Below are 142,444 nucleotides of genomic sequence, written 5' to 3' on the forward strand. Positions count from 1 at the left end.
TGCTTAGGTATATCATATAGAATATAGGTGTTTGTATTGTAAGAGAACAAATGTGTGTATTTGGGAATGGAAATGAATGGAAGTCTTTATTGAATGGGTAATCGAGATTACAAGGGAACGAACAAACACGTGCCTTTCGAAAGGACTCATTCTCTCCAATTGAACAAATTACAACTCTCACAATAAACTCGATAAAACTAAAAAAAAAGATTACAATCTCTTAAGTAGTAACTAGAAGACTCGACTCCCGCCTTGGCCACGTCACCGGTCACTGATTGGTGCGTTTATTACGTGTAAAACTCATATTTCCCAGACTAAAAACTAACGAGTCCTCAAGTGTTTTTGATAGTTTTTATGTGTTTATGAGTGATTTTCAGGTTTAAGAGGTCAATTGGGTCTTGAGGAGATTATTAGCGCATCATGTGACGATTCTGAACAATTTCAAGGAGATTCATACACATTTGGACAACTTGGAGCGAAACAAGGAACGACGTTCTCTTCTGCAGGATTTTGGAATTTTTAAATGATGATTTTGGATGATTCACTTCCATAACTTGATAGATCTCTCTCTTAGCTTTCCAACGCATGTTTATTTACAGAAATCGGACGTCGGAGCTAGGAGTTACGACCGTTTCAAAAACGGTGTGCAGCGAGCAAAAATCGTGCGGCGCGCGGAAAAAAGCGCGCGCCACGCGGACGAAATTTTTGCCGTTTTCGCCTCCAGAGTGGTACGCGCGGACCGCGCGAAGCCGAAAAAATGGACTGCGCGCCGCGCGGTCCCAAAATCAGCATTTTCCAATGTTGCGTTTATGAGCGGATTTTGGTCATTGGATCAAAATGAAAGGTCCATATGGCTCCGAAAATAACCTCATTCAGCCTTAAAAACACAAATACAATGAGATTAAGGTATGCAAGGCTTGGGAGATCTCATCTCATCTCATGTGAGAGAGAGCTTTTCTTTGCTCTTCATTTTTTTCCTTAGAGTTTCTCTTGGTTTTGCTTTGGAGAAGAAGGAAATCGGAGTGCCATCTCACCGGAATTCGTCCAGCCACCACCACCATAGTTTTATCCTCTTCCTCTATCTCTTTCTCTTGAACTCCATTTATTTATAAAGATTATGTTGGTTTCATTGTTCTTGGTTTATGTTTGCTTTGTTCTTCGTATCACCATGAACTAAGCCTCCATAGGGCTATGGTGTAGCGAGTTCTTGACGGTTATGGATTCCTAATGCTAGATTGATTTTATTGTTGTTGTTCTTGTCATGTTGCTTAGTTCAAATCCATGCTTAATGCCTTGTATGAAATTAGCTATCTTATCCATGTTTTATGTTCAATTCTAATGCTTGAGAAAGATTAGGTTGTTGTGCTTTTGTTTTGGATTACTAAAATACATTCCTAGGCTAGAGATAGCTAGGCTGTTTTAGACTCGTGTGTGTACTCTTGTTGTGAATGATTGCCGTGCTTTTTAGGAGTTGAGATCGATAGATAAAACTCCGGCATTGGGTTTAGGTTGCTAGATGCTCGAGAGAGATTTAGTGATACGATTAGAGTGAATACGAGTAGTAATATATGAACAACAATAATCGTGCGTAATTTCCGTGAATCCGAACCGTAGATTGAACTCGTGAAATTATAGTCTTCCGTCTTCATAATCGTAAAACCGTTCTTTAGTTTTGTTATTTATTTTATTTACTTGTTAGATAATTTTGTGGCAAACCTTCTATCATTATTTTTGGGTTCTCATTCAAACTTGTGAATCTTGAATCTTCAATTTAGCTAGTCCTCGTGGGATCGACTCGTTCTTACGATTTATTACTATTGCGACCACGTGCACTTGCGTGTGCGAGAAAATTCGCAACAGTCACGCGCGCCTCCGGTACGTTGCTCGTACCGGAGGCCTAACAATACCGCCCCGCCAAACTTCCACCTTGTCCTCAAGGTGAAATTCGGGAAATTGCTCATGGATGACATTGAAATCCTCTCACGAGGCCTCGAATTCTTCAAGTCCACGCCACTTGATCAATACTTGAATCTCGCCCGCTTGGCCCACGGCTTTCGGCCGAATTCCGAGAAGCTTCTCCGGTTCCACGATCAACTCTAACTCGTCGGTGAGCTCGGCCGGAAGTGCGTCCGCTTGCTGCGCCGGTCCGATGACGCGACGGAGCTGCGATACATGAAAAACCGGTGGATCGACGTGGTATTCGGAAGGTCGAGGCGATAGGAGACCACACCGACTTTGTCGACAACCTCAAACGGCCCATAGAAGCGAGCTGCGAGCTTCTCGTAACGTCGATAAGCCAACGACCGTTGCCGATACGGTCGAATCTTCAAGTACACCTTGTCCCCGATCACAAAGGACTCATCCCGACGGTGCCGATCCACTTGTGTCTTCATCGTTTGGCGAGCCTGGAATAGGTGCATCTTGAGATCATCGACGATGTAATCGCGGTCGACGAGTTCTCGGTCCACCACGGCCGAACTCCGGATGTATTGAAGGACCGGTGGAGGGTCTCGACCATAAAGGGCTCGGAACGGGGTACACTTGATCGCCGAATGAGATGCGGTGTTATACGAATACTCGGCCCACGAAAGCCAACGGGCCCAAGTACGGCGTTGCCCGGACACAAAGCACCGAAGATACGTCTCCAAATACCGATTTGACCACTTCCGTTTGGCCATCGGTTTGAGGGTGGTACGGGGTACTCCGCTTCAACGCCACGCCTTGGAGTCGGAAAATTTCCGACCAAAAATGGCTCATGAAGATGCGATCCCGATCCGACACAATCTCACGTGGAAGACCGTGTAAGCGAATCACTTCCCGAACAAAAATCTCTGCCACCGTTGTTGCCGAGAACATGTGCTTCAACCCGACAAAATGAGCATATTTACTAAGCCGGTCCACCACAACTAGAATCGAGTCGAAGCCCCTGGACCTCGGAAGACCTTCAATGAAATCCATTGACACCACATCCCACACGTCTCCGGGGATCGGTAGTGGTTGAAGCAACCCCGCCGACGACATCTCCATTGTCTTGTTTTGTTGACATACGGCACATTGTCGAACAAACTCGGCGATGTCGTTTTTCATTCCGGTCCAATAAAGCTCTGCCGAAATCTGTTGGTAAGTCTTCGTTTCGTCCACATGACCTCCAAAGGTGAGCAATGGAAGTCATTCATAACCTCGGTGATTAACTTCGACCTTTTTGAAAGCACGAGCCTCCCCTTGTAGTGAACCAAATCTTCTTCCACGGTGAACCCGCTCGGAATCTCTTCTCCGGCCGCCACAGCTTGCTTGAGGCGGCATAGGAACTCATTTGTGTCTAATTCCTTCTTCAAGTTCTCCCAATGAGTCCACACCAAAACCTTTAAGGGTTGTAATTCGACTCCACCCGAAACCCTTGAAAGGGCATCGGCCACTCGATTGCTAGCTCCGGTGCGATATCTCACGTCGAAGGTGAATCCCATCAAATTCCGTACCCAATTTTGGTATTCGGCTCCGACAACATATTGTTCGAGTAGAAACTTGAGTCTTTGTTGATCAGTGCGAACGATGAATTTTTGGCCGAGGAGGTACAGTCGCCACTTCGTCACGGCGAACACTATGGCCATCAACTCTTTCTTGTAAATGGACTTAAATCGAGTTTGAACACCGAGAGTTTGGCTAAAGAACGCGATGAGACGGTCGTGTTAGAGTAGAACCGCCCCTAACCCGAAGCCAGTCGCGTCCGCATCGACCATGAAGTCTTGCGAGAAGTCGGGAAGAGCGAGGATCGGAACCCGCCTCATGGCCGTCTTAAGGGCTTCAAATGCCGAATCCACCTCGTCCGTCCACCGAAACGAGTTTTTCTTCAATTGGTCGATAAGTGACCATACGATTCGAGCGTACCCTTCTACGAACTTCCGGTAATAGCCGGTGAGACCAAGTAATCCCCTCAAGTCTTTCACGATTCGCGGTTTCGGCTATTCCACCATGGCTCGAATCTTCTCCGGGTCGGCCTCGACCCCTTCGCCGGTATCGATGTGACCGAGATACGTGACTCGGTCTTTCTCAAATTCCACTTTATGCGATTCGCGTAGAGCATGTTCTCGCGTAACACTCGTAGCACGGTGGCCAAGTGCTCTCGGTGCGTCTCCGAGCTCGGACTATACACCAAAATATCGTCGAAGAAGACCAAAATGAATTTCCTCAAATTGGGTATGACACTCACACTCTTCGGGATCGAGGTTTCTCATTGTGGTTCATGGGTGCCTGAATAATGGGCTCATTCCGATAACTCTTCATTGAACAGAACTTCTATGAGAACCCTACGGACAACATTCACCTTTCCCTAAACAAACCCTTACATTCAATGACATTACATTCATGAATAACATCATTAACTCTAGAACAAGATATCAACGCAAGGTAATGCTAGGGGTGCTGTCCAGTATATGATCCAGTATAGTGATGGTTCTTTAATGAGTCTTTCATGGTACTCTTCTTTAAAGGTATTAGTTATAGAGATAACTCTTGTCGAAGAGGTCGTTCATGAGGGATTGAAATGTTGTCGGGGCGTTGGTGAGGCTGAAAGCCATCACTAGGAACTCGTAGTGCCCGTCATGGGTTCAAAACGCGGTCTTCGCTACGTCTTCTTCCTTCATCCAAATTTGGTGGTATCCGAACTTGAGGTCTAACTTCGAGAATACCTTGGCGCCGTGGAGCTCATCCAAAAGCTCGTCGATAACCGGTATCGGATACTTGTGCGGCACCATGATTTTGTTGAGTGCGCAGTAGTCAATGCAAAATCTCCACGAGCCGTCATTCTTCTTCACCAAAAGGACCGGACTTGGGAACAGACTTTTGCTCACTCGAATCACCCCAGCGGCGAGCATTTTCGACACGAGTCGGACCATCTCATCCTTTTGCTCGTGTGGGTAGCGGTACGGCCGGTCTTCCGCTCATCAGAGCGCTTCCCTCGTGGAGCACGATTGAATGCTCATGATTGCGCCCGGGTGGTAAAGTCTTTGACATTTCAAACATGTCTTGGAACTCTTTCAACATGGCCGGTGTCTCAGTCTCCTTGTTTGCCTCTAGAGAGTTTGACAAGTGGTTGAGCTCTATCAAAAACCCGGATCCTTCCTTCCAAATCGTTTTCATCATGCACTTCAAAGACACGAGCGACCGGCCGAACGAGGGGTCGCCTTTCAACGTAACTCGCTCTTTCCCCACCATGAACTTCGTGACTTGAGTTTTCCAATCCGTGTTGACGAATCCAAGTGTTTCCAACCATTGGATTCCCAAGATGAGATCGGTGCTTCCTAACGGAAGCGGAAGAAAACTTTTCACGATGTTCTATCCTTGTAGTATCACATGAACTCCTTGACATATGCCTTGACTTTGGACGGGTTCACCGGACCCCAAAGCGATCCCATAAGGCATCGTCTTCGTTGCTGGAAGCTTGAAAAGATTCATCACCTCTTAGGACACAAAATTGTGGGTAGCCCCGGGATCTAAGAGGCACACTACTTCTTCCCCGTTGATGATAGCTCTCATTTTAAAGGTTCGGGGACTTGTAAAGCCCATCACCGAATTCAAGGAAACTTCCACGCGCTCGATTTCAACCACCTCTAGAGTTGGAGCAATCTCTTCCTCGGCATCGTGAAATTTTGTGTCGCTATCATCATCGATCTCCCCAACCAAAAGAACACTAAACTCTTTGCATTTACACCTATGGTCCGGATTCCATTTCTCGTCACATCGGTAGCAAAGTCCCTTCTCTCGTTTCTTTTATACCTCGGCTTGTGTCAACCGTCACGTTTCATTACCACCACGGAGGCTTTGTATTCCTCCGTTTCCCGTGCCATTAGCTTTCACTCCCTCGGTCGCCAGTACGATCGGTCGTGCATTCCACGGCGGTCGTGATTGACTCCTTTGTCCGTGGGAGCGGTATCCCCCGGCTCGGTTCGTGTTGTCGAGTAGTTGAGCTAACTCAATCGCTCGTCCCAAACTCGTAGGCTTGAAGCAACGTAACTCGAGTTTGATGTCGTCCTTGAGCCCTTCTAAGTACTTACCTATTGCGAACGTGTCGGGCATCGGGTCCAAGGGCTCCGACAATTCCATGAACCGTCGAGTGTATTCGGCTACACTCGTCTCTTGCACAAGTGCACTCTATTGCTCGTGTAACGATCCTCCAAAACCCGTTCGGAAATGGCGTAGAAGCCGGAGCTTCATATCTTCCCACGAGCCGAGTCTTCGCATCTTGTTCTTCCAACGGTACCAATTGTACACATCCCCTTCGAACGCCACACGGTGTGTTCGATCTTCTCTTCCTTAGCGAGAACATAGTAGTCGAAATAACGCTCGACTTTGGAAACCCAAACATCGGGGTTCGTTCCATCAAAAATTGGTAATTCAACGCGTCGAGTCCGAAACTCACCTCTCGGTCGTGGTGGCGGATCGCCATATCTTCCGTAGTCCGTCCCAAAGCGTTGGTGCATCGCCGGAGGTAATTCCTCTTCAAATCGGTAATCCTCGGCTCTTTCATCGCGTGGCCATGGTCCAACGGGTCCGTGACCATCGCTCGTCGCTCGTCTCCACTGGTTCTCCGCCCGTGGACGCTCATTCTGGCGTGATTGACCCTTACCCGGTCCTGGAATACCTTGGATGTGAGCCCGGTGACCTCGATCATCGCGCCAAACCTCTCTAGTCGTCGGCTCAACAACTCCAAAATGTAGATATGCTCCAGCCGTCGTGTCTCCAAACCTTACATCTCCTCTGGCCGCCGCGCGCATGTCATTCGCCTACACACCTCCATCGCGCATTTCTTCATCATCCTCCTCGCGATTCTTAGATCTAAATCTAAGAATCGCGCCGGATTCCGGGTTCACGCTCGACGAGGTCGTGCGATTCTGCAGATCCACTCCATCTCCGACCGCTGCCGCCTTCGCTCGCACCCCTGGACGCTCCAACGCGACTCGGTCGCCAACCTCCTTCTTCGGCGGACTGGTCTGCGCGGTCTGCAGAACCCGCTCCACCATCCTCGTGAGTTGAGCAAATTTTTCGTTCGAATCGTGCTGGATCTCATCGAATCTTGCCGTGACCGAGCTTCTCATCTCTTGCTGAGTCACTTGCACCACCGCGATGATTTGAACCGCATCTTTGATTTGCGTACGGATCGATTCAATTTCTCCTTTGGCGGCTTCAATCTGCGTCGTGTTGTTCTTTGTTGCTGCCATTACGGATCGTAACTCGCTCTGATACAAACATGATACGCCATCGGTCGCCGGACTCGTCAAGATCGTCGATCGCCGGAAAACCCGCAACTAATTCCCACCTGTAACAGTTCAATCTCAGCATCAAGCTCTGCTTGGGTATATCATATAGAATATAGGTGCTTGTATTGTAAGAGAACAAATGTGTGTATTTGGGAATGGAAATGAATGGAAGTCTTTATTGAATGGGTAATCGAGATTACAAGGGAACGAACAAACATGAGCCTTTCGAGAGGACTCGTTCTCTCTAATTGAACAAACTACAACTCTCACAATAAACTCGATAAAACTAAACAAAAAGATTACAATCTCTTAAGTAGTAACTAGTAGACTCGACTCCCGCCTTTGCCACGTCACCGGTCATGCACGTCGTGGCTCGTACCGGAGGCCTAACATGGGTTACTATACGTACAAATATTTTGAAGGTATTCTCAATCAGAACCCCCATGTAAAAGCACCCATGGTTTGACAAACTAATCAGAGAGTCGACTAAGTTTGTGATTTGTTTAGTTTAGGAACAAAAATTGAAAATAGAGGGGTCCAAAATTTTGGGAAATTTTTGAATATTTTTATAAATGTTTGAAATAAACGCAATTAGTCACGTCAATTTCTTTTCGTTCCTAAAGGTCCATAGCGTAGTAGTGCCAACAACTCATTTTTGCTAGAGAAAAAAGGCTTAGAGAGCGACCCAGAATCGTGCAACTTAGGGTCCTGTAACACCTGGCATCTTACGATTGAAGTAAAGATGAAAAGGCAAAGAAAACCTACTGAAATACTATGAATATTAGCTTAGGGAATTCGTATACACGTTAGTCAAGGCCTGGAGACGAAAGAAGCGAAAAAAAAAATGTTTATGAAAATTTCAAATGAGGTATCTTCAAAAATAGATATATTTCACAAATACTAATGGATGTTGGAAATTAAGTAAATAAAGAATATTTATTTACATGTGTATGGCTGATTTGTGGCAACAATTTGAGTGGGGTCCACTCATCGAAATTGAATAATTCCAAGTGATACGGATTTCTCGTAACGAGGGGTATAAAATTGAATATTTGTTTGCCAAAATCGGACCTAGGATGAATTAGAAATTGATGCTCAAAGTAGGCTAAAGAAACACATTTATGTTGTGTTGTGGAAGTGTACCAAGAGTCCCACATTGGTTGAGGATGTGTGTTGTGGTAGTGTTTAAATACTATCCTCTTTAATTAATTAGTGGATATCCAAGTGCAAGAGAGGAGAGTGTGTGTGGGTTAACCCTTAACCCCTCACGCGCACACACACACGCGCCGCCGCGAGCCGAGCTGGGCCGGGTTCGGGTTTCGGGAATTGTCTCGATCGGTCTCATATCCTGGGAGACTTTCGCTCACGTATTCCAGCATCCGTGAGAGGACGATAAAAAGCTTCAATGAAACCGTCCAACGGGCCTCGACTGTTTCTTTCATCTTCTCCGATTCGTTTTTTCAGTTCTAAGGTTTAGCCGGTTTTATTTGTAATTTTTATTTTCGTTTAATTTTCCTTCCATGCAAATTGTCTTGTATTTTCTGTCAATATTAATATAATATTGCTAACAATGGATACGTTTAAGCGATACCAAAATAAAATAAGCACACGAAAACTGCGCTAGGCGTGTCATTTCTGTCTATCTAGAAACGAGAAAGATCCTAAAAAAAAAATTCTGAAATTTGGGAAATGGCATCATTTTACACTAAAACACTCGAGTGCACATGATAAGTGTACGGATCTATTTCCTGCCAAAAATAACGGCGCTTCTTTAAAAGGTCCTAACCACTAGTGAGACAATCAAAGCCATGGTACATAAAGCCGTGACGCGAGTATGAAGTATCGACATGCTCGACCCGACGCTTGGGGGTAACTATTAGAGTGGGTGTTAGAGGACTTTCCCATTATCATAAGCGTATTTAATATGCCTATAATCATGATATTGACTAACCCAGATCAACCCGAACTCGGCTAGAGGCTACGAGGTTCTTTGAAACAAGTGTGTGTCCTAAAGAAGCCACCTCGCCTCTTTGACCTAAGTCACATTGCTCGATTGCATTGCATTGACTCGTTAAGGAAGAGTTAAAAGTGAAGCCCTTTGATTCCCAAATATAAGAGAGATGAATGAAATAAAATAATTCATGATGGCATTTATATCGAGGTTAAAGGACTTCTTGGCTACTCTCTAGACGTTTTTAGTCCAGGGACTGTATAATGTCCAAGCTAAGATTATAATATGATATGGAGGTTGAAACACCCGCAAGAAATATCTGATAAAAGTTTGTATTGTTATTGTAGGTCGGAGTTGAAAAATATATAAACACCATGATGGTCATAGTCATAAAGATATCTACCAACAAAATCATCAAAATTATCATCAACTTTACCCTAAAAAATTATACATTCACGTTTCATGTCATCACTACAGTACGACCGATCTTGCCACATGCCATTTCTTTCTCGTATGTAATAGAAACACAATTGTTTTCCAAAATCGAGGATCCAATCATAGTCGATCTCTGGATATAATTCCCATCCTTATATACTCTCTTGCTCAATTAATTTGTTTTGCAGAGATGTAATTCATATGATTTATTTTCCGTACAAATTACATACTGACTTGAGCGTTCAGCGCTCTAATCATATAAACAAAAGTAATTTTTGAATAATATTGTTTTATTTTGTTGGTATACACATTTTGTTACGCAAAAATTCTGTCTAATTTATTTAATTTTTTTTCTTCAATTTTGTTTTCATCATGACTAGAACTTATCACAGTCATTTGAATGGTTGCAGGAACGTCTATACCGCTGAACTTGTATCAAGTGCAGATCTATCAGATGCAAACTTAAAAGCCAACATATCATTGTGATTGATCACTACCCTAAAATAAGATTCAAAATACTTTGTCATGTGTTGTTTTGGAACTCAAAATCCTATTAATCGACCAAACAGACACCATTCTCTGAAATTCATTCTGTCTGCTTTGTCAACTGTTTTCTGATGGTTTTTGCCCTATGAAACCGAAAATTCGGAGAATATATAAATTTTATATATATATATAAAAAAATCTTGTTTGGAAATATATTAAAATGATGATCTCCGCAGAAACATAAATTTAGGGTTAGTTGTACATGTTATCGCAGGTTTTTAAGACGTCCGTAACATGTTTTAAAACCAAATGATTTTTAATTCCCAGAGTGATTTTCGTTATTTTTCTCTTCCTTTAGTGTATGTTGCTTACTTTGTTGATGAAGTTTCTCAGTGTATATATACACACACATATACACACCCACTATTATTATACTAATTATATATTTGAGATGATAACAAGTGTGTGTTTCTCTGGTACTGCAACGAATCAAACTGACTTTGATAAATTATATTATATTGAACCCCCAATCCTTGTATATCACAACAATCAACAAATAACTAAGACAAGAAGTTCAAGATCTGAATAAATATCGCCCAACTAATAAATGTTCCCTTTAATTTTACTTGCAACGAATCATATAAACCCCAAAACTTCCATCACAAAAATTTAACAAACAACTAAAGCAAAAAGTACAAGATCTGAATTGAAATCATGACATGGCATAACATAATATAACATAACACCAAGAGAAGAAACTTAAAATTATTCTAAAGAACAAAAAAACACAGAGATTTAAGTAACCAATAGGAAATAGATAATATATATTTACTTTGAGCCACGTGACAACAAAATAAGAACAATAATCAAGATGACCGGAATAAAGATCAAAAGCGTCGGCGACGGAGCACGCACCGGTCCCATCATCAGAGGAAACACGAGCAACACAACCGCCACTGCCAATATTGCCACCACCGAACCAGCGATCGAAGATGATCCTACTTGTCCCTCCATTTTCTCACTCACAAAATCAATTGATGGATGGAAATCTGAACATATATAACTGTATTGTAGTGTGTGTGTGTGTGTGTGTTTGCGTTTATTTATAGTGGTTGTGGAATGGTGACTATTGGCTAGGGTTTTAGAGAAAGTTGGGAAGAGACGTATTCATCCATTCCTTAACATTTCCATATCAACGTGACTCCGACAAAAGAAGAAAGGTTTGGGAAATCAATGGAAATTTATTCTATATGGTAACGTTGGCAGAGGGACGGTATATTCCTTGAAAATATATATTTGAATTTAAGGGTTTTAGCGGGGTAATAAGACAATACTCGGATATATTCTTCAAAAAAAAAAAAAAAAAACTGTAATACACTGGATATACTAAATATTTTTGCCCTGATTGCAGCACCTTCGTGCAAATAAATATATTGTTTAGGAATATCGATATATATATATATATATATATATATATATATTTATACAAGTGTATACATATATATATATATATATGAATATATACATATGATGATGATTAATCTTAACGACAATTCTTATTTCTTTCTTTTATTTGTTGCTCTGACTATTTCATGACTTCGCTCCTCAAATTAATCAAGATTCGAGAAATAGTACAAAATTCAAAAGCAAAGTATAGAATCCCATTTAGCCAAAAAAAGGGCCATGTGCGAAATAGGTGAAGAGTAGATTTTCCTTTGCTTTCTCCGTTTGTAAAAAATATAAGAAAATACTGAAATTTGTGAACAATTTAAGGCAGTAATCGTAATCCCACGCACGTAATTATTTGTATTAATATGAAGGCAGGAACAACGCTAGCTAACTTGAAAACGAAAAATCAAGCCCAGCTATATATGGTCGTATACACTACCCTAAAGATGATTTCATCATAAATTCAGTTGCGGATGCTATTCATCACTCTCTTAAGGTCTCTGGGTATCCTTTCTAAGAAGTTTATTCATGACTACTAATCCGAAACAATCTCCATTGAATTCGTGCCATATACTTATAATGATTATATAAACAGAAAATAGAGGTGCTAATGTTTAAAAGTTTCGAGTTTCTTTAAACTTTTTTTACACGCTTAATCAATCAATATTAATATTAGGATTATTAATTTGGTTGATTACATCTGATTTGTAAACGTATAGCCTAGGTGATCGGTGTATTTTCTAAGGCTTGAGTGACTCCACCTTCGTGAGGAATAATAATTCCATCGCCCTAACCAAAAAAAATTTATAAAAATAATATTCATCACAAGATTTATATTGACTTAGCCAATGTGAGCGCCATACCACTGTGAACTTCACTTAAAAAATAGAAAATAGAGGTCTGAGTACAATCCTCTCTTGAAAGAAAAACTGGCGCTCAAAAGCTTAAAAAGAAAACTAGCATGAAGTCAATGTGTAAGGTCTATGTTGTATATTCAGCTACAAGTTATACGTGATCAGCAAGCATTGAGAAACGACTGTCGCTACATCAACAAAAGCGACTGCAAGCTTGAAGACTCGCTAGCTTACGTGGCTAGGCGAATGGTGGAGATTAGAAGGCTTTGGATGGCTGCGATTGAAACTGAGAGCTGAGGCAGTTATTCTATTAGTGAAGGGTTTATACGGCTTGTAATCATTCAGTTAGATGCAAAAGAATATAGAGAGAGAAAGAGATGATCTGAGAGAAAAACACAAAGAAAAAGGCATTCTGAGTGAGATTCTTAGAGAGAAAAAGCCAAGACTTCTTGCGAGTTTGAGAAGTTTCAGATTTACTCTCTCAGATAAGAATTGTACAAGTGATTGTTGTATTTGTTCTTGAAGAATTAGTGCAATTCGAACTACCTTTTATCTGAAGGAGTTCGCGAGGTCGTAGGCTCATTAATGTTGAACCTCGTCAACAAATCTGATGTTCTTCTTCATTTTACTGTTTTCGCTTTTGTGGATTGATTTTGAATTTGTGTGTTTGCGCGTATTTCAAGTAATTAGTTCAAGTACTGCCTAATTTGTGTTCGACTTATTTACAACAGTCTATCCGCTTGAAATCTTTTAATAATGTTTTTATAGTATAGGAAACAAATTAGACTTCACAACTTAACCTTAACGGGTTTAGAAACTTATACTCTTAATCGAACTTTCTTTTTGTTACTTAAATGCACTAGACTCAATTAGATCTTTGAAACATGGGCATGCAAGGATTTACGAACATATTTCTAATATGGAAAACTACTTCTTTAAATCCACAAAATTCTAGAAATAAGTTTCAATTTATAAATACATTTAATTAGACTTTGTTGACTAGTGATTGTTGTAAAGTGAGATCTATCTTAATATGCAAAACGATACAAAAAAAAATCACTCAAAAAGATATTATCGGAATCGGGGTCGACATACTAGTATTCAAGGAAGTAGGCACTCAAATATAGAATGTGGCCAAGCAGCAATGGATGTGCATGTCGACGAAAATCAGAAGGAAAATCAGATCATTCGAGATTGAATGTGAGCGTGACTTTCAGCGTGTGGGGGGGCATACGTTTTCTAGTCTAATATATGCGGGCATGCAGTGGCCGGTTAGGGTGGCCAATTAACTAAAGAGGGTTGGCCCGACTTTTCACACATGAGGTCGGCATAATAGCCAATCTAGAACAGGTGCTCGGTGGCCCGTAGAAAGGTTGTCCAAACTACGCGTGCGAAGATTCGCCACTCAGAGGCAAGACTACCAGATCTGGCCATCATGCGATGAAAGTCATGACTATTGAGGTGCTTAAGCAACAAGGGTCACAATCATCGGGGTGACTAAGGCCGTAAAGGCAATTTTTGGCATGCGGACCTGCATGAAGCCACAAAGGCATTTGAGCGATATAGGTCACAACCGTACCTAATAGGAACATCTCGGTCTCCTCTATTATTCTCTGTCATCACTTGTTATGGAGCATCTCAATCCTTTTTGTTTTGGGTTTTTTTAAGTTGTGCTCGATCGAAGAATCTTGATCAATTTTGTATCAAGATTTTGATCACTTTTATGAGGATCCCGCTTATCAATTTTTGGTTATCAATCGTCATTAGATTGAAGATGTTGCGCTTAGGGAATATGAAATGTTTGTAAGAACTTGTGTGTTTACTAGCCCATCTTTTCTAATGCTAAATATAAGTGTCATTTTTTGGATCAATACTCAAGGGCACCGTGATAGTAAAAATGAGCGAATTTGAGATGTCACGAGCATTGTTGCCACATGCATTATTGATTTTCTTATCTAGTCAATAATGCTCAATATTACACATAATAAAAAGGGAACGTAATCGAGATACCGATTCTCCGAGCTCGTCTGTCTCCTTGCCAAAGAATGGGTCTCTAGCCCAACCTCACATTGAGTAAAACAACGAAATGAGATATGGGCCAGGCGGAGAGCTTTTTCCTGGGCATGCTCTATGATGCTACAACACTAGTACTTGTGAAATATATATACTATGTGTGATGGCCTACGAAAAGAAGTCACAAATTGACTAATCTTTCATAGAGATAGAAAATGAGGAAATAGAAATGAAGTTTTGAAGAGCCACTTCACAGCTCTTGAGAAAGACCTTAATAATTATGAAAGGACCATGGAAGCCAATGTGGGCACAAAGCCAAGGTGAGCTAGGGGTCGATCTTGTTGGGCTAGACTTAGACAAGGGTTGGCCACCTGAGGCTAGTTCGATCGCTTTTAAAATTTAGAAGCCAAAAATTTAGAACCAACAAATCGCCTCTATTATCACTTCAAGATCCTCGAAATCCACTCTTTACTTGTATTTGACATAACGATGAACATAAGAAAATCAAATTAGAGAAAATGAGATAGGACATTATTTTTTTACAAAGATAGAGAGTGAAAGAAATGAGATAGGACATTAACTTTGAAGTTTGGTGGAGGTTGCGGTGGCGGTGCAGGGAGGTGGAGGTGGGCCGGAGATAGGTTTCGCCGAAATACAAAAAAAAATGGAAAGAGAGAGAGAGAGGGGGGGAAAGAAACTTACCGATTGTGAGACTTCTCGGCTTCTATGTGGAATACTCGATCGAAGGAATAGTGTCAGAGCTTCCAATGGTGGCTGGCCAAAGGTTCCAATGAGAGAAAGAGAGAGAGAGAGAGAGAAAGAAAGTGAAGAAAAAGAAGATAATGAGAAAGAGATAGAAAGATAAAGAAAGAGTCTCACCGGATGAGACAGAGATGGTGGCGAAGGCAGAGGTGGTGACTCAAAAGAGGAAGATACGTCGCGTCGTGGTTGGAGCTTCCACGAAGAGAGAGATAGTGTGAGAAAAAGAGAAAATGAGAGAGAGACTCATGACCCTAAAACTTACGTCTGAAGTCGCAAGGTCGAAGACAAAAATTGCAGAGAAGATGTGTTCTAGAAAAAATCTCGGCCAAAATAGGAAGAAGAAGAAGAAGAAGAAAATCTCGATTTTATATTGTGACTTAACTTTTAGAAGCGATTACTAGCTTCTAAATTTTGGTCAAGCAAAACGGCGTTGTTTTGTTAAAAGTGAAAATTTAGCAAAAAAAAAAAACTGCTTAATATTTCACGAAACTTGGAAGCGACTTTAGAAGATATCACTTCTAAAGTGCTGGTAAAATTCTAGTAGCGGCAAATGTCTCTTCTAAAACTAGAATTTTGACTTTTTGAGACAAAAATATTAATTCTTCGTTGACTAGGCTGGAAGCGACTAGTCGCTTCTAACACTGAAATGTCACTTTTAATTAAAAGTGGCGTGTCTCTTCTAAAAGAAATTGGCGCTTCTAAAAGCGATATTTGTAGTAGTGTTGGCCCGAATATTTAGCTCGCTGTGATGGTTGCATGTTGGTCTATCTTTGGAATCAATGGCCAGCCACGAGCCGATTCATCTGTAGGGTGCGTGGAGCGTTCAAAATGGAAATAGAACATGATTTTTGGTGTGAGCATTTGAGATATAATTGTGAAGGACTAAGAATGTGACTGAGATTTATTCGAGCATCATTCATCTTGCATCTGAGATCAACAGTGTTCATTCACTTCTCTATGAGTCGGGTCACGTTTCTCCTCATCAATCGGACCTGTATGGTCGACCATTATTGTGGAGATCATCATCAATCCAGTTGTGCACGCTCGAACAAAGCACATTTGAAATCGATTATGACACTAAACAAAGCCCATTTGAACCTCTACACCTTGACAGCGACTATTAGTGTTAAGTGAAGAAACGAGTTGGTCTTTCTTATCTTATCTTGTAGTTAGTGTCGCTTCCTCTATCATTATTGATTTTTAGTTTGTTGAGGTGTAGAGCCTAATTGACCGGCGATGAAAACCGAAAACCTTACGACGATAATTTACGGAACGATTTGAGTACATAGCCATAACAGAGGCTACAATGGATTTGATATGGTTGCAATCATTTCTGCGCAAGCTGAATGCGGATCACAAGGATAGTGCGTTGTACAGTTATAGCCAGAGTGCCATCCATTCAGCAAAGAACTCGGTGTATCATGCTATAACAAAGCATATATAATTGGGATATCACTTCATCTGATCGGCCTTGGAGGATGGAGTGTCAGTGCTCGAGAAAATCGCATGGAGTTAGAATCTAGCAGACATGTTGACGAAGACAATGCCGTATGACAAACTGAAGTTGCAGTTGGACTCATTGTATGAGGATCGGAGTCGCCGCTGCAGATGGAGACATGTGAATAGATTAGTCTCCAAGTGGGAGATTGTTGAACTGTGGAGCCTGATTGATCGATGATGACGACTGAAGATCTTACATTGTAAGAGATAAGCCGAGGATATTTTGAGAATTTCAGACATGTCTGTTAACTCTATTTTTTTCTCTATAAAATATTATGTGGGCAGATTTGTGTTGTAGAGTGCAAGAGAGATTGAAAACACATTTTCTCCCAATTTTAAGTATTAGTGAGAATCATGTAGCAACAAGAGTGGACGTAGCTTTTGCATTAAAAGAATTACTATAAATTAGTATGTGTCTTTGCATTTGTGTGATTCATTTTTCTAAGGTTAGATTTTGGGTTCAAATCCTAACATATAGCTCTTAAGAGTTAATTATCATTGACGCTAGGGGCTTGTTAATCTAGAGTGACTCGGAGTGGTTTGTGTCTGAAAGAAGATGATATATATCAACCATGATAATTAAATGTATAATTATTGACATGATAGGTTGAGATATACACGTTAAATGCAAACAGAAACTTCAATTCACTCTCCTGTATCACAAAACATTTAAAGTGCAAAATCCGTGGACTATATGCAAGAAAAAAATAATTGTTTTGTCCTAATTCAGATCATTTTTTTAAGGACAATGTTATTGTCGGTGTGGCAATTGAACCCATAATTTTCATTTTGGAAGTGGTGTGAATTGTTATTTTAAGCGTTCAAATCATATTTGCAGATGTAATTTTATCTATAATAAAGGGACTATCCTGAGTCTTGTATGATTATTATTTTTCTCTGTTTAGGAAATCCTGAAAAATAGAAGCTAATATCCTATCCTTCAATTTAAAAAGAAGAAAAAAATAAAGTGTTGAGATGACGTCATCAATCGGGTCTGGCATGACCCGGTTTGTCCTCGTGCAACTCGCCAACACGACGACACACACTTGGTTTGCGCTGGCTATGAATGTTCGACACTTTCCAACCTCTCTACATGTAACTGATTATATCTACCATATAATATACATATATATATACAAGCGTGTTTTTTGCTTGTTATTCCAAATCAGAGCTCTTTTATACACACACACTACGCAAACACAGAGAGAGAGAGAATGGACCGTGGAGGTTTTCATGGGTATCGCAAGAATTTGATCCCCAACAACACCAGTTTGGGTAAGTCTCTACTACAATGTGACTCTTCTAATGACAGTATGACTTGGTTTTTTATTTCTCGAACCGAGAGATCCATGAATCGGAAATCTTATACCATGTATCTATTATTAGCTCCGATTTTCTCATGCATGCATACATATATACATTGAATATATAATGGGTTTATTAAGCAACTACTGGTCTATATGACATTGAATTTTTTTTTTTCTTCCCTTTTCTTGTTTCCTAATAACTTGTATGTCTAAATATATATTCACACGCAAATTTTAAACATATTCATCATGCGTGAGTCCAATGTTAATTCAATCTTGAATATGGACATGCAAATTCTCTTTATATCTGAGATTAGAAAATTAGTAATTTTGCTTCATGTATTGGTGTTTGGTTATGAGTTGTGTATTGGCATCTCTAGAAAAATAAAGAAGACGATGTAATTGGAAAATAAGATGGGAAAATGAAAGGCATATATAGCCTATGGGTAAGAAGTAGCTTAACGAAAAAGGACTAGTATAGGACTGAAAAGGTGTACCGAGTTTTGAAACCGTACGTAGAAACTTTTTCTGTTGAGGGAGAGAATTACAAGTGCTATTAACAAGTGGCAATTAGAATGCATGCAATATATGACCCCTCATGAAACATGTGGCACTCATGCAATATAATTTATATAAACACACGTGTGTGTATAAATATATACTATTATATCACATCCCTCTATCAGGTCTTGTATATATATATACACAATATTTACGTCATTTTTGTTTACTACTTTCTATGTTTTCAAAGTGATTTCAACTTTGGAGATCAAATATATCAGATCTCGTCAAACAAAAAGTACATCTTAGATATATCAAATATTTTTATAGGTCTCTCTGTGGTAGCTGAGGTCAATGAGTTGTCGTGTAATTTTGTACATATATGAAACGGAAATTCTCGTGTATGTACACCAAACCAAGCAGGACAAATATAAATATTATATAATAAAGTTTGTAAACACGGTTGGTAATTAAATTTAGGTCTGCAACAAGGCCTATCTGCAACGTCTGTTTTGTCTTCTTATTTCAAGGCCGGCTTCATTTAAGGCCCGTTTTAAAATACCTTGTCGTTTTCTACGCATTTTTAGAGAAAAATTATAAATAAATAACGCATTTCGGTTTGTCCATTATTCAATTCACATATTGGTCTTTCTTCTCCTTTCAAGTTTTCAACTAATCGATCCAAGCTAATATTACATACTTGCATAAAGTGGGTCCCATCCCATGTAACCCAAGTTTTACTTTTACTCTCGCTTTTAAATAACTTTTTCCATTTACTTGCACGGTGCACTGAAGAAAAAGTCTAGTATTTTCAATTAACCAAGAAATATCAATACTAAAACTACGAATATTAGATATACAAAATAATTCTCTCAATAAGTCTTAAATAGTTTTCTCTTTTTTTTTCCAGACCTTAGGTCCCCTTTTAGCAAAAAAAAAAAAAATCACAGTTTCCTTAACTAAGTGTCCTCTAAATCGAACTCCGTCTGTCTAATAAAAATAGGACGTGTCATCATTTTATTTAATTATTTATTAATTTTTATTTCAAAATAAATGAAATTGGGTTATTAAAGTATTCCAACGATCGAGCGGAGACTCATGCACCCACGTTGATTAATATATATAAATGAAAAGGTAATAGCAAGCAGGGGAACGGGAAGAATGGCGGCGGCGGAGAAGAGAGTAGTGTGGCGGCGGAGTGCACGGTGCGGGAGCAGGACCGGTTCATGCCGATAGCGAACGTGATTCGGATAATGCGTCGGATCCTGCCGGCGCACGCCAAGATATCGGACGACGCGAAGGAGACGATCCAAGAGTGCGTGTCGGAGTACATCAGCTTCATCACTGGGGAGGCCAACGAGCGGTGCCAGCGCGAGCAGCGCAAGACCATCACCGCCGAGGACGTGCTGTGGGCCATGTCCAAGCTCGGCTTCGACGACTACGTCGAGCCCCTCACCCTCTTCCTCCACCGCTACCGCGACTCCGAGGCCGACCGCACCGCCTCGCCCGCCGCCCCAGCACCCAAGAGATCCCTCGACTACTACTCCAACGGCGCCGCCGCCTTTTACCGGGGCACTACGTCTTCCGCTGCCCCCGGGCCCTACAATCTTGGGTTCAATGCCGCCGGAGACCACCAGTTTAAGTGATGATGATGATGAGTACGTACGTAAGGTTGCTTTGTGATAACCTTATTTTGGGTGTCAAATAAGGTTTGAATGGATTTTAAGAAAAATAATGGATTCGGACGTGTGGTTTGTGATTAAGTGATATTTCATTTGGAGTATGAACAAGAAGAAGGAATTAAGAATGTTTTTTTTTTTTTTCTTTTTGGGACGTGTGAGTTGTGACTTAAATTTCTGGAATGGTCAGTAATGTTGTTTTTATAATAAGAGGAGTAGTGCTGTTTTCGTTGCAATTTTTGAGGAAATAGAGATTTGAAAAAAGCTTCGGGCCAGGGATCAGGATTCCGGTCCGAAAATCTTAAATATATACATATATATATATATATATATATATATATATATATATATATTCCGTCGACTACGCTCCATTTGCGCCGCCCTATTACTCCAACAGCCGGGGACGTCCTCCGGTGCCGGAACCGGTGTGCCTCCTCCGCATCATCTTGGATTCAACGCCGGGGACCAGCATTCCGGCCAGTTTAAGTGATATTTGAAAAATATGTACATTTTTTTTTTTTTTTATGATTTGGGGACGTGTGAGTTTATAATCAGAGGGAAGTTTTGTTGAAATTTTGGAGGGAAAAGATGTGAATGGATTTATTATAAATGATTTATTTACTAATATTAATTTCATTAATTAACAATGTTTATATTCATCAAATACAATTAAAGACATTTAAACAGACTACATAAATGAAGTGAATATATTAAAAAAAAAAAAGCATATATATGAAGTTTTTAAAACAGAAAATGCGTTGTACACAGTAAGGGGCTTCAATTCAAAGCTATATTCATAGAAAGACATACATAATATATGATCTGCAAGCATTTATCTACCAAACTAGTCCACGCTGCCCAGCCTTCTTCATCATTCTCTAGGGCTCATTTGACGTAATTACTCTTTCATCACATGTGACATGGTAGCAAAAAATTTCAATAACAACTAATTTAAATAATCATGAGGAAATACATAAATATATGTTTACTTTGAGCCATGTGACAACAAAATAAGAACAATAATCAAGATGACCGGGATAAAGATCAGAAGCGATGGCGACGGAGCACTGACCGGTCCCATCATCAGAGGAAACACGAGCAACACAAATGCCACCGCCAATATCGCCACCACTGAACCAGCAATGGAAGATGATCCTACTTCTCCCTCCATTTTCTCACTCATAAAATAAATTGATAAATCGAAATCTGAATATAACTGTATTGTAGTTTGTTTGTGTGTGTGTGTGTGTGTGTGTGTGTATTTATAGTGGTTTTGGAATGGTGACCGTTGGGTAGGGTTTAGAGAAAGTTGGGAACAGATGTGTTCATTCCCTAACATTTCCATATAAACGTGACTTCCACAAAAGGAGAAAGGTTTTGGGAAATTAATCAATGGAAATTTATTCTATATGGTAACGTTGGCAAAGGGGCTGGGGCTGTATTTTCCTTGAAAATATATTTGAATTTAAGGATTTCAGAGGGGTAATAAGACAATACTCTGATATATTCTTCCAAAAAAAAAAAAAAAACAATACTGCTAATTATTTTTGTCCTAATTGCATTACATTCGTTCAACTAAATATATTGTTTAGGAATTATCGATATATTCATATAAGTGTGTATATATGTATAAACATATATGTATGATTAATCTTCACGACAATTTTTTTTTTCTTTTTTATATTATTTGTTGCTCCGACTATTTTCATGGCTTCGTCCCTCAAATTAATCAAGAAATTGTACAAAATTCAAGAGCAAAGTATAGAATCACAGTAAGCCGGAAATTAACATGTGTTATTACGGAGTTTAGGTTGAATTTAGGGTTCAAATCGGAGTTAGTTAAGGCGGGTATTATATTACGGATGTACTTTTTTTCAAATGTATTAATAAGATCTTCTTCTTCATTGATTCGGAATAAACATATGCTTAAATTTAATAGTAGTTATTATTTGTGTTTAATTATCTTAGGTATTTTATTCCGAGTAAGACATGGTAGTAATGTACAGGAAGGCTTGTTTCTAGAATTGGTTCATGTATGAAAGAACGAAATATTACAACAACAACAACAAAATTACTCATCCCAAGTCAACAAATTCAATTTTATATTCTGATAAAAAAAAAACAAAAAAAAACAAAACAAAAAAACAAATTCAATTTTATATATATTCATAAGAAAGGAACCATATCTTACTTCGCTTATATTTATTTTTTTTAAGCCACGCTTAGATTTTCGTGGCAGTTTTTTTTGTGAAGTATCATTGACGCTAGGGGCTGGTTAATCTAGAGTGATTCAGAGTGGTTAGTGTCTGAAAGAAGATGATGTATTAACTAGTAACCAAGGGTGATTATTGACATGATAGGTTGAGATATATACAAATTAATGCGAACTAACTAAAACTTCAATTCGCTCTCCTGTATTTAAGTGCGAAATCCGCGGGACTATATGCAAGGAAAAATAATTGTTTTGTCATCATATTTGGGGCTGTGATTTTATTCATAATAAAGGGACGATCCTGAGTCTTGTATGACTATTAATTTTCTCTGTTTAGAAATCCTGAAAAATAGAAACTGATATCCTATGATTCTTATCCTTCAATTTAAAATAAATAAATTAAAAAAAAAAAAAGGAAAAAAAAACCATATCCATTCATGTATTGGTCTTCTTTCAAATTTCAACTAATCGATCCAAGTTAATATACGCACATAAAGTGGGTCCCATGTTCCACAAGTTTAAAAAACTTATCGATTTACATTTCCGATTAAACAAGTAATATTAGAATTATGAATGTTAATCTGCTAGACATATATAATAATTCCCTTAAAAATTTTATAAAAAAAAAAAATTCTCTTTTCTTCAGACAATAGTTCTTTATATAAAAATTGTATTTCAATCAAAAAAAAAAAATCGTAGTTCTTTACTTTTTTGCCTTTTCTCGATTATATGTTGTTCCAAATTGTATTTCAAACCCTCCAAATGAATCCAACGGCGTCTTTTACAGGGGATACGCTCCGACGCCGCTGGGGACCAGCTTTCCGGCCAGTTTAAGTGATATTCTATGAACAAGAAGAAAAATGTCGTGTGTTTTTTCTTTTTATGATTTTGGGAGACTTGGTTATCTGGAATGGTCAGTAAGGTTGTTTTATAATAAGAGTAGTGCTATTTTGGAGGAAAAATGTTTGAATGGATTTTAATTAGGTGTGGGAAATGGATTTCGAGAGCTTTATCCACTCAGCTTTCCGGTCACTGTGAGTGATTTTCGGACGTTTGGTTTGTGGCAATTTTTTTAGAAAATGAATATAAAAAAGAGGACTGAACTACATAGCTCCCAGCGAGGATCGAACTCGCGACCTTTCGCTTACGAAGCGAACGCACTACCACTGTGCTATGGAAGCGATTTGTGAGAACGTTTCATTTAGTTTTACTTCTCTAACTATATTTTCAATTAAAATCGATTGGATTTACGGTATTTATTTGATCAACAAATATCTTTCTACTTTTTTTTGTTTTTTTCGTAATGGTCCCTAAACTATCATGTTTGAAGCATTTTGACCTCTAAACTTTATTTCAAAGTAAAACAATTTCCAACCTTTTAATTTTTGGTACAATTAGCCCTTTACGTTGATAAAATAAACAGAATTATCATGTTACATGCGCGTGAGAAATAATCAATAATAATAATAATAAAAATCATCATTATTATGCTCATATCAGAAATTCGCAAAAAGTCTCGTTCAAATTTGGAATCAGGACCTACTCAAAAAAAAAAAAAAAAAAAATTTGGAATCAGGACACGTGAAGCCGCTATGCAAACTCTCCGTCTCCTTCATCCATGATTTCCTCCATCCAATACTCGCAATGTGAAGAAAAAAAAATCATGATTTAATATTTTATTTGCTGACTAACTTGCTCATGCTATAAACGATCTCAAAAATATGTTTTCGTTTACCACACCTTTTTGTTCGATCTTCCATCTGCCTTTCAGTAATTTTAGTATTATGAGAGCCTCGATATGGCACGGAAAACGGCATTTGAAATCTTGATTTAGTCCGAGAGACAAATTCTGTTCAGTTATATGACTGATTTCAAAACTAAAGATAGAACCAAAGAATCTACTTCATATGGTACTCATTTGACCTTTAATGATACAAAACTTGATTGTCATGTAAGTCTTGAGACAAAATCACTTCAAAAAATCTAACTCGAAATCCTTAACTGGCGTCTTCTATACTACTCGGAGAAACTTCGACACACTGCCTTTTTGCATCTACACCGGTACTCTCTGGGTCCTCTTCCTCCAAGTTTCCCTCTTTGCATTCCTCTGTATCGGCTTCACCTCTTTTCCTCGGCGGAATAACTTGGAAGAAAGAAGATTTCCAGTCCTTTGTTTCCATAAACTTTAGGAGTATCTCCATCACTTGATTCACTGTGAGGACCTGGGGATTTAAAACAGAAATGTTGTGGAGTACAATAAAAGAAGAGACACACGGTGAGATCAATCGGAGTTCTAAACCAGTTGTTGAGTTCATCATTATTATTCATCAACACGTTAATTGTGAACGAAATCGCAGCTCAATTGGTCGAAAGTAATTTCCGACTTCGTTACCTGTGAACTCGACATTTTCAAGTAATTCCCAATTGGGAGCTTCGCAGTTTGGATGCCCTGCTCTTGGGCTTTCTTCATCGTTATGCCCTTCCACCGATTCCGATCCACCAATCCCCCGACGATATACATTTTCTTGGGGTCGAGATCATCAAGAACAGTCCCTGAATCAGCGGTGAGATACACCAAATCGTCCTTTCGGTCTTGAAGAGCCTCGATATAGGATCGATCTTCCTTTTCGATTACCCACCTGTCAAAACCAGGGATCCTCTGAAACTGGCTACCCATCTCCCCAGCACATCCGGTCAACCAAAGGTGGCTCGGGTTCTCATGCCTTGAATTCACTGCATAGCAATACATGATCTGCAAACTTTTGTTATCAAACGCAGAAACGACATCAACCAAAGCCCCCCAATTTTGAATTCACCATAAAATGAGCACTGATCAATTAACACTCATCCAACTCTATTACAATCAGAGCTTATTTCCAACATAGAATAAATCTAATACATTATGGGCCTCTTAGAAACAACCTTGCGCATTGACATTAAAGAGTTTGCTTTCTCATTCAAACAATGGGGATTAATAAACATTATAACAATCAGAGCTTATTCTCAACATAGAAGAATTAATTAGGTCTCGGAGGAGAAACATCCTTGCGCAATGACATTGAAGAGTTTGATTTCCCATTTGTACAATGAGCATTAGTCAGATAACAGAGGCATAAAAGTATGTACCATTGAATTCACTAGTTCTCAGACTTTAAAAACTAGATATGATATTACTGTCTAATTTGTGTTTGTGTCATTAGTTGAAAAAGCACTAAGAAAATCATAGCCTGACCAATAAAACAAGTTATGCTATACTGAAACAACACTTCTCACAAGCATAAATAACAACCAAAAATACTGTAAATTTGCTCACACGTACACGCTAATCAATCAGAAACCATAAGCAACCAAGGTTTAGGGACATGAAAAACCTGTTGAACGAGGCTGTTGATCTCCGAGGGAGTCATGAGATGAGAAAACTCGAGGTCGATGACGATGTTCTGACCGGAAATCTTGGCCTGCGTGAGCCTCTGGATCTTCAGTTCCTTCTCCTCCGATCTCTTCTCCATCCTCTCCTTCCTCAGATTCTTTCGCGACTCGATGATCTCCGAGCGCTCTTCCTCCGGCACTCCGGCAAGCTTCTCATCCCACTCTTGCCGCTTTCGTTCGACCTCCTTCTTCCGACGCTCCTTATCCGCAGCCTTTTTCTCGGCCTTTCTCACCTCGTACTTCTGTTGCTTCACCAGCTTCTTCTGCGCGCGCTTGGAGAGAGCCTGCGCTGCCGGAGGAGCGGGCTCCTCCGCCGCCGGGATCGCTAGGGTTTCGAGGGCGTTTTCGTCACTAAGCTTGGCCTCCATTGACGGAGGTCGATTCTTGATTTTCTGCTGCGACTTGATTTGTTTTGGTGTGTGTTTGGTTGCGGCTATGTCGCAGTGACTGCAGTGGAAGTGAAACGAGGTCAGTGTGCTGACGAGGACTTTCATTTCTTAAGATTTGCTTTTATTTATTGTGGGACTTTATATGAGTTTTGAAAAAAAAAAAAATAGAAAAAAATAAATTAAAAATTGGACAGAGCATATTACTAGAATACCTAGGCCCCGTTTGTTATGTTTTCTATCTCTGTTTTCTGTTTTCTGATTCTAAATTTTAGAAAACAGTTTTATAAAAACTGTTTGGTTATAAATTCATAAAACAGATTTAGAATCATGTTTCTGTTTTCTTTGAAATTTGTTTAGAAAACAGAAAACAATGAAAAGTTGTTTTCTATTTTATCTCTATACAATTGAATGAAAAACATAATCAAACAAACATTTAAAATATTCTGAAACGTAATTCTAAATCTGTTTTTTAAATTTAAAAATTAGAATCAGAAAACAGAATTTAAAAACAGAAAATGAGTTTAGATAACTAAACCAAACGGCCCCCTAGTTTTTCAACTAAAAGAAAAATAAAATTATGTTTAAAAAAAAAAAATTGGAGAGAGCATATTACCATAATCTGGGTAAAAAAATTTTGGAGAGAGCATATTACTATCTTTGGTATATAGTCAAAGTTATATAGTCAAAGTTTGATGATTCTTTGAAATATAGCCGAAAACGCTGATGTGACTTACTTTTTATTCCAATCATGTCCTTTGATTCTAAATTTAAATTAATCGCGTGTAAAATAAGAGAAGATTGCTTATTCCAAAAAATACACTATGGGTTGACTGATTTCGGTTTTGGAATGCTATTTAATTCTAAAGATTATACTCGGAAGATGAATGCAAGTGTACATATTTTTTATTTATGTTAATTATGGTTAATTATTTATAATTGATGTTATTACTTGCCACTAGTTTAGTGATTTTACTGATATGTTTGTGATCCGTTTTAGTTTAATGTCACAAATAAGCATCAGTTTGAAATTGTTGATGTACCTATTCACCGGATTGTTGATATCGCTAAAAGATCTTGTTCTTGTTTTTTTTTTTTTTGGCAATTAGAAGATTTTTCATGCTCGCATGCAGCCACTATCTTATACTATTGGAATTTGAGATCCATTGACTTTATTATCTCAAGGATAATTTTGTAGTCATGTCTTCTCAAGATGTGGTTCTCATTAACTACGTTGCTGATTGGGAGTTGCCACCTGAAACCGAAGAAATTGAGGCGCCTAATATTAAACATCAAGCTGGGACGCCTAAAATGGAGAGGTACCGGTTGAAGGCAGAGTTATTTCAGCTTTACCATCAACGATGTGGAAATTGTCGGAGTATGGGTCACGACAAAAGGTGTTGCAAAGCTTAGTTCTTTGTTAAAAATAAAATAAGGTCATTATGACTATTTTGCATTTCAAATGAAGAATATGCAATGGCTTTATCTTTATTTTGTGTTTTTTTATTACTTTAATAATATTTGATTCAATTTGCATAACTTTTTGTATTTATGGTAATTAATAGAAATAGTTTTACATGTCTAATAACTGATTTCCAGTCAGAAAAATGTGCATACCTCTTCAATTTGCGATAATTAATATAAATATTCGCGTATCTATTTACAGTCATAACCTGAACCAAACTAAAGTATTAACTACTATTAACTCATTCAAAAGCAAATTTATCACCTGAATAAGTAGATAAAATAGATAATATATAGTTTAGTACTTCTATATAAAACACATCACCTGGATATTTATAAATAGAATAAATAATTTGGTCACATAGTACTTGTTTGGCTTAAGTTCCAAAATAAAACATAAACCAAAAAGGATAAGTCCCAAAAAGAAGGACAACAAACCAAAATGGCATCAATCTTTAAGATAAGGTTTACACTACTCGCAATATAAAATAAAACAACCGGTACACATTAATCTTCATTAAACTTGTTTTAATGTATAGAGAAAAATAAGGTTGACTATTGCCTTCTTCATCAACATTCTTTTGTGCCTTCTTTTATGTTGTGTATGGCGTTTTTGTTGCCGTTGACTTCTTAATCTTCATTAGAACACAAAAATTTGGACTATCAAAATACGTCCATATAAGTAGTCGTGGAATGCTGAAATTTTGGTTTCTTATGGTTAAACATTGTTCAGCAAAATTAGGAATAACTTCATACGTCTATGCTATTAATGCATGAATCCTTCATGGTTGTATCCTTGTGGATCAGCTCTCACAAAGTGTTTCGAGTTTTAAAAGTTTCACATAATGCATTGAAGCTCACCCTTCCCAAAGAATATTTGTTCATTATTTGCAAGCATATTATGTTTTCCTTTGATATTGTTTTGACGTTGTTGTGGTAGCAGCATGTTCTCAAGGACAACTAGATTACAAAGCGTCACTCGCTCTTCGTCATTTGCTCCTAACTTTGTCTTTAGCAGTTTGAGAATATGATGGCCTTTGTTAGTTCCGGTCTCACTGAAAAAGTTTTTTTCAGATGATTTATTACTGGTGGTCGATCAACTAGATATGGGATAGAGTCACGTTTTAAGCCAGTAAAACAACAATTAACACATGCAATCAACGAACTTTGTCTAAATTGTTAAAATTGTTGGGAATAAAGTGACATCAAATCGAAATCGTAAATGTTGAAGACCATAATTTTCTCACCAATTGTAAACCATAGTTCATTTGCATTGTCAAACTCAAACTTTGCATGATGCAATACTAAGAGGTGACCGGTGTTTGAGGAAATTATCTCCGATAATATGCCTAAACTTTCCAAATGATCATTTTTTGAAGAGCTCATTTTGTTCATCGGAATAGAGAGCTAGGTTTGCAGTAGTCATTCCATCGAACATGGTACAACTAATTATTCCCACTTACTAGGATCAATCATAAAGTTTTCAATTTGCCAATCGATAGAAATTATTAGGAACAACGTAATAATCTGAGAATCCAAATATAGAAGATTAATTGAAAAGTTACTTACTGCTTTGATTTTCATTTTATTTTAGTAGACGTGTTTTGCTGGCACTTCTCTTCCTAGTCATTCTTCTGTTTAAAATATTTAAAAAAAAAAAAAAAAAAAAAAACATGTTCGTAACAGAAACTCAATAATTTCCATAATTATCATGAATTTATGGAAAAAAAAAAAAAAAAAAAAAAACACCATGAGTTTTTTGTCATTTCCTGTACTTTCTTAAAATCCCTAATTCCTTACTGTATTATCGTAATGCTAACCATGTAGATTCATTTTCTTTTTGTTCGCATAAACACTTGTAAATCATGAAACCAGATGAAATCAACAACTTGAGAAACAAAATTTGAGTATTTTATCGTTTTCATATGAGAAACAAAACCCTAAAAACATCGGCCCCTAAATCTTTAACAAAACAAAGTAATTTTAAGAAGGTTAACAATTAATAGTTAATGAAAGTTCGAAATCGTACCTGGGATGAATTTTGATTCAGGCTTTGATCAATTTTATAAGCAAATGCAATGTTGGTTCGAAGAAATCCCTTTTTTTATAGGGAAATTGCCTCATCTACTACCAAAACCATAACTTTTTTCAATTTCCCACCAAAACCATAATTTGGACAAAAATGTCACTAACTCAAATGTGCAACTACCCTTTTACCCCCTCACTTAAATTTTTCTTACAACCCACACCAACTCTCCATATCCCGCTCATATCTCACATTAATCCATGACTCTCTCTCTCTCTCTCTCTCTCTCTCTCTCTCTCTCTCTCTCTCTCTCTCTCTCTCTCTCTCTCCATCGGTCTCTAAAACCCTCGGCGTCTCTACCCCACGACACCCAAACGTCACGCAGAGCCAAACGCCTACGAGACCCAAACGCCCACGAGTTCGTCGTCCAAGACCAGCCCGTGCAGAAGATCGTCGTCCAAGACCAGCTTGCACACAAGGTTTGTCTCGCATTTCTTCATTTCGTGGTTCAAAAAGTTCAAGTTCTATATCATTTTGATAGTTTAAAGAGATTCAAATGTTTGTTTGGTCTGGGTATGTTCACCAGTTAGTATAAAATCGTCAACAGAGTTCATCAATTGTTGACTTCAGATGTCAATAGTGGACGTCAACTGTTGACATCTGAAGTCAACAAATAATTAACAACTTTGCCTATGCTTTTTGTACGCAGTGATGGTGGCTATCTATTTATTATTCAAGCACAGTGGAACTTGGGTTGAACCTGGTTGTTATCATGAGAATGAATCTTTCGGAATCATGGTGCCGTATGAAGTTAACTTCGCTAGTTTGATGCAAATCATTTACGCGAATTTGGGCAAATCACCATCCACTCATACCATTGGTGTTGCATACGCGATGGCTGGTGCCATGAAACCTGTTGAGATAACCAACGACGCTATGTTAGAAGGTTATTTATATTTGAGGAAAAGGAGAGAAGATGACACGGAGAAATTACAATTGATATTGGAAATAAATGAAATTCCATCCGGGCTCGATTCTCCAAGGGTTGGATCCACTCGCAACAACCGTGATAGTGGTTGCGTTGGAAACCCGCCTAGAAGAGTTTTCGACATTCCATCCATACCCGAGGAGGGGTGTGGTTCGGTTCCAACTCCTGATTCGGTAATTCGTGGTACGTTCGGATTGGATGACATTAGGTTGTCAGACTATGAGACACAACGACAACAACAACGACAACGAAAATGCTCTCCACCACGAAACTCGCCTCCACCTTTAAATTCCTGATCCCCTCATCCACCACGAAACTCTCCTCATCCATCACGTAACTCCCATCCTCCACCACGATCCCCTCCTCCACCACGCAACTCCCCTCCTCCACCACGATCCCCTCTTCCACCACGCAACTCCCCTCCGTCACCACGATCCCCTCCTCCACCACGCAACTCCCCTCCTCCACCACAATCCCCTTCTTCACCCTCACAAAATTCCCGTCCTTCATCACCGTCTACGCCGAATTCACAGAGCGTCCCAAGTTCATCTACTAGGAAAGGCGCAAACGTGGATGATGCTATTATTTTAGATGGTCATTCCCCCGTATTTATTGAGCGACATGCATTCTACAAGGATAAAAAGACTTTACAGAAACACTTGATGTTGTTCGCCATAAACAATAACTTCACGTATAAGACAAAGAACTCGGACAAAAATGCATTGCATGTTGTTTGTCTGGGAGAGCATTGTAATTGGGCTGTCCGGGCCGTGAGAAAGACTAACACGCCCATTTTCCAAATTAGAAGGTAAATTCTCTTTGTTGAATTATGTATGAAATTGAAATAGTGTAATTAGATCTCTGTTGTTGACATCTGATGTCAATTGTTGACATCTGATGTCAATTGTTGACATCTGATGTCAACAATTGACATTAATGTTGAAACTAAGTTTGTTTTAATTTTCATGTTTTAGGTTCGACAACGACCACAGTTGTGCCTTGAACGTAAGACAATGACGTCACCCGCAAGCAACGAGTACTTTAATAGGAGAGGTTGTGAAGCATAAGTGTATTGATCCAAGCGTGGGTATGTGCAAACCGAAAGAGATAATGAACTACATGCAAATGGATTACGGGGTGTCTATGTCTTACAAAACAACTTGGCGTTCCAGAGAGCAGGCTCTAAAGTCCCTCTACGGCAATTCCATGGAGTCGTACGCATTCTTACCTAAGCTAAGGTACATGATCGAGACTAAGAATCCAGGTTCTTTATTTGACCTCGTCACTGGTGAGGGTGGCGTATTTATTAGTTTTTTCATGTCACTCGGCCCATGGAGAACGGGGTGGAAGTATGTAAGACCCGTGATTATCGTCGATGTTACTCATTTGAAGAACTATTACAGAGGAACGTTGTATACGACGTGTGTGATGGATGGAAACAAACAAATTTTTCCACTAGCCTACTGTATTGGTCCTTCAGAGTCTAACGAAACTTGGATTTACTTCTTTGCCAAATTGAAAGATGCAATTGGGGAACGGGAAGAGCAAGTATTTGTATCTGTAGGCACGCTGGCATAATCAATGGCATCAAGACAGTATTTCCGAACTGTGATCATGGTTTTTGCATGTACCATCTTCACGGTAATTTGAATACTACTTTCAATGGGATTACGAATGAGGTGAAGTGGAAATTTTACGGTGCCTCTAAGGCATACACTCATCGGGAATTTGAAAGTTTCATGGCCATGTTGGACGCTGAAAATCCCGAAATACGAAGATACTTAGCTAATGATGTCGGGTATCAAAGGTGGGCACGATGCATGTTCAGGAGAAAGAGATACAGTATCATGATGAACAAAAACGCAGAAGCATTGAATGCATTAAATGTAAAAGTCAGACAATTTCCAGTTTCGAAGTTGATGGATTGGCTGAGAGAGAAGTATGAAATGGTTTTATGAACGTCGAGACGCTGCGGCAAAAACAAACACGCTCCTGACAAAAGTATACCAAGCCAAAGCAGACAAATACATTGCATACGCTGTTTGAATGGAGGTAAAGTCTACAATTGTTGTATGTTTCATGTTTTGTACAAGATTTTGATGAAGTTATGTTTTCTACTAGGTGAGGCCATCTTCAGTCGATGAGTTTGAGGTCGTAGACAGAGAGTGGATTGTATATGTTGTTAATTTAGAAGAGATGACATGCTCATGTCGGCGATGGTAGGCTCATAATTTTATTTGTCCACATGCAATCACAGCATGTCGAGTACGTAACCGTCAAGTTGAGAACTACATTTCCGAGTTCTACTCTATGGAGTATTTGCGGGCAACCTACGCATGTGTACATCATCCTCATGGCGACATTTCGAGTTGGAATATTCCCCCCGAGGTGGAGAATATCAAAGTTCTTTCGCTTCAACACAAAGCACGTGCCGCCGGTAGGCCCAAAAAGAGAAGAATACCCTCTCAAGGTGAGGACATTATTAGGCGCAAGTGTACGCGTTGCGGGCAAATTGGCCACAATCGTCAAACATGCAATAGTGCTACTCCTTTGTCCACGCAATAATTTCAGACTTCTTTGTGATTTCCACCATTTCAGTAATGACTCTTGTTGATTTCTTAGTTTATTGAGAAATTTATTTGTAATCTCCGACTTGTATGCAGATTTTAGACATCTAAAGTCAACAATTGACGGTAGCTGTTGACATCAGATGTCAACAATAGACGTCAACTATTGACATCAAGATGTCAACAATTGACGTCTATTGTTGACATCTGATGTCCACAATTGTTTGTGATTTCTTATTGCTTTCCATTAGTTGTGAGGGAACTAAACAATTGATGTCAATTGTTGACATTAGATGTCAACAATTGATGTCAATTGTTGTCATCTAGTGGATGAATTTAAATTTAGTTCTTCACTTAGGCATGCAATTCACAACATTACACATATATAAAACATAGTGTAAATAGACATATTAAGCAGTTTCAAACATTCGAGTCATACAAAAACCCATACACAAATATAAATATTACGAAGTTTAGACCAATGATGTGGGGAATTCATCGTCAGAGTCATTTCTTGTTGATCCTCATCCTCCTATAATAGAGAAGTTCCTCTCTCTGGGTTTTCAGCATAAACAGTCGTGTCCCCTTGGGCACGACTTCCATAAAATCTCATTTTTCCTTCAACTGAGTCTCCCAGTCGTCTCCGATGATTTCTTTCATAACACATTCGAGACACATGATCGGACCCGATTCAGTTTCACTACAAAAAGTATCCAAGTACCATATGTACTCAACCTGGCTCATTTGAAACTCCGTGAGTTGTGCATCACCGAGTTCCGATCCGCTTGCCTTATTAACATCAATTGACTACAATTTTAGTAATTGTCTACAATTTTAGTAATTGTCTACAATTATAGGTATGAATGTCTACAATCATAAAAAATAATAACAAAAAATCAGCTTTGCTTGGCATCAAAATGTACCTCATTTTTAGAACATTTTCTCTTTCGGGGCTCGAAGTCGTCATAGCTTGTCACCGGAGATTCAATGGAGTGTTTTTCTGACATATCTGCATATTTTTTACAATATTAGAGTCAACAACGTTAATTAGTTGTTGACATTAGATGTCAACAGTTGACGTCCATTGTTGACATCTAATGTCAACAAGTGATGAGAGAAATTGACGTCTAAACTCTACAGAGTTCATCAGTTGTTGACATTAGATGTCAACAATGGACGTCAACTGTTGACATCTAATGTCAACAACTGATGAACTCTGTAGAGTTTAGATGTCAATTACTCTCATCAGTTGTTGACATTAGATGTCAACAATGGACGTCAATTGTTGACATCTAATGTCAACAACTGATGAACTCTGTAGAGTTTAGATGTCAATTTCTCTCATCAGTTGTTGACATTAGATGTCAACAATGGACGTCAACTGTTGACATCTAATGTCAACAACTGATGAACTATGTAGAGTTTAGACGTCAATTTCTCTCATCAGTTGTTGACATTAGATGTCAACTGTTGACATCTGATGTCAACAACTGATGAACTTTGAAGATTCTTAACATACCCAAACAATATCCTAAAATTTTAACCACAAAATTTAGGGAAAAAGCGAAACGAACCTTGTGTGCGACCTGATCTTGGACTAAATCTGGAGTTTTGAGTTTGGCGTTTGGATCTCGTCGGCGTTTGGGTCTGGTGGCGTTTGAGTCCTCGGGTTTTAGAGAGCTGGTGCGAGAAAGAGAGCTTTGGCGTTTGGATCTCGTCGGCGTTTGGGTCTCGTGGGCGTTTGGGTCCTCGGGTTTTAGAGAGCTGGTGCGAGAAAGAGAGCTGGTCCTCGGGCTCCTGGGTTTCTTGGGTCTGGTGGCTTTGGGGTAAACAAAGAGAAAGAGAAAGAGAAAGAGAGAGAGATCGGGAAAAAAACAGTCCGACGTCCGACGAGGGGACAAAGAGAACGAGAAGAGAGACGAAAGAGTGAGAGAAAGAGATAGATTGACGGGAAGAGAGAACGAGAAAGAGGAGAGATAAGACTGACGCGAAGAGAGAGAGACAGCCAAATAGAGTGGAGCTGGTGAGATTGTAAGAATGTAAGAAGTGAAGGGTAAATAGGTAGTTTTGCATAGGTGTTAGTGGCATTGGTGTCCAAATTATGCATTTGGTGGAAAATAGGAAAAAGTTATCATATAGGTAGTAGTTGTGGCAATTTCCCTTTTTTTATAAGAATATGAAATGGTGTGAATGTAACACACTTGCGTGTTTGCGTGGATTTTCTTTCCTCGATTATAGCATTGACAATTAACTCATATTAATGACTTAAAAAATGAAAAATATAATATTTAGTGAAATAATATACTGGAACTTTTTTGGGCACAACAATCTTTTTTATTTTGGTTAAATGTTTGAATGGTTAATTAACTGCAATTTCTCAAACGTTTGCTACATACCAAAAAAACATATTTCAATATGGCCACATAGATAGAGCGCCCAAAAATAAAAACACAATATAGTTATAGAACATTTCTTTAATACTATACAAGGTACCTAGGTAGCACTAGATGTATTAGTATGAGTATTCACTCATTTTATATGACACAAACTTTTATCACAAGAAATAGTAAAATGAATACAAAAATTTGAGCACATATATCATAGAAAGAAGCCGAGATAAGATTATTACCTAGCGTACGATGTATAATAATAGCAAATAAAAAATAGGTAAATGAAATGATACATGTATAATATATTTGATTTTGCTATAAGAAATTATACATGTGTAATATATTTGATTTATATATATATATATATATATATATATATATATAGAATATATATGATATTATATAAGCAAGTAAAATTTTGTAGTCATTATATATAGAGGTGTTTTATGGTTGTTATATACAATGGTGAAACAAACATATTATAATACTAGAAATAAAAAAAATTAAATGAAGAATGGGTGTGTATTGTGGTCTCTAGTGGTTGTGTCAATATTAGCGGTGAAAGCGGTACAATGCGGTGGTGGTGAGGATGAAATAGTGACAAGCACGAGCAGTGGATGAGGTAGCGCGTGTTTGTACGAATATGACAAATATAATCGGAACTATCTAGTCCAAACAAAGATAATGTCGCCAAAGAACCACCAAAATCTCACACAAAGATTAACCTACTCGAGAGTTTTCAGATGGAGCTCATGTCAAGCAGTACGACAACCGAACGGAGGTCTCTCAGCGCATAGTTAACGGCTTCGTCGACACAACTCGTCCCGATCAAAATTCTGATAATCCGATCAGGGAACTTGTAAAATTCCCGGTTGATGCCCCTGCCCAATAACACCATACTAGAGTCACGCGAGATTTACTCATCAATAGCGTCCCCTGACCACTTTCAACATATCCAATTTGTCACTTTTTTTTTCTTCAGATGATAATAGTTAGTTTATAAAAGCAAAAGTTTTCTTTCACATTTGTCAAAGATGCTCTTACTATTTTTTTCGTCTCTGCATCTTTTTCTACCTGCTCCGATGACAACAACATTGTTGTCCCACTTGTTTCCCTGTCCCCAAAAATAAGAGCTAACGTTTTAAAAATAAATTGTTAAAAACATAATCCTCAATCAAATACTCATATATATCATTAAACCAAACTAATTATATCAAAGTTGTTTGAACAAAAAAAATTATATCAAAATTGAAAAAACATCAAACTGATTACATCAAAGTTGAAATGCAAAACATCTTACCATTCCTAAATAAAAAGTATTACTCTTACAAACTTTCTACCTAAAAAAATAGACCACCTCCTCAAGTTTAGGACTTGCGGATCAATGAGAATCACATAATAGGAGCTCTTGAACTTTAGATTGACACATAACGTGAGATCTTCATTTAAAAATTTAGTTAATGAGGATCCAAAATTATTTCACGTGAAACACAAAGACACACACAAACCTAAATGAAGACACACCATACTATATATAAAACTATACCAACAATGTACTACCAACTAACATACCAACAGTGTGTACTTAACAAATTGGGCACACAAAAAATACATGCATACAACTTCTACAACTAATTAGTATAGTGAAACTAAAAAAGAAATTCATTCCACATATGAACATCCATCATCAGAACTCGATATATAAAACTAACAACCACAATCATCTTTCAACAACTAATAACACATGTCAAGCTAATAAAAGCTGGATCCAAGATACCGTCTTTGACAAGAAACAACGAATCACATAAACAAATGGATAATATATGGACCATTAGGGAATGATGTAAATGGTTTAGAGCTCCCTTATTGCGCATGAATAGAGCTCTAACGAGTCGAAGCGAGACAGTGAGAGAGAAGACCCGATAGCCAAACATAAATATGACGTGCAACAAATAATGATGCCCCTGATGGTAGCCACAACGCAGGAGATAAGTGGCTGAGAATGGCGGAAAACAACCAAGTCAAAGAGATCTTCCTATATAAGTATGGAAAAAATTATATTTGCACATTACTTCTCCATGGACGAGGTTCACACCTCTCACTATGGTTAAAACAATCTTATATGTATAGGAGAGGTAAATCCGTGAACAACATAATGTTCGAAGAATAAACGAGGTTTGAAGGAAGAAGATAACATTTAGGGTTTGATTGTGATATTTTTAAAATATGACGGTCTCATCGGCACAACTCGTCCCGATCGAAATTTCGATAATCTGATCGGGGAACTTGTAAAGTTCCTGGTCGATGCCCCTGCCCAATAACACCACACTAGAGTCACGCGACATCTGCTCGTCGATAGCGTCTCTGACCGCTTTCAACATATCTTCTTTGTCACTAAAAAAATATGGTGTATTTTTTTTTAGATTACTATAAATAGTTTATAAAAGCAAAATTTTTCTTTCATATATGTCAAAGTTGCTCTTATAAAAACAATATAATGTTCAAAGAATAAACGAGATTTGATGGAGGAAGATAACATGTAGGGTTTGATTGTGATATTTTTAAAAGAGAAATCATATGAACTAGGCCACTTGAACCATTATAATTTTAAAATAGCAAACGTTAGATTCTTTTTAACAAACTAACCAAAATTTCAATCCCAATTATATCCTTGAATATATATATTTAATTCAAGAATATTTGGTTATTTTGTTTTTAGAAAGAAATCAAGAATAGTTATGTGTGATTGTTTTATTTTAAATCCCTTATTTTTCTCTACACATAATTGCCTCTCTCTCTCTCTCATGTGCAGTCACATACATCCATCAAAATGCTAATTATGCTATCATCTCATTCCTTATTTCTCTCTTCACATAACTCTCTCTCTCTCTCTCTCTCTCTCATGTGTAATAACACGTTCATCAAAATGCCAATTATAATATCATATCTATAAAATACAATTAAATAAAATATTGCATCGTAACCCCTTGCTCCTTCGTTGGCTGACGACAGCGCCGAAGCACCACACATCGAAGAGGCGACTGGCATGACATCGTCGAGGATGCGCGCGGGACTAAATACGTGCTCTAGACGGCGGCGGGGTGCAAAGGCCGCTTGGGGACCTGCGCGACGGCCTGAGCAAGTATGAGGGTCACGTCATTCGAGAGAAGCACCGCGCTAATAATAATCGGTTCAGTTAATAATCAATATTTTTTGTCAATAAGTTTTCTACGTTAATAATCGTTAATTTTTTTATTAATATGCCGTCATTTGCATCAACATCTTTGTCTTCTTTGACGGTAATATCTGTAAATTTTTCAGTGGTAAGAATCGATAATAGTCATTAATAATATTATGCGTTCCCATATTAGATATCTAAATATCGTTAGTTAATAATCGTTAATAATTTTTTGTGTACTCAGATTTATAATTTTGCAATTTTAATTTGCTTTAAATTTGCATTTTGTAGTTTTTTTTTTTTTCTTTCTGAGAGTAGATTTTAAAAAAAAAGAATTAATTAATAGTTTCTTGAATTAAGGAATTAGTTACAAGATTGTTTCTTTCCTTTTTTATTTCTTAATTATATCACTTATATATGGTAGAAATTATTTAGGAGTAAGGAAGTCTTTTTTCAGTGGTAATTAATTCGTCTGCATAATAAACATAAATTATCTAAACGGTGTCTAAAATGCAATTTTAAGTTTGAAAATGGTCAAAATCTACACGGCCCTTTTTAAAATATGTTTTGCTTAGTGATCCATATTATGTATCTTCCTATGAGATGTTTAACATTAGATGTAATTTACAAAATGTAACTGGTTAATTATTCATTTTATCCTCGAACTTCTTAATTGTTATCAAGTTAGTTGATAATTTATTTACATTGGGAATTTGGAATTAATTTACATTGGGAATTCGGAATTACCAGTAATTTTATAATTACTAACAATCTATTAATTTTTAAAATTGATAATAATTTTAATTTTACAAAGATATATAAAAATATATTATTTGCATGAACTTAAATAAACTAACTAATTTAGGTATGTGTAAAAATACATTCTTTGCATGTACGTAATTATCATGAATTAATAATAAATCAATCGTAGTTGAATCAACAAAATCGCAATTTTAAATAATGGAGCTCAATTATGAGGTGGTGTTAACAAAAAAGAGATCATTTTTATATCAAATCTAATTGGAGTGAGTCACACTCGAGTCAAATAAATATATACATAATTTAAGATTAAGATAATCATAATAATTAATGTAACGCTGGAGTTTTATTTTATGATAATAACCGATGATTGGAAGACACGGTGTAATTTTTTTATTTATTATTTTTTTTTTTACGGAAAACGCGGTTGAATTGAATTTATAAAGACTATCGCAATGAATTGAATTCTTAATCTGGGACTTTGGTTTTACAATTTTTTATTCCCAATTTAAAACATAAATTTATTATTCCTCCTCTTAGCTCTACTTTTTGACGAATTAATGGATGAAGAATTTATATTTACTCATAACTATAGCGAACAAAATGTATTTAGTAGTAGATATATACACACATTTATTCTTTATATGGTTTTATACGATTTTTGTCACTGATATTTTTGTTGAAAAACAATGTTTGTGAGAATATTTTTTACCTTCTTCTTTTCTATTTTTTTTTATTATAACTAGTTCTATCACTATTGCCATTTAAACAATCGACGAACCATTGCATTGACATTTGATTAACCTGAATTTTAGTAACCTTAGATGCGTAATTTACTGTAATTTTTTTTTCGGACTTTACTTGTTTGTCAAATAGTTGATTAATTTTCATCAAAAAAATTGCTTAACATAGATTCTTAATTTTTAAAAATAATTTTGAATGTAATGACATCGTTTTCGGAAATTCTTTATATTAAAGAAATGATTAAAAATCTAGCTTAGTGTAACTTGAACTTTATCCAGTTGAAAATAAATTATTTTCGAGTGTTTTTTTAACTATCATTATTATTTGACTTAAAATATACGCGAATACAATAAAGACCGAGCCCCACGAGATTAGAATCAGCTAAAAGTTAAGGGACACGCCTGCAAAAATAAGCCAAAGATCTACACGTCATCAGAATAAGGGATAAATAAGTAAATATCTTGCGATGTGCCTTCATTAGAATTTAGAGCTCATTTCGCTTTGTTGTTCGAAAAAAAAGCCCTTTTTCGACGAGAGAAGTAAGAACCAAACAAACAAAGAAGCGGAAGAGAGAACAAAAAAGACCCTCTCTATTTCGCACTCACGACTTTCAAGCTTCTTTATATTCTTAGCTTGGAGTTCTCTCAGATGAGAGTGCTCTGAGACTTCGATACCAAACCGTTCGGTCGACGAAGAAATGGCTCAGGAGCTCGAGCAACAGCTCAAGGAAGTGGGATCCAAGCTTGAGAACCTTCCCTCGTCCAAAGACTCTCTTCTCAAGCTCTTAAAGGTACGCATTTCTCACGAATTTCGGTTTTTCTATTTGGTCATCGTCTTCTAGGGATTCTGGGAGCGAAATTCGAAATTTGCGTTTTTTTTTGTTGTTGTTTGACGAGGCTTTTTTACTCTCTGTCGCGGTAGTTAATTCAGTTATCTTCCGTTTGGCTGCGAGTAAATTTTTTCTAGTAATAGACGAAGGTCAATGCTCCAAAGAAATGAGATTTCTAGGTTTCCGCTTCCGAGATTCTCTTCTCCTTAATGTTTATTTGCTGTGTTTTCTTTAAGCTCAAGTGTGTGAGGAAGATAAGTTAGGGTTTGCTTTACGAGGAGCGCTTTTGTTTCTCTTGGAGTTTAAGAATGTGAATTTATTTAGATTTAGACTTCAAAGTTGCGATTTTGATTCGAAATTTAGGCGCGGAAGTGCTAATCGAGGTTAATTTAGCTAGGGATTTCGATTTCGTCCTATCCGATGTTCCTTCATTGAGTTTTAAAGAGCGATGAGTACAAATCTGAAAAATCCAGAAGAATATCTCTTACTTTTTTAATTTTTTTTTAAATGATCTCTTACTTCTTTAAAAATTAATTTGTGAATTTGTGCGCCACGATTTGGATGTTTGTTTTATTATAGAATTTCTGAGTTGCTTTACCCGTGGCATAATTTACTTATCATGCGCTGTACTTTTTATGATTTAAAAAAAAAAATAGTACTACATACACTTGGTTCGAAACTTGAATTAGGGTTTCATTTTTGAGCAGCTGAAAATTCTACATGTTGATTGTTATTTATCTGTATATATTAAACGGTTTCGTTAGGGTTCCAAGCAAGATATTAGTATGTTCGAGAAAACTGTGCCAACTAACGGGTTATGTACATTAAGCCAGACAGTTGTGTTTAGGGTCTCAATTTAAATATCTCGAAATCTTGGGGAAATTTTTAGGGAAAAAATTTACAAGATAACTAGACGAAGGTACACACAGTCTATTCAAGTTTTCCGGTGAGCTTTGCAGGGTTTTGAGGATACAACTCTTAAGAACTTAGTTGACCCCCCTTGTTGCATGTGATAAAGCTTAAATCTTTTCTCCAGAAAATATTTAAGTCCATGTTAGTTGGTTGGATTGCCATCACCCAGAATACAACACCAACATTAACTGATTCCGAATCGGGAGCAATTCCTAGCTACTTGTTTATGTTTGCTCATTTTCCAAATGCAGCAAGCTACAAAATGTCTTTCCGAGTTGGATCAATCACCACCAGCATCAATGTTGGAGTCGATGCAGCCTTTCCTTGATGCAGTTGTGAAGCCAGAACTGCTAAAGCATCAAGATAGAGATGTTAAGCTTCTGGTTGCGACATGTATATGCGAGATAACACGGATTACTGCACCTGAAGCTCCTTACAGTGATGATGTTCTGAAGGTGTGTTTCTGTTTAGTCCAATTTAACTGGTTAATTGAATTTGATATAGCATATGCATTATAGTAAAGTACCTTGGTTGTAAGATACTCTTGTCGTACTTGATATGGCTGCAGGATATCTTTCATTTGATAGTTGGCACTTTTGGCGGATTACGTGACACAGCTGGTCCATCATTTGGTAGGAGGGTTGTGATTTTGGAGACTCTTGCAAAGTATAGGTCCTGTGTTGTGATGTTGGATCTTGAATGTTATGACTTGGTGAACGAAATGTTCAGAACATTTTTGGATGTTGCAAGGTTTGTTTTATTCCACCTCTCTTTCAGATGAATATATTTCAATGTTCTTCACTCTAGCTTCCTCTGTTCTAAAAACATAGTATTAAATATCGTGGCACATTCCTGATACCTAAAAAGAATTAAATTGTGATGATTTCCAATAATGACTAAATAGGCACTGCTCTTGTTTATTTTGTCAAATCAAGTGCAGCTTCTAAATGATTAAAATGATTCTTTCTTCCTGCACAAAATCAATTGTTTGGTCCAGAATAACCTTAGGGCTCTTTGCATGTTACCCGAGTATTAGAATGCCTCTGTAACCAAATAAGCAGGTAAAATCTTTCAGAAAACAGCATAGGGACAAAAACTGTTGAACTGACTATTGCATTCTGGTCTATACTACCATTCTTTGTTTAGCATGAGATTTGTTATTTTCATGTTTTTCCTGTTTAATATGTTATTGTGAATGGTTTTCTTCCATGTTTCTTTTTCCTATATTTTTTCTTCTTCTGGTGTATAATTACTAAAAGCTGGAATTTCTCATGCATGCAGTGATGATCATCCGGAAAGCGTTCTTTCATCAATGCAGACAATCATGGTTGTTCTCCTAGAGGAGAGTGAGGAAATTCAAGATGATATTTTGTGTCATATATTGACTAAGTTGGGACGAAATAAAACTGTAAGTATATTCTATTCGTGTGTATGTAACTCATGGGGTAGCATTTATAATTAGTCTATTTTGTATTTGATTACCCTAATTTTTCTGCTTTTATTTATGGTCATGTACCGGGGTTTTTCACTATATGATGTTGCTAACTTGCTAAAATCTTAAATTCCAGGATACAAGTAATGCTGCAAGGAAGCTAGCTATGAATGTTATAGAACAATGTGCAGGAAAACTCGAAGCTGACATCAAGAAGTTCCTAATATCATCAATGTCAGGAGACAGTGAGCCAGTGAAGTATCAGATAGACTATCATGAAGTGATTTATGATTTATACCGCTGCGCACCACAAATATTAACAGGAGTTGCTCCGTACCTAACAGGAGAACTACTGGTAAATGCTGATTTAAATGTATATATATATATTTCCTCACCTTTTTTTTTTTTTTTTTTTTTTTTTTTTTCCCTCATACAAGTACTCCCAATAGAAGGCTATTATTGAATATCATCTCAGGGGAACATTTATTTCTCGATGCATTTGATTGTACTCGCGTTAAATCTTTTACCGATTTTTCTAAATTATATTTATGGTGGAATATCTTTTAAACTGTTAACTTTTGGCAAAGATTTTCTCAGTAAAAATTTACAATATTTGCAGAGTGACCAGCTGGATACCCGTCTAAAGGCAGTCAGCTTAGTTGGAGACCTATTTGCCTTGCCAGGCTCTACCATTTCCGAAGCCTTTCAGCCAATATTTTCTGAATTTTTGAAGAGGTTAACTGATAGAGTTGTAACAGTTAGAATGTCGGTCCTTGAACATGTAAAGACCTGTCTACTATCAAATACTTCCAGGCCTGAAGCTCCCGAAATTATTTGTAAGAGCAGTTAATTGAAGTATGAAGTTATTTTTCATTGCTGTATCCTGATTTAGTCTTGTATGATTTTCTAGCGGCCCTCTGTGACCGGCTGTTGGATTTTGAAGAAACAGTAAGAAAGCAAGTCGTTGCGGTTATATGTGACGTGGCCTCTCATGATTTGAGTTCCATTTCCCTGGACACTGTGAAACTTGTTGCCGAGCGCATCCGAGACAAATCTGTAAATTTCATTTTAAATTATTTTTACTACCCTTCTGCCTATTCCGATCCATCTTACTTAATATAAACCATCCCCCTTTCACTTTCCAGCTGCTTGTGAAAAAATATACTATGGAGAGATTAGCAGAGATATACAGGGTCTACTGTGTGAAATGTTCTGATGGCTCAATGAAGTGTAATGAATACGACTGGATTCCTGGGAAGATTTTGAGGTGTTTCTTTGACAAAGATTTCAGGTAAGGCTGAACTCATATCAGTTTCATCTATGACATATTTTGAGGGACATCTACGTTGTTTGTCAATCATCCTGTACTAGTATTTCTCATCTTTGAAACTTGAGTTTCTGTTGAAGCTTCACAAGCGGAGTCCAATACATATTTATCGTCGTAGTTTTCCAACTTCTAAATATTGATCTATGCAGATCTGATACAATCGAATCTCTCATCTATGGATCGCTATTTCCAACTGAGTTTACGATCAAAGATAAAGTTCAACACTGGATCAGATTCTTCTCTGGGTTTGATAGCATTGAGGTTAAGGCTCTTGAGAAGATAATGGAGCAGAAACAAAGGTATGGTGTAATTCTGGGTTGCAATTTGATGAGCCTCCAGGACTTCAAGTCTGGGTCTTTGATGAAGCAAATACTGATTTTCAGGAGGTTTCCTCTTGGATTGCAGGTTACAGCAAGAGATGCAGCGGTATCTGTCCCTCAGGCAGACATATCAGGTTTGCGGAATCTTGAATAAGAACAAAAAAGTTGAGATCGTTGAAATAATATGAGAAGTGAAAGGTTCTGTTCTTGATCAGTTGCAGGATGGAGATGCCCCTGAGGTCCAAAAGAAAGTTCTCTTCTGCTTCCGTCTTATGTCACGCTCATATGCAGACCCAGCAAAGGCTGAAGAAAACTTTCAGTTTCTTGATCAATTGAAGGATGTTAATGTCTGGAAGATTCTTACGAGTCTAGTTGATCCGAATACTAGTTTTCATCAAGCTTGTACTTTCAGGGTAAGACTAATCTTTTACTAGCGTTATAAGCTGTCAAAATGTATCTTATACCATATTAACAGTATTTCCAGAATTGTAGGATGCTAAGTTCTGTTTACAATCTAAACTAAATCATTGAGCTCGGAAATTACTACCACTAGTTTAGTGAATTTTATTTATTTATTTGCTATGTTCAGAAATCTGATTTATACTTTGAATTTAAACTCGAGCTGAACATTTTTCAAATTCAAAGTGGAGTTCGGATGTCAAGCTCCAGTTATATTCTCACATATTTAGCTTTCACATGTTTGTCGTCTTTAACAGATTAGTAATCTCACCTTTTAGCTTTATGGACGCTTCTATACATACAGGAAGATTTACTAAAGATTCTTGGAGAGAAGCACCGGTTATACGAATTCCTTAGCAGTCTTTCTATGAAGATTTCGTATCTACTTTTCAACACGGAACATGTGAAGGAACTTCTTTCAGAAGTAGCCACCCAAAAATCTACTGGAAATTCTCAGTATGCATCGTCTAGCATGAGTATACTGGTGGTGAGAGCATGCGTTTGCCACTTATATTATTTGCTTTATATTCCTTACCATATGTTTCTTGTAGTTGTATAGTGCATTATCTCTTGAATTTCCCTTTATTTATTAATTGATAATGTTATTTTATCATGATTAAATTATCATCAGCACATATTTTTGTATGCTCTATTGTGCTTGTCTCTTCAATGTTGGGGTGAAAGCTTATACTCTTCTGAGATTACTCTGAAGTGAGATTGTCACTGGCGCTTATTATTACAGTATTACTAGATATACGCGATATTATTTTTTAGCATTAGTTTAATATGTTTCAAACTTTGTCTTAACATATATCAGATTCTCGCACGCTTCAGCCCAATGCTATTTAGCGGAACAGAGGAAGAACTCCTGAATTTTCTTAAAGACGGCGACGAAACCATAAAAGAAGGTGTTCTTCATGTCTTAGCAAAGGCTGGTGGTACCATTAGAGAGCAATTAGCAGTGTCAACTAGGTGCAGTGATTTTTTTTTCTTCTCAAATATAAAATGCATTTCTTGTAGTAAAAATACTCAGGTATTGTTGTTTTCTTGCAGCTCCATAGACCTCATGTTGGAGAAAGTATGTTTAGAAGGAAGTCGAAAGCAGGCAAAGTATGCTGTTCATGCCCTTGCAGCAATTACAAAAGATGATGGACTTAAGTCTCTGTCTGTTCTCTACAAGGTTATTATGATTATATATATATATAACTGTTTTAGGTCTTGTATTACGTTTTTTATTTTTTATTTTTGTCCACAACAGTGATTTTCTCATATCGTGAATTTTTTTAATGTGCAGAAACTTGTGGATATGCTGGACGAGAAGACGCATTTGCCTGCTGTTCTTCAGTCTCTGGGTTGTATAGCACAGACTGCAATGCCTGTCTTTGAAACCAGGGAGGCAGAAATCGAAGAATTTATAGTAGACAAGATTTTGAAACGCAATGATGTATGCACCAATGCTAGTTTCTTGTACTGCATTCTCAATTATCATTCTGATTAGTACTCAGGCAATTATATGTTTTGTTCACACAGAAGGAAGAAGGTGAAAAGAAGGCATCCTGGAGCAACCGAAGCGAGCTTTGTTTGTTAAAGGTTGGCCACTATTAAGAATATGTACATAAGTTCGGAACACAGTCAATGGTTATATAATCAATATTTTTTTTATCTATTATACTATGATGAACCCTGTAATACTGGATTTTCTTTCATCAAGGCCATTCTTTTATGGCTTCACATGTTTTTCATCTTCTTCTTGGCTGCAGATTTATGGGATTAAGACACTGGTCAAAAGCTTCTTGCCCGTCAAAGATGCGAATGTCCGTCCTGGTATTGAAAATCTTCTTGAGATTCTTAGAAATATGCTCTCATTTGGAGAAATATCAAAAGATATAGAATCAAGGTAAATGAACAACACTTAGATTTTTGGTTGATTAGATATTCTCTATGTTGTTGTACTTGAAGACTTATATAATATGTGTCACCTACAGTTCAGTGGACAAAGGCCATTTGCGACTTGCTTCTGCAAAGGCAATCCTCCGTCTGTCAAAGCTTTGGGATAATGAGATTCCTCTTGACATCTTCCACTTAACCTTGAGGACATCAGAGGTTTGGCCATTATATCTTTGGGGTTCTCTGTACTTAGTTATCGTGATGTCATTTGGTGATAACGGCATACAATTAACAAGCTAGCTGGTAACAAATTTACTATTTGTTTTGGCTTCACAGATAAGTTTCCCTGAAGCTAGAAGAATATTTCTGAGCAAAGTTCACCAATACATCAAGGATAGGCATTTGGATGGAAAATATGCATGTGCTTTCTTGCTAAACGTTTTTGGCTCCAATCCATCTGAATTTCAAGAGGTAATTAATTGTTCCTTCTTTTTCTCCAAATCCTTTTTAATGTCATCGTAAGGCTCTATTGAATGCTTGTTATTTTCGAATGAAATGACAGGATAAACAAAATCTAGCCGATATTATTCAAATGTATCAACAAACAAAGGCACGTCAAGTCTCTATTCAAAATGATGCAAATTCCTCGGTGGTTTATCCTGAATTCATTATCCCATACTTGGTTCATGTTCTTGCTCATCACTCATGTCCTGATATTGATGAGTGCAAGGATCTTGAGGCTTATGAAGTGCTATACAGGTATTAATATTCATGCTATGAGTTTTTCGTTTAGATTTGCGTATATATTGTCCGCTGGATGTACTATGTGCATTGGGTGCTTGAAAGATTAGTAGGAAAGTTTTTTACCCCTACCCAGTCTTAGATGGTATGCCGTTTCCAGACAATGCTCAAATATGTGACATATTTCCAGTTCATATTTTATGTACCTAAAGGACATGTTGCCAGAATATAAACAGCAACATTTATCTTTAAAACTGACTTATGTTTGGAAACATTCGTTAAAAGTGACATCTGGGAAGTTTCTTTCGTACTGAAATTTTTTTGTTCCCAATTTGCAGGCAATTGTACATGATTCTTTCCATGATGGGACATAAAGATGAAGATTTCATCTCTGAATCTAGTAACAATATATGCAAAGACACTATTTTGGCAGCAATCTCTATTTTTCATAGCATCAAGCAATCTGAAGATGTACTTGATGTTGCAAAGTCAAAGGTTGGTGATACCAAAGTCAAAGAGAGATAGTATTACCCAAGTCTTTACCCTCTGAATAATTAAAAAAAAAATCAATTTAGATAATAGATTCCATAACGCTGAGCTCATGTGTGAAATGGTTTTCTCAGAGCTCGCATGCTATTTGTGACCTGGGGTTGTCAATTATCAAGCTGTTGGCCCCTAAGGAATACGAAGTTCAAGGATCAACAGCACCAGCTTCGCTGCCTGCAATTCTTTATAAAAAATCCGAGAAGAAAGAAGGAGATGATTCTGCGGTTAGCTCTATTGTTCTTGAAATTTTATGCTTTCTGTTTATTTATTTTATATATTTGAGGTTAATTCATCAGGAGAAATGTGTATGTTCCATGTATCTTCTCTTGCAGATAATTAAGAATTTGAGTATATGGCAGGTAAAGGAAATGCAATCGTGGTTGGTTGATGAAAGTTCATTGGCACACTTTGAATCACTTAAGCTGGAAACTACTGAAACAGTATGTTCTGCTGCTTAACAAAGCTGTTAATATTTTGTTTTGTGGTCTGTCTTACATTGTTAACAAACTCGTGCTGTCTTTTCCTTTGTGTTCGTTGCCCATAGCTTGATGCAGAAACAGCTGAAGAAGTGAAACCGGGCGAACCGGATGGGAATGATGTGCCTATAGGAAAAATAATCAAGAACATCAGATCTCAGGGTTCCAAGGGAAAAAGGTCGAAAAGGGACAACTCTTCACCAGTCGAAGGAGTAGAGGGTGAAAATACTGTTGATGTCATACATCTGGTCAGGGAAATAAACTTGGATAACCTGGGACAATCTACTAAGTTCGAATCGAGCAATGGTCATGACCATTCCCCTAGTAAGAAATCTAGACTTGATACAAAGCATCAAAACATTGTAAAAGAAAAAGCTAAGGATGACGATTCTTCTGTTCCAGTTCCTAAACGGAAAAGGTCGTCCTCTGGTCATAGTGCCTCCAGGCTTGCAACCAATTCCCCATCAACAGATACCAGAGGTGACCGGGTAAGCACTTTATCCGATGCATCCATAGGAATTATCTGATCTGTCCTGATTCAAAACCCTATGTGCATATGCAGGAAAAATCGGGTGTACGCAACAGATTAGATTTCTCAGTTTCACGCTTTCAAAAGAAAGCTTCTGCATCGCCAAAACACAAAAGGAAAGGTTCGGATCGAAGTCGTGCTGACGCGTCAAATGAAGTTGAAACCAGCGACGATGAGGTGACATTGTCTACTAATTGCACGTGTGTACTGTGTAGTCATTTTTTTGTTAGTTTTCAGCCTCCATATCTCTTATGCGACAGAGCCCTAAAGTGATGAAAACTGACAAGACCCGCACGGCCAATGAGTTTTCTACTGGATCCGGAAAGAAGCGAAAAAGAAGCCTACCAGGATTGGAAAAGGTATACATCTTTCATCTGCAATAATGATTTTTCATTCTTGCATAATAATATTCCGGTTTGCTGTTGTAAAATAAGTTTCACTGTACCACTGTCAGAGATCCGATTCTCCCTAAACTAAACAACTTGGGGCTACTGTAAACTCCACCGATTGATTTAGTTGGGAGAAAACTGGATACCCATGAACCACGGTTATCCCAAACAAGAAAGAATAACATTTTCACTGTATTATATTCTTCAAAGCCTGATGTTATGTCAAACGTCCTTTAGCATTCAACTCGCTGCAATATTGCCTTCAGTTGATCATCGTTTAAAATTGATATATTTTCTATCTTTGTTTTATTTTTATTTTTTTTTATAACCGTGGTGTCTGGGTTAAACCTGACTAAAATCCACAAGGCCCTGAGATTATCCATCGGCAGACTATCCTGGTGGCCCCAATTGTTGCGCCCAGGGGGAATCAAACTGATAAGGTCCCAAGAATTTCCGTTACCACTAGACCAAACCTTTTTATTATTTTGTTTGCTAGACTAAACCCGTGGTAGGTTGACTGGGAGACCCTTCCAGTGACCCTAAGTTTTTGCTGCTTTTGTGTGTGTTGTAACTCCTGCATGGTTTAAAAATTTCAAGCAGGGTTGTCTATGATTATGCATGTATCGGTATTCGCTTTACAATCTTTAAGAATTATATTATGAATTGTCTCTCTCTAACCTTTTCATTCTTAATCTCAGTGCAAAAACAAGGATGGTGAAAAAGATACTGAAGACTTGATTGGCTGTAGAATTAAAATTTGGTGGCCTATTGATAAACGGTCAGTGCTCTCATATAGTGTAAGAAGAGAGTGACGGTGACAGGATTTTTTTAGTCTTTTTCAATAGAAGAAAAATGAAAGCTGTCAATGTCGAGTGGTAGTTTAGGATTTGCTGCCCAATTAACCCCTGAGAAAAAAGTAGTCATGATCTCCAAAAAAATCAGTTTCGGTAATAGGTTTTATTTGCTATTGATGAACTGAGCTATAAACTAGTTCTTGGTTCACATTATTTTTTGTATAATAATCATATGGTAATTTGGAGTTAAATCACTAATCCTTTATTTTGTTTGATGCATACACAGGTTTTATACTGGCACGGTGAAGTCATATGATACTATCAAAATGAAGCATGTGGTTAGTTTCATTTTGTAGGCTTCCAAAATATCGTACATAACCTGGTACTAACTTTAATTTTTGCTTGTTTTGAAATTGTAAATCAATTTCGTATTGAAGATATTGTATGACGATGGAGATGTAGAGATACTTCGTTTGGAAAAGGAGCGGTGGGAGGTGATAGACAAGAATCGCAAATCAGTGAAGGTCTCGATCAGAGTTTTTGCTTGAAATAGTCAAATTGTTTTTAATCGAGACTCAATTCTAATATATCTGCCTGTCATGATCTACAGAAACTAACTCCATCAAAGCCTTTCCCTTCAAAAGATATGTAAGTTTTTTTCGACTAAAGGATGATGTGTTTGGCCTCTTAGAGTGTTCTAGAATGTATCTTTCAGTTTATCAGATTATAACGTCATTAATCTCTCTCTCTCTCTCTCTCTCTCTCTCTCTCTCTCTCTCGTGTTTACCAGATCACCTGTCAAGGCCAAAAATTCTGGTGGCTTAAAACAGAATAAGAAACCAATCAAGCCGTGAGTTCTTTGCATGTCTCCTTAACATCTCTCCTTTTTTTGGTCTCTTAACATTTTGAATAAATTATTTCAGTGTCAAAGGGAAACGAACGCCAAAAAAAGCTTCTACTCAAAGAAGAAAGGATGTATCGAAAAATAATCACCGCGAAGCTGAGGAAAAAGAGAGCTCAGATCTATCCAATGCAGAGCCCACCACGACGTCCAAAGTTGACGAAGATGAAATAAACTCAGGTAATACTACCGTTACTGGTACTTATCATCCTCACTCGTGGATCGTATGTCTGATAATCAAGATCATCTAAAAAGCAATGTTCGGACACACCATCTTGTTTAATGTAATCTCTTTGTTCTTTCCAGGTAGTTCCGAGGGAGAGCACGATGAGAAAATGGACGAAAATGTAACGGATGAGCAAGAATCTGACAAGGAAGCAAAGCCGTCGCCCAAAAGAAAGAAGCTAAAAGGTAAGGAGGCAAGCCCAGATCCTATGGAGCTTGATGAAGAGAGACCCGACTCTGGAGAGCAGCCCGGCAAAGATATGGAACGCAGCCCGGAAGATGATCGGAAAAGCGAAGAAGAGAAGCAACAACATTCAGCAGAGGAGGATGATCATGCCGGGGAATCTAGCGAAGCCTCAAGAGAAGAGACTAAAGAGGAAGAGAAGATGGATTCGGAAGCTGACCAAGTAGACGAAGAGCGGGCTAAAGAGGAAGAGAAATCAGGCTCCGAAGAAAGTCAGCCGGAGGAGGCTACAGCAGAGAAGTCAGAATCTGAAGATGATCAAGGAGCAAGATCAAAAGACGAAGATAAATCAGCTTCCGAGGATGAAAAGCAAGAGGCGGATGATGTTTCACACAGCCCCGTTGAGAAAGAGAAATCCGAGGAAGAGCCCCAAAATCATTCTGATGTCGGAGAAGACGAAATGTCCGATGACGAGCCTCTGGTACTTTTTTATTTTTTACTTATACTCGACCCTGCTACTTCAAGCCCGTACTATCTCCGCCTCAAGTTTAACATTGTTTTATCTTTTCCCTCAACGCAGATGATGTGGAAGAATCGAGTGGTGAAAAAAGGCTCAAAGCGAGTGCGGTAAGAGAACTCAGTCTGCCCTATATATTTGTAGTTTTTTTTTTCTTCCCTTCTTTTGTCGGACATTACGAGCTTGTATTTTGAGTTTAAAGACTTGACCAGAAAGAGAAAAAACCAAACCAGTTTCGACAGTCAAGCACAGTAATAATGGAAAAGAGAAACCCCATGTAGTTTGTAAAAAATAACAGTAGACAGTGGTGTCCCACGTTTAGGGGTAGGCAAAGTGTTGGTGCCTGTAACTATGCTCAGACACAAAATAGCAAGTAAGCTGATAGATGTTAGGTTTGACATGATTTGGCGGGACTGAGTTCTTCTTCTTCATCGTCTTCTTCGCCGTCATAACTGATAAATATCTGTCGCCTACATGTACAGTAATAGCGTGGGAAAAAGGTTTAGTCATTTTGTTATATTCATATGATTGAATTCTAACTACTTTCAGGGTAGTAGTCCTTTTGAGGATCTTATATACTCTGTTCTATTGGTTTGTGGGTCATGTAATAGCTTTTGGTTTTGTATGTTATGTTCGCCTTGGTCTTACTTTGATTGGTCTATAATCTATCTATTGTTTTCTTTAAGATTAGTTTGCTTTTTTGCTCATCTTATGATGTAATTAGGCTCAAAATTAGATAATTATTTTATTTAATACCGATGCGGCGAAAACTATGGCCAGAATCTTAAATATTTTTAGTTGTTTTGTTTTATGCTATTGTTAATTATCACCTTAGTCTTCTCTCTTTGTTCAAAATATTCAATGGTTTATCTCACACGGGTTTCGGTCAAACAAACACTTTTCACTTTCCAAGAATAAATTTATCTTTTAGCTTGAACAAAACAAACGTAAATTCTTATATTGGCCCCACGGTAGTTGAATCCCATAATATATCCATCTCTTTTTAGTTGGTCAAAGACTTAAAGTTCACATTGATCACCGACCTTAGTTTATTTATTTTAGTTTTAACTACTTTTCTACGTTTACCTATTCCCTTTATTTTTAATTTTTTATTATTATTATTTATTTTGAGTGTTAACGCTGGCTGGAAAAGAAATGGTCATATTTTTAATGGTTTAGTTACGCCAAAATTAGATCAACACCATTTTTCAAGATTTTCAATTTTACGACTATCACGTATACGCAACAAAGTTTAAAAAGTAACCTGAGTTGGGAAACTAATATTATATCAATGACTAGGTTATGTGAAATGGGGTTTCCAAAACTTGTGGTTTATTACTTTATTTTTTTTATTCTCTATGAGTTAAATTGTGTGGTTCCTTTTATCTCCGCATTTGTGGTGATGGTGAAACAGATTCACTCAATGGTGGTTCGTTCATGTTAAATCATGGTTGAGCGTATTATGTAAGTGGCCATAAGAATTCAAAGCAATAAAACAAAACCAAAACTTTATTTGATGAAAGTGCTAATAATACTAGTAATAGTATTGTCGCGTTTAAATAGAAGAGAAAGGCAATCAGTAGTGAAAAAGAATAATCAGCTACAAAAAAGGCATTGACTGACAGCTATACACAATAAATACACACCTAAGTAAGAGGTGCAAAAAAAGGAAAAGAGAAAAATCCCTTAAAAAAAAAAAAAAAAGAGAAACAAGAGAGAGAGAGAGATGAATGTATTGTTGTCTACAAAAATCATAATTGAGTTTATAAAAAACTTTCAAAATTGAGTCTCGACTCTTGAGGTAAAAAATTTGATGCTGCCCATATAATTAATTATCAAAAAATTGTAAAAAAAAAAAAAAAATCTTTATAAAATTAGAATTTAAAAATGGAAAAAGGATAGGAAAACACGTTTGTAGTTGTATAACACTTAGCTAAAATCAGTCAACAGTCAACACAGAGGACCCCACAGTGGATGATCCGAACTGGTCTCCGTCAGGACCACGTTTATACGACTGCCACGTGTCAGTTATCATTCCTTTTCCTCTTTACTAGAAGAATCTCTCATTAAACCCCGTCAACCTCGTCAACCTGTGATTCCCGGTGAGCTTTTTGCTTTGGCGTCCAAATATCTACTCTTCTTGTCCCTCTCTGCTCTGAACTCTGAAGCTGATTGCATTGCGAAATTCATTCCACCACGAGAAAGAGAGAGAGAGAGACCAAGAAAACGGACCACCCAGCGGAAACTCGAAACCCCTAATTTTGTTGGTAATCTCTTTTCATCTGTCTTTTGCAATCTCAAACTGATTTTCGTTTTTCTTTCTGTTCCTTGGTTTTTTTTCCCCTTCAACTCTCATGGAAAGAATGAGTAAATGCTGTTATGGAGGGATTAGTTTAGTTAAGTCTGTTGTGTTTTATTGTTAATTTGGTGTTATTTTTAGTGGGCTTGGCTTGGATCTTTGTGTGTAACTCAAGCCAGAGCTTTTGAGTCGCTAAAAGAGCTGTATCCATATCCATAATATTATGCTTCTAAAGTTTATGTCTTCATCGCAAATCTCTCTCTCTCTCTCTATCTCTCTCTCTCCGTAACATTTACACCCAAAAGCTAATAACTTAAAATACTCTTTCACGGTAATTGTCGTTGAGTATCGAATTGTCGTTGAGCATCTGTACAATGCCCTATCTAGCTACATGCTCTTGATATTATTATATATTTATTTTTGCTTATTCGTATTTCAAACAGTTTAATTTCCCTTTTCAAATCCTGAATTTTATTTGCTTGTCAAAACTCGTGAAGAACACCGTGTCTTATCGTAAACAGATCATGGGGGAGCAATTGGGGCTACTTAAAATTGTAGTTGTGCAAGGCAAAAGACTTGTCATCCGAGACTTCAAGAGCAGCGATCCTTACGTAGTTCTCAAGTTGGGCAATCAGGTAAAAAATAAAAAATAAAAAAATTGATCTTCTCACCGATTTCGTTCAAGACCCATATCCAACTCATTTCTTTGGATTGTTTTTTTAGACAGCAAAAACCAAAGTGATCAACAGTTGCCTTAATCCAGTATGGAACGAAGAACTAAGCTTCTCGCTCACCGATCCCGTTGGTACTCTCAATTTGGTATGACCTTGACTCACTCACTCACTCACACACACGGTCACTCGCTCATTGTTTCTCTTGTCACTGATAAAAATAGTATCTTTAATTTTTTTTTTGGATTTGTCGTTAATAGGAAGTGTTTGACAAAGACCTTTTGAAATCGGACAAGATGGGTCACGCGCAGCTGAGTCTCCAACCCCTCGTCTCGGCGGCTCGGCTGAGGCAGATTCTTCAGAGCTTCCCCGGAGAGACCACTCTGAGGAAGGTCGTCCCCGATTCCGACAACTGTCTCCTCAGAGAGAGCTCGATCAGCTGCGTCAACGATGAGGTTGTCCAGAGTGTATGGTTGAGGCTCCGTGGTGTCGAGTCCGGGGAGATCGAACTCAAGCTCAGCTTGATCGAATCTCCCGATCATAACACTTCTTCGAGGCGGGCCTGAGTCCAATCAAGTTTCCTCTTCTTCTTCTTGATATAGTTTAGCTGTTATTTCGATTGCCTGGGTGTGTGATTGTTTAGTGCTGTTTTTGAGGTTTAGTTTGAACTCGTGTAATTTGTACATAAAGCCAATTTGTAATTTTAATTTTCTTGTTGAATTTAGCAAGTGCTCTTGAATGCTGTCACTTGTTTTTTGTTTTTTGTTTGTTTTGGTGTGTATCAGTACCTTTATCACTATTAAGTATTAACTCAATTTACTAAAGAACTCTTCCAACAGTACTTGTTTAAGGTGGTCATGGTTCAAGTTTAAGCATACTGTTAAAACAAGAGAGTCAATTAGCCAAGCACTCGTTTAAGTTTAATCATGAGGTTTCCATGTGTTATAATGGAAAAGTTGAAAAATATCCAAAATATGAGTAATTAAAAAAAGCATCAAATTTTAAAACTTTAATACAATCGTTTTTTAAAGGAAAAAAAAAATTGCACAAAATTACCTTTCAAATAAAAGTGTAAAACACGGGAAATAAAGAATTATAATAAGAAGACGAAAAAGAGGGACACAGGAAGATGAAGAAGAAGAAGAACCACAAACAGAAATGTGTATTTGGCTGGTGAAAATATTAATTTTAACAACGAAAGTAGAAATCTAGGATGAGTATTTTCCACAGTAAATTTAAATATAAAAATGAAATGAATCTTTTGGGCTTCCGATTTGAATTGGGCCGAGCTGGACAGCCCAAATAAGGATTGGGATATAAAGTCTCCCAAAACTTTGGCGCGTAAATCGTATTGATTGTTGTCCGTATGTATGGTCGAACGAATCAATGAGTTCGAACGAGTTGAAAAAGACAAACCCTAACGAAATCGTGGCGAAGAGACAGATCATCGATCTTGACGAAGAAAGCGACGTCGTCTACATTCCCAGGTTTCTGAGCCTCGACGACTCATGGAAGTTCTTCGATTACCTCGACACTCAAATCCCTTGGACCAGACCTACCCTTCGCGTTTTCGGACGATCCTGCGTCCAGGTAACTTTCTAAATCTCTTAACATTTTTCTTCATAAATCCCAAATTCTTTATGAAAAGATGTAATTTGAGCGAGAAAGTGCGACGATTTGTACAACAAATGCCTTGATTTTGATTGGAAATTTCGTTTGACAGCCAAGAGATACTTGCTATGTTGCGAGCCCTGGATTGCCAGACTTGGTTTACAGTGGATATCAACCGCGTGCTTACAATTGGGACGATTTTCCTGTGCTCAAGGAAATTCTTGATTCTGTAACTAAAAATTATAATAATTAAAAAAAAAAAGTTATGTTTAGTCTCTGACATTTGCGATTATGCTAATTCTTCGAAATTCGATAATGTGGAAAGGTTCACGAAGCTCTTCCGGGGAGTAGTTTCAACAGCTTGCTTCTCAACAGGTACAAGAACGGCGGCGATAACGTCGGTTGGCATTCCGACGATGAGAAGCTTTACGGCTCTGCTCCCCAAATCGCTTCCGTGTCGTTCGGATGTGACCGCGAATTCTTCCTCAAAAGGAAGCCCCGGAAAAAACCCGCTGGTACACTCAGTTTTCAGATCTACGCAGAAGAAAATGTTTCGGTGGTCACAAGGGTGTTTTTGTAAGCTAATTAATTTTAATTTTCTAGAGCGGAGAGGCAATGGTGATGAAGAGCCTGCGAGGAAGCGAACGAGGAAAAATGACGAGAAGTACTCGTTGACGCTGAAGCACGGGTCGCTTCTTGTGATGAGAGGCTATACTCAAAGGGATTGGATGCACTGTATTCCTAAGCGTGCTAAAGCCGATGCCCCTCGAATCAATCTCACTTTCAGGCGTGTCGTTGGAAGAGGAACACAAGATTAAAAGCTGGTATATCTTCCAAGTACTTGTGGAGGCTTATATGAGGAATCTGCAAGGTCTAAATAGATAGATAATTATGCCTTTTATCGCTTTGGGTCGGCTTATCACTCTTGCTTAACCCATCTGTGTTGTGTAATTATAGTTTAGTAGTGGAAATGAGGATTTACTCGGGTTATCTATCATGGTCTTTCTATCTAGTTGTTAGAGCTCTTAGACTAGAATTTTTCTGTGATACCCAAATGTTGATGTAGTGCCTTTGATTCGCCGTTTTATTTCGGTATGTTTTGCCACTTGAGCTGAAAAACTTGCAAGTTACAGAATTCAACAAGTGCATTCCCTGATGATAAGTCGGTTGATCTGTTTACAATCAGTTTTCAATCTACTTTGGGAATGAACGTGCCTAAAAAGCCAAAAACTTTGGATATAATAATTTGAGGTGTAATTTCTTGTTGATTTATGATAAACTCCCCCACGGGCTTGTGATTCTTCGAATGTCGTTTTTCCTATGCCGAGATATAACGTCGTTTGTAGTACGCACGAAGTCAAACACATGACGATGTCAGAACCTTCTAATCCATCGAAAGGATGAAATTTATTGTAGTAAATTTATGATAAATATATTGATTTACATCATCACGCTATTAATAGCATAAAATATGATGATAATTCTCTAAAAAAAAAATTATGGTAAGACAAAAGAGAGACAAGTAAAAAGAATGGACGTCACCGTATTTAAAGTAAGTTGTTTCCGTTACTCTCTCTCTCTCTCTCTGACACATTTATGTCCGTCTCTGTCATCATTCTTATCGAAAACCGACGCTTCCCCAGAAAAAAAGAAAACTGAAACACACAATAGAGTAAGGTGATCATCATCATATTCATCGCCATCAACAACAAGTGTGTTTGATTTGCTTCTTTCTCACCGTGCGATCTCTTCTCCTTCCATTACCGAGCTTCGTTCGTCTCAGCCTCACATGGCTCCACGCTCAAACCTTTCATCCTCTTCCATTAAACCCAGAGGTAGAGCCTTTTTACTTTCTAATTCCAGAAAATGGAAACCATCTTTTCCATTCCACGAATGTTGTTGATCCCACTTTGCTTGTTTCTTTGATACGATCCGTCACGATATTTGACCATGGGGATTTGAATTCGAACGTTATGTATATATATTTGTGTGTGTTCAGATGTTTGTATAGTGGGTGTTGCGAGAACGCCCTTGGGTGGTCTTCTCGGTTCTCTCTCGCCTCTGTCAGCCACTGAGCTCGGATCTGTCGCCATCAAAGGTAAATCAACCTCTCTCTCTCTCTCTCTCTTTATTTTTTTTTATTTTTTTTTTTTCAATTCAGAAGAAATGAAACTTTTGAAATGGGTTTTGTTGAAGCTGCACTTAGCAGGGCAAAAGTGGACCCATCAATGGTGCAAGAAGTGTTCTTCGGGAACGTTCTCAGCGCCAATTTAGGGCAAGCTCCGGCGAGGCAAGCGGCGCTCGGGGCGGGAATTCCCAATTCCGTGATTTGCACGACAGTCAACAAAGTCTGTGCTTCTGGGATGAAAGGTCATTTCAAAGTCGCCTTGGTTTTAGCACGTGACATGACATGAGTTTTGATTTGCTGAGATTCTGGTCTTTTTTTTGTTCAGCTGTAATGTTTGCGTCGCAGAGCATTCGACTCGGTGACAATGATATAGTTGTGGCTGGTGGAATGGAGAGTATGTCCAATGTTCCCAAGTACTTACCAGATGCGAGGTCAGTTTTTTTTTTTTTTTTTTTTGGGTTTTGGTTCTAAAACTAAAAAAAGTAGTATAATTGATGAGAAGAAGAAGAGAAGCTCTCGGCTATTGCATTGCTATGCTATGAGATCTCCAATTGCGAATATTGATCATGTCGTGTTGTTGTTTAGTAGAACGAGTTGCCTCAACGCTTTTGAGTATAAATTGTTCTGACATTGTTTGTTATATGAATGAGTATCAGGAAAGGTTCTCGATTAGGGCACGACACCATTGTTGATGGAATGCTCAAGGATGGCCTGTGGGATGTCTATAATGACTTTGGAATGGGGGTTTGTGCAGAGATATGTGCCGAAAAATATACCATCTCCAGAGAAGAGCAGGTTGGTAATTCATTCTCTCAACATTTAGCAATCTTTTTTTTTTTTTTTTCAACTTATCTTAAAACCGTTACACATGTTTTTGCAGACATGAATATCTTATGTCTATTATATCTGTTTTTCCTTATAGGATTCTTATGCTATTAAGAGCTTTAACCGAGGAATTTCTGCACAAAGGGATGGTCTTTTTGCTTGGGAAATAGCTCCAGTAAGATTATGATTTTCTTTGTTCCTGCGGAAAATAGGAAAGATCGTTTCCGTTTCAATGTTCATTTCTGTTGGCATTTTCCGAGTTGTAGGTTGAAGTTCCTGGAGGACGAGGGAAACCATCTAAAATCATTGACAGGGATGAAGGTTTAGAGAAGGTACAGACTGCCTAAGGTTTGGATTTTAAATAATTATCTTTACGCTAAATATACAAGCTAAACACCTGTGTAAACAATATCTTGGGATTTCTAAACTTCTGTTTTTCTAAAAAATTAAAAATTATAAAACGGCTACTCTCCCTTTGATGAAGACATAAAAATGTTAGATGCGTTTTGCAGAAATCCTTTTCACTTCGAGTTGTTCCTCAATCTGCCATTGCAAAATCTTTTCACTTTACCAAGTTATGAAGCTGAATCTGTTAGTTATTCATTTAATGTAAAAATAGGCTTTTTAAACACATTCGGATATGTTAATAATTTTTTCTTTCCATGTATGCCTTGTTAGTTTGATGCTGCAAAATTAAAGAATCTCAGGCCAAGTTTCAAGAAGAACGGAGGAACTGTTACTGCTGGAAACGCTTCTGTTATAAGGTGTTTCTCTTGTCAAACTTACTATTAAATTAACAAATGAGAGTTTCGGTATTTATAATAGCCTGAACAGAGATTAAAGAGCAGTAACAGTTGGTTTACAATATATCTATCTATATATATATGTATAAACATATATAATTGCACGCTAATAAAACTTCTACCTTGTCATGAAAGGATTTTGTGTGTACAAAGTTTATGCTACACAGCAACTTTTGGCTTTACATTCATGGCTATGTAACGTTTTTTTTTTTTTTTTTTTGGATAGTGATGGTGCAGCTGCAATAGTTTTGATGAGTGGCGAGAAGGCACTTCAGCTTGGGTTGCAAGTAATTGCTAGGGTTACCGGCTACGCTGACGCTGCTCAGGTACTCCTAAATAAAATCCCATCTTTCTCTACTATGTACGCTTATTAGAGCTCAAAGAAGGCTGTTTTTTCAGGCACCTGAAATGTTTACGACCGCTCCGGCCCTTGCGATACCAAGAGCTATTTCAAATGCTGGCTTGGACGCTTCTCAAATTGATTACTACGAAATAAACGAAGCATTCTCTGTATGATTTTATTCCTTTTTTCATCAACATTATAAATCAACTTCGATTTACAAAAAAAAAAAAACGGATTTTATTATCGCTGCAGGTGGTTGCTATCGTTAATCAGAAGCTGCTCGGTCTTAACCCCGTGAGTTTACCATTCTGAATTCGGAAAAAGAATAAAAATAAAAACCTAATACAGATCTTTTCATTTGATTAGCACGTTTGTTGAGTTTTCTCATCCTCTATTATTTTTTATAGGAAAAAATAAATGTGAATGGCGGGGGTGTATCGTTGGGACACCCAATAGGATGCAGCGGAGCTAGAATCTTGATTACACTTTTGGGGGTATTTTATATGTTCAACTTTTCATCTACGTAACTCTCGTTGAATCCGTGCGAGTTTAGAACCACTTTTGTTGCAGGTTTTGAGACATAAGAATGGGAAGTACGGTGTCGGTGCGATCTGCAACGGCGGAGGCGGAGCGTCTTCGCTCGTTGTTGAGCTCATGTAAGTCTTAACCCTGCACGCCATTCGTTCTCCGACACTCTTGTTTGAAATTCACATATTTCTATTGCTATTCGCAGGTCATCTACGATTGTAGGACCGTCATCCTTATGAAACAACCATCTCACTGACACCGATTATGTTTAAGTTGTGAGTGGACTAAAATAAACGTTTTAAGTAGATGTAGAAGAATAATACTCCCTGTAAGAGATTTCTGAATAAAAACAAAAGCTTTGTTGGCTCTCTGAGTACTAATGTGGTAAGAACCGTACTTATTCTTTGATAGAACGAGAGGAATTACAAGGTAAACCTATGTATTCGAGAGATCTGGCACTCTCCCAAAAGCCTAAGCTTGCCTCAAACTTGTTTTTCCTCATTATTAAAAAAATCACCCCTAGATCTTAACATAATGTTTTGTGCACTGTGTTCCTTTAATTTCTGCACGAAGTTTTCTGAACAAAGGAAGTCCGTGTTTTGGCCTCGGTTTCTGACCAAACACATTCAGAGAAACCATCAATATTCCGTGCAGAATAATCAACTTGAAATATGGTTCGCTTGCTTCAGTTGCAAGTAACAAAATAAGTTGGAGTAAATTACACAATATGGTATGCTATTTAATGCAGAGCATACGGAAGTGATACTCAGGAATGATGATGGGTTTGACCAGAGTATATTGCCAATCAGCACACCGTGAAAGCGGTAATCATCGACCGGTTTGTCACAGAAGCCAGGATTTTGCCTCGGCCGGTTCTTAAAAAGACAGCTTGGTAAACTGGCAGGAGATTCACCTCCTAAAACCAGCCTCTTCAGACCCCCGACAAATTAAAAAAGACCGTGTTGATCAACGCGAGAGTCGTCAGAATCGTGAACAATGGCGAATCGGCTCCGAACTCGATCCTGATCGTATCTGCGTGCCACATCATCTTCCACGACCTTGGCAGTTATGGTGAACGTTGATTCGCTGAACCCTAGCGCCCTTAGGACGACGTCCATAAAGGGAAAGAAGAACGAAGAAGTTCTCTTGAACAGCCACTTTCTTTGATCGTTCACCCACTCCTTGAACGTCGCCTCACAGCTCAGAGCTTCCACGAGACTATACACACGATTCCCGACAGATGCGTAGATAAATGGAACAACCCGTGGTCGGATATCTGTTAAAGGACACCACAAATTTCGGTCCAACGAACTTATATTAGGCGTTTTTAGCGCAAATAGTCATTGGACTCTTATGTTTTTGGCATTTTGGTCCATAACCTATTTTTATGTTTCATAAAATCAGTTTCTTTTATAAATAAAAAAAATAAACAAGTAATTCGCGTTCATAAATATGTTGTAGCTCAACGCAATGAACCTAAGTTTGTATTGAGACTTTGATATGGGATATTGTTAGCTAGGTATAGATTTATAGTTATTTGGAAACTAAATGATTAATCTAAAAAAAAGAGGTTCACTTGTTTCTGCAACAACAGGTACATACAAGTTGGGGTAGATTACACAAATAGTATGCAATAGCACATAAATCTTCAATCCGCTTGATCAAAGGCCGTAGTAGATCGCCAACGAGCACACCAGGAAAGCGATTAGGATTGATCGGTTTGTCACCGAAGCCGGGATTTTTCCACGGTCAGTCCTAAGAAACACTGCTTGGTAGACAGGCAGGTTAATTAGAAACAGTAAACCGCAAAGAATGACCTGCAATACAAAGGGGTTCATGCCCGGAGATTCTCCTTCTAAGATCAGCCTCTTCAAGCCCCAAACGAAACCGACTGCGTATATCAACGCAAGAGTCGTGAGAGTCGTGAACATCGGCGAATCGGCTCCAAACTCGATCATCTCTTCATCGTATCTACGTGTCACGTCATCGTCCGCAACTTTTGCTGTTATGTTGAACGTCGATTCGCTGAATCCTAACCTCCTTATGACGAAGTCGATACATGCGAAGAAGTGAGAAGTGGTTCTCCTGAACAGCCACACTCTTTGATCGTTCACCCACTCCTTGAATGTCGCCCCGTAGCTCAGAGCCTCAATGAGGCCGTACACACGATTCCCCACCGAGACAAAGACAAACGGAACAACCCACGGGTCGGAAATCTGTAAAAAAGACTCCTCAAGTTTATAGCATTTCGGAGCAAAATAATATATTTTTATTCATTTAAAATTTTAACTGCTAAACCCTAATTAACCATATTTAATAATACTCAAGTTTGTAAATATGTTTTAAGCTGTTTAGGCCTTGGAGTCTGAAAAAAAAAAACTAAATTGGTCCAAAATATAAGGAACACAATGTCACAAAAATGAACCGAAGTTACCTTGGGGAACAAGGCAATCCCAGCGAGAAGGCAGAGAGATGGCACAGAGAAGTAGTAGAGGAAAGCGAAGGAGCTTGGAGGCCATAGGCCGCAGAAGAAGTAAGAGAGGCGATGCATGAGAGGCATAGTTTTGCGACCGTAGACCAAAGGGCATTGGTAAATTATGACCTCGAGGTCTCCCTCGGACCATCTCTTGTGTTGCATCAGCATCTGAAGCAGAGTCGTCGGCGCCGCCCCCAAAAAGCACTTCCTCTCCGGACTGAAATACACGGATCTCCAACCCCGACACTGTATCGCCAGCCCCGTCGCCAAGTCCTCCACTAGACATCCGTACACCAACCCGACATCTCTTCCCCAATCAGTGTCGTGTTCGTGGTCGCAACTCGTGAGGGCTTTAATGCTTGTTGTATCTTCTTCAAGGGTCTTTGTCTTTGTATCCCAATCGAGTACCGTCGAAGCTGATTCTTCGGAGTATATCTTCCCCATGAGACATTCCCTTCTGTGGAAACACCCGGTGCCGATGTAAAAACACCCTCCATTCCCATCCATTCCTCGCAGCTCGACCTTCAAGGCTAGCGGTGTCAATTAAGGAAGAAGAAATGTCAAGAGAGGGTCTCTTTGATACGGGCGATCGATCGAACCTCCATTATGATCCGCAAGGAATTGGAGTAAATGTCGTTCTTGGAGATGTTCTCGAAGGCCTGAGGAAACTGAACGAAAGCCACGTTGCGGTTTGTGCGGTCGTCGAGGAAGAAGCAGAGAGCGTCTCTGATGGCACCGGAGTCGTTGGAGTACATATCGCAGTCCACGTTTAGGATTATCGCCGCGTTGCTTATGCTCGAAGACACCCGTATCTTAAACCAAGAGTATTATTACCATAATCCACATCCACAAGATTACAAAAAAAAAAAAAAAAAAAAATCAAAGGGTTTCATTTAGATACCAATGCATTCATAGCTCCGGCTTTATAGTTGTGATGAATCTGAGGTCTCTTTTCACGAGCCAAATATACGAGAGTTGGTAACGCTTCTCCTTCATCGTCCACAGCTGTTGGATTTCTTCCGCCTATCAGAATCTGCGTCCATTACATATAATGACATGAACACACACACACACACACACACATATATATATATATATATATATACACATACATACACACACGCACATACATGAAGAATAGTTGGATGATCGCGTCTGCTTGAAACTGAGTCCCAGTCGGCGAAGCCTTCGTGCTGTTTGCGAATCTCGTCTGAAACTTTCCCCGTATTTGTGGTGATCTCGATCCTTGTCTTCATGTCTTCGTATAGTTTCTTTGTTTTAATATATACAAGGGAACTATTACATATGCATGTATAAATAATATGAATGTGATCAAAGAAGTTTCTCATATTATCAACCCATTCTTTTTAAAACTTGCAAGGCAAATGATTTCTAAATAAGTATTAATTGTTCTTTCAGTGGCTAGCCATTTTGAAATAGCCGTCATTTCGTTAATTTTTTGTAAATAGCCACGTAAATCTATTTACGCTATCAAAATAATAAAAAATACAGAGTAAATTTCTAGTAAATATAACTATTCACGAAACATTTATAAATTTTTTTGGCTATTTACGAAAAATTTACAAAACGTTGGTTAAAACACAAACGCTTATGTTTATGCGACTTATATCTTATAGGGGGTCTGAAGTTGTGATTTGTGACATTTTTTTTACCCTTGAACTTTTGACTTTAGCACTGATAGTCATTCTCCAAGAGTTTTCAAACACATTTCAACGAAAAATTACACATTGGAATTAATATGTAACTAATTTCTAATGCGCACTTTAGTTATAACACTGGTTAAATATTTTATTAAAAAGAGTACGGGTAAATATCTAATATTATTTTCAATATATTTTAGAAATATAATAATGATATAATATACTAAGTTATAAGTTCAAAATTTACAAATTTATAGTAAAATAGATATGAGATCTACGCAAGTTCTAAACAATTCTTCATGAATAAATAGTTGGTCAACAAAACTCTAGTATTTGTTAAGTCTATTTACGTAGTCAAGATTAAGCGAATATATAAACGTAAATTCTAATTACTGAAAATTATGTAAAAATTATTATCATTTTAAAAATTAATTCAGACAAAACATTATTCAAATTTCATTAGGTAAGAATTTTCTATACGCAACTCAAAGATATGATCAATGTTGATTTCTTTACTTTTTATATATTATTTATCGCATGACGGATTGTTATTAAGTTTAGTCCTTCAGAAAAACTATATTAAATAATAGCTTCTGGGGATGTTTGTTTTTTTCCTCCTCAATACATATCAGTCTCTTTCACCTACGTCTTGTTTGGTGTTTGAAGTTGACGTAGTATGACTCAAAACAAAAGACTTTTCTTTTGTACAGCAATATCACATGTTGTTGTTATTAGTGACTTCCACGTACAACAATCTAACATGGGTCCATATAGTAATTACTGGACATACAATGACAAAATATATGTCTTTTTTTAGCAAGTTACGTAACATGTTTGGTTTGATAAAAAGGGCTAATAATTATACTTACACAAGTTTATAATTTTTTTAAAACACACGCGCGCGCGCGCGCGCACACACACACACATATATATATATATATATATATATATATATATATTTTATTTATATGTTCTGTTTTTTGCTCCATATAACATAGTTATATTGATAAAAAAAAAAAAAATTACTCGTATTTATGGTAGTCCCACTGTTGTTATTCTATTTTTTTTAATAGTAAAATTACGACTGCACTAACACTTGTAAACCTATATTGACTAATTTGTTAAGTATGGTATACCTTCATGGATGTCCATTGGCTTTGGCGGGCCTTTGAAACATCCTCACCACAACTTGTTTGTGGTTCATAAACACTATTTCTGAAATACGCCTCCGGTGATCTCGGTTCCACTTTGAACTTCCTACAAAAAGGAAGCCATTTTCTGGCGAAACGCGAAGCCTCTAACAACGCATAAAACGTCAAGTCCGAACAACCATCGTCGGATAAATAAACGCTGAGCTTGTGTGAAGGGTAGTCAAAGGCCATCACGGATAACACCGTACTCACCACCATACACGGCGGCTCAGACGCCGGATCCGCCGTGCACACAAACACGTCCACGCCAGGATAATCCTTCTCGACATATCTACAAGTGATTAAACAAAACAAAATTGTCATACATAAGTGACCAAGTACTACAAATATAATAGTTCAGAATATATATACTGCTTTATTATGTGTATATAGGGTGATGACCTGAGAGAGAGTATATCCCTGAAAGCGTGACGGTGTATTGGATTCCATCGAACGACGAGGGTGACAAGCCAGTATAGGCCGAACCATAGCTCTGCGAGGAAAGCTCCGATCCAAGCGTATCTTTTGAACAATTCTTGTTGTGGTGGTACGTGGGTGAGTCTGTAGACGAAGATTGAGCAGACTCCGGCGAAGATTGTGGCGATGAATATGCGAAACGGGACACGATATTTGGCCCGCGTCGTTTCGAAGAGAGGAAGATGGTCGTGACTCTTTGCCATTGTTTCGGTGTGAGAATTAGTGAGATAGATTTTGAGTGGTGGTATTTGTATGACCAAAATAAAAATATATATAATATATGTTCAAGGACTAGCGAAATATTTTTTGAAAATATCAAGGGCATCATTAAAACCTTCCCTACTCATGAAAAAGTACGACGGGAAAGAAAGAGTGCCCTTTTCCTCTCATTCAACATCGGCCTCCGCCGTAATAATATCCCGCAAAAGGGGCGGGCGCGATATCCCACTGAGAACTAAACCCATCAAATTAATTTAAAGTTCTCGCCTCTTGGCAAAGAGCATGAGCAACTTTGTTACCTTCTTTAAGAATCTAAAAAAAATTACACTTATCAAAATCTCGAACAAAGGATAAAATCTACTTGAAGATGGGAATACAAGGCCAATTCGGAAAATTTCTCTTTGCCTCGAGCTCGTCCATAATTATCACCCTCAATAATAATTCTTCAATGGTTCCGAAATTTGCCTAGTTGGATAGCCATTAGCACCCCAACTAAGTCGGCCCCAAACACCACTATTTTACTCGGACACATCCACTTAACCACCGCTTCCGAACTCCTTGCCGCAATCATTTTCAAAATAGGAAGGATCATGAGTTGACCTTGATGATCGATTTCGGCGGACGCATCACATTATTCTCACGATCCCCTCTTCTCTTGGGCTTCACCATCCTTTGCTCGCTAACACGGTCATGGATCTGTTCCACCAGAGTGTCAACTGTTTGCCTTCCCAATCTGAATAAAAATTATTTCCAGAATTGCAATTGCCCGAAAAAAACAATCATCACTTTTTCATCAACTTTTTTGCCTAGGTATTCGCTTTCCGAAATTCTATGCCATTATTAACTTGAATTCCTCCTCATCTTCTAGCCAGGCCGACACTGAACCATAAAGCCGTAGCCAGATCGCAGTGAATAAATAGGTGTAGTATAATCTCAGACTCTTCTCTGCAAGTTTTGCGAATTAGTATATCCATCGCCGGGAAATAGATGGCCAATCTGTTTGCGGTCGGGAAACATTGGCCGCCCAATCTTCCCAAGAATGGCTTGTGTCACTCATGAACTTTCAATTTCCAAATACCTTTCCATAGTTGAACATTAGGGTCAAAGGAAGCTCAACGAGTTCGTGGTAGGCCGATTTAATGCTAAAAAACGCCAGATCTCGTACCGGCCATATCCACCTATCCAGATTTGGCTTTGTCCTCAAAATTTCCTCGCTTCTATTATGGTTACACCAAAGCCTAATACAATGGAGATTCCATTGTCTAAAATTAGGCATGTAAAGATCAGATACATTCACATTATGAGCCTAACAACCTCACTCCCACAGAGCCATTTTCATAAATATCTTCACATCCCCTCTTCTCACAATGGCCGTAGACTTTGAACGATTCTTCCCTTGTTCTTGAAGTTTTTTTTCTTATCAAGCCCTCCTCAAGTCATAATGCCTCTGAAACGGGTTTCTTGATCGACTTCACATCGGGTTTCTTTTACTTAAAGTAAAATTGAACTTTTTCAAGAGACTAAGACTCTTTGGCATATTTCATCGCGTCTACGAAATTGTTGAATGATTTCGGTAGAGCATTGAGAATTGAAATTCTATTTAGTCAGAGACAGGATATCCCACACAATGTACAACCAATGATGCAATAAGACGTCGTTTAAGATGTCACAATATGCTTTAATCAGATCCTTAACACCCCAAATTGCTCTCAAACCTGTAATTGACTAAAAAATACACTAAAAGACATAAAACGCACTCAAGAACTCATGAGATGCAAACCGAGAAAAAAGAGTTTAACACGTACAAAATGCACCTATCACTTAATAAGAAGATGAATAGCGTAAAGAGTATTACACCACAGTCACCACACAATCAGTTTCTCAGTCCGCCGGCCTCGCACGTCTAAGAACCCTAATTGTGTGAATGAATACGTCGAAGACCACTAAGGGAAGAGGCTCTATTTTATAGTGGTCATACATCTCTAGAAGTCGAAATAAGGTTTCCTTACCTATTCACGCGGAGAAAAGTACGTAGAAAGTCTTCCTCTAACAATTTTGGCGAAATATGAAACTGGCCGAAATTATAGATTCTGCGTACAACGTTCAAGATGTCTCAACATATCTTGGAGCATGTTGTAAGATATCTTTCCAAGACAAACTTGTCGTAAAAAATAAGCCAACAACACACGTAACAACAAGAATCATAACAATTTGATCCTCATCTTTCACTTTTATGCCAATATTCTCTACTTCAATCACAATCTTGTTGAAACCATCAAGATTGCCATTGATCGATCTCTCCTCGTTCTTCTTGAATCTGAAAAGATTTTCGTTTAGGTAGATTCGATTCGGCTTAGAATTCCTCTTCTTGTTTGAGTGAAACTTTTGCCGCAATATCTTCTTTCGAGACTTCACTCATAATTTTGTCTTCGAGTGTAGAATAAGAATGTTGTAGGTTAACTCTTAATGTTTGTTATCTTGTCCTTTGCAATTTTCATTTGGACCATCACAATCTTCATTCGCTGCTCCACAATGCAAAATCGTCTTTTCCATCGAACCGATCCACCTCGAGATTCATCACTAGCATCTTGACAAACATTCTTCTTCAGATCGCATGAAAGATCTGATTTTGTTATAACAGAGCCAAGAAATCAAACAAGAACAAATTTCTTGTAACCTAAGCTACACAGACCGACTTTGCGATTTGAGAAGAAAATCATTCCAAACACAATGCACACACGATTACCAAGGTTTGACAACTTGCCTACTCCAACTTTTGAGGGTTTCACTATGTTAGAAGATCATATTACAAGATGATCAAGTGCTTCCTCACATAAATTTCTCTCACACTCAAAGTGTTTCTCTTGAGTTTCAAAGTGTCTCCCCAATGAGTTCGCAGAATACTATTTATTGTTCTCTTTTCCATATCAATGTAAACGCCTTTATAAATAGGCTTACAAAAGATCCAATAGATCCAAGTAACTAGATAATGACCACTTGAGTCGTAAAATCAGTTAGTATATGAGATCTACACAACATAAATATGGGTATTCTTTTTCCCATATAAGATAACTCATCCGGTCTAGGAGATATGGTTGAGGAAGACTACAATAACACAAGTCAGAATTTATCAATTTACTCATCCGTTCATGCTCAACGCGATGAATCCAAGATTTTATTGAAACTTTGATAAACTAACAGGCGTATCTTTGATGTATGTTGTTAAGTATTTATTTATTGTTATTTGGATATTGAATGATAAATCTAACAAAACAATACAATAAAAAAGAACAAAGAACTTAAAAAAAAGGTTCACATGCCTGTGTTACAAGTACAGATACAAGTTTGGTGTAGATTACACAAAATAGTATGCAATAAAACATATATATCAATCCGTGTGATCAAATGTCGTAGTAGATCACCAATGAGCACACAAAGAAAGAGGTTACGATCGATCGGTTTTTCACTAAAACCGGGATTTTACCACAGCCAGTCCTAAAAAACACCGCTTGATAGACAGGCAAGTTAATTGGAAACAACAAACTGGAAAGAATGACCTGCAATACGAAGGGGTTCATGTTCAAATATTCCCCTGCTAAGATAAGCCTCTTCAAGGCCCAGGCTCATCAAACCCACTGCATATATCAACGCAAGAGTAGAGAAAGTATTTTTTTTATCGGATGCGTCATTTCAAGTCGCATGAATTCTATAAAAATGGAATTTTTTTGCGTATTGTTGTTGTGTACATATCTTCAAATCAAAGATTTAAATTTTAAGGAAATTGCGTGGGAATTGCGCTGGAATTGATGATGAATGTTGTTTTATTTGCTACATCTTTTTAGGTCGCGAAATCAAATTGCGTCGATATATATTTATTTTAAAGCATCATTTAATGATGTGGGGAATTCTTTGATCTATATAACATATATATTTTGCAATTTTTAAACATATTTCAACGAATCATCATAATTTATGGTATGGTGAGCCACTACTCTTTTCCGGAAAATTTCAAAACCGGAATTCAGAAGTTTAATGGAGTATATATAAGTACATTATAAATTATTATTGAAAGAAAGTTTTATATGAAATTTAAATTTTTGAAACTTTGAAGATATATATTTATAAATCATGAAAATTCATTTTTTTATTTTGTAGATTTTGAAGAGCCTATTAAATTGTGATTTATATATTTTATGAACAATCGATTTAAATTGAGATGTAAATCAATTTCGGAGGTCAAGTTGTCAATAAAACAAACAATTTGAGAATGATTGCTTTATATTAGAGTCTAATGGATATATTGTCATATAGTCAACGTTTTATAAATTTTTAGTAAATTATTTACACCGCTGAAAATACGTAAATACCTATTGAAAACTCCCACCTCAGATATGAATAATTGTTGGGTGTTTACGTATTTTTAGCGGTGTAAATAATTAATGGTAGCTATTTACTAAAAATTTACGAACTAGCAATTCCTCTATGTTTTGTAGCTTAGTTAACTAATTATTTGTTTATATTATGTGTGGTAGGAAGTTATTACGTGTTCTTATGAATTTAGTATGTCTTTGAATTTCAAAAGTTATCATATATGGGTGGAATTTGGAACCTATTAATAATGCAATATCAATTTTTTTTTTGTAATTTCTACTGGTCACGGCAATTTTCGTCGGCCAATTTCTATGGACACAATATTAACACATGCGATGTTGATGGTAGAACTTTGATAATGACAAGGATTTCAAAATTCAAAGAAACTTCGCAAAGACATTACTTATCATATATATATACTTGTGCATGTTTGGAAAGACCCTTCAACACTTCCTACACATGCTTGGAGAGAAAGAAAGCACCACATTTATGGAAAAGGACAGAGAAAATATGTTTAGTGAAGCTTGCCTATAAATAAAGTTAGGCATTTTAACTGGTTAAAATTAACCGGTCAATTAATTTTAGCTGATTATTTCATATTCAACCGTGGTTAACCAACCACCAAGAAAACTAATATTGAACTAACGTTTAATTAACTATCCGTTCTAAAAATCATGGCTAATTAAGCAGTTAAACTTTTAGCTTGCTATAGTTAACCGTGGTTAACCAACCACCATGAAAAAAAAAAATATTGAACTAACAGCCAATTAACCGTTAGTTCAATATTAGTTTTATTGTTTAACTCGAATCCATGGGCACTAGGAACTCCAGCGACCAGGTGATTTGAGTCCTACCGACCAAAACTCCATGGATAAGCTCGGTATTTAGTTGAGGCGCGCCTCTGATTAACTCGGTATTAGGGCTGAATTGTCTGTTGGCTGATTTGGATAAGCTCTCTGTCTCTGGTACTCAATAAAAGCATTTTTTCCTTCAAAGAAAAATGGCCTCTTTTATTTTTATAATGATAGGCCATCTTTTCCACATTTTGAGCTTATCATTACATATAATTAGGCGGGGACTTATTTAAAGGTAAATGTAAGCTTATGCATATTTTTAGGAACTCGACTTAGGGGGGGAAGAAAAAAAAAAGTTTAGTCAAAAGTATGCTTTTGAAAAGAAAAATGGGAACAAAGCCGTGAAGATCGTTGCCAAAAAAAACAAATGTTGACGTGAATTTGATTGTGAAGGAAGAAAGAAAGAAACTATTTAAGGAATAGACAAATATAGAAATACCAAGTATAGAATACCGGGATATAATAACTTTAATTGAAGAGCAAAGTAAGGCGTCAATTGTAATTTCATAACGCAATTGCAGAGGTACACGAGTCATTGACGATCGATTTCATCTAAATTGTTCCACGAAGATAATGATATAAGGTATTCTTGTTGTCTTTTCATATCATTTGGTAACAATGTAATTACCCGAACGGCGATTATCTGATATATGTATTCCAGTCATTCAATTGTATTTTGTATATACAGATACTAAATAAACAAAAAAAATGTCAAACAATGGGTCTCCAAGGTCAGTGGGAGAGATCGACACAAGACCTCCATTTCAATCGGTCAAAGCAGCTCTGAATCTGTTTGTCGAAGCTTCTGGTCCAAACAAATTGTCAACCAGACCTTCTTTCAAGAAGAAACTCTCAGAGGTCGCTATCTTCTTTTTTCTCTTTTTGCACTCACGAAACTTGTTAAACAAGCAATCTAATCTTTCTTTCAGAACGTGATGGACAAGGAGACTCAGCTAATGCTGGCGCATAGACAACTGAACAAGATCAAGCACCGACTCGAGTCCGCCGAAGCCGCTCGGGTTCGAGCGATCCCCGAGCTCGAATGCGCCAACAGGACTCTCCGAGACCTGACCGCCAAGCTCGAGGCTGTGACCGAGTCCAAGCTCGCCGCGGAGGCCGTCAAGGATCGGGCCAAGGAGCTCGAGATCGGGAAATCCGAGAAGGAAGTCGGGACCGAGGCGTGGAAGAAGGAGCTCGAGACGACGAGGAAGGACTACGCCGTGGCCTCCGCCGAGCTCGACGAGTCCAAGAAAGAGCTCAGCGAGATCCGCCGCGACTTCGACGCCGCTCTCGAGGCCAAGCACGCCGCGTTCCAGGCCGCCGGAGAGGCCCACCGGAGCGCGAACTCCGGCGCCGAAAAGGCCCGCGAGCTCTCCGGCGAGATCTCGGCCGTCCGCGCCTCGTCGGCCGAGCTCGCCGCCGCGGCCCACCGGGCCGCGGCGGAGACGGAGAGGCTCGCGGAGGAGCGGAAATCGGGGCTCGAGGCCCACCGGGCGGCCGTGGAGGCCGCGAGGCAAGTCGGGGCGGAGATAAAGGCGGCGATCTCGGAAATCGAGGCAGCGAGAGAGGAGACGAGAGGGGCGAGAGAGAGCGACGAGCAGAGGCTCTTCGAGATCTTGAAGCTCGGTGAGGTGGCGGCGGGGGCGAGGAGGGAGCGCGATGAGGTGGCGAAGGGCGTCCAGGTGGCGGAGAAGGAGATCGGAGAGTGGAAAGCCGTGGCGGAGGCGGCGGAGATGAGTTTGGTTGAGGCCGCGGCGGAGGCCGAGGAGGCTAGGGCTAGGGAGAGGAGAGCGGTCGAGGAGATGACGATTATGTCCCTGGCCGGGAACGTGAGGCTCTCGGCGGAGGCGTTCGATTCTCTGAGCCGGAGAGCTGAGGCGGCGAAGCGGGGAGCGGAGTTTAAGGAGGCCGAGAGCGCGGCCTCGGCGGAGGCGACGAACGCGAGGAAAGTCGAGGCCGAGGCGAAACGCGAAGCGAATCTCAAGGCCATCGAAGAGATCAAGACCGCGACAGACTTGGCTCTGAGGTCCGCGGAGATGTCTGACTCGGCCAAGACCGTCGTCGAGAACGAGCTCCGGAAATGGCGCCGCGAAGAACAGCTCTCGGGCCAACTATTGTATTGATACGTGTTTATATTCACAAGGCTTTTTTCGAAAGCATTTCCAAGGGGCCTGTAACAGGCTTTTGGCACTTTTCATATCATCGCGAACACTTTTTCATACATGGCAGTACATATTACTATATCTCCGCCTTTAGTTATACGTCACTATTACACCCGTTCTCATAGTGGTATCTACGTAATTAGCTTACGGAACAAAACCGAACCAGGCTCCGGGGACGGAAGTTTCAAGGGCGGCTTATTCTGAGGGCGCTGAGGGGTTCGGAGAGCCCGTTTGTACCGTTCTGTTTCTCGATCCTGTTGAACTCAGATTCGAGGGTCTTCACTAGCTCTGTTCCTTCGATGGTCGGGTCGGGTAGGCCGACGTGAACGGAGCCTTGCTTAATCGGGTGGACCGGGTCTCTTAGGAGGGATTGTTGCTTTATGTAGCTATAGAGCTGTTGGTGAAATGTGTGGTCGAGCGAATAGCAACTCTCAGCTCCGAGAGTCGAGTTTCGAGATGAACCAGAACCTTCTCTTTTACAGAAGTGTGGGAGAGAAGAGTAGTCCATAATCTATTTCAAGGAAAGGAAACTATACATGAATAAATAAATAAATAAAAATTTTAAAAAATCATTTTCTAGGGAAAGAAAATGAGAATCGAGACGTGAAAAGCACACCTTTAAGAGCTCTTCTTTACCACTGCCCTGTAAAACCTGCACTTTCTTCCTTGTTCTCTCCTGTAAAAGAGGCTTCACAACCTACATAGAATAAATAAATACATAAACGGTCAATGCTCATGAAAAAAGAGTTTATTCCGGTTGAAATTTACGGAGCGAGATAATTTACCTTCCAGCAAGCTGAAAATATGTATGGGACATTTACAATATAGTAGGCATTTGTCTTCTCCGGATAATTCAAGTCGTCAATGCTTGATATGATTGTTAATAACTGTATCGACACAAGGCCAAAACGTAGGAATGTTAAGAAGAATCAAAAGGTTTGTTTTCGCAAGAAGTGCAGCGATAAATTCAGTAGAGATGCATAACGGAAAACTAATCAAACATACAAAAGATGAGTCACACTACCCGATTTTTCAATTGCGATGAATAACGGGTGTTTCAGCTAATTTAATTTATATATTTATTCAACACTGGTGTTATACCTTAATGTGGTTAAGCGCGGAAAGCTTCAAACCGGTCATATCAAACACCTTCACACAGGTGGTAATAGCTCGTCCGTGCTTCTTTGAAGCTGTAGGCTGCAGAAATTTTTCACTGTGGGTTAAATAAAAAAAAAATAAAAAATAAAAACACGACCCGTAAAATGTTTAATTTTCACTTTTCCCCGACTCACCAAAACTACCCGGTCTCGGTACTCATTTATTTGAATGTGAGATTGCACATAATAGTGTACCTGAAACAAATAGATGCCAATTCAGTTAGACTACTTGTTGGTTTGGGAAAAATAAAAATATTACACACAAATTCTCCGCCTAAGTCTTTGATCATAATACTTACAGAAGCTTTGTCAAATGTACTGAGCCCACAAGCAAAGACCGGCAATCCCTGATGGTTCAAAGCAGTGCATAGGCACACGAAATGCTCATCAAAAACATGATATCAATACAGCAAAGGGAATGACTTTTGGATGAAACAGAAATAATACAACTTTTTACAAACTAGACAACTGAGTAGCAACATCAAGGAATAAAGTACCTCTCTTGAGTAACCCGAAACTCCTATGAGCTGGGAATCACGAACGGCTCTGTAGAAATCGGCCGGAATTATGGGTTTCTGCAGAAAAAAAAAATAGAATGAGATATCTGGTGTGGCAAATTGACGAACCGCCATGGAATTTTAAGAAATGTCATTTTGCTAGAAATCTTTTGGTACTGAAAGAAAGAACTCACCGACAACATGTCGTCGATGTCATTTTCTACCCGCCAATTCAAACTATCCAATAACTGGAATTCATAAAAACATCATTATATAAGTTTAACATGGACACCGAGAGCAATGGCTATGCAAAAGGGCTGTGATAACTGAGTGACTAACCATTTTATGGGCTTTGGTTACATTCCACTCTCGTGCTTTAAGAAAGCGCATCAATGTTTCAGTTAAATATCCTTGATGAACATTCTGATTTTAAAAAATACAAATATAAAAAAATACGATATCAAGAGCTAATCCATATAACTTCATATTAGCTTTCTAAACTAGACCCCAAAACTCGTGGTCCCAAAAGAAAAAAGCCCTATTAACACCGAGTCAGTTCTTAAAGTATTAATTCCAAAATCATAATGTTAATTTAATAAACTCCGACTTTTTATCGTACAAAATTAAGAAGCTAAGGTTGAAGTTGGTTGCACTAAAGTGGAGGGGTCTTGATTAGAAATTTCAGAAATTGGAAGACCCAAAAAGTCATTCAGACATTGATTTTTTCTTTATTACAAAAAAGGAAGGAATAATAAAAAAAAATAAAAAATAAATAAAGCTTGTTCTTCAATTTTTCAAGCCCAGGAAAAGAAAAATAGGAAACCCAGTCATTGTACAGATCAAGATTTCTAATCCCAGTATTCAGGATCTGAAATACAATCTCAGTTCACATTTTTGCCAAATAACACTTTCCATATTTGAGAAACATAACAAAATCTAGTTAGATTTGGGAGTATAAACTGTTGCTCAAGGTCAAACATGTAATTGTTGCAAAACTTGGAGAATGAAGAGAAGAGAAAGAAAAGAGAAACACTAGAAGGTTTATTTTCTTTTTTGAGTCAAAATAGCAAATCGGACCGAATAAATAAAAAAGAAAGTTGGTAAACGAAAAAGTGAACACAATTTTATATATTTTTTTAAATGCAAACCTGAAATGTTCTCCTCAAAGGCTCTTCTTCAACTGCCATTGTAATTGACAATTTAGTGAGTTAAGTTACAGTAAATTAGACAGAAAAAAAAATTAAGAGAGAAAAAAAAAAGTCAGACTAACTTTGATCCATGAGAGTTTCTAAGAGCTTGATCGCTTCCTGTGGAATATTTCCCATTTTTTTTTCTCTCTCTCAGTGTTCAAGCCTGAACTAGAACACACCAAAAAGATAAAAACGGGAAAAAGAAATGCTAATATAGCTGAAATTGATGAGGGTAAGGTTACGAAAGCGAAACCCAAATATTGACCAGTAATTTTTTTAAATAAATATATATATAATAAGTTTCTCTGAATCTCTCTATTATTTCTGTTCTGCCCTGTTATGTAATGCTAGATTTCGGGGTAAAGACAAATACTTAGAGCTAAATGCAAAGCCTTCACTGCATATATATATATATATATATGCATAGTACTATAGATACAGAGGAGAGGAGAGGTCAAGATTCAAGAAAGGCGGACCTACGAGTCTCTCTCTCACGGTTCTTGGTTTTTTATTTATTTTTTTGTTTGTTTAAGTTTCCTTTTACTTTTATTTTCTCGCTATTTAAAACAAAAAAATATGGAAAGAAATTGAATATTCGGAATTTTCGTGATCGCTTGTGCAAGAAAAATCTCAAGTGAAAAGATATATAACGAATGTTCTATCAGGAAAGAAAAAAAAAAAAAGAATACAGAATCTCTTTTTGAAAGAAAAAGGAAACAAAAAGAAAACAAGGGTAATGATATTTTCTCCCTAAAAAAAGGGTAATTTTTTCTTTCTTTTTGGATCATTCTATGGTATAGATCCTTGCAAAACGATTGGTAGCGTGATTCATATGAGCCGTTCGATTTTGATCTACGATCAGTGATGACTCAGCTGATGGTTTTGCATTTGCTGTTAGAGACAGATTCTTGATTTCATGTGCAGCGAAATTAAATATTTGGGCCCTTGAATTCTTTTCAATCAATTGTAATGCTTAACATGTATTGTTGCATTAATGTCCTAACCGTACAATCGAATCCAACGGTTAATATTCATCCCACATCCGTATAGCTTCTTACACTAGAATAGAAACTCCTTTTTTTTTACTCTATTACTAAAATAATATAAAATAGACATTTGCATTTATTATAAATAAAATATTACCTCATATTTATCATAAATAAAGTGAATTGGTGTTATCATAATTATTAATAAATACAGTTATTCAATAGCTGATCATAAATTAATCTTAAATTACATTAAATTTATTAATTAAATATAGTTTAATAAAATAATAATTTACTAATCCATAAAGTTAGAAATGGAAGTATTTAAAACATATATGGCTTGCTCTAGTATGTAAGACCAAGCTTCAGTAAGAAGACTAAAGAAGATTAAATAAATAAATAAAGGTAATAGTTTGCCGATCAAGCCGTCAGATTAGAAGATTAGTAAGTTTTTTTTTATTACATTACGATAGTGTGATTGTTGGCGCCACAAATAGCTCCTTTTTTTTTAGCTTATAGCTTTTATAGGAAGCTTGACTATAGTTTAGGCTACATTATAAAAAGTGTAATTTTGAATCGATCTACATCTATACAAAATTCAAATTAGTTATTGCAAAATACGAATAATACTATTTGTTCATAAATAGATTAGTTTGATTGATGAGCTCATTGTTTGACATCCAATAAGTAATAAAAATTTACTGATGTATCAAACACCGTAGATAGCGACTATCTCCCAGTCCCACTGATATGCATTGACTTTGCTATGTTAATATAACTTCTTTTTAATTATGCATACCAAATTCGCATAATATTTATGGATTCTAAGAATAATACTCGCTAGGTGTTGAAAAAATCAAATAATTTAATGCATAATTGCTAGTAGATTAATGAAAAGCTGTCTTCCTCCATGGTGAAGAATAGATGAATAAATATTGGATTGGATATCACTTTCTATAGATATGCTTTTAGAGAGCATATACTTGGAATTGGATGGAGGAAGATAAATTAAATAGTTGTGTAAGATTCGCATGAATTACCTAATGGACGGTGTTTCGGTCCCACACCTGTTCGGTAAAATGAACCGTTCAAGTCCCTCCTCGTCATACACTTTTACCAAATTATTATTTTGTGCAAATTTAGGATTAATTACGTGTACAAATGTATGTGGTTTACAAATCAATTTAATTTAAGAATAAAGTAGATAAAGCTTTATTATTGTTTGCAGTCGAATCTTGCATTAATTTTTTTTTACCCTCTTTTTTAAGTCATAGTCAATTTATTATAAATGCATTTTCATATTGGATCAAAAATAATAATAATTTCTATCCTTAGGGAACAAACAAGATACTATTTATCATGGGGAGGTGAAAGTTTATCTTTTGAGGTTTTTTTTTTAATATCTTTGAGGTATTGATGGCATAAATTGTATTACATGTATATATATACAGTATACTAATGGTCAAATTCACCGGCATAAATATAATTAGTATTTCTATTTATGTTGATCAGGAACAAGCCATGAATTTAAATTACAGAGGTTAATATGCGGAAAAAACAAATTGAAGCGGGATTAATTTGTAAATTTTTAAAGTAAAAAAATTGAAAAAATATATTAAAAAAAATACTGACATAAGTGCAAAAAAAAAATGAGGGGGACTATAACCCCCTAGTTAATTAGTGCTTCCTATTTGATGTTGATACTAGTACTATTATCTCTAAAAGTGGGACACGCGGAGAGATAAAATTTATTAAAAATTTAATTATTCTTTCTAAATAAAATAGAAATATAAGTGAAAAATAAAATATAGAAAATCTCGAAATATCAAAACAAAACAACTGAGAATATGAACAATTAATAATGCTGATAAACAAGAACTAAGTATGCAACTTAGATTCCATGCGATACTATTTCTGGAGCATCTAAACCTGGGCATTTGGTAGGAAATGGAAATCCATTACCATTGGGCACGGAATTCCGGTTTTGACTGGAAGGAATTATTCCTTCCAGTGTTGACCGGAATTCCACTGGGAATGGTACGGAAATTTCCATTCCATTGGTGGAAATTTTCATTTCCGTACATAAAAATTAATAATTAAAGTAAATAGATTTTTAAAGGATTAAAATGTAGTGTTTTTTTTTAAATAAGGACTAAAATGTAAAATGAGAAAATTGAGAGTAATTTAGTTTTTAAACTCATAAAATCTTTGAAACTATATTCTAAATTTATATATGAAAATTACATATTAAAATTATATTACAAACTATATATGAAGAAGAACAAAAAAAAAGTGGATAAAACGATAATCTTTACTAAATTTATATATTAACACTATATACTATAATTATATATGAAAATTAAATTAGAAAGTTTATAATAAAACAAGTATATATTAATATTGTATGAGAGTTAGAGTAGTTGAAGAGAGTATGAGGAGAAATTATATGAGAAAGTTATGAGGAAATAATGTGAATAATGGGGATATTTATAGGAGAAGAAAAATTAGGGGTTAAAAAATAAAAGAATAGAACAGATGTTGAAATCAGCGGAAACCACTGGAAGGAACATTTCCGTATCATTTCCACTGATTTCCGTTGGTCAACGGAAGGAATAATTCCTTCCACGCTTTATCAGTGGAAGGAAATTTCCATTCCTTAAAATCGACCGGAGGGAATGAAATTCCACCAGATTTCCATTCCAAATGCCCAGGTTTAGGAGCATCCTTGGATATCAGTCAACCTAACACCAAATCAACACAAAATAAACCCCACACCTAATATCTTTTTAGTCATGGTCACCCCATAAAAAAATATATAAATCAACCACAATTCTCCATATATGTTAAAAGCAAAGGCCGCAAATAAAGAGAAAACTTATCATAACAACCCAAATTCCAAACAATAGATCGAGTCTTAGAGGTGTTGGTCAACTCAGCGTGCACTGTACACAGCTCTGATCCTTCTTGTAGTGTTGATTCTTCACTTTGGTTGTTTTGTGTTCTTTATGTTAGCCTTTTTTGTATAAAGGTTATGTGTGTGACAAAGTGTAGTATCAATTAGTGGACTTACTATATAATCGGATTAAATCATATTGATTAATTAAATTAAAGGTAATTTTCCTATATATTCTGATAGTGGGTCCATATAAAAAGAAATCTTAGGGACTGATTCTCTTTCAACCCAATACATAATTTTTCTTTATCATCAAAATAAAGCTCTCAAATCTAAAAAGATCAAGAGAGATAAATTAATTCCGAGGATTTTGCCACCGCCGTCGTCGTTCTCATCTAAACTGAGATAGGTTTTCTTGATCTCTAATGATATGTGAAAATCGAGATCTTAGTTATTTAAAATTGTTCAAATTAATTAATGCTTACACTTTAGGTATTCATGAAGTGTTTCTAGGGACTTGAAGAGAATATGTGGAGGATCATCATTTATTCATAATTAATGTCATCACGGTTACCAAATGTAGTTTATAACCAATGTGTCAACCTTGCATGTTTTTCCGCTTATGGTAGTTAGTTTGATAAATATAATAATGGTTTTTTTTTTTTTTTAATTCCTCCATGTAACACATGTGCTTAAATTATTCTAAACTAGTATAAAGTGTTACAACAATTGGTATTAGGTCTTAAGATTATAAACTTGAAGTTTAATCAAGATGAGCTATGAATTGACCTTGATCAACAATTGGCAATATGTGTATGTTTTTGTTCAATTTGTTTGAATGAAATATCATGTATAGACCTTGATTTAATGTGCCATGTAATTTATTAACCAAATCAGAGTTTTAAATACACCTGCATGCTATTTGGGTGGATATAGGAATTTTTTTTTTCAATTTGCATAATATGAGTTGTATAGTAACCGAACAAATTTTGAGCTATTGTTTTTGTACATGTCACTTCATATGTCGATTTTAGATCTCGATTGACCTGTCATCGTTGACCCTTTATAAATTTTACTTCAAATGCCTGTCGCAGAGTTAGTCACTAGCACAGACCAAGCATGACGCATAAATGACACAAACACAGATGACACACATTATACGTCCATGATTTGCCCGCAAACGACCCATGAGCCTTGTCTATGACTTAGGTGGATGAAAGGCTCGGACACTTGTTGGCTCTTTCATGTGGCTCGCTCATGGACCTGCAATCCATCTGCGGGCGTGTCCGTTACTTAAATAAGATCATGGATTTCTCGAATGGCCTGTCAGTAGCTTGACCGACCACGTGTGTGGCTCGAACATGATCGGCCTCTAGGCCTATATAGACATGTACCGGAGAATCTTGGTAGTTGTCTTATTATGGTTTGTAATAATTGTATATGGTCTTTATATTAGTTGATATAATGCTCAAATTATTTATATACTCTTACATATATATCACATACTCATACATCTTTATGTTTATTTTTAAGGTTGAAGTCATGAACATGGAACAATTTTTAGTTAGGTTTTTTTTCTCTCTTCAATTTTTGAGCTGGGTGAAGAAGATATTGGTCTGTGGCTATATTATGATAACACTTAGACCTCTCCATATCACTCAAATGTAACATTTTCGTAAGACGTAAGTGTACTCTTTAGAAAATTTAGAGGGAATGGGAACCTTGACATGTCCGACAACTTCTATGGCTTAAACTTTTTGTACTTTTTTATGTCCCTGGAAAATAATATGTGATTCTAATTTATGCAAGGAAAAATAATCCATTATTGAGTTTATTTCTAAGGATTCTTAATTTAGTTTGTATCCTTTATACCTTAACAAGGAATCTTAAAAATAAAACTAATTGGGACTTCATACTTTAATTTCTCACATCCTCATATTTGTTTTCATATCATGCACTATGCATTTTGTCTTTAATGTATCTTTTTTATAAACTATATGGGAGACAATTCTAATGACTAGATTTATATTTTATATTTTATATTTCAAAATCACAAAAACACAAAATAAATACATATTAAACACCTAAACATTAAAATTAAATTTTAAATTTTTGTTTACAATTACAAAAAAAAAAAATCTATTAGATATCAAGTTTAGGGATTTCACAATTATTAGGGATAAATTAGTTTTACATTACATATTCCAAATATGTTATATAAGATACCCTTTTTATAATCATTATAAAAGAGAAAGGCGAGTTGATCAATTATATTTCAACGACCACTACGACAATATTTAGTTATTTACCATGACCGATTTCTAATTCATAAGAAATTAATGCTGGTAAATGGTAACCAATCATTTATTAAAATATCTAGTATTTGTTTTCTATGATCTACTTTGGCTACCGCATCGCCATTGACCATAGAAATAGACATCGATTTTGATTATGCAAGTTTGCAGTCATAACTCATAACCCTATCTCTAATTATCTCTGTGGATGGTTGACATTGACCATAGTATGTATTGTCCATACTTTCAGGCTAACATATTCATTATGTTTGTTTGAAATAAACTAATTTTAAGCTAATATAATACCACGTCTCTGGCTCGTTATATCAAAATCAAACACACTTTCTCTTTACAAAAAAAGCTTTGACTAGACGGGTCAAACTCTTCCTTTTGGTTTTGGGTATTGTCAATAGTGAATACGACTAAGTATAGATGGCCAACGCGTGTCTTAAATTTAAAACAAATTATTGAATTATATTAGAGGAAGTTTTGGCTTTAGAATCATTCACATCTGAGACAAAATTTCCTTTACAAAATTACACACTCAAAGCTAATGTAATCGAAAATTTTCGATTTTAACAACATATCACAGTTTTTCAAAATGATCAAATCGAATGCTTGTAATTCCAGTCAAATTTTATAATCTAAATTGAATCGGGAGATCAACGGGAACCCTTAGTTAGTCTGTAGTTTTTTCTGCTTATCAATATTTTTTATGCATTTAGTGAATTTGTTTTTCCCGTGTGGAAAAAATAAGAAACAAAATAAAAATTAACACGGCTGTACGTTGTCAGATCCAATTAATTTTACACCCCCGGAACTTGCTATACTTTCTGGGCCCCACGAACATGCAATATATTTTTGGGTTGTTGTTCAATAAATTTGTATGATAGTTACAACAATTAATTAACCTCCAGCGTGTGATCCCTCGCCAGCAAACTCTAGTACTGCCAACCGTCACAAAGCAAATGGGTCTTGATTTGTAGTTTAAGATATAAGCATTCATATTATATAGAGAGAAACAAAACAAATCACTTTACCATCTATCAATTAAACTAATCATTTAGAATTGTATATGCATCCACGTTTGAGTCTGCTATACTGGATCAGTGAGCAGTCTCTATACAGATAACAAATTAATTAATATTTTAAAATTTTGATTAGGGCTTAGGGCGGTGCCAGAAAATGTTTGTTTTTGTTTTAATGTGTCATTCTCTTTAAGTTGACAAAGGTAATGAAAATTCTGCAACAATTTTTCTCATAGGCTCTTAAATTAATATTCAATAATATATATGGCATCATAATTATTTAGGCAGTTTCAAATTTGATTTTAAAGAAATAACAAACGTTTAATTTATTTTAGTAAAGTTGTCATTTACCACCATTTATCAAAATTGACGTATGAAAATGCTAAATACAATAATGTAAAATGCTATCTGTTTAATTAATGAGATCGCGTCATCAATTGTGACTAACTTTTAAACATGTCTAAAACGTTGATTAGATTACAAATTTAACGTTTTAAGTGACTTAGTCCGTGAGATTAGTCTTTAACAAAATAATGTATACTAACAAAGGATGTCATGAGAAAAGTCGATAAAATATAAAAATAGCATTCAAATTTAAACCTAATTTACATTTTTATAAGGGGTTTTAGTTAGTATTTTTTGTAACTCGTGTGTTTATATTGAGGCGAATGAAGGGATATAAAATATAATTTTTGTATTTTCGGCTTGTTAGTCTTTTAAGATACCAGAAGCTTTATTTCCAATTTCATTTATAGCCTAAACTATTTTTTTTATCCCTCCGGATGATTATGTTTAGGAATTTTGTCACAAATATTATTAAATTCATGTCACTTAATTTACTAATATTAATCAAAATTTAGAATTTGAAAATTCTACGATTAAATCATGAGTTGTGCAGAGACTTATCCTTCATAATTTCGTGAGAGATCGATCATGAAGCATAGAATGCGTGATAGTTCAATCACGAAATTCTGTATTTTCATGAACGATTTTAAAATTTTGTTACGAAAAAAATAGTCATAAAATAATATATTTGTACAAAATAATTCTCTCTTTTGATTTTAATAATAGAATTATCAAATTTTAAAATTTTATTTATTTTAATAAAATAACATGACAATTTAGTAATATTTGTATGAAAATCCCTCAGGTTGCTATTTCCGGCATCCCTCACAAGCAACGGTATAACGCATTAGGCTGTTTTTATTCATTCACAGCGATGACGTGTCATAAATTCTTCGAAATATAACCAAAGAGACACAAAAGAAGACGGAAGATTCAAATTCATATGGATCGGCTCACATGTGTCCGCACCGCACTTTGTATTTCTAAATATTCCCCCTATTTTCGCACATGGGATAATTCGTCATAGTATTTTTTTCATTTATTTTACAAACATCACTACATACTTTGCTGTGCATGTGGGTCTTTCGAAATCATCATGAGTACGTAGTTAGTTATACACCCACTATATATTATATATACTTTCCACCACTCAAACTCATGCATACGCTTTTAAGAACAATAAAAATACCTGGTGATCACTAAACAAGCTCGACTTGATTGATTTTGATAGTAGCTTTTCTGTTACGCGTAATACATGAACAGCACTTAGATCAGTGTTACTATATACTGTCAATACCGAATTTTCCATAATATTTCATGTTGCAAATCAAAACCGACACAGTAGTAAAGAAACTAGCTAAATGATTCATAACTTTTGTGCTCTCTACTTTAGTTTCGAGTCCAACGTCGGTGAGACCTAACTGGATGCTATAGTAACAGGTTTTACAGATAGCATATGTTGGAAATTAAGTAAATAATGAGTATTTATTTACATGTGTATGGCTGATTTGTGGCAACAATTTGAGTGGGGTCCACTCATTGGATTTGAATAATTTCAAGTGATACGGATTCCTCGTAACGAGGAGTATAAAATTGAATATTTGTTGTCCAAAATCGGACCTAGGATGAATGAGAAATTGATACTCAAAGTAGGCTAAAAAAACACATTTATATGTTGTATTGTGGAAGTGGAATATCAAGAGTCCCACATTGGATGGAGATGTGTGTTGTAGTAGTGTTTAAATACTATCCTATTTAATTAGTGGATATCCAAGTGCAAGAGAGAAGAGTGTGTGTGGGTTAAAACCTTAATCCCTCACGCGCACACACACGCGCCGCCGCCGTGCCGAGCCGGCCCGGGCTCGGGTTTTGGGAATGTCTTGGTCTTGAGCTTTCTTTTTAGTACAAATTTCACTTCTGAAAGTTTTAATTCCACAAATAACTCTTGCCTATAAAAGGCTGAGCTCTCTCTCGTTTCAAAACGACCGAATCCAATAATCTCCCACTGTTCCCGAGCTTCCTTCTTCCCCAGAAAATTTTCTTTTGTTTGTCTTGGTGATAGTTTCTGACACACGTTCTAGTTCGCCGTCGATACACTAAGTGATGCCTTTGTGTGTCTTATTGTCGTTGTATCATGAGAGGCTGTCGTCCAAGTAATCCTACACCTGAAGAGGGCGATAAAAAGCTTCAAGGAAACCGTCCAACGGGCCTCGATTCTTTCCTTGCCGTCTTCTTGCTTTGCGTTACTTTTCCGATTTTTGTTATACTTTTTATTTCTTTGCTTCTGTCTTTATTTTTCCGCCAATATTATTTGTAATATTGCTAACAGCATATATATATATATATATATATATATATATATATATATATATATATATTGCATCAACTTATAATAAATCACTCAATCCATATGAGTGATATAATAAATAAGATAGCGTTATTGTGGCTATATCCATCACAGGCTACTAAATAAAACGATAATACTAGATCATAGATCGTGTGTATATATGCTAGCTAGCCAGCTAAATAAAAATAATATTGGAGGTTGGAGAAATTTTATAGAGGGGGGCAGTTTTGAGGGAAGGAAAAAAAAAAAAAAAATCTATTGGCGCTGGAAATCTGTTATTTACATATTAACATCCCATTTTTCTTAATGTATTTAAGAATTAAGAGAAAGGAAACCTCAGTGTTCCCTCGTTGCACGTAATTTAAATTGTACATATTATTGTGCATAATACTAGGATTTTTTCCCCTTCTCGAAATTGGGTGAAAATAACTGATTATAAACAGCTTGTAAATTTATTTTTAAAGACACTTAATTTGATGTACAAGAGAAGCATGTATGGGACGGAGCCAAAGAAACTCACTAAAGGAGTTAATTTGACAAAAAAAAATTCAAAAAGAGCTAATTTGTAATTTTTAAAGGTAAATTTTTTTAGAAATAGGCCAAAAGTGAGAAGAAAAAAAATTGAGGAGGGGTCTGAGCCCCTCGACCTATTGTAGCTCCATCCTTAATGACAAATGTGGTTGACTAAATGACAGGAATAAGGTATGCATTTTATAGTCTTATATTAAATAAACAAATCAAACTCGTCAATATTTTTTTTAGAAAAATTATACAAATTAAGTCATTTGAAACGTTGGAGTCGTAAAATAGTCAAAATTCCAAGATTTTTAATAAAATAGCCAATTTCGATTATGTGACAATTAATTTAGAATTTGCATTCCAATTTTATCCTTTTATTGTTTTAGTGGATTTTTTTTTTAAATTGAAATAACAGCTAAAAGAACGAATTTCAATTTTGTTCATGAACTTTTGGTTCGATGGCTATGGCCCAATATTTTTGTTCCTTCTTCACTAAGGTTTCCATGGCTGTTCTGATTATACCTATTTATATTTTCAACACCTCCCATGTGATAAACTATACTTTAAGTGTGTTTTAAACTAATCGCAAATATACTAAGCTCCTAGTCCTAAGTGAATATTTTGTTAGTGTGTTTTAAACTAATCGCAAAAATACCCTGTTCGAAGTTTTTATCTAAAAATAAAATGTTTCAAGTTGTAAAAAATCATTATTTTTCTTGATGTTACATATATTTCTAAAAACAATTATTTATTTGTTTATAGTTTCATTTATAAGAAAAATAATATTAAATAAATTTTTACAATTTAAAAAAAGCTATTTTTATAAATATGTAAAACAAGCACATTATTTTGGAAATGTTGCTATTAAAAAACACAACCCAAATTATAATGAATTGGCCCAAGTTTCATAGAAGACCCAAATATGAGCCCAGATAGGAACACCTACATCCATAAGTTTTTTATTTATTAATTATTATCTTTTACTTCATTGCATATCGTATGGAAAACAAAGATTATTCACGGGAAAATAACTTGCATACCGATAAGAACTCAAATTATTTATTTAAATTAGTTTTCTTAAGTCGTAAAAGATCTACTGAAAAAGTAGAATGTACGTTATTGTTAGAATAACAAGATTATTAAGTTTTTTTTTTTTTAATAGAAAATGGTTTGAAATAATTTAATTGTTATTTGTAATAAAATTAAAATTTTAGTCAAGTAATTCAATTTTAATTGAAAATATAGCACACTTTATGTCTATTTCATAATGCAAATTATTAGCAAATTAGCCAACTAAAACTAGAAGAACTTCTGATTAGTCAATATTTTGTAAATTTTAGATAAATATCTAAAATGGTGACGTGGAATAATGCGGCATCATATGATAATTTTTTTATTTCCAATTTTTTCCTTTTACTATATTTAATATTATAATCGGTAGTTTTTTGTTTGAATTTTGAATATTGTTATTAATAAATATAATTTTATTTTTTACTGATTACCATTTAAGAATCCATATCTCTAGATCTCTTTACTCTCTCTCTCATGGCCGTGTGAATTAATCTGAGAACTTTGTCAGAAGTAGTTTAGATTTTATTGGACCTTGATCTCATCATCACCAAGGCTTATATATCCTCTGATGGAGGATGGTTCATGGATGATGCGTTTTTTTTTTTTTTGTGTGCACAAATCATTAAGATCTCTCTCTCTCTCTCTCTCTCTCTCTCTCTCTCTCTCTCTCTCTCTCTCTCTCTCTCATATCAGATCTGTATTTTATTCTTTACTTTCACAACTTTGCCTCACACCAAGGAGGAGGAGGTGAGGGCACCCAGTGAGGGACCGAAGGATTCCGTTACGACCACACCATTTTCCGCCTCATGATCTCGCGCTTCATCTCCGCAAAACAATTCCGATCAGACGAGGCGCTCCTATTTCGGTTGCGATAAGAGAAGTGTGAAATCAGTGAGGATTTGGAGTGGTGCCCGTGCAGGGGCTACGACCGCGTCCACCGCCCTTTCCGCCGAACTTGTTCACGTACATCTAGCTCTTGGACGGGCTCTGCAAAGTCGGAAAATTCTCGGCCGCTCCGAAGCTGCATGAGGAGATGCTTCGTATGCGGTGCCAAGGGAACATGGTGACGTACAACCAACGGAAGGCCGTCGCCATAATTGTTTGTAAATAATTATAAATAATAGTGTAAATTTTGTTCATATGCAATAAAAACAAAATCAATATTTGTAAACAAAAATTAGTCAATCTAAGCCACATCAAACGTTGCAATTATAATCTAACCAACGTTTCGTTTAATTTTCGAATCTAGCCAAATTTGATGACGTGTCATATTTATGTAAGATGGTATTTACTATATTAGCCTTGGTTTGGTTTCAAAAATAATAGCCCACGTTTTGAAACTTGGTTTTAATTTGTAGCCGAATTTGTTATATCCGGTTTATATTTCGAATTAAAAAAAAAAATCTACATTTGGCAAAGTTGGTTATTGAGCGTTTTTTTTCTTTAATGAACATTATAGCTGTGTAAGCAAATACAGTGTAAATGTTCGTAAATTTTTGTTAATCTCCGTTGCTTTGTTAATTTCTGTTAATTATCGTAAATTTACATATGTGCAGGTAGAACCGATTTCTTTCCTTTCCTTTAATACGCATTTAATACGGTATTTTTGTTTTCCAAATTTATTTTCTAATTTTGAACGGGATTTTATCATAATTACGTGTATTCATTATCTTGTTTGACTTTATTCAATCAAATAAATATTTCCTTTCCCTTTTAATTACATCACCGAATCTCCTATTATGAATTCAAAAAGGTGAAATTAAATTGCTGAAATTATAGCCGTGTAAGCAAATACAATGTAAATGTTTATAAATTTTTGTTAATCTCCGCTGATTTGTTAATTTCTGTTAATTATGATAATTTTTTTGTGCATTTATTGCATTAAATTTTCTCTTTTAATTACATCACCGAATCTCCTATTAAATTAGCTAAATATCCAATTAAATTGCGAAAAAAATATGAAATTAATTGGCTGTATACAATTCAAACCGGTCAAACGTGGGCTAGTGTTTTGATCAAGTAAATATAAGAAAAATGGTAAATTATGTATTTTATATCCGTAAATTTCAGTAAATGGCTAGATTGCAAAATTTACCAAACGTTGGCTAGATTCCAAAAACCATGTTTCAAAATGGCTACGTTGCTAGTTTAACCATTTGTAAATAATCAACAGATTAAAATATTAACTTGCAAAAATATTCGTAAAACACAAATTAATAATAGTAAATAGTTATTAATATGCAATAATTTTAAAAATCAATAACATAAATAGTCGTTAATATGCAATATATAAAATCGTCAATTGTCTAAAATGTTCCAAAACCGTTTTAAAAAATTATTTGAAAATCAAATAACCCTAAATAAACATAATAACTGAATAATAAACTAATTCCTTAAATTATTAAAAAAAGTCAACAAATAATGTAAATATTAATAATTTACATTATTAGTAATTAATACTTAGATTAAAGTTTATTTAATTTAAATTTGATGAATTTTTTTAGCGAGAATTTTGATAGGGTATTTAAGTCAATTTACGAGTGTAAATATTATGTCGTGATTATTTACCAAAAACTTTTTAAAGGTTGGCTAAATAGTAGACTAAAAATGTAAATAAGGCTATATCTAATGGATCCTTCATAATATTTTGTATGCGTATTTTCTTAGTTTGGACTAATATATTCTTATTATTAGAAACCTATACTATAATTTTACTGATGTTTGCTGCGAGTCGTACGACAATAATCACATCCAAATTCACTCTCCACCATACGCCTTCAAAAATGGCCAGAACGCCATATTCATCCATCACATCTTCATATTACCGATTTACACGCTTGTTTTTGTTGGTGACACGACTAGACAAGATGCTCTAAGCATTCACAAGAACGACAACAAATGCGTCTTCGTATTTGCCTACATTGAATCATTTGTAATCATCTATGTCTAAATAGCGCTATCAATATATAAGAGGTATGACATATTAATGCGTTCACGGTCTACTTCAAAATCCAGCCTTACAGACGATCCATGAGTCGTTCAATGCTCAAATTTGCGCTGATTTAATGAATGATGAGAATCGTTAAGAATTGTGTCAGGCAACCATTAGATGGATGAAACATGAACTGATTAGAGCATTGTGTCTATGTGCACGATCACGTCACCATAAACAATGAGTATGTCCAGCAACAAATGATGATTGACGAATGGGCGCAGTGATCTGCCCGTCATTTACGATGATCATTGACAAGCCTTCTCGTAGTAGAGCAAGATAGTTACGATGTTGGCTTCAAGTCGTACGAAGAGATTCTCATAACAATCACGAAATAATTCACTCTCCATCATGATATCATTAAACATGGCCAGAGCACTACGACCGTATACTATACCTTCATAGTGTCACTAGACATGCTTATTATTAGTGGTGACGTTATCGCATTAATGGATGAGATGCTCTCAGCATTCGGGGAAACGAAGATAGATTTACCTTTATCTTATTCGATGATTTTGCAATCGTCTAGGTCTTCAAACTTATCGATATATATAAAGGGTATAGTATGTCATATGTTCGCGGCTGACATCAAAATCCATCTCTGATACACTATCCATGAGCCGTTAATGCGAAGAATTGTGTAGATGTAGCGATGGATTGGACGTCGTTAATATATGTGTCAAACATCCATTGGACATGTAAAGCAAGAACTGTTTAGAGCAAATCGTATGTGAGCCGTGTCACCATTAATAATTAGTAGGTCCAACAGCAATACAAAGATGCGGAAGATGACTCTAGTGCTCCGGCCATCATTGATACGAGGATCATTGCCGAGCCCAAGATTAAAAATTCGATGACGGTACTAATATTGAATTTATGATTTTAGTGATATGCCGACTACTGCCGTATACGATGATAATTATCGAGTCTTTGTCTCTTTCACCGCACTACGCTTCGTAGTGTTGCTTGACATTCTTGTCATTGGTTGTGACGTGCTTGTGTTCGTGGATGGGATGCTATCTTCTTTCATGAAGACGATGGCACATATGTCTTCCGCTGATGTCTTTCTAGTCGTCTAAATCTTATAGTTATCAATATATAAGAGGTGAGCATTGATGGGAAATATAGGTGGGGTATCGGTGTCCGATCGCTCCGATACTCATTCGATGGGGGTAAATTACTTTCACTAAGAGTTAATTACGGTTCCCATGTATTAAGCACAAACGATCGTTTAAAAATTAGCGTAATAGAAGAAAACGCGAACAATTGCTAATATTTAACGTAAACAATAATTATCAGGATACTCAAAATCATTCAACAATAAATCTAATTAAGACAAGGGGAAAATATCTAGAGTATCCCTCGTGTTTAATCGAAATGCGAGATTTATCCCCTCTATTTCTAGAAATATCAGATATATCCCTTCAGTTTAATATAAATGACATATACCTCCCCTAAAAAAATGTTATATTACAAATATCACCATTTTCGTTTATTATTTTACAAAAAAATAATTTGAACTCCTCAAAATACCCTTAATAGAATAAATATTTATTTACTATTTTATTAAAAAAAATCAAAATCTCTCTTTATAAAAAAAAATCTTAACTTTTTATAAAGAAATTTTTTAATTTAATTTTTTTGTATATAGAATAGAAGATTAAAAATTATTTCATTAAGGGTATTTAGGGGATTTCAAATTATTTTTTTGTAAAAAATAAACGAAAAATGGTGATATTTGTAATATAACATTTTTGTAGGGGATGTATATGTCATTTATATTAAACTGGAGGGATATGTCTGATATTTCTAAAAATGGAGGGGATAAATCTCGCATTTCGATTAAACACAAGGGATACTATTGATATTTTCCCTACTCAAAATCATTCAACAATAAATCTAATTAAGACAAGTCTAATCAACACAAACCATAAGAAGATTTCGAATTACATACATTTCAGCTCAACTACTAATCTTCAACGCTCTTAGCTTTTGGATCTCCTTGTTTCTCGGATTCCTCGGCGGCTCCTTGCTGTTTGGATCTTCGGATCTCCAAACTCTCGGATTCCTCGATTTTCAAAAATGGCATCCATGTCCAAATTCCAAAAACAAATTAAGAGGTGAATCCATTAAAAATAATCTAAATTAATTTCAAATGCATGCTCATGCATTTCAAGTTTCAACTATGAATTATCTATTCGTGATTTGTGTCTGCAAATAACTAATTAAATACAAATTATGAATTTGTTCAGAGAGACAGATTGCCCACTGAGGTAACGTGTCTCGATAGCTCATCGATATTATTGTTGATTTGTTTCTTTGATATTGAAACCACTGACCTCTTTATTTGAACAGAAAGCTTCAATCTGAGCCACCAAGTTTCTATTTCTACAATTAAAGTTGGATATTTGAAATTTGATCTCGTGATAATCTTTCTTGATATATCCTATATCATATGCTAGGTAGAATAAGTAGTTGACTATATTATCTATAACTTAATATGTTAAGTAACTTTTTTTCAATTATACTTGGATGCTTCCGTACAAATGCGACAATGTACATGCTAATAATTACTAGTTTATTTCAATATATAATTGTTCATGGTTTGGTGAGAAAATTAGGACTTCTTCATAACGGTGTAATGATTCCCGCTTTTATTCGCATATTCCATATGCGTGAGGTTTGTTTATATCAACGAGGACATATGTGGAACTCTCGCCACAAATTCTGACGATATTAGCTCACATATATAATTGCTACCCAAAACATATATATATATATATATATATATATATATATATATATATATATATATATATATATATCAGTTCATAATTTCTAGAGTCCCTCCACGCGCGCTTCCCAATTAAAACGGTATACAAAAATAAAATATAGCGTACGACTTCCTATAATAATACAAATCATAGATGTAGAAATGCAGATCAAATTCTTATACATATGATCTAAATTCTAAACTCAAAAAGTCAAGGATGAAAGAATATTCACAGAAGATCCTTTTTATTTCCTTTACACACTCAACTCGTTGCCTTTTATTTCGTGGTCTTCTCGTCTCACCTCTTAATATTTTTCCCAACGAAAAAAAAAACCCTAAAAAATGTCTATTTCGTTAACAGACAATAATAATAACCCTAAAGAAGATCATCAGTATTACGATATCTTTAAAGCAACGAGTGATTACGAATCTGGTGATATAATTAGTTATAGCCGAAGTAACGGAATAAGCGAAATCGAGGAGGAGCAAGAAGATGACGTGTCAAACGGCGTGGAAGAGCTGTTTGAGACGAGGAAGTTCGCGCCGATGCCGTCCATCAGGGAGGAGCACGATAAGCGAAGCGTGGCCTCGGTTCCAGAGGATAGCATCCACGTGGCAGTCGGGAAGAGCTTGTCGAGCGTACAGGCCTTGGATTGGGCGCTGAGAAACGCGCTTGATTCTCCTTCCACCGTGCTTTATCTCATTCATATATTCCCGGAGACCAAGCAAATCCCAACGCCTTGTAAGTTCTCCGATATGTACGGATTTGCATTACTAATTTCTCATTATAAATAATTAGTATTTTAATTTAAAACGGTCAACAATTGCATTTACTGTTTTTGTGGTTAATTGGGTTGCAAACCAAACTCATCCATCATCATGGGAAATTAATTTAGGACGTCTTAGATGTGGAATTGTTCAATTTGACACCCTAGCCTTACCATTGTATTAATTTTGAACAAATTAAATAAAAGTTGATGAGTATGTATTGTTGTGATTTTCTTTTGGGGCGATATTAATGTTTGATGTTTTCTCAGTAGGAAAGCTTCCGATGAGTCAAGTGAGTCCGGAACAAGTGGAATCTTTCATGGCTCAAGAAAGAGGCAAGAGAAGAGAGCTCCTTCAGAAGTTTATTAACAAATGCTCAGCCTTCAACGTAAGATATTAACTAATTTCTGTAAGCGAAAATTCAATTACTATAAAAGAAAATTGAACACGAAATTAAAAACGTCGGCAATCAATCACCCGAAAAATCACAAGCAAATGAGAGAAATTCAACTATGTTGACATATAAGTTACGATTCGTACATAAAATGGAAAGAAAAAAAAAATGCAAGAGAAAAATTCACTAGATCATTATGATCAAGCCAAACCAATATTGATCACCAAACTCCAACAATAGAAGTAATTAAATTCACTAGATCATTATGATTAACATATTCAAATTGAAATCAAACACAGGTAAATGTGGATACAATACTGATAGAGAGTGATGGGCTACCAAAGGCTATTCTAGACCTGGTTGATATTCTCCACATACGGAAACTTGTGGTTGGAACAACCAAATCAAGTTTAAGGTCAACTTTTTTTTTTTCTTTCTTCTAATGAATATACATGTAAAAAAAATTCAGCCACAACTTTAACGAAACACTGAAAGGCGTGAATCTTAAAACAGGAAATTGAGGTCAAGGAAAGGAACAGGGACGGCTGATCTGATACTGAAGGGTGCACCGGAAACCTGTGAGCTCAAGATCATATGCGAAGGAATCGAAGTTGTGATCGATCATCAGGCCGTCGAATCTCCGCTATCGCATCGGGGCAGCGATTTCGATATCTCCAAGGAGTTTGATAAATCGATTTCCATACGCGAAAATGAAGTTCACGAAGCTGAAAAAATGGATGATGGCAAAAAGCGCGACGAAGCTACCACGTCATGCATGTGTTTCAAATAGACAAAGTTATGATTTTATGAAATTTGAATTTGCCAAAAGACTGAAAGATGCGGGGATAGCTCAGTTGGGAGAGCGTCAGACTGAAGATCTGAAGGTCGCGTGTTCGATCCACGCTCACCGCATTTTTTTAAATGCTCTCTTTATTGCTTCGGTGTTTGGTCCAAATCTGTACAATATACGAAAAAAGCAAGATTTTGTTTATTTAAGTTGTACGTTATCTTTGTTTGAAAGTTGAAAGTTGAAAGTTGAAACTTGGAACAATATGATATTAATATACAGATAAAGATTTGGGTAATCTAAACTCGCTTACTTTTTTTTTTTTTTTTTTACCCGTATGAGAAAGAAGATGCTCTACGGTGTCTATTTATTTTTCTATTCACTTTTCGTTTCACCAACATTTATATATTATGTATATCGTTTAGCATTTTCAAGCTTTCTGAGTTTCAAATTTTTGTTTCTTCGGTTAGAGTTAGACTAACATGTTTGTCGTTCAACTTTTTCAATGGCAAAAAGATATAAAAATGGAAACATATTTTTCATGCCTTTGGAGGCAACAGAGAATTCATTCAAATAAGTATGCAATACAATTTGAGAAAAGAGAAAATAATTATATAAAAAAAAATCTGTCAGTAAGTAACAACAGCAACAACAAAGAACAAACATACAATAATAACTCCTCATCCACCTATCAAAAAAAAAAAAAAAACCTTAACCTCACTAATAACCAACCATCAATCTCTAAAAAAAAAAAAAAAATGTCCAGAGAAAGTCTCGCCCTTGCTCTTTCTCCAACATAGCAAACACCCCCTTTTTTTTTTCTTCTTTCTTCCTCCGCTAAAAGAAATCAAACTGTAGATAGTTATTATTAGACGAGCCCTTCTGCTCGGGCGCTCCAACGACAACCGGCGCCTTCTCGCTCATCACCGCCGCTGCCGCCGGCGCCGCCGCCACCACCGGCGGCGGACCAGCCGGAATCCGTTCGATCTCGACCATCTTCGGAATCTCCGGCGGCGTGGCGCACCGAATGAGCGCCCAATTGACGCCCTCGAAGAAGGCGTGTTGCTTAATCTCAGTGGCCCCGCGCTTGTACGCCAACCGATTCTGCGGCTCCTTGACGAGGAGCCCCCGGATGAGGTCCCTCGCGGCGAAGCTCACGACGGGCGACTCGGGGAACCTCAGAGGCTCGCCCACCACGTTGAAGAGCGTGGCCCGGTTCCCGGAGCCCTTGAAGGGCGTCTTCCCGAAGAGGAGCTCGTAGAGGAAGATCCCGAAGGTCCACCAGTCGACGGCGCTGCCGTGGCCCTCGCCCTTGATGATCTCGGGCGCGAGGTACTCGTGGGTCCCGACGAAGGACATGGAACGAGCCTCGGTGGGCTCGGCCACGAGCTCCGGGAGCGGGCTGACCTGGTTCCCGACCTCGGCCTTGTTGGAGGCGTTGTTGGAGCGGTCCTTCTTGGACTTGGAGGAGGAGAAGAAGCGGGGGCCGAAGCAGGTGGTGGGGCCCGCGCAGGAGGGCTGGATGCAGGCGGGCTGGACGCAGTAGGTTTGGTTGTTGTTGTTTCTGTGTTTGGGGTCGGAGGGGTCGACGGCGGACGACTTCACCAGGGTGGGGCTCACGGAGCAGCGCAGGGAGAGGTCGAAGTCGGAGAGCATGATGTGGCCGTCTTCTCTCACCAGCACGTTCTCCGGCTTCAGGTCTCGGTACACGATCCCCAGCATGTGCAGGTACTCCATCGATAGAAGCACTTCCGCCACGTAAAATCTGCACACACGCACACACACACACATAACTGATTAATGTCGAGATCCGCCAAGGAAAAATTCTGTTGATTAGCAAAATAGCCAAAGTTTCGAATTTTCAGCAAAGTAGCCGAAATTTGGTTGTCGAATTTTTTTGGACACCGAGATTAAAAATTTTGGCGATTATTATAAGCAATTCATTACTTAAAATAAAATCCTTGGGTCAAATTATTATTATTATTATTTTTTTTTTTTTGAAACCTGATTATTACACATTTTGGCTACCCTTGTTTGAGCAACATTGTCTGTCCAAGTAAAATTGGTTTTCTTCTTTTACAACTGCGGTGTCCAAGTTAGACTCGGAAAGCTACCCCAGCGGCCCCAAGTTGTTGCGCCTAGACCAATCCCTTGGGGTTCTATCGAAGTTGAAATCCAACCAAAACTCACGAGGCCTTGGCATTATCGACTGGAAGATTATCCTAGTGGCCCAAATTCTTGCGTCTACGGGGAATCGAAGCAAGGAATGATAAGGTCCCGAGAATTGGCTTTACCACTAGACCAACCCCTTGGGGTACTGTCTAAGTAAGATTAAGCTGGTAGATCCTGGTGTTTTGAGAACGAGAAGAGCGGCTCACTATCTTATATGTTACATACATCTCAAAATCAATTGGCAGTTAGAGTAGTAACTCGCGATCTTATATGTTAGTTTCACGATGTTTCTTACGAATATCAATTGACACTAAGACGAACAGTAAGGCATGATCTTTTATGCGAGTTTCATGGGGTTTCATCCCAAATGAAAAATATCTAAACTCAACCATATTCCAAAAGAAAATACCACAAGGAGGAATCCTTTTTTTTTTTTCCTTTTTCGAATAGAAGACACTTACTTGACTGCTTGCTCGGAGAAGTGTTTCCCCGGCTGCCTCTGCCTAAGGGTATGCAAGTCGCCCCCGGGGCAAAACTCCATGACCAAGCACGAGAACTTCTCGGTCTCGAAGTGCGTGTAGAGCGTGGGAAGAAAAGGGTGGTCCAGAGACTGAAGAATCTCCCTCTCCGTCTGCGCTCTCAGAAGCTTCTTCCGGCTCGCCAGAGACCCTTTGTCCATGACCTTCATGGCAAAGTAGCACTTGGTCCCGCTGAGCTCGGAGAGATAAACGCTCCCGATATCCCCGCAGCCGAGCCTCTTGAGGAGCCTAAAGTGGCCGAGGCCCAGAGAGCCGTCGCGGGCCCGCACCGCCTGGATGGCCTCCCACCGGAGGTCGTTGGCCTTGTGGGGCTTGTTGGCCGCGCTGCTGAAGCTGCTGCAGCTGCTCTCGTCGCTCACGTCGCTGCTCGTGCTTCCGCGGCAAACGCTGCTCTTCCCCACCGAGCTGCTCTTCACGCTCCCGAACCCGGACGTCTTCTTCTCGTGGTCCGCCGAGCTTCCCTGGGTGTTCCGCGCGCTGGATTCCGTCTCCCCCGCCAGCGAGCTCGAGTTCAGCTTGTTGATCAGCGACTCGAAAGACCCGTTCGGTTCCGAAGCATCGGGTTTCTGTTGTTTCGGGGCTGGTCTTGAACCCGATTTCGAGGCCATTACGTGGGGGGTTTCGGAGAGTCTCCTAATAGTTGTGGTCTGGAAATGATTCAACTTCCATCAGTGGCCCAAGCACTTCCTCAACCTCCAAGAACTGTTATACATATTGGGGATCACACATCATTTTTCAATCAGTTTGTATTGCATCTCAGTTTATAGAAACCAAGGAAATTTAAAATAAATAAATAAATAAAAGTTTTCAATTCCGCGTGACTAAACAGTGGATCATACAGTAAAGCTTCGGAAACCAACAAGAAATTTAAACATATAAACAGGAATAGTACCAAAGCATAAAACCAATCTAATAATTTGACTTCATTTCTGTTTTTTTGTCCTGAAGAAAAAATCAGGCATGCAAACTATAGTCAGACTATTCTAAAAAGGATTTTTTTTTTCAAGGATTAAGCAAAAATGAATTACAAAGACGCATGTTTATACATTTATTTATTTAATTTTAATCCTGGCTGATGAAAATGGTTGAACCATCCTAACAAACGCTATCAAGAGCCAATTTAGACAACAACCAGATCTAGGATCACATAACCAGAAGCGAAACCGAAATCCCAATACAGATCCGAGGGCTCAGAGAGACCCAGATGCCAAAAAAAAAATTAGGAACAAAAAAAAAAAATCAGACCTACTCATCAAAGGTACAAAGGAAAAAAAATCAAGCCAGTAAGAAACTGAAAGGTCACAAGAGAGAAGAAAAAAAAAAAAAAAAAAAAAGATAACCTACCAAGTTCCGAGAATCCGAGGTGGTTGAGAGGTGCTTTGCTTTGGCAGTGGAAAAAAGGGAGAGAAACGACTGTGTAGAAAGACAAGTCCTTGTTTTCACTTGGAAAAATACCTTCGGTGTTCTTGTTGTGTGTGTCTTTTGCTTTTGGAGAGAGTGAGAGAGAAGAGAAACAAATGGTAGCTCTTCACAAGAGAGGAAGGGAAAAAAAAAGGGAGAAAAAAAAAAAAACTAAAGCAAATAAAAATAATACGCAAAGCCGGGCCTTCGGTTTCTGGTGGACTATTTTTTACTAAGACGGAGAGAGAGAGGGTCAAAATTAAAGTAAAGCTTTTATTTTCTTTATTCGGGTTATTAATAATAATATAATATTGAAAATATATATACACGTATATATTTTATTGACATGCAATAATTTTGATTGGTATTTTGTCCCAAACTAAAGGGGTCCGAATCACCACGACCTCTTTGATCACGCACTTGTCGTATACACACCAAATAGGAGTCACTCTCATGTCTCATTTATTTATTATTTATATTTCTTTTTACAAAGAAATTATTCAAGATTGTCTCGTAGTTATCCAATTAACATTGAACACATTCATTCCCTATGAATTTGAATTTAAATTTATTTTCTTGAAGAGGGTAACGGTTAATTTATTTTAGATGAGCAAATACCCTCGACGGTACCTTGAATGTAATCGTACAAATAAGATTTTACATATCTGTCTCATTTAAATGTAATAATAGTACGGCTCAAAACTTCTTCTCAATTAATTTATTGTGAAATAAGTAAGCGATTCATACAGGCCAGCTACTTTATTAAATGTTTTTTAAGCAAATTATATTTCCATATTAGATAGTAGCATATATACCCTTATGTATAGAGATACTAATACGAATTTTGAAGGCCCAAGTACAACAACTTTTAAACTGATATTTTGATCTTTGATAAATTTAAATAAAAGGGTTCATGCAGTTCACGCTTGTAAAAAAAATATCCAATAAATGAATACAAATCACAATAACACCTTAATAAAATTTGCCCCTCGTGCGACATTATCGTACGCAAGTTCACTTAATCGCTCAAGCAATATTTTTCGTAAGTATGAGTCAATCTCACGAGATTTCGCTTAACCGAAACTTAACTACTAGTAACGAATTAAACTCAAAATAATAAGATGATTATTAACTAAAATTGTAGAAAATAAATAAACAAGCAAATTAAATACGACTGAACGGATTTGAGGAAGACAATGGCAATGACGTCGCAAACTCTCTTATGATCAGGATTCCTAGAACTAGGGGTGTAATTGGATTGACTTAGTCAGTTTTTTCATATGCTTTCAACTTGAACCGCTATAACTAATTTTTTAGTTTTAAAAGTCAAACCAACGCGATTAAAAAGTAAAGCCAAACCTAACCAACCCAAAAATAATCGGTTGGTTGATTTTTTCGGATTATAATTCTCGACAAATGACTTTATAACTCGAATGACAATTATATATGTATATTATATCTAATACGTTATGTCAAATAAAATCAAAATTTTACTTATTTTTAGAAAGTTTACATATTAACGTAAAAGTTACGCATATTTTTTATTAACAAATCTTCATGTATCTGCAAATAATAAAGTATAATACTTAGTATTTTTTATTTGATTATAATATTATTAAAAAAAAGATATTTTTTTTAAACAATAGTACATATAAAATATTTGCAATCTTAAAAAAAAAAAAATGATTAACATCATCGAGTTGGTTTGGTTTAACCCAATCTCACGACTATAAATAACCAAACCAACCCGAAACAATTGCAGTTTGAGTTCGTTTAAACTCAAACATCATCGGGTTTTAATGGGACGATTTCAAAAAGAGTGCGGTTTGGTTTGAATGATCGAATTGTTCGATTTGACGATTTTCATGAACAACCTTACCTAGAACTATGCACGATTTTTCAGTTCTCTCTCTTTACTAATCACACTCACGTAATTTTATTACTAAATCTCTCTGAAGTATCTAACAACCTATGTCAATACTGTGTTTTTATCTCTTGATCTCAAATTATAAAAATACAACAAACATTACAATCAAGAGTGTACACACGACTCCGTATCAAGCTAACTATTTATAGCTTCGGAATGTATACTACAGTGAAACAATTATTATGCACGATTATCAATTCTCTCTCGAGCAACTAAACAATCTTAGAATTCATGAATGAGGTAGATAATCTCATACAAGCATTAAGCACCAAATTAATTCAAGCGTTAGAGAAGATGAACTTGAAAAATACTTCAATTAAATAAACATGAATCCACAACCATATTCAAGCAAAGCTAAACCATCACCCTCAAATGGTTCAGTTCATGGCGTCGAGAAGAACAGAAACACAAAATAAAAAAATAAAAAACAAACCATGAAAACTAAATCAAAACAAGTCATAACAAACGGGAGTTTCAAAATTAAAGAGAAGAAAATAGGAAAACACTGATTTCGATAGTGGTGGTGGTGATGATGATGAACAACTTCTTCTCCGGCTTTCCTTCTCTCCCAATGAGTCAAACAATAAAAGAGAAACTAAATTAAAACCTAAATTTGATTTTCAGAGAGTCTAATATATACATGTAGTGTTTAGTGTAATTTTCGGAGTCCTTGGACCCTTGAGATTCAATTGGATGGATTAGAATTCTTAAAAAAAAAAAACATGAAATTTTTACACGTTAGAATCGACTCACACGCAGCGCGCCCCTTGCCTGCGCGGCGCGCTCCCTCGTGTGTGGGCTGTGCGCGTACGTGCGATCTGCTCGGGAAGTCCGTTGCACATTTGTGCGGCGTGCAATATATGATGTGCAACGCGCTTCTGAACAACACGGTGAAAGTTGAGCAGCGTGGCGCTCCCTTCTTCCCGCGTGATGCGCCGTGGGTGTTATGTTGCGTTCCTTCATTCCCACGTGGTGCGCCGTGGGTGTTATGTTGCGTTCCTTCCTTCCCACGTGGTGTGCCATGGACATCCCAATGCCGAAATGTGCTTAACGTCGTGTAAATTCCTCCTTTTGCTATCCCAATTGGTTCTGAACGTCACATAACGCTCAAGAAGGTCGTTAACACAATAAATCACTCTCAATCTTGAGTTTCACTGATAAACACATTAAAAAACTAAAAATGACTTAAGAACGGTTGAGATTCAAGCTTGAGAGTAACATTAAAACACGAGTAAAATACTCTCATCAAATACCTCCAAACTTGAACCGTCACTTGTCCTCAAGTGATGAAAATAAAAATAAAAACATACCCAAGAAGTTAAATAAAAAGAACAATAAATTTAGGTGATCGATTTGCCTTGTAAAAAATTTGATCGCATCAACTACAGATTTATAGACTTACAACGCAAAGAGTATTTATGAATTTGATTCGAATTCAATTACCAAGTGTGACAAAAATTAAATAGAATTTAGTGTTATCTTGACCCTTTATAACGTTTCTCGTGTCTCTCAAACTCTCGTGTACCCCGCTTTACAACCTTCTCAACCGCCCTCAAGAGACTTCATAAAGCCGAATTTAAGTGACTTCCGGCTCAACATACTCATATGCCCACTCTTCTCCCTTAGTCCCCACCAATGTACATGTTTCATCTCTATTCGGTCCATAGGTTTTTTCGGCTTGTAATGTTCATGCTAGGGTCACGGTAGGATATGAAATTTTTTAGTGACTAAATAACCTAGCAAGGATTGCGAATCATTTCTCATCAAGAAATCAATTCTCACATTCAACTTGCTCAAGCACTCGACCTTTCCCAAGTATAACCCTCTCGACTCAACAAACATATCTCCAAGTCATATTTATTTTCGTTTGAACACCATAATTATACAAATCTAAAATAAAAACATAAAAACATAAAAACAAAAAAACCTAGATGTTAAAAGTAAGCATCATTCTAAAACAATTTTTTTTCTTTCCTTTTTTTATTTTTTTTTCTTTTCAATTTTATTTTCTTTTCAACAAACGAACATAAATAATTAAAAATAACAAAACGATTAATTGTGTTCAACGATTTTTCACATTTTTTATTTACTTGGAGATTCACTTTAAAACTTGTCAAAAACTCGGAAATGACTCACAATGATGTCCTTACTAGATCGAAGACTTCTATGTGTGAATGTTTTCATCTACTAGGCTCCGTTACGTGGCTAAGAACGATAAGGTAATGTGTTTGGATTTTTGTGCAAATGGCTCTACTAGATAAAGATTTTCGGGTTGGCTCTTTCGCTTTAAATTGCTAATCCTAACGCATATATCATCCTTCCTAGATCAACGCATACTCAATTTTGCTTTGATAAAGGGTTGGAGGAGTTCTAGAGTGTTGAAATAATCTCACTTAAGCGGTCAATCTAGCTACTCATCAAGGTTCCCTAAAGATTCTCGTGACATATATACTTGGGTCAAAAGGCGGTAAACACACACTAGTACAAAAACACAAATCACACTCAAGAAGTTCATTACTAAGAACTCTATGCATAAGTTTAAAATCTTACAGTTTCTTAGGCAAGCATTTAGAGCTAAAAATCAAAACAAGGCAATCACACACCAATTTATACCTAAACAAAGAAGTTGTACTAAAAAAATTAAAAATAAAGCTGAAAATCCCCAACAAATAAGACTCCCCCCAAACTTTAAATACACATTTCCCACAAACCTTCTGATAAGACCTAGGTCCCCCCGACGAGGCCTCCCGATGGGACTTCCAGGCAGGACCTCCCGATGAGGCATCCCGACGGGACCTCCTGACCTAGGTCTCTCCGACGAGGCCTCCCGATGGGACCTAGGTCTCCCCTACGAGGCCTCCCGAAGAGACCTCCAAGTGGGACCTTCCGACAAGACCTCTTGACGAAGCCTCCTGACATGACTTAGGTCACCTTGACAAGGCCTCCAGACGAGACCACTTGACAAGACCTAAGTCTCCCCGACGGGACCTCCAGGCAGGACCTCCCGACGAGGCCTCGCGACAGGACCTCCTGATGGGACCTAGGTCTCCCCGATGAGGCCTCCCGACGTGACCCCCTAACAGGACCTCCCGACGAGGCCACCTGATGGGACCGCCAGACGGGACCTCATGACGAGGCCTCTCGACGAGACCTCCTGACGGGACCTGGTCATGTACTTTCCTACCTAACTACATTTATGAAGCCTAGCCTTCACCCCACCTTCTCTTCCTCTATAAATAGAGAATCTCACCACAACGAGAAGGTAAGTTCTCTTCAACCTACAGATACTATGCACACAAACTCACTCTTCCTTTCTCAAAATACCAATGTTTAGAGACAAGATGAGACCCCTCCACCTTAACATTACACCAATATTACAACAATGCCATAGAGGATCCAACAAAAATCTGAAGGAGGAGAAGAGAGATATGTTTCTGGTCGTGGCTCCACTTATTCTCCGATTGCCACAAAGGAAAATGGGGAGAGGGTAGATGAGGAGGATTTTCAAAGACTGATCAATATTAAGACCTTGATCAGCCTTTATTCAAATAGAACATCATTGAAAAGAAGAAGAACATAAAAGAAGGAGAAATCATAAGAGAAGAAAGGAAAAAGGGACGGAGTGAGAGATAGTGTTTTTTTATGTATATTATGTTTAATTTATTTTTTATATTCAAATATAATACTTATTTATTTATAAATGATATATTTGAATAAATTTGTACTTCAATACATTCATAGTTTCTCACGTGTTAAAAAAAAGTAACAAAATTGGACTGATTAAACTAATGTTAAAAAATTTAGATGTAAGCTCAAAATGATTACGTGGTAAGTTCTTACAAGCACAGTAATTCAAGAGAAGTTTATGTAATTTATCTATACGTCATATATAATATCAAGTAAAATTTCATTTTTTTAACTTGCTACATAAATTATTCGTGCGTACTGTATAGCGGGATCACACAACCAAATGTTCGTGAAATTATGGTCGTAACATGAATCGTGAAGAACTAAAGCAAAAGCACATTTGATACAGTCGCAAATATTAAATTAACTTTTGACTAAGGATATATGGTACTTTACAATTAAGTTACATGATTCTGTTTGGTATATCTTCTACGGCCTCATATATATTGCGAAACTTTCAGTTATTTGGTTAAAAAGAATATGTCCGATGAAAAATGGAACATTAAAACATAATTTACTGGAGATTATAGTTTCTTAGTGCTGTACCTACCTTGATTTATAGTCAACAATTCACGAGTAATGGACCATTTTACGATGGAATGTTTGATGATCGATATTGAGTGGGTGATTATGTAAGTGTGTACATAAATCATCTATAAATGTGGTCCAATTTTTCTTTTTCTTTTACTTTCTTCACGTTAACTGATTGGAAATGCATTCAAAGTTTGATATCGAGTGTCGGGTTTTATATACATATCCACACACACCCACACACACACGTGTGTGTGTATTTACACACACATATATAGCTATTTAAGGTTGCCATTGGTGACATCTTACCAATTTTAATCTAGCACATTTCGATCTATTTTTTTAAGGACAGTTTTGCTATCAATGGAGATTGAACTCACAACTTTGGAAAGTGATGTGTAATCACCAACTAGAATATGTTAAGTACCACTACAATATCTTTTTATTTTTGCTAAATACATACGTGTTTTCTTATACAAGCCGCGCGGGTAATCTATACCTTCTTCTGATGGGATAGACATCGAATTTGGATCACTTAAAAACCCTAATATTATTTTATATTAGATAGCAATTAAATGAAAATTAATATGTATATATTTATTATGTAGAAAATATATAACAATATCTTATCCAAATTAAGTAACGCCGAAAAATATATACATTATATATTTAAGTGTGTATATATCTATATATATATATATATATATATGAGAAGAGGAGATAGCTCAGTTGGTAAGCACTAAGCACTCCCGTCTCCTCAAATGAGAAGAAATGTTCGAGTCACCGAGAAAGCAATTTGCTCAGTATATTTGCTTTCTCGGTGACTCGAACATTTCTTCTCATTTGAGGAGACGGGAGTGCTTAGTGCTTACCAACCGAGCTATCTCCTCTTCTCATATATATATATATATATATATATATATATATATATATATATATATATATATATACACACACACACGCACGCACTGAGCATTACATGTTCTTTCCTTTAGTGGAGAGCTCTATACTACAACAAAATTAAAGTACGCATGAGAACTTGGCTTTACAAGGTGGTATTATAGTAAGAGAGAAAAAATTAAATAAATAAGAGTTTACAACTGTATGAGGTCCCAAATATGACCATGAGATCTTCTAAATTTTAACGATTGGTTTGGTTGGTATTCAATGATCATTAGTCGTTGTCATCAACATTATCAACTAGAATAGTAATGAACTTTGAAGCTTAATTATTGAATAACAATTAGATTAATAATCTTTCCAGAAGAGAATGCTAGTTTTCTGCGGTGGCAAATCCCACAACCACATTAATCCTTTTTTAATATAGAAATATGAAATAGCAAAGACATAATTTATCGTAATTTCTATAACCCACACATACATATAAATATAGTACAAATGATTTAGTTAGTATACGTACTATACAATAGAGAATGTATGATATCAAATAATGAGTTGTAAAAAAAGAAGCTTACGTGGTTTCAACTATTTCTTGGTCGCAAAAGCGTGTTAGTGCCTTTAGGATATCCTCTACTGAAATGATTCCCACTTGTTGTATACATTATAGATATATATATATATATATATATATATAATTATATATATATATATATATATATATAATTATACACACACGCACACACACACATTATATGCGTATATTTTAATTTATAATAAAGGTAAGGAGAAAACAACGAAGAGAAAAAGTCACGAGACATGCATTTCACAATGTTGAAGTCGACATGTACATTTGATATATGTTAAGAGATACTAATTATATGCAAGTAATCTCGCCATAAAGGAACTTATTGAATAAAATAAAAATATAAAGTAGATCATGTTTGAATGTTGTCGTCTAAGATCATATGGCGAAATTACTTACATATAATTTATGGAGTATTTCTTAATACATATCAAATGTACATGTCGACTTCAACACTGTCAAATGCATGTCTCGTGACTTTTCTCTTCGTTGTTTTCCTCCCCTCTCCACCTTTATTAATAAATTAAAATATGCGCATATTGTGTGTGTGTGTGTGTATATATATATATAAATAAGTGTGTCTGTTTGTGTTTAGTGGAAGTTTGGAAACCGGGAATACCTAATTCCTGCTAATTAAAGTTATGATCAGAATACGATAACGAATCTATTTTGGCAATGCGAAAACTTTCTTTTGTGTTACGACTGTTTTGTTGGGTCTCTTTTGTCGTTATTCTCAACTAAACTTTGCCAATTCCAAGTCACTATCCAACAAACACATTCATAACAACAATGGGATTTGCATAGTAATAATAATTAGTTAAATTGAAGTTAGTGGGTCCCGAATTGACTTCACTAATATGTTAATTCAAAATGTATTGATTGAGTTTCAGCATAGAGCTAACAAATAGTTTAGATCTAATTACTTGCCGCGAGATAGCCACTAGCTGGTCAACTCTTTTTTTTTTTTTTTTTTTTTTGTATCTTCACCATTTGAAATAAAATAATAATAGTATTTATATAATTGTTTTTACGGTAAAAACGACACCAATAACAAATGACCGCGTGAGAGGCACATTACGGTCTAAATCGAGAGGCCCAAATCGGGATGGAGACTATGTAGCTGCCCACCAAAAAGCTCTAAAATAATCAATTTATGCTTTTAAAGTAGCCGAATTAAGCCTAAAGTAATCGAATTGAGCTACAAAGTAGTTGCTTCAGCCACCAAGTAGTGCCACTGCTTGGCTAACTCTCCATCCAAGTCTGTGAGCCCCAACTATCCGTACAAATCGAGGTCTAAAGCCTCTTATATTTACCTTATTAAAAAAGTAACTCAAAATTTAAGGAAAAATTCTCTCCAGATTGATCTTTCATTCCCTTTCTCTCTCGAAAACTAGAGAAAAGAACGAAATATCTCATCTCAATTTTTCATCGAAAGGTTGAACATCAGAATGTGCGTTGAGAAAAAATCTTCCACACCTATCTAGCTTGTTCTCTTCCTTTTGGTTATGTGACGGACAACAAGGAGGCCAAATCCCGACGAGAACATAGACGAAGAAGGAGATGAGTGAATAATCGATTCAAAGCAACAATCGACATTTCGTTGACTCTTTAGTATTTGTGGTATTTCGGGTTTTCCTTATTCGTCACGGATCTTATGAGTCAACGTCTGAAGAAGATCCATCGTCAACATTGCAAGTTCGCGGGCTCTCTAGTAATTGTAACATTTTGGCTCTTCCCCTCTTTGGCACGTTTCTCTTGGGATAATAAAAAAATGACACCAACAACCTCGAAAAACATATATGATACAAGTCCTCGCTTTGTCACGTGTATCATAAGTGTTATCCAAAAAATCAAATTAACAATATAATAAATGATAATACAATTATAGCTTATATGATAAATATTTCGTATTGACTAGATTGGCAGAAGTATTTATTAAACGACGAAAATTATTTCCTTCACGATTAAAGTGTTGTTAACAAAGATTTTGTCACGACAATAAATATTCACGTCGTCATGACAAAATTGTTTCTACGACGTAAAATATCCATGTAGTGGAATAATTTAAATAAATAATAAAATTTCAAATTTTTGGTCTGATTTCGTCACGACTTTGAATTATTCTGTCCCGACGTGATCTGATTAAATGACGAAAAAATTATTCTTCATGGAATAATTTAAATGAAGATATTTTTGCGTACAAAAATGATCAATATTATTTTGGAAAGCAAAACTAGTCGTAGCATTTTAATAAGTTTGAAAAGATTAATCATCAGGGAGACCATTTTTTTGCATATTGAATTAGATAGTTCCATACTTCAACTAAAAGTTCTGCGAGTCTTACCTAGCATCTTAAAGAGTGTGACAATACATCTCCCTAATTTGTGAGAGCAAAGATTCAATCCATGTGGAAAGTCTTTTATATAATATTAAATTTGTGTTGAAATGTCAAACGTAATTTATTATATATGTATTATACGGTGCAAGAACAAAATATTTTAAAAAAAAAAACTAAATATCTAGTGATAATCTTGTACTCCTTTCATTCGAAGAACGTAATTAGATTTCAACCTCTTGTAACTCTATATCTAATATCATTTAGTAATTTTATTTCAACTTCATAGTTCAATCATGATTGAATGTACATATAAATTTGTTATTAATACACTACTACAAATTAACATAATATTGGGTGCGGAAGGGTATTAGGTGCGACATGTCGCACCTAATAGTCGCACCTAAGCCCATATTAGGTGCGACATGTCGCACCGGATACTCCTCCGGATGACTAAAAATTTCGCTAATATTTAGTGTTATTCGGTGCGACAATGTCGCACCTGATACCTTTGGGTGCGACAAATGTCGCACCCAATGAGTTTTAAAATTAAATTTGTCAGCGAATCCCGCCGAATTCTTTTTTGGATCTGGGATTTCATATTGGGTGCGACATTGTCGCACCCAATATGATTATTAGGGTTTTAAACCCGACTTTTCTCATTTTTTCACACATTCACTCACTCTCTCTCTCTCTCACCGTCTCACAATGTCTCTCTCTCTCAGCCAGCCCCCGTCGCCGTCCTTCCCCGCTCCGCCGCTGCCGGCCCATCCTGGTACGTCCCCATCTCTCTCTCTATATCTCACCGGCCGTCTCTCACCGTCTCACTCTGTCTCTCTCTCTCAGCCAGTCCCCGCCGCCGTCCCTCTCCGCTCCGCCGCTGCCGGCCCTCCCTGGTACGTCCCCCTCTATTTCTATCTCTCTCTTTGTCTCACCGGCCATCTCTCACTCTGTCTCTCTCTCCCAGCCTGCCCCGCCGCCGCCTGGACCAGCCTCGCCCCGCCCGCTCCACCGCCGCCTGGACCAGCCCCCCGCCCCGCCCCACCGCCGCCTGGACCAGCCCTCTGCATGCCCGCCCCACCGCCGCCTAAACCAGCCCCCCGCTCCGCCGCCTGGATCGATCAGCATCCCCCCTCTATTTCTGATTTTGTAATTTTTTTTTAATTTAAAAAACATATTAGGTGCGACATTGTCGCACCTGATATGTCGCACCTAGAGGTATGACTATTAGGTGCGACATGTCGCACCTAATGCTTTTTGCTACGGGTTATCCGGTGCGACGACTAATAAACTTTTAGGTGCGACATTTGAAGTATTCGGTACGACATTCGTCGCACCGGATAACGTTTTTTGTCCGAGTGATACTCAGGTGCATATATAGAATGTAATTATAGTTTATACATATAAATTTGTGCATATATAGTTTGTAATGATCAATCATGATTAAATGTACATATAAATTTGTTACTAATACTCAGGTGCATATATCGAATGTAATTATAGTTTGTACATATAAATTTGTGCATATATAGTTTGTAATTCAATCATGATCAAATGTACATATAATTTTTTTACTAATACTCCGGTGCATATATAATGTAGTTATAGTTTGTTACTAATATTGTGTATCTTAAAATATTATAATGAAATATAATGCATAAATATGTTTATCGCAGCATTACAAATTAACCACATACAAAATTGTTGATCTTCATAACAATTAAGAGCAGCGATGAAGCTGAGCCCCCTCACTTTTTTTCTTACATTTTTTTATCTATTTTAAAAAATATTTATATATTTTACCATGAAAAATTACAAATTAACTTTCTGAAACATTTTTTTTTTCAAGTTAGCTCTATTTAGTGAGTTTTTTGGCTTCGTCCCTAATTAAAAAGTATTTCATGAAAAAAAAAAAAAAAAAAAAAACAACAACAACAACACGTTGTATAACAGCAACGAACACTATTCTATAGGTACTACTTTGAGCAATCGACTTGATCAACTTCCTTCAGTAAGTTGGGATTTTGAAACACCACTTTTTGTTAAGTGGAAGTTTAATTAATATAGTTCGATATTATGCGTGGAAAAAAATGGAAAGAAAAATTAATTAGAAGTCTATATGCACGCGTAGGTTACAACTGATATATATATATATAAGGGATAATTATAAAGTTTGTCAGTAAGACAATGATAGTAGCTAGAATTTTCCATGATATAATTCACAAGTACGTCGTTTTGTTAGTACAGTTATTGTTTAATTGATTACGTATGGCCAAATCGCCAACTATGACTCTAACAAAGTATTCAACTCTTATATCATATTCTAAGTTTTTGCATGGCTATCGGATCCTTTGCGCTCCTTGGCCTTAAGTTTATTTTCCCAGCTGGAAAATGAAATAATAAATGTACTCTTTCTATGATTGAGATTCACAGAGCTAATAATATATACAGAATTGTTAACAAATAAACCACTTTAAACATATTAATTTTATTTTAACCAACGTTTAGTTAATAATTGATAATTAGCCAAATTGATGATGTGACAAGTGAAACCACTTATTTTTTACCGAATATACACTTATTAGTTTATTAATAAAATTGATTTTCGTATTAAAAAATCATCATTATTCTTTGAATTCCTTAATTATAGGATCTGGATTTTATGAATTCAAAATAAACATGAATTCAAAATAAACTGAAACAAAAAAAAGAACTGAAGAGTAAAGACTGGACGTGGAGCGCCACGTCATCAGCTTCAGCGTCGTGGGTGGGGATCACAAACTGAACAACTACCGATCCGTCACCACGCTTCCTCGTTTTCCGCCGTCACTATGTCAATTATTACAAAGTTATAATTGTTAATATATTTTAATAACAGTTAATATTTGGAAATTATTGGTAATATGTTCTCTTCTCTAGGTATTTTTTCTGCGTTTTTTATTATTTACATGAAAACTGATTTTGTTGCCTAGTTTAATGGGTAGTTATTATTATTATTTATTTATTTTTATTTCGAATAATAATTTTGTATAAATAAGTTGGAATTTTTGTAAGATTAATTTTGTCTTTTTTCGCTGGATAATAATGTTTGCTGGCTAATTAATAAAAATTATCTAAAAGGTGGTTAAAATGCAATTTCAAGTTTCATAATAGCCACAAATCTAGATCGCCCTAATATATATATATATATATATATATATATATATATATATATATACGACACACATGCACACTTTATATCATAACCTTATAATATATATAAATATATATCTATACATTCACACAAAATCCCACACATAGAGGTTCGAGCTACTTACACCAGACCCGCATGCAATTGCATCCATATGATTATTGAATGAAACAAATTAGTTTATTTTTGCTATGTACAGTATAGTCCATCATCCACTTCTTTTGTGTATTCTACTATTTTTTTTCTTTTCTTTTAACATGGCCTATTATTCTATGTCATGGATTGTTAAATAGTATTGCATATATACTCACACTCCTACTGATACAATATAGTCTGATTCTGCAGAAACAACAGTACTGCAAACCAGACAATGACACGTGGCTTGCATGTGAGATATGGCCCGGCCACTTAATGCGTCAATGGGGGTTACTTCTTGCATATATATTCTTCTTTTCCATTACTTCTTTTATATTATCAGCTATATATTCAATTGTTTAATATTCAGAAATCTCCATTAAAACAAATAAAAATAAGAAATCTCAATTATATAGCAAATGCGTATAACTCCTGGCATTCACGGTAAATATGTTAGGGTAAGCTGTGCATGTAACTTTTTTTTGTCGATGTTTGCTACAATATTTCTAGTTGATTCTTAGGAGTTTCACATTACTTAGTGTATAGGATTGACGTGAAAAACTATCCCATCACTTTAGAGCATGTCCAAATCATGCAAGGTCCCCAAAATGCATATTTACATCATAAATAGTATTTTACATCTCCACTCTATCTCATTTTACGTATTTTTTTAAAAAAAAAATAGTTTAAATATATTTTTTTCACATTAATTTATAGAATTTTAGTTTTAAACTTTAGAATTATTTTATTTTACAAATTTTCTCAAATCATATAATTCCATGTGGCACAAGTTGTTAGAAGTTAGTTACGCTCAACTGAGCAACTGATTATCTATTCTGTAATGTCAGATCTACAATCTAATGAGAAAATTATGTTACTCCCTCGTCAATTCTTTCTCTCAAGATCTCATACTGAGATTCTATCATGGTATCAGAGTTCTATTCACCGACAATGAAAAATTCCTCATCGGCAACGATCGAATCTTTATCAACAAGATCAAGACCAATTTCGTTCACACACTCGCTATCAATCAAGTTGAATCAAGACAATTTTTTGCTATAGAGTCATCAAGTACTTGCGGCCATTAAAGGTCACAAACTTTTTCATTTCATCAAAAGCCCTTTGAAGCCTTTTCAATTCCTGTCTGATGTTGATAAAAGAAATAGAGTTGTGAACGATGAGTATCGAGATCATGAACAGCAAGATCAATTGCTGCTATCGTGGCTTCTTTCGTCTATGTCAGAGAATCTTCTTACACGGAGGATTGGTTGAAATGAATCGCACAAAATTTGGTCGTAACAACAAAGGCGCATATATCATGCAACTTCGCGGAGATCTTGCTGCAACAAAGAAATGATCTAAGTCTATGAATGATTATCTTCTTCAGAACAAGACCACGATTGATCTTCTTCTTCAATTTGTAAAGAAATCAAAGAAGACGACCGTGTCGATGCAATCTTTGAAGGTCTAGGATTTGATTACGACTCGTTTGTGATGACAATGGAGATGAGGAAAGTAACATACAATGTTGCAGAAGTGGAAGCTTTGTTGCTCTGTCAAGAGCGACGTATTGCCAAGCACCACGACGAACTCGATTCCACTACTCAATCTTGCCTCTATTGGCAGCTCTCTACATAATTCGCAGAATCCGCGCTCAAACAACTCGCCTCAGAACTTCTCCGACAACAGAGGTCGAGGACGCAATGGACGTGGACGTGGCTGGAACTCCAACAACCGTCCACAATGTCAACTCCGTGGTAAATTAGGTCATCTTGCTCCATAGTGTTGGCATCGATTTGATCAAGCTTTCTCTGGCGTCTCACAATCCTTTTCAAAAACACTTGGTGCTCCAACTACTTCTGGTCGAGGCGTTGCTCCATAGCGTACTATGGTCAAGTCCAGTCCTTCATTGCAACTGTTTTTGCTCCACATGCGTACTATGGTCAAGTCTAACCCTCCATTGCACCTGGTGATGCTGTAACCACGTCTTCTTTACCGCAGACGTACCTTGCCACGCCGGAGATGGCCTACGATCCAATATGGTACCCTGACTCTGATGTCATAGCGCATATCACTCCTGATGCGTCCAATCTTAGCAATCACACTACCTACACAGGCAAAGACATAGATCAAGCAACCAACCAGGTTCTACTTGAAGGCACACTCAAGAATGGTCTATACGTTTTGCATGTTGGTGTTGTGATCAAACCGAGGGCATCTCAGTCGTCTATCTACATTGCTCATTGTGCAAACCAAGAATCAGTTATTTCAACTACTACTACAGACTTAATCGGTCAATACTGAGAAGAACACTTTATCTTTATGGCACAATAGACTTGGTCATCTTGTTCTTCCAATTGCCAAATCTGTATCGAATAGCTGTAACAAACTTACTCAAAGTATGAATAAGGATGACTCGCTATTTTTCTTAGCATGCTGTCAAAGCAAAATTCATAATTTACTATATCTCAATTCCGCAACCACTTATAATCACCCTCTAGAGCTTGTTCATTCTGCTCTCTGGTGTCCATCCCCCACTGAATCAGTGAGTTGATATCGCTACTACATTCACTTTGTTGATCATCATTCTAAGTTCACATGGATTTACTTGCTACACAACAAGTCACAAGCGTTCTAAACATTTGTCAATTTCAAGACAAGAGCTGAGTTACAAACTGGCTACAAGATCAAAGCTCTACAAACATATTGAAGTGACAAATTTAGAGCCTTCAAGTCATATCTGTCTGAGCAGGGAATTGAGCATAGAGTGTCATGTCATCATGCTCATCAGCAAAACGGGCTGGCTGAACGCAAGCATAGGCACAAAGTAGAAACATGGCTTACTCTACTTGCACGAGCCTCAATGCCAATCAACCTATGGGATGAAGCCTTCAAAACAATAGTGTATCTCATAAACAGCTTACCTAACTTGTCTACACCAACAAATGTTCACTGCAACCTTTATACAAAGAAACACCATACTATGCCACCCTGAGATGTTTTGGATGTGCCTGCTTTCCAAATCTACGGCCATTCAATAGGTACAAACTTGATTTTCGATCCAAGTTATGTATTTTCCTAGGCTATAACATCAATCACAAAGGCTATAAATATCTTGACTCGGAAGGCAAAATCATTATATCCAGAAATTTGTTGTTTGATGAAAACTCATATCCGTATCAATCCATATTCTCATCAACACTATCCACATCAAACACTATACCAACACTCAATCCATCAACCTCTATACCACAATCTAGACATTAAAACCATAAAACACCAACACCTCAACTAGCTCTCACTCAATGAATGCCATCAACACAGGTTAATCCCTCACCTAATCCACAACTACATCATGTGGACTCTTCTCCTCAAAAAATCACACAACCATCTCAAAGTCTTCTTCAACCCTCAATCCATACCTCAAATGCACACCCAATGTGCACAAAGATCAAAAGCTGGTGTTCACAGGCAAAAAGCATTTCTGGTCACCATGGAATAACCAAATTATGTCACTAATGCACTAGCTGATCCTGACTAGACCAAGGCTATGCAAGCTGAATATTGTGCTCTAATGAACAATAAAACATGGTCTCTAGTTGATCTCCCACCTAACAGGTGTGCAATAGGTTGTAAGTGGGTTTTTCGAGTAAAAGAGAATGCCGATGGAATTCTAAACAAACCCAAGGCACGACTAGTGGCAAAAGGGTTTCATCAAACCCCTGGTTTTGACTTCTCAAAGACATTTAGTCTAGTTGTTAAATCAGCCACAGTTTGTTTAGTTCGCACTCTAGCTATCTCTCATGGTTGGCAAATAACACAGCTGGATGTCAACAATGCTTTCCTCAACGACGATATAACTAAAGAGGTCTATATGGTGCAACCACATGACTTTGAGGTTGCAGGTGCATGTCACAAGGTCTGAAGATTGCACAAGGCACTATGTGGCCTTAAGCAAGCACCGTGGGCTTGGTTTGATAATCTTCATGCTGCTCTTCACTCATTTAGGTTTCAAAGCTCCAAGTATGACAAGTCACTATTCATCCGGAGAACTGGTGCCGATACTACGTATATTCTAGTATATGTGGACGATATCCTTATTACTGGAAGTCAACCATCCCAGGTCAAATCCATCATCTGCAAGCTCAATGCTCTGTTTGAGCTAAAAGACCTTGGTGAACTTGATTTCTTTCTTGGCATTCAAGTCACCAATACCTCTGATGGTATTCTTCTTACTCAACCAAGTATATTCTCGACCTCATTCGCAAAACAAACATGCTAACATCCAAGAATATCCAAACGTCAATGATTAGTGGTCAAAAACTCTCAAAATATGTGGAGGTCATCTACTTGAAGATCCTCACTTCTACAGGAGTATTGTCGGTGCCGTACAGTATGTCACAATCACACGCCTGGAGTTATCTTACTCTGTCAACAGAGTCTGTTAGTTCATGCAGTCTTCAGCTGAAGCTCATTGGAAAGCAGTAAAGTGCATAAGGTATCTCAAGGGCATACCCAAGTTTGGCCTTCATCTTCGTCGCAGTTCTAACCTCACTTTAAATCTTCTTGTGATGCTGATTGGGCATTTGATCCTGATGATCGAAAATCAACCTCTTGTTTGTGCATCGGTAACAATTTGATCACTTGGCAGTCCGAGAAGCAACAAACGGTGTCGAGATCAAGTGTAGAAGTTGGGTATCAGAGTCTTGTGTGTGTTGTTTTTGAGCTTGTGTGGCTCAAGTCTCTCCTGTCCAAGCTCCATTTTAAGCAAGCACATGCTCCAATGGTGTGGTTTGACAATCTCATCATTGTCTTACTCTCAGCCAATCCAATTCTACATGCACAGATGAAGCACATTGAACTAGATCTCTTCTTTGTGCGTGAGAAAGTTGCTCGTTGGGAAGTTGATGTTCGTCACATCCTAGCCAATGCTCAAGTTGCAGATGTCCTCACCAAACTAGTTGCAATCACTCAGTTCCTCTCATGGCGTGACAAGCTTCATGTTGAAGAATTAACCGCACTCAAATTGAAGGGGAGTGATAGAATACGTGCGTAGAAAGGCACACTTATATGCACTACTTATAAATTATACTGTCAAATACTAAGGTCTAGCCTATTTAGTTTAGATCACCAATCATCCAATGCCATGTGGCATAGGTGGTTAGAAGTTAGTTACGCTCAACTGAGCAACTGGTTATCTACTCTGTAATGTCAGATCTACAATCTAATGAGAAAATTATGTTACTCTCTCATCAATTTTTTCTCTCAAGATCTCATACTGAGATTGTATCACACATATTTAAAATATTTACATAATGCATAAAATAATAAAGAAGTAACTATATCAAATAGCCGAACAACTATCCTTAATTAAAATTATAGCTCAACTATTAGAACTATAGCCCAACTTGGCATATGCGCCTTGTCTTAATTTGGGCTATTTTCTTATTATCAGACAGTTAGGTTAGAATTTTAATGTAAAGAGTCTAAACTGGTCATTTCTCTAGCTATATCTAATTTATTCCTCAATAGCATAAAATATGCTAATTTATTGATTGGAAATAAAGTATTACAAACAATATGTATGAGTTGTGTTTGAATTAATTTTTTCAGAATATATTATTTGTAAAGTAAACAATATATATAAAGTTATAACACAAATAATTAAAAACTATGGTGAATTTTTCAAAAGAATATAAATTTTCTATAAACAATTCACATTAGGTATAAAACTATGAATTAAAATTGGGGTCGATTTTACAGTTATTAAGAGCTTCAACATTAAAAAGAAATGAATACATCAGCAAAATCTCCCAAATGCAATGCATTAATGCATTTTAGTGTGTGGATCTATAACTCCTCTCCTTAATATCTAGTTTTTGGGCTGAATTTTAATATCTAGTTTTTGAGGTCTAAGTTTTAAGGATAATACGAAAATCATTTTAAAATTATTGGATAAAAAATCCATTAATTGAGTTTTATTCCAAAATCATGACTTAGAATTACGTTTTTAACTCTAATTTTATTTTCCTCTCTTTTCTCATCTCATTTACTTCTCTCCTTATTGAATCAAAACAAGTGTTGTTGATATGATAAATTTATAATTTTGTATTATTTTTATAGAATTTAAATAATAAATTTATTTTATAAAACTACTAGATTTAACATCTATAAATTTATTAATAAACGTGTCAATAAATCTTCAAAGAAAAATATTAGAATTTTTGAAGATATGTTAACATCCATAAATTTATTGACAAACATGTCAATAGTTTTTCAAAGAAATTATCAAATTCTTTGAATATTTATTGACATCTAAGATTTTATTGACAAACATGTCAACAGATCTTCAAAGACATTTCCATATTTTTTTAAGATTTATTGACAAGAGAACATTGACAAACATGCCAAGAAATCTTCAAAGGGAAAAAATTTCCAAATTTGAAAAACATTAAAAAAAAAAAAAAAAACACATCGAAGTCATATATTTAACTTCACATATCACTTGTTTTCTCATAAAACCTAGATTTAATGTAAAGCCCTAAACTCTAAACATAAATAAAATGAAGAATGAAATCAACATGAAGAACAAATAAATACAAAGAACTAAAATGAGCCAAACATTTGCCTCTTAAGAGTCCAATGGTCGTGAGGAGGAAGAACTCAACTCAGTCAAGCGCAAGGAAGAACCCGAGAGAGAGAGAGAGAGAGAATTAATGATGAATATTTCGGCACTCAAACATTTATATCTATTATGTTATGGTCATAGTTTTAAAATAAAAAGTAGTTAATAGTAAAAAAAAAATGACTATAATTTAAAAATTATACCTAAATTTTACCCAAAGAGTTGTACCAATGTTCCATTAGAAAAACCATAGATGTTCATTGAGTTTATTTAAAATTCATATTTTGGGGATTAAATCAACAAATAGTGTGAAATTACCGACTAAACTATGTTCGGTATCACTCGGAATCAGTAATTTCAATCACTATTAATTCTTCTTTTTGGGAGGCTATACAAATAATGTCTTGGAGGGGCTATAAAAATATGCAGTAGCGACTTTGTATTTTGAAGGCCCTAGTGACAATTATACGAATAAAAAGTAAATTTCAGTATATGCAGTAAGTGTAATCCCCCTATCAAAGGATGTATATATGTTTTTGATCTCCATTAATATAGGTGGATAATTTTACAACGTTAGTAGAAGAGAGTTCATATCGCTGTCCAAAAGTTTTGATCTCCATCTCATTCTAGGTCCCAAAAAAAAAAAAAATACTATTCATTAACTCGATTATTTCCCCATAAAGTTTTATGGGAAAGATAGTTATTTTTCATGCTAATTCTAAGATTATCGATTTTCAAACTTCAAAAATACTTATTTCTTTTAATTGGAACGGTAAACAACTATTATTCTAACTAAAATTCTAAACAATAGTTTAAAAAAACTAATTGAAACTATAAACCACTATTATTCTAAATAAAACTCAAAACGGTAACCAAAAAAAGAAATTAAACTGTAAACATTAAGGAATATAACTAGGTTCTAAAGTTTAAAAAACTATAAGCATCCGATTTTTATGGGATTAACAAAATTGGGTGTGTAGTTGTGAAAAATTTCTCAGTTTTTTCAATTAATGCGTCAAAATTGGATTTATTAGGTATAGCAAACCTGCCCATAACTAGATTTTGTAATTTAGCCAATATTTAGTAAATGAGAAATTGTCTCAATTAGTAGCAACTTTGATATTTTGAAGTAAAATAAGTTAAATTGTATTTTTGAACACTTCTACTAGTAATTGTAGACATGAAAGTATACAATTACTAGTAAAAATGTCCAAAAACATAGTTTGGCTTATTTTAGTTCAAAGTATCAAAATTGCTACTATTTGTGACTAGTTTTCTTAGTAAATTTGCAATCTAGCAATTAATCGAACTAAGCGGTGCATAAAATCTCAAATTGTTTACCCTTATTTTTTCAATCTTGCTATGATGGTTAGTATCCCATGTTTCATCATATGGGGAAAAAAAATAAAGAAACAAAATCAATTGCATGAATGAGATTTGATGCATTATGTCTAAAAACCCCAAACCCTTTTATGAATTTTGAGAAATGACCACAAATGCTAGCAACTTTGATATTTTGAACTAAATAAACAAAATTATGTTTTAGGACACTTCTACTAGTAACTGTAAACATGAAAGTATACAGTTATCATATACTGTAGACTTATAAGTATACAAATAACAATAATTGTAAATATATAGGTCTATTATTACTAGTAGAAGTGTCCAAAAATATAATTTGACTTATTTTAGTCCAAAGTATCAAAGTTGCTACTATTTGTGGCCATTTCCCTTAGTAAATTTTACAATCTAGCAATTAATTGAACTAAACGGTACATAAAATCTCAAATTGTTTATCCTTATTTATTCAATCCTGCTATAATGGTTAGTATCCCATGTTTCATCATATGGAAAGGGGAAAAAAAAAAAGAAACAAAATCAATTGCATGACTGAGATTGATGCATTATGTCTAAAACCCTCCAAACCCTTTTATGAATTTTGGAAAATGGTCACAAGTAGTAGCAAATTTGATACTTTGGATCAAAATAAATCAAATTATATTTTTGGACACTTTTATTAGAAATTGTAAACATGAAAGTATACAATTGTCATAAACTGTAAACCTGTAAGTCTACAAATAACAACAATTATAAATATATAAGTCTATAGTTACTAGTATAAATGTCCAAAAACATTATTTAATTTATTTTGGTCCAAAATATCAAATTTGCTACTAGATCTTCATAAAATTTTTTTCTATGTTTTTTATTATTTTTTCTTTTTTAAGTTTTTGTGTTTCTAAGTTTGACATGGATTTCTAGTTTAGACTTTAGATATCATTTTTTTTTATGCTTATTTAGATTTGAACGTATTTTATGTGTTTCCGAGTCGAAATGAGCTTATAGTTTAATTGTTATTTATTTCTGTTATTGTTGATCAGTAATCAAATGCTGTTTTATGTGTTTTTTGCTTAAACATGATATTTTAGTTCAAGTATATATTAATGTTGGTTGATATTCGAATGTTGATAATTTCTTTTTATTTAAAAATGACATTTCGTTAGATAAACAATAACTACCTCATAATATTAAAGTATTCATATTGCAAATAATAAATGAAAATTATATTTAGAATCTTAAAAATTTGAATAATTTCCGAAATTTTTAAAGTCGATATTTGAATAATGAATAACGTTTAATTTCTAATAACTTATAATTTTGATTTTTGCAGCTCAAAAAAGTCTCGAGTATTATTGCTTTTGTGACCAATTACGTTCGTACATACAGCTTCTGTATGAATCATTTGAAAACAATGGCGGTCCTCAATAATGTAAATATTAGTTCATTACATGTAAACACAATCAAGACCACATACAAATACAATACAACACATCAGCTTATTGATGGACACAATTCAATAAGTTATTCATCGTCAAAAAATAAAAATAAAAACTTTCAAACAGAACCGTTTGATTTTTGGCTCATCAACTCAAAAATATCGGACACTTTGCTTGTGTAGAAATCGGGCTGGATCTTATTAGAAGGGTCTCGAAGATTTGGCAGAGTTGTACATCCTAGAACAAAAATCGCAAGAACACCCGATTCAGAAATTCACAACAATTCTTAAAGTAGAACAAAAAAAGAAAATGTAAACTTGCAAAGAAATGAAATTACCTGAAAGAACAAGCAGAGTCTTACAGCCAGCATTCTGCCCGAACAAAATGTCGGTGTCTAATCTATCCCCGACCATGCACATCCTAGAGGGACTCATCTGAAATCTGCAAAATTAGAAAAACAAGAACAGAGCGGGTAAATAAATACGCTGTCATGAAAGAATTTTTCGAGAATCGGTACTAAGTTGTAAATTACTTTTGTAGCAAAAAGTCCATCATGAAAGTGGACGGTTTTCCAACCACAACAGGCTCTTTCTCAGTTGTTCCACACACCGCAGCAACCATACACCCGGCACCTAAAACAAAACAAAACAAAAAAAATCCCATATCGTTTTGACAACTGAATCTCGGCTGACATTTCGCCTATGAATTATAGGTCGGAAAAAGACAAGAGGAAGAACTACCAGGCCACTCTTGCATGGTTATATGCCCGACCGCGTCTCGGTTTGTAGCAACGAACAAGCATCCCGGATTCTCGCGTATGCATAGAGTTGCGTATCTAAAGATTTAGATAACGATAGTAATCCGAAAATCGTGTCAGTTTATAGAAAAAAAAAACGAATAAGTACTTGATAATACGGATTCTTAACTGAAGTTTGTAATAGTTAATTTGATGGTCTAATCCTACCACCACTGCTCCGACCTAAGCAAAAAAAAGAAAGAATGTTATACTGAGAGAGAGAGAGAGAGAGAGAGAGAGAGAGAGAGTAGTGAAGATCTTATATTACGCTTTCGTCGTGTTCAAAGAAACTGCCCGGTCTTAAATCGACCCCCTTTTTCGCATCTTCCTGCAACAATAATATTTTCTCAATCAAAGAAACTCCTTGCAGATTGCTCACAATAGCTAAAAAAAAATAGTAGCTCAGAATTATCAGAATGCTATAAAAGGGACAAAATCATGGACTTACAGGACCACCAAGACCTGTAAATCCAGCTAGTTGAAGCTCTTCTAATATCCCTTCTTCGCCTATGACATAAACCTTCAAGTACAACAATAACAACATAGTTTCTTTCAGGGTCAAATGCTAAAACAAGTAAAGCCATGAAAATTCTAAGCTCTGATAGTAAAATTACAAGACCGAACCAATTCCCTACCTTTTTATTCTTGGGAAATTTATTGATCTTCAAGTACATAGCAGCCGCGAAAGAGGAGGAGAAAATCTCATCCTATATATGTTGGGGAAAAAAGTGCATATGCTTATTTACGATAAAACAAAGAATTTTTTAAAAAAAAAGTATTATGTATTTTAAGAAGAAAAAAAAAACCTTGGATACTGAAATGCCGAGGGAAAGGAACTTCTCTGCATATTGACTTCTTGATTTTGTGGAATTGTTTGTGACGAATACAAGCTTCTTTCCCTACACTCAAAATACAATAAATTACCCAAATATTTTTTTAATCATAACAAATACATCCGGAAATGTTACGTAAATCAATAAGGATAAAAAGATTACCTTTGAACGAAGAAATTCAAGTGTCTCTACTACGCCGTCGATGAGCTCATAGCCCTTCCAAATTACACCTTTAAAGATCGAAAACGACGAAACTTACAAACTGTTCAAGAGAGAGAGTGAGATTTTTGGGGCTTTGAAATTACAAAAGAAAAATGAGAGAAAGTGAAACCATCGCAGTCGAAGAGAAAAGCGTCGACGGAGTCGAGAAGATGATCAATGTTGTGGGCTGAGAGGAGCTTTGAATCTGCAGAATTCGTTTCCATGGCAATGATGATGATTGGTTTTCAGGTCTGATTCGGAATAGCTGCTATTGTGTTTATAATATAGAAATTACGAATCTGTGCGACGATTTTGTTTGTTTTTTTGTTTTTGTTTTTTGTGTATGTGTGGACTGTGGAGAGAGTGATCAGAATATACTCTTTCCGCTCTTAGAATTTATAACTTTTATTATTTAAATACTATTCTTTCAAGCACGCGACTTTTTGTGACATTTTTTCATATTTATTATCAGATATTTTTTATACTTTTGGTTCTACTCCCAAATTTTTAATAACGCCATTCCTTTTTTTTTATATATATACACTTTTGATTTTAATCTTAAAAAAATGCAAATTATTTTAATTATTAAAGTTTTTTTTTTTATAATTTGTGCTTAAATATATAATCTAATTAATTGTAATGCGATGTGAATGTGAAGGTAAGAATGAAAAATAGTATTAAAAAAAAAATTTATCATATGATTTGTCTTAGTCTTACCAGATTTCCGGTGCATGCAAGTGGTGCTAAAAATGAAAACTCATTCAGACTTTTTCCCCATTAGACTAAATCTCTAGGGTGAATATTTGATTGGGATCAATGTTACATATTTTTCAATAAATCTTCAAGTGTCACTGAAGTGAATCTCCGACGAAAAACCATACGTTTTCAAACAAAACTTGCGGCTTTAGATCTGACCAAGACAACGATGCCAAAAATATAATATATAGTTTTAATAAAATTGTCATTGATAATAAGATTATAGATGCAGTTTCGTAATTTTTTTTTTTCTATTTATTCTTTACTCGTTATTTTCAAAATCAAGAACTTTTCTATATGTTGATCTTTTCTCATTTTCTTACTTTATAATATGTATTTATTTACCATGATCTCATTGCATTACATCGCAAATCATTATATTTTAAAGACAAATATTTTGTACTAAATAAAACAATCTGTTTAAAAAAGTACAAAATGACTTGTTTAGAGAAATTGTGTGGGCTATTACCAAGTATTCTACACAAGTCTAACTATGTTACGTTTTAAACCTATTCCTCATGTTTAAAAATTATTTGAAGACCAAGTCAATTGAGCTTTAAAAATGTATCTGTTGATTTACGGATCAAATGTTTATAAAATGTGAAAAAATATATGTACCTTACCTACCCCTTAATTTATTTGCTTTAAGATGTACCTAATTACAAACCACGTCAGCGCTGTTTGTTGACGAGCTCCACATTTTAAAAGAGAAATTTCATTTTCTGGGCTTAATAAACCATTAAATATCAAGATTAGACCCTAATGTTTAAAAATATCTAAATACGAACTTTTGACCCAAAATCGGACACAAATACCCTTGATTCAAAAAACCCATGTGTTTTCTCTCATTTTCAAATGATTTTCATCACAAATAATTTTCATTTTCGAATTGGTTGCGCTAGGATTAGAATTTTCGGTGGTCGAGCTCACCGCTGAGCTCGTGGGGTTCGGGGCAACGCCCCGAATTTTTTTTTTTTTTTTTAAGGATTTTGGGTATGTGTTCAGTTTCGATTTTGAGGGTTTCACCTTGAATTTCATCGTACGACATCGTACAGCATCGTACGATGTCGTACGATGAGATACAATGAATCTCACATTGAATCTCATCGTACGACATCGTACAGCATCGTACGACATCGTACGATGAGATACAATGTGAAACCCTCAAAATCGATAAAATTCATACACATTATAATGTACGATGTCGTACGATGCTGTACGATGTCGTACGATGCTGTACGATGCGATACGATGAGATTCAATGTGAAACCCTCAAAATCGAACCTGAACACATTCAATGTTGTACGATGTCGTACGATGATGTACGATGTCGTACGATGTTGTACGATGTCGTACGATGCTGTACGATGTCGTACGATGCTGTACGATGCGATACGATGAGATTCAATGTGAAACCCTCAAAATCGAATCTGAACACATACAATGCTGTACGATGTCGTATCTCATCGTACGATGCTGTACGATGCCGTACGATGCTGTACGATGAAATTCAAGGTGAAACCCTCAAAATCGAAACTGAACACCGCTGAGCTCGACCACCAAAAATTCTAATCCTAGCGCAACCAATTCGAAAATGAAAATTATTTGTGATGAAAATCATTTGAAAATGAGAGAAAACACATGGGTTTTTTGAATCAAGGGTATTTGTGTCCGATTTTGGGCCAAAAGTCCATATTCAGATATTTTTAAACATTAGGGTCTAATCTTGATATTTAATGACTTATTAAGCCCAATTAATGAAATTTCTCTTTTAAAATTGGGAGATCTGCAGCGAGATGTTAATTAAAGCACTTCAGCGAGATGTTTATTTTATTATTTATTATTTTTTTTACACATTGGCCTCCAAAGATTTTGTTTTTACATATAGCCCCCTCTAACATAAGAGCCTGGATTTGTCACTGGACAGTCAGACAAGCCTATTGAGAGAATGAACAAGAGGCCAAGTGCTCGAAGAATTTGTGTTGTATGTTAGATTTATTATTCAAGATCCAAATAACAATATTATATATATGTATAAATATAAATATATTAATGATATTTCAGATCAAACATTCACTAAATTATCAAAGATGTTGTTCTACTTGACAACGCTCGGTCTTGCACGGTTCCTGACCGAAGATCCACCGACTCCTCGCGAGGACGAAACCGATCGTGATGTGCTAATGGCGTTTAGCGCATGGAAGGATTCCGACTACTTGTGTCGGAATTCCGTGATGAATAGTCTCAACGACTCGCTGTACAATGTGTATAGTTCCAAACGCTCCTCCAAAGAGCTTTGGGAATCACTGGATCGGAAATACAAAACCGAAGACGCGGGCTCTAAGAAGTATATCGTGGGCCGCTTCCTCGATTTTCAAATGGTGGATTCAAAGACCGTGGTGAGTCAAGTCCAAGAGCTGCAACTTATCATCCACGAGATTCATGCCGAGGGAATGACCATTAGCGAGTCATTCCAAGTTGCCTCTGCCATCGAGAAACTACCCGCGGGGTGGAAGGACTTCAAAAACTATCTCAAGCACAAGCGAAATGAGATGAGTTTTGAAGACTTGGTTGTCCGTCTCCGAATTGAAGAAGACAACCGTGGCTCCGACAAGAGGTTCAAGATCCACTCCGAGAAGGCCAACGTCATTGAACATGGCGAGAGCTCGAGGGGAAAGAAACCCGCCCACAAGCTTGGGCCAAAAGGAGGGACGTTCAAGAAGAAGAAGCATCAACAAAAATTCGTTGGGAAATGCTTCAACTGTAACAAAGAAGGTCACCGTGCTACCGATTGTAGGAAGCCAAAGAAGAAGAAGGAGGCCAATGTCGTGGAGGGCGATGATGAACTCCTCGTCGCTGTGGTCTCCGAGGTGAACATGGTGGACTCGAACCCCAAGGAATGGTGGCTGGATTCTGGAGCAACCCGCCACATATGCTCTGATAGAAACTCCTTCTCCACCTTCGAGCCGATGGAAGATGGAGAGAAGTTGTTCATGGGCAACTCTGCCACCTCTGACGTCAAGGGAAAAGGCGACGTCCTTCTGAAGATGACATCTGGGAAGGAGTTAAAGCTCACGAACGTGCTCTATGTGCCCGATATAAGGAAGAATCTCATCTCTGGAACTGTGCTGTGTAACCATGGGTTTAGAATGGTTTTAGAGTCTCAAAAAGTTGTACTATCTAAGAATGGGATGTATGTGGGCAAAGGCTATATTAAGAATGGGATGTTCAAGATGAATGTAATTGCCATCAAGGCCAATGAGATTAATAAGAAGAATTCTTCCGCTTATATGATTGAGTCATTTAATTTATGGCATGGTAGATTAGGTCATGTGAATTATGACACGTTGAGAAAATTAATTAACTTGGATTGCATTCCAAAGTTTAATATTGACTCAAAACATAAATGTGAAATTTGTGTTGAAGCAAAATTAACGAGAACATCTTTCCATAATGTTGAAAGAAATAGCGAACCTCTTGACTTAATCCATACCGATTTATGTGATTTAAAGTTCATACAACAAGAGGGGGTAATAAATATTTTGTGACTTTTATTGACGATTGTACAAAATATTGTTACGTTTACTTGCGTAAGAGCAAAGATGAGGCAATTGAGAAATTTACCATGTTCAAATTAGAAGTTGAGAATCAACTTAATAAGAAAATTAAAAAGGTCCGAAGTGACCGAGGAGGAGAATATATTGAGCCTTTTGGGGCGTTTTGTGCACAACATGGTATTATTCACGAAGTCACTCCGCCTTATTCTCCTCAATCAAACGGAGTTGCCGAACGAAAGAATCGCACACTCAAAGAGATGATGAACGCGATGTTGTTGAGTTCTGGGTTACCCCAAGAAATGTGGGGGGAAGCAATTTTGTCTGCAAATTTCCTTTTGAACAGGATACCCCGAAAGAAGGAGGATAAGTCTCCGTCTGAGTTATTTAAAGGAAAAAGACCTTCCTATAAATATTTGCGAATGTGGGGGTGCTTAGCCAAAGTGATGGCGCCTCCTCCAAAGAAAATGAAGATAGGACCAAAAACTGTAGATTGTGTCTTCATTGGATATGCACAACACAGTAACGCATATAGATTCATTGTGTATGACTCGAAAAACCCCGATATACACAAAGATTCAATTATGGAATCTAAAACTGCTTCGTTCTTTGAACACGTGTTTCCTTATAAGTCTAAGGAAGATGTACCCAGTTCATCAAACCAATTTCTTGACGATATTGAGGAAATAACTCAAGAAAATAATGACGAGTCTGGGGACGAGACAGAGTCCGAAGGACCTAGACGAAGCAAACGAGCAAGGGTGGAAAAATCATTTGGTTCTGATTTTCTGACCTATATGCTAGAGGCTCCACCTCAAACCTACAAGGAGGCTGTAAACTCTGTTGAGGGTCATTTATGGAAAGATGCCATAAGAAGTGAGATAGATTCTATCTTGCAAAACCATACTTGGGAGTTGGTTGACCTTCCTCCTGGAAGTAAAACACTTGGTTCTAAGTGGATCTTCACGAGGAAGATGAAAGTCGATGGTACTATTGATAAGTACAAAGCAAGACTTGTAATCAAAGGGTATAGACAACAAGAAGGGTTGGACTACTTTGATACATATTCTCCCGTGACGAGAATAACATCCATAAGATTGATAATTGCATTTGCTGCATTACGAAATTTAGAAATTCATCAAATGGATGTAAAAACTGCTTTCCTTAATGGAGATCTCGAAGAAGAGATTTATATGACTCAACCCGAGGGTTGTATTGCTCGTGGACAAGAAAGGAAAGTGTGTAAATTGGTCAAGTCGCTTTATGGCCTTAAACAAGCCCCAAAGCAATGGCATGAGAAATTTGGCACTGTGATGATGTCAAATGGATTCAAAATCAACGAGTGTGATAAATGTGTGTATATTAAAGTCACTGATAATGGTTATGTGATTTTATGTTTATATGTTGATGACATGCTAATTGTGGGTAGCAATAATCGCATGGTTCAGTCCACGAAAGATATCTTGAACTCAAGATTCGATATGAAAGATTTAGGACATGCTGATGTAATTTTAGGTATCAAGATTACGCGTACGACTAACGGAATTGTCCTAGATCAATCACACTATGTTGATAAAATTCTAGACAAGTTTGGAAAGAGCGATTCTGGAGTCTCTAGAACTCCTATAGACATTAGTCAACACTTGTCTAAGAATAAAGGTGAATGCATCTCCCAAATTGAATATGCGAGAGTGATAGGCAGTCTCATGTACTTGATGAGTTGTACGAGACCTGATTTGGCCTACACTGTTAGTAGACTAGCTCGATATACGAGTAATCCAAGTGCTGAACACTGGAAAGCAATCGTGAGAGTGCTGAGGTATTTACGATTCACTCGTGATTACGGTCTACACTATACAAGATATCCTGAGGTCATTGAAGGTTACACTGATGCGAGTTGGATATCTGATATTCAAGATTCTAAAGCCACTAGTGGATATGTATTCACTCTGGGAGGTGCGGCTATATCTTGGAAATCCTCCAAACAAACTGTGATCACTAGATCCACAATGGAATCTGAGTTTGTTGCGTTGGATAAATGTGGCGAAGAAGCTGAATGGCTTAGGAATTTCGTAGAAGATATTCCTGATTGGACTAGACCCGTGCCTGCAATATGTGTATATTGTGATAACCAATCTGCTATTGGTAGAGCACATAGTGTGATGTATAATGGTAAGTCTAGACATATCCGTCGACGACATAATACCGTTAGACAACTTCTCTCATCTGGAGTCATAAGTATTGACTATGTTAGGTCCAAAGAGAACATTGCGGATCCGCTAACCAAAGGGTTAAATAGGGACCAAGTAGAGAAGACATCTAAAGGAATGGGACTGAAGCCCATGGCAAATAAAGCCAAGGCAAAGGAAACCCAACCATGATGACTGGAGATCCCAAGATCTTGGTTCAAAGGGACAACCTAATTGTCAAAGGCTAAGTGAGGTCACTGTGGGGGTAACCCCTGATCCTATTCCTATTAAAATAGTGACTCCCGTACGAGGTTAAGCTTAGAGCTTTTAATGATTCTGTGAAATTGGATTGTTGAGATTCCGAATGAGTAATGCGGGATTACTCTTAATAACTGAATCACCTATGTGAGAGAGAAGTGGGACCGCTTCAAAGGAGAATTAATTGGGCTTAGTTCTTTAGAAACTCTTGCAGAACCAGGCGAATGTTCAGGGCCAAAATGAACATAACCATGAGAACTGAACCTGTGTCAGGAAAATATCAGTGGGGGATACGTTTATCGTTTATACAAAACGACTAACAGTTCAAGGACATCGTGTCTACTGAGTAGTTAGTAAAGATGACATATCTTTCCGAGGGAAGGTTCAAAGGCTCTACCTACCTATCCTATACTGGTATTAACCGTAGAATCTATCACCACTTTGAGTCGTGTCGTGTCTTTATAATTGTCGTCTCACAATTTCATTCATGTGGGGGATTGTTGGAAGAATTGTAAATAATAAGCTTTATTTACAAGTAAATGGATGATTTGTGGCTAATATTTGAGTGGGGTCCACTCATCGGAATTTGTTAATTCTTGCGTATTCTTATTCCTCGTTGCGTTGGGTATAAGATTGATTATTTATTTGCCAAAATCATTACTATAATGAATGAGAAATTGATGCTCAAAGTATGCTTAAAGAACACATTAGTCATGTGGAAATAAAGTGAATTGCAAAAGTCCCACATGGGTTGGGTAAGTGTGTTGTGGTAGTATTTATATACCATCCTCTCTCTTTAGTGGTCAAGCAAGTGCAAGAGAGGAGAGTGTGTGTGGGTTATCTCTTAACCCCTCACGCGCGCACACACACACACACGCGCGCGCCGCCGCCGAGCCGAGCCGGGCCGGGCCGGGCCCCGCCCGGCCCGGACCCGGGCCCGGGTTTCGGGTTTCGGGAATGTCTCGGTCTCGGGCTTGGGCTTGGGCCTTGGGCTTACCCTTAACTTTTTATTGCAAAGTTCACTTACGATTTCTTTTAATTCCATAACATAACCTTTGTGTTATGTTGGGAATTAATTTATTCTGCATGGGATTAAATGTCTGCATGGGATAAATGCATTACGTGTGCCTTTATTCTGGAGAATAAAGGAGACTTAATGGAGACGTTTTTGAGCGAGCTTCCAAGGCTGCTCACGTTCAAAACCTGCAGAGTTAGTGAGCAGTAATGAGCATTAATGTATTAATTTGAGGTTATGGCTGAACGTTTTAGATGGTTCAAATTCGGAACCTCCTCTGCTTGCTCGGCTATAAAAGGCCTTCGAGTCTCTCATTCTGGACACATCCGAGAACACTCCTCTCTCCCTCTCTTTGAAATTGTTTTGTTTTGTAGTCTGGTGATAGGTTCTGACGCTCTGGTTCTAGTTCGCCGAAGCCGAGTTTTGTGGTGCATTGCTCGTCTTGAAGTCGTTGTATCCTGGGAGGCTTTCGCTCACGAAATCCAGCACCCGTGGGAGGGCGATAAAAGCTTCAAGGAAACCGTCAAACGGGCCTCGACCTTTCCTTGTTTTCTGTTGCTATTCCGGTTTATTTTCTTTTTAATTTCCTTGCATGTGTCTTGTAATTTTCTTATCAATATTTTATTAATATTGCTAACATATTCATTGTTTTAGTATAAGTGATTCAAGTAACATACATTGAAATTAGGCAAAATAGTCATTTAAACTTTGATTAAGAAATATATCAAATTATTTAGCAAAATTCTAAGGTTTTTTTTTTAGTTTTTTTAATAGCTAAATGGTCAAAGTTTTGATTATTTGGTTAAATAATCTTTTTTTTTTCAAATTGATTAGTTTTAACTATCCATATTTAGCTAAAATATCATAAATTTAGTCGATAATTGATGCATGAAGAAAAATATTAATGTATATATAATCTTCAATAAAGTAATTATATATATGTACATTAAAGATTGATACAATAGTTTTATAATATTCAATCTAAATAGGTAAATCTTGTATGTTTTTTTTTTTTTTTTTTTTTTTTTTTCTAATAGTTATTATCAATCATAGATTTTCACATATAGATGATTTGGTAAGTTGTTTTGCTAATAACATGTAGGCTTAAATAACTCTCAAGTAAAAGGTATTTTAAGATAGAAAAAAAAAAGTCGGGTAACTAAGAAATACAAAGATGTATGTGGTAATTAAGAAATTCAAGACACATTCTTGATACAACAATTATCATTTTAGTTAAAAATATATCTAGCAGTAGGAAATTATGGTCTTGTTTGTCCAAGTGAAAGCTAGATATCCTTGTTTCTATTGTGAGTTCTTGACGGATTGTGTTGTGAATGTGTTAGATTCGATATTAGAAGTGTAATGTTCCTTCATACAGTGCATCCAACTTCTCACATATCGGAGCTCGATGTAGGTTAGTCAATTCTTGTGAATATTTGAGAAATACCATTGTAGTTTGTTTGCTTTCCATTTCATGTATTTGATCATTTGATCGGGCAAGGTTCTACTTTTTTTTTTTTTTGAAGGGAAAAAACTTTTCATTCCAAAAGCATTTGGCAGTCTTTCAAAATAGGATCCGCTAACCACACAGGGATAGCGTCAATCCAAACACCAGTACACCCCAGGGACATACAATACTTAACAATAAAATCCGCTGCTTTGTTACACTCCCTTGGCTTCCACGAGCACACCACATCCAGCCGCTCGAGAGTCTCACAGGTGTCGAAGATGATCGGCCCTTGGGGGCCCAAGAAAGTCTTCCCCCACACCAGCTGACAGGCCCGAAGACAATCAGATTCCAGCGAAGAAACCCGAAGCCGATGCTCGTCCAGAAATCGCGAGCCTTCCCGAAGAGCTAGGCACTCTGCTAGGACAGCAGAGTTTACCGCACAGAGATGCTTCGCCCAGGCTCCCAGTACGATCCCCTCGCTGTCTCTGACTACTCCTCCGATCATCGCCGTGCTTGTAGCAACGTTCCAGCTCGCGTCCACGTTCATTTTAAGCCCCCCCCCTCTCGGCGGAGCCTCCCATCGTCTGGCCATCGAGCCTCGCGTGTTGCCCGTCGACCCCGATGTGGACATGTTGGTTGACTGGAACTCTCCGATGGCTGCCGCTGCGTCTTCAACCCAAAATGAAGCGGGTTTCGCCACCGATTCAAATATCGCGAGGTTGTGACTCTTCCAACAGACCCACGCCAGCCCGCAAAACAGCGCCAGGTTCGCCGACGAGAGATCCTTTAGCGCTCGGAGGCAAAGGTCCTCGAAAGTGGACGCACTCGACTTCTCCGCCCAAACCGCCAAGCATGACTCCCCCCACACTTCCCTAGCTCGCTGGCAGTCCCAAAATGCATGGAAAGCCGTCTCCGGGAGATGCCCACAGAACGGGCAAAAAGGGAGGCACGGAACTCCTCGGCGTCTGAGATTCCCGTAAGAGGGGAGCACCTCAAGGAAACCCCTTCAGATAAAATGCTTGATTTTGGGTGGGATCTTTAGAGCCCACATCTTCACCCACCAAGAGCCCCGGCCCCCATCCTCCGAGCTCGAAGGCCCCTGCTCTTTTACTTCCCTCGCCACTCGATACCCCGACTTCACAGAGTAGAGCCCATTCTCCTCAAAGTGCCAGACCATCTCATCGCTCCTCTGAGATATACTCAAGGGGATCTTCATAATCGCATCAACATCATACGGGAAGAAACTCGCTTCAAGCGCCACTCGATCCCATCTTCCTTCCCGAAAGAAATCTGCTACTTTGAGCGAATCCATACTCTCCGTTCTCCGAGCAATCGGCGTAAAGGAACCTTTCCTAGGAATCCATGGCTCCGTGAAGGCATTAAGATCGCCTATCCCGATCTGCCACCTAACCCCTTTAGCCATCAAGTCCAGCCCCCATCTAAAGCTTTGGCAAAGAACCGACGAGCGGTTATCGCAGCGCAGACCAAGGATCGACGAGTTAGCATGGTATTTGGCCTTAAAAACTCTCGCCATAAGGCATTCCGGGTTCCTGAGGATCCTCCACACTTGTCTTGCAACTAGAGCTTGGTTAAAACACTCCATATCTTTGAAACCCAAACCTCCCACTCTCTTGGATCTCGAGACCAGTTCCCACCGTTTCCAGTGGATCTTCCTTACGTCCTCATTCCCGCCCCACGAAAATCGGGCCACCATCTTTTCTAGCTCATCGATAAGAGTAGAGGGCAGACGGAACAGGCTAATCGAATAGGTAGGGATCGCCTGCGCCACAGCCTTAACAAGCACCTCCCTTCCACCTGCCGAGAAGATTTTTGCTCTCCACGCCTTGAGTTGCTTCTCCACTTTACAAACGATCGGGCTAAAAGCTTCCACTCTCCGTCGCCCAATAGACATCGGTAAGCCCAGGTAAGTCTCAATCTCACGGCTATGGGGGACCCCTAGCATATGAGCGAGCAGCCCCGCATCCTCGTCACTCACATTCGGGGAGCAGCAAGCAACCGATTTAGCCAAATGAACCATTTGCCCCGACCCTCTTTGGTACACTTCTAGCACTCCTCGGAGAGCGAGGCAGTTCTCGTAGTTCGCCTCGCAAAACAAAAGACAATCATCAGCGAACAGGAGATGACTAACCGAGGGGGCCGAAGTGCAACACACAAAGCCTTTCATCAACCCAAGCCGCTCCTGACTTCGAAGCAGCGCAGAGAGACCCTCAGCCACGAGAAGGAACAGGTACGGGGAGAGCGGGCATCCTTGACGAAGACCCCTAGATGGGGTTACCAAACCACCCACCCGACCATTCACCACAAAAGAAAACGACGGGGTAGAGATGCACTCCAAAATGACTCTCACGATCCTCGGACCAAAGCCCACCCGGATAAGCATGGCCTCGACGAACCCCCACTCGACACGGTCGTAGGCCTTGCTCATATCCAGCTTCAACGCCATAACTCCTTTCTTTCCCCCAGTACGTCTTTTGAGAGAGTGAATAAGCTCGAACGCTGTCGCCACATTATCCGAGATAAGCCGTCCCGGAACGAAAACACTCTGATTCTCGGCAATAATGCAGGCGAGAGCCAACTTGACCCTATTCGCCATCGCTTTCGTGACTATCTTGAGGAGGACATTGCACAGACTGATTGGGCGGTATTCGGAGATTTTCCTCGGGTTTTTTTACCTTCGGAATAAGGACCACATTGGTCTTGTTCCACTCTCTGACCGACTCTCCCCCATTAAGCACACCCAGGCAGTCTCGAACCACAGCAGGACCCACTACGTCCCAGTGTTTTTGGAAAAACAAAGCATGAAACCCGTCAGGCCCCGGAGCCTTAGTAGCTCCCATAGCAAAGAGAGCCCCTTTAACCTCCTCCTCTGTAAAACTCTCCTCCATGCCATCACGCATCTCGGTGCCCATCCGGCTGAAATTGCACTCCGTGATGGCCTCAAAATCATGTATCCTTCCTCCATTAGACGAGTAAATGCGAGCAAAATAGCGATAAATGACTCCCCGGATCCCCTCCTCACTGGTCTCCCAGCCACCGCGCTCATTCTCAATGCCCCGAATAGTATTACAACTCTTCCTCCTCGACGCCCTCGCGTGGAAGTACTTGGTGTTGCGGTCGCCCGCTGCCAGCCAGTCCGCTCTCGCCCTTTGCCTCCAGTAATATTCCTCTAGCTGCAAGAGGTTATCCAGCTTCTTTGTCAATTCACGACCCCTGGCCTGGTTCTCCTCCGAAACCTCTTCGTTACCCACTCGAGTTAAAGCCTCTTCTGTCTCGCGAATCTTCTTCGCTCGTCTCCCAAACAGATTTTTAGCCCACTCGGTGATGAGCGATTTACAGCACGCCAGCCGATCCACGCAATTTCGCTGGTTGCTGGCCTGGCCCGGCCTTGTCCACCCCTTCTCGATGACCTCCGCACACTCCGGGCTCAGCATCCACCCTGGTTCGAAAGCCCATCTTGTCCTGCCATGCCGGCCTCTCAGGTCTCTGACAACACTCACATCCGTGTCTATAAGGAGTACCCTGTGATCCGACCCATAAAAATCAAGGTTTTCCACTCCCCCTCTCGGGAACATCTCTTTCCACGCACGAGTCGCGCAAGCTCGGTCGAGTCGGCACTTGACATTGTCTCCCCCAACTCTCTTGTTTCCCCACGTAAGCATCTCTCCTTTGTAGCCCAAGTCTAAAAGGCCATACTCGTCAAGAGCTCTCCCAAAATTCTCCATGTCTCGGGGACACCTCCTCCGGGCGCTAACGTGTTCAAAGTCGAAAAGCACCTCATTGAAATCACCGGCACAGATCCACGCATCCTCCCCTCGGTGCCTCAACCGCCTCAGCAGATCCCAAGACAAAACCCGACTTCCAGCATCTGGTTCCCCGTAAAACCCTGTGAAGCGCCACCTGTCTCCATTGTCGTCGAGAATTCCCATATCAATATGGCCTCTGTTGTAGCTTCTAATCTCAACCGAGATCCCATCTCTCCACAAAATACACAAACCACCACTCAGACCCTCCGAATGCACTGCTAAGCCACATTTGAAACCCAGTAACCACTTTAAACGTTCCGCCTTTTTCCCCCGGAGTTTTGTCTCCGAGAGAAAAATGAGGGACGGACTCCGCTCGCGGATAAGCCTCCCCAAGCGGTTCACTGCCCGGGTGCTACCCAGCCCCCGAGCATTCCAACATAACGCGATCATGGCGTCCGGACAGCCTGCCCCTTGGTGGCCGCCGATATCTGTGCCTCACCCGGTTGGGCTTCGTCAATCTCTCCTAGTATCTTCTCCTCCCCCCCATTACCTTCAGCCGGCCCACCAGAATCCCTCGTATCCGGCATAGCCGATGAGGAAGAGACAGGTTGTGGAAACTCAATTGAGGACTCCTTTTGGGCCTCCCCCCGGTGACGTTTCGTACCCCGAGGAGCCGGGGACCCTGACTTCGTTTTTGGGAGGGGTGTTTTTGGAGGACCCATGGGCCTCCTTTCAGGCGAGAGGAGAATCGCCACTTCATGGAGGCTGCTCTCGTCTTCAGCCCCCGCACAAATCGCCACCGTAGAGCTATCCCCGCCTGTTCCTCTCCAATCGCTCTCCCGCTGCTGATTCGTAAACCCCAGGCTTTGAGCCGCCAGGGTAGCAGATTTTTTTAGGCCCGGTCCAATTGGAGGGGAATTTGGGCCTAAAAAATCCCTTCTTTTAGATGGCCCACATACTTCAGGCCCGCTCCTGGGTTGCACGTGATCTCCTTGGGTATTACCCTCCTGCTTTCCCAACCCCGTCTTCACATATCGAGGGTACCCTCCCAAACCGGTATTAGGTTCACTTCCTTTCTCCTTATCCAGGGTTTGCCAGCGAACCCCACTCCCCAAAGAAGTAACCTGGGTTCCCTGTCTCACCTCCGCCCTCGAGCCCGTTGTCCTAGGCGCCACAGTGTTCAGGCCTTCAGCATCCTGTGTCCGGCTCAGAACTCGACGCGCGTTCTCGTTCTCCGCGCCCTCCCCAACGGTCGACTCCTGAGGTATGTCTCTCTGCTTGTCCTTCTCTGGTGCCGGAGTCTTCCTCTGGAAAATTTTCCGGCCACCATTTGTGAAACAGGACTCCACGTTAGAGCTTGCTGACAACCACTCCCCATACATCGGAACTTCTTTGAACCCATCTTTTCTGATGAGTGTATCACCCGGCTTGGCACATTCAACCTGCCCATGCCCGAGTCCCCCACATCCAAAACAGAACAGGCCAATATTCTCAAACTTTGCTTGAATCCAAACAGGAGGGAGTCCCACTCTGTCTAGGAAGAATCCCGGAAACAGAGGTTTGTTTATGGGCACACTCACCCTAAAACGAACCACTGAGTTGAAACGATTCGTTTTGTTCACCTTACATTCAAGGACATCCCCAAACAACCCAGCGAAGTGTTTCACCCCTTTGTCGTGGATCGCCGCCGGTGGAAGGCCCTCCAGCCTAATCCAGAACGGGCACGACCGGAACCTAACCTCTCCAATGGTCAAGTCTTCCGGCCAGAGTTGGAGCACAAACTGGGCTCCTTTAACCGTCCACGGTCCCCTCTCCAGTACTGTGTCACGGTCACCTTGCCTTTCGAACTGAATCTTAAAGATTCCCTGCTTCATCTCTTGAACCACCCAGGGTCCCTTCGTCTTCCACACCCTGTCAAGCACAGCTATCACCGTATTCTTGCCGAACACCTTCCGCGAAAGAAGTTTCCCGAGTAGAACATGGCTGCCCCCACCCTTCTTCTCCACATTCTGCTCGTCCTCCGCCCCCGGAACCTCCGACACCAGTATAGACATCGTTTGAGTCGCTATTTCGACAACTTCTCCCCCCTCATCATCTTCACCCTCCTGGTAGACTCGCTCCGACGAGTTTTCCATTGTGAACAGGTTTCAACAAAAGACAAACCAAGGACCCAAGAAGTCCCACTCCGCAGATCAACTTATTGACCCCCGAAAACCTCCGATTGTACGGACATCAGCCTTGTACGGAGAGCAATTGGCTTCCTATTGTTTTCTATTATTTGTTAAGTTCCTCTTGGCAAGGTTCTACTTCAATACTGTAGTTAAACAGAATATCCAAAATAAATCTTAAATCTTAACAGATTTTTATTTATTTTTCCAATGATTTCTACCATATACATCTAAGGGCGATGTGGCTATCTAGCCATTTTAAAGTTTGGGTTTAGCAAAATAGCCTAACTTTTCAAAGTTGAGACAATATAGTCAAAATTGACAAAACCCCTAAAATATCCTTATACACCAAATACTCAAGTTTATCCAAACAATACAATCGATGAATAAAAACCCTAAATATAGCTCTCGATCGATATTGGAGATCGTCACCTTAATCGCCATCGTCATCTCCGTCGGTCGTTGTCGTCATCGCTGTCCTCGTCTTCGTCGATGAGTACAAATTGCCTTACTCATCGTCAATAGCTCAGGATCTCGTTACGTCTCGTCGTCATCATCATCATCATTATCGATTTCTTCGTATCAGTCGCTAAGCAGGCTGTTCGTGTTCGATCGACGTCGGAGATCGAAAGTCGAAGATCGTCGTCGAGTCTTTCTACATCTTCTTCTTTTTTGAAAGCAGGATTAAATTTTTTTACATCTAATTCTTATTTTGATTTATCGCACAGTGGATTATGTTTTTTGAGAGCAGGATTAAATTTTCTGAAAATAATTAAGGGTATATTAGAATTTTTACATTATAAGTGGTTATTTTGCATCAACTTGTGAAATTTTGACTATTTTTCTAAACACTAAGTTCGAAATGGCTATTTCATACAAAAAATCCGACATCTAATTAGAACATGTAACCTTACATTTACATAAAAAAAAAAAATAAAAAATAAAAAAAAAAAAAAAACAAACAAACAAACAAAAAACTCGTGAGTATTAGACCATGTAACTTTCCATGTAAGGTTCTTAATAAATGCAAGCGGGCCTATAAATTGATGCGTGTAAGTATTTATCACTTTGTCAAACCAAAATGTTGACTTGACTAGGCCATTAATCATCAATTGTTATGGCAAACGCCAGATTAAGATAACGTTGACCTGAGTGTAAGTTGGATTAGTTTTTAGGGTTTGAAAGTCAACGTACTTTT

The 142,444-nt window shown here is 37.2% G+C and overlaps 13 protein-coding genes and 2 non-coding genes across 19 annotated transcripts; 8 read left to right on the forward strand and 7 right to left on the reverse strand.

Annotated features, from left to right (window-relative positions):
- The first annotated feature begins 17,892 nt into the window (after positions 1-17,892).
- NF-YB6 (nuclear factor Y, subunit B6) lies at positions 17,893-20,157 on the forward strand. The gene is made up of 2 exons (XM_089626345.1): positions 17,893-17,978; positions 19,646-20,157. The coding sequence occupies exons 1-2, from the start codon at positions 17,918-17,920 to the stop codon at positions 20,155-20,157; spliced, it is 573 nt and encodes a 190-aa protein (XP_089482471.1). The 5' UTR covers positions 17,893-17,917.
- Positions 20,158-21,175: 1,018 nt separating this feature from the next.
- LOC149385486 (uncharacterized) lies at positions 21,176-21,361 on the reverse strand. The gene has a single exon (XM_089626346.1). It carries the CDS (start codon positions 21,359-21,361, stop codon positions 21,176-21,178), a length of 186 nt encoding a protein of 61 aa, XP_089482472.1.
- Positions 21,362-23,511: 2,150 nt separating this feature from the next.
- Positions 23,512-23,583, reverse strand: TRNAT-CGU (transfer RNA threonine (anticodon CGU)). The gene has a single exon. It is a non-coding gene; the product is annotated as a tRNA-Thr (tRNA).
- Positions 23,584-24,301: 718 nt separating this feature from the next.
- Positions 24,302-26,324, reverse strand: TRM10 (tRNA (guanine(9)-N1)-methyltransferase-like protein). The gene is made up of 3 exons (XM_089624897.1): positions 25,774-26,324; positions 24,795-25,154; positions 24,302-24,624 (listed from the first exon to the last, which is right to left on the reverse strand). Exons 1-3 carry the CDS (start codon positions 26,197-26,199, stop codon positions 24,400-24,402), a joined length of 1,011 nt encoding a protein of 336 aa, XP_089481023.1. The 5' UTR covers positions 26,200-26,324; the 3' UTR covers positions 24,302-24,399.
- A 14,494-nt stretch (positions 26,325-40,818) lies between these two features.
- Positions 40,819-53,508, forward strand: LOC149385489 (binding protein). Its single transcript, XM_089624955.1, has 35 exons — positions 40,819-41,123; positions 42,326-42,529; positions 42,643-42,824; positions 43,356-43,482; positions 43,643-43,861; positions 44,126-44,342; positions 44,417-44,562; positions 44,652-44,797; positions 44,983-45,132; positions 45,239-45,287; positions 45,369-45,566; positions 45,917-46,099; positions 46,430-46,584; positions 46,666-46,792; positions 46,907-47,056; positions 47,143-47,202; positions 47,373-47,509; positions 47,598-47,715; positions 47,836-47,970; positions 48,062-48,258; positions 48,579-48,735; positions 48,864-49,010; positions 49,146-49,226; positions 49,331-49,586; positions 49,665-49,750; positions 49,825-49,968; positions 50,052-50,150; positions 50,879-50,958; positions 51,261-51,312; positions 51,412-51,498; positions 51,585-51,622; positions 51,765-51,824; positions 51,898-52,055; positions 52,182-52,765; positions 52,865-53,508. The coding sequence occupies exons 1-35, from the start codon at positions 41,031-41,033 to the stop codon at positions 52,913-52,915; spliced, it is 5,073 nt and encodes a 1,690-aa protein (XP_089481081.1). The 5' UTR covers positions 40,819-41,030; the 3' UTR covers positions 52,916-53,508.
- A 1,401-nt stretch (positions 53,509-54,909) lies between these two features.
- On the forward strand, positions 54,910-56,510 carry LOC149385490 (Calcium-dependent lipid-binding (CaLB domain) family protein). 2 transcript variants are annotated; one of them, XM_089624971.1, is made up of 4 exons: positions 54,910-55,068; positions 55,598-55,735; positions 55,824-55,919; positions 56,032-56,510. In XM_089624971.1, exons 2-4 carry the CDS (start codon positions 55,625-55,627, stop codon positions 56,335-56,337), a joined length of 513 nt encoding a protein of 170 aa, XP_089481097.1. In that variant the 5' UTR covers positions 54,910-55,068; positions 55,598-55,624; the 3' UTR covers positions 56,338-56,510. The 2 variants fall into 2 exon arrangements, with proteins under 2 accessions (XP_089481097.1, XP_089481096.1); XM_089624970.1 differs by having other exon boundaries at positions 54,912-55,068; positions 55,622-55,735.
- A 612-nt stretch (positions 56,511-57,122) lies between these two features.
- ALKBH2 (oxidoreductase, 2OG-Fe(II) oxygenase family protein) lies at positions 57,123-58,667 on the forward strand. The gene is made up of 4 exons (XM_089626637.1): positions 57,123-57,361; positions 57,495-57,611; positions 57,708-57,897; positions 57,986-58,667. Exons 1-4 carry the CDS (start codon positions 57,158-57,160, stop codon positions 58,198-58,200), a joined length of 726 nt encoding a protein of 241 aa, XP_089482763.1. The 5' UTR covers positions 57,123-57,157; the 3' UTR covers positions 58,201-58,667.
- A 264-nt stretch (positions 58,668-58,931) lies between these two features.
- AACT1 (Thiolase family protein) lies at positions 58,932-62,385 on the forward strand. 2 transcript variants are annotated; one of them, XM_089627447.1, is made up of 14 exons: positions 58,934-59,217; positions 59,382-59,480; positions 59,579-59,752; positions 59,836-59,941; positions 60,167-60,305; positions 60,433-60,510; positions 60,602-60,667; positions 61,014-61,099; positions 61,365-61,464; positions 61,538-61,648; positions 61,734-61,775; positions 61,889-61,975; positions 62,052-62,137; positions 62,215-62,385. In XM_089627447.1, exons 1-14 carry the CDS (start codon positions 59,172-59,174, stop codon positions 62,246-62,248), a joined length of 1,254 nt encoding a protein of 417 aa, XP_089483573.1. In that variant the 5' UTR covers positions 58,934-59,171; the 3' UTR covers positions 62,249-62,385. The 2 variants fall into 2 exon arrangements, with proteins under 2 accessions (XP_089483574.1, XP_089483573.1); XM_089627448.1 differs by lacking the exon at positions 62,215-62,385 and having other exon boundaries at positions 58,932-59,217; positions 62,052-62,141.
- A 302-nt stretch (positions 62,386-62,687) lies between these two features.
- Positions 62,688-68,116, reverse strand: LOC149385493 (cellulose synthase-like protein E6). The gene is made up of 7 exons (XM_089627446.1): positions 67,739-68,116; positions 67,283-67,628; positions 65,616-65,756; positions 65,387-65,518; positions 65,085-65,297; positions 64,444-65,007; positions 62,688-64,225 (listed from the first exon to the last, which is right to left on the reverse strand). The coding sequence occupies exons 1-7, from the start codon at positions 68,014-68,016 to the stop codon at positions 63,671-63,673; spliced, it is 2,229 nt and encodes a 742-aa protein (XP_089483572.1). The 5' UTR covers positions 68,017-68,116; the 3' UTR covers positions 62,688-63,670.
- Positions 68,117-73,691: 5,575 nt separating this feature from the next.
- LOC149385494 (uncharacterized) lies at positions 73,692-75,380 on the forward strand. 3 transcript variants are annotated; one of them, XM_089625501.1, is made up of 3 exons: positions 73,701-73,840; positions 73,946-74,115; positions 74,187-75,380. In XM_089625501.1, the coding sequence occupies exons 2-3, from the start codon at positions 73,966-73,968 to the stop codon at positions 75,378-75,380; spliced, it is 1,344 nt and encodes a 447-aa protein (XP_089481627.1). In that variant the 5' UTR covers positions 73,701-73,840; positions 73,946-73,965. The 3 variants fall into 3 exon arrangements, with proteins under 3 accessions (XP_089481625.1, XP_089481627.1, XP_089481626.1); XM_089625500.1 differs by having other exon boundaries at positions 73,702-73,840; positions 73,919-74,115; XM_089625499.1 differs by having other exon boundaries at positions 73,692-74,115.
- A 68-nt stretch (positions 75,381-75,448) lies between these two features.
- On the reverse strand, positions 75,449-78,686 carry LOC149385495 (Sec14p-like phosphatidylinositol transfer family protein). Its single transcript, XM_089625502.1, has 11 exons — positions 78,344-78,686; positions 78,222-78,253; positions 77,413-77,496; positions 77,268-77,321; positions 77,074-77,151; positions 76,876-76,923; positions 76,712-76,771; positions 76,521-76,616; positions 76,205-76,306; positions 76,036-76,116; positions 75,449-75,930 (listed from the first exon to the last, which is right to left on the reverse strand). Exons 1-11 carry the CDS (start codon positions 78,396-78,398, stop codon positions 75,604-75,606), a joined length of 1,017 nt encoding a protein of 338 aa, XP_089481628.1. The 5' UTR covers positions 78,399-78,686; the 3' UTR covers positions 75,449-75,603.
- Positions 78,687-95,835: 17,149 nt separating this feature from the next.
- Positions 95,836-97,570, forward strand: LOC149385496 (Adenine nucleotide alpha hydrolases-like superfamily protein). The gene is made up of 4 exons (XM_089626957.1): positions 95,836-96,253; positions 96,549-96,667; positions 96,973-97,088; positions 97,187-97,570. Exons 1-4 carry the CDS (start codon positions 95,854-95,856, stop codon positions 97,461-97,463), a joined length of 912 nt encoding a protein of 303 aa, XP_089483083.1. The 5' UTR covers positions 95,836-95,853; the 3' UTR covers positions 97,464-97,570.
- Positions 97,513-97,585, forward strand: TRNAF-GAA (transfer RNA phenylalanine (anticodon GAA)). The gene has a single exon. It is a non-coding gene; the product is annotated as a tRNA-Phe (tRNA).
- Positions 97,586-97,995: 410 nt separating this feature from the next.
- Positions 97,996-101,831, reverse strand: D6PKL2 (D6 protein kinase like 2). Its single transcript, XM_089625106.1, has 3 exons — positions 101,516-101,831; positions 100,094-100,873; positions 97,996-99,225 (listed from the first exon to the last, which is right to left on the reverse strand). Exons 2-3 carry the CDS (start codon positions 100,777-100,779, stop codon positions 98,298-98,300), a joined length of 1,614 nt encoding a protein of 537 aa, XP_089481232.1. The 5' UTR covers positions 100,780-100,873; positions 101,516-101,831; the 3' UTR covers positions 97,996-98,297.
- Positions 101,832-124,227: 22,396 nt separating this feature from the next.
- Positions 124,228-126,475, reverse strand: PGLP2 (2-phosphoglycolate phosphatase 2). The gene is made up of 11 exons (XM_089626965.1): positions 126,223-126,475; positions 126,054-126,121; positions 125,865-125,957; positions 125,694-125,765; positions 125,507-125,578; positions 125,327-125,386; positions 125,189-125,241; positions 125,003-125,097; positions 124,795-124,894; positions 124,600-124,703; positions 124,228-124,499 (listed from the first exon to the last, which is right to left on the reverse strand). The coding sequence occupies exons 1-11, from the start codon at positions 126,314-126,316 to the stop codon at positions 124,381-124,383; spliced, it is 930 nt and encodes a 309-aa protein (XP_089483091.1). The 5' UTR covers positions 126,317-126,475; the 3' UTR covers positions 124,228-124,380.
- Positions 126,476-142,444: the final 15,969 nt, after the last annotated feature.

The sequence above is a fragment of the Urtica dioica genome, chromosome 9 (assembly GCF_054948205.1).
Source record: "Urtica dioica subsp. dioica isolate 48M chromosome 9, U.dioica_male_clone48M_v1_H2, whole genome shotgun sequence".
Lineage (NCBI taxonomy): Eukaryota > Viridiplantae > Streptophyta > Magnoliopsida > Rosales > Urticaceae > Urtica > Urtica dioica.

Bases quoted from the DNA above. Each gene is read 5' to 3' on its own strand.
- ALKBH2 (XM_089626637.1), top strand. From the start codon at position 57,158: ATGAGTTCGAACGAGTTGAAAAAGACAAACCCTAACGAAATCGTGGCG. The intron at 57,362-57,494 runs GTAACTTTCTAA...TTCGTTTGACAG, and splicing joins TCGGACGATCCTGCGTCCAG to CCAAGAGATACTTGCTATGT. The intron at 57,898-57,985 runs GTACACTCAGTT...TTAATTTTCTAG, and splicing joins GCCCCGGAAAAAACCCGCTG to AGCGGAGAGGCAATGGTGAT.
- LOC149385494 (XM_089625499.1), top strand. From the start codon at position 73,966: ATGTCAAACAATGGGTCTCCAAGGTCAGTGGGAGAGATCGACACAAGA. The intron at 74,116-74,186 runs GTCGCTATCTTC...TCTTTCTTTCAG, and splicing joins TCAAGAAGAAACTCTCAGAG to AACGTGATGGACAAGGAGAC.
- LOC149385490 (XM_089624971.1), top strand. From the start codon at position 55,625: ATGGGGGAGCAATTGGGGCTACTTAAAATTGTAGTTGTGCAAGGCAAA. The intron at 55,736-55,823 runs GTAAAAAATAAA...TTGTTTTTTTAG, and splicing joins TTCTCAAGTTGGGCAATCAG to ACAGCAAAAACCAAAGTGAT. The intron at 55,920-56,031 runs GTATGACCTTGA...TGTCGTTAATAG, and splicing joins CCGTTGGTACTCTCAATTTG to GAAGTGTTTGACAAAGACCT.
- D6PKL2 (XM_089625106.1), bottom strand. From the start codon at position 100,779: ATGGCCTCGAAATCGGGTTCAAGACCAGCCCCGAAACAACAGAAACCC. The intron at 99,226-100,093 runs GTAAGTGTCTTC...GCGTGTGTGCAG, and splicing joins TTCTCCGAGCAAGCAGTCAA to ATTTTACGTGGCGGAAGTGC.
- LOC149385496 (XM_089626957.1), top strand. From the start codon at position 95,854: ATGTCTATTTCGTTAACAGACAATAATAATAACCCTAAAGAAGATCAT. The intron at 96,254-96,548 runs GTAAGTTCTCCG...ATGTTTTCTCAG, and splicing joins CAAGCAAATCCCAACGCCTT to TAGGAAAGCTTCCGATGAGT. The intron at 96,668-96,972 runs GTAAGATATTAA...AATCAAACACAG, and splicing joins ACAAATGCTCAGCCTTCAAC to GTAAATGTGGATACAATACT.
- AACT1 (XM_089627447.1), top strand. From the start codon at position 59,172: ATGGCTCCACGCTCAAACCTTTCATCCTCTTCCATTAAACCCAGAG. The intron at 61,100-61,364 runs GTGTTTCTCTTG...TTTTTTGGATAG, and splicing joins GGAAACGCTTCTGTTATAAG to TGATGGTGCAGCTGCAATAG. The intron at 61,465-61,537 runs GTACTCCTAAAT...CTGTTTTTTCAG, and splicing joins GCTACGCTGACGCTGCTCAG to GCACCTGAAATGTTTACGAC.
- PGLP2 (XM_089626965.1), bottom strand. From the start codon at position 126,316: ATGGAAACGAATTCTGCAGATTCAAAGCTCCTCTCAGCCCACAACATT. The intron at 126,122-126,222 runs GTTTCACTTTCT...CGATCTTTAAAG, and splicing joins TTTTCTCTTCGACTGCGATG to GTGTAATTTGGAAGGGCTAT. The intron at 125,242-125,326 runs GTAATATAAGAT...TTTTTTGCTTAG, and splicing joins TCTTTGAACACGACGAAAGC to GTCGGAGCAGTGGTGGTAGG.
- TRM10 (XM_089624897.1), bottom strand. From the start codon at position 26,199: ATGGAGGCCAAGCTTAGTGACGAAAACGCCCTCGAAACCCTAGCGATC. The intron at 25,155-25,773 runs GTTTTTCATGTC...AAAAGTTTGCAG, and splicing joins TCAACAGCCTCGTTCAACAG to ATCATGTATTGCTATGCAGT. The intron at 24,625-24,794 runs GTAACGAAGTCG...TTAAATCCCCAG, and splicing joins TGAAAATGTCGAGTTCACAG to GTCCTCACAGTGAATCAAGT.
- LOC149385489 (XM_089624955.1), top strand. From the start codon at position 41,031: ATGGCTCAGGAGCTCGAGCAACAGCTCAAGGAAGTGGGATCCAAGCTT. The intron at 46,585-46,665 runs GTGCAGTGATTT...GTTTTCTTGCAG, and splicing joins CAATTAGCAGTGTCAACTAG to CTCCATAGACCTCATGTTGG. The intron at 52,766-52,864 runs GTACTTTTTTAT...CCCTCAACGCAG, and splicing joins TGTCCGATGACGAGCCTCTG to ATGATGTGGAAGAATCGAGT.
- LOC149385486 (XM_089626346.1), bottom strand. From the start codon at position 21,361: ATGGAGGGAGAAGTAGGATCATCTTCCATTGCTGGTTCAGTGGTGGCG.
- LOC149385493 (XM_089627446.1), bottom strand. From the start codon at position 68,016: ATGGCAAAGAGTCACGACCATCTTCCTCTCTTCGAAACGACGCGGGCC. The intron at 65,757-67,282 runs GTATACCATACT...ATTAAAACAAAG, and splicing joins GCCAATGGACATCCATGAAG to AAACTATACGAAGACATGAA. The intron at 65,298-65,386 runs GTATCTAAATGA...TCTTGGTTTAAG, and splicing joins CCGGAGCTATGAATGCATTG to ATACGGGTGTCTTCGAGCAT.
- NF-YB6 (XM_089626345.1), top strand. From the start codon at position 17,918: ATGGACCGTGGAGGTTTTCATGGGTATCGCAAGAATTTGATCCCCAAC. The intron at 17,979-19,645 runs GTAAGTCTCTAC...ATAAATGAAAAG, and splicing joins CCCCAACAACACCAGTTTGG to GTAATAGCAAGCAGGGGAAC.
- LOC149385495 (XM_089625502.1), bottom strand. From the start codon at position 78,398: ATGGGAAATATTCCACAGGAAGCGATCAAGCTCTTAGAAACTCTCATG. The intron at 76,617-76,711 runs GTGAGTCGGGGA...AAATTTCTGCAG, and splicing joins ACCGAGACCGGGTAGTTTTG to CCTACAGCTTCAAAGAAGCA. The intron at 76,307-76,520 runs GTATAACACCAG...GTGTCGATACAG, and splicing joins CCGCGCTTAACCACATTAAG to TTATTAACAATCATATCAAG.